Source organism: Sorex fumeus, unplaced genomic scaffold (genome assembly GCF_029834395.1).
Source record: "Sorex fumeus unplaced genomic scaffold, SorFum_2.1 ptg000125l, whole genome shotgun sequence".
Taxonomy (NCBI): domain Eukaryota; kingdom Metazoa; phylum Chordata; class Mammalia; order Eulipotyphla; family Soricidae; genus Sorex; species Sorex fumeus.
Genome location: NW_026606182.1, coordinates 2,897,597 through 3,010,598, shown reverse-complemented (window position 1 = coordinate 3,010,598; position 113,002 = coordinate 2,897,597). Strand labels below are relative to the sequence as shown.

At 50.5% G+C, this 113,002-nt stretch overlaps 5 protein-coding genes across 5 annotated transcripts; 3 read left to right on the top strand and 2 right to left on the bottom strand.

Moving 5' to 3' along the window:
* Positions 1-6,160: 6,160 nt before the first annotated feature.
* JOSD1 (Josephin domain containing 1) lies at positions 6,161-15,820 on the top strand. Its single transcript, XM_056137399.1, has 4 exons — positions 6,161-6,607; positions 13,226-13,354; positions 13,442-13,636; positions 14,184-15,820. Exons 1-4 carry the CDS (start codon positions 6,423-6,425, stop codon positions 14,281-14,283), a joined length of 609 nt encoding a protein of 202 aa, XP_055993374.1. The 5' UTR covers positions 6,161-6,422; the 3' UTR covers positions 14,284-15,820.
* Positions 15,821-18,284: 2,464 nt separating this feature from the next.
* TOMM22 (translocase of outer mitochondrial membrane 22) lies at positions 18,285-20,003 on the bottom strand. The gene is made up of 4 exons (XM_056137400.1): positions 19,881-20,003; positions 19,611-19,729; positions 19,274-19,391; positions 18,285-18,902 (listed from the first exon to the last, which is right to left on the bottom strand). The coding sequence occupies exons 1-4, from the start codon at positions 19,992-19,994 to the stop codon at positions 18,828-18,830; spliced, it is 426 nt and encodes a 141-aa protein (XP_055993375.1). The 5' UTR covers positions 19,995-20,003; the 3' UTR covers positions 18,285-18,827.
* Positions 20,004-22,754: 2,751 nt separating this feature from the next.
* On the bottom strand, positions 22,755-25,738 carry CBY1 (chibby 1, beta catenin antagonist). Its single transcript, XM_056137401.1, has 4 exons — positions 25,653-25,738; positions 23,860-23,965; positions 23,660-23,778; positions 22,755-22,887 (listed from the first exon to the last, which is right to left on the bottom strand). Exons 1-4 carry the CDS (start codon positions 25,728-25,730, stop codon positions 22,807-22,809), a joined length of 384 nt encoding a protein of 127 aa, XP_055993376.1. The 5' UTR covers positions 25,731-25,738; the 3' UTR covers positions 22,755-22,806.
* A 10,458-nt stretch (positions 25,739-36,196) lies between these two features.
* On the top strand, positions 36,197-53,721 carry FAM227A (family with sequence similarity 227 member A). Its single transcript, XM_056137472.1, has 12 exons — positions 36,197-36,256; positions 38,191-38,337; positions 39,305-39,406; positions 40,040-40,144; positions 41,874-41,997; positions 42,525-42,632; positions 42,804-42,814; positions 47,074-47,155; positions 50,073-50,167; positions 50,935-51,092; positions 51,660-51,812; positions 53,556-53,721. The coding sequence occupies exons 2-12, from the start codon at positions 38,290-38,292 to the stop codon at positions 53,719-53,721; spliced, it is 1,152 nt and encodes a 383-aa protein (XP_055993447.1). The 5' UTR covers positions 36,197-36,256; positions 38,191-38,289.
* A 9,609-nt stretch (positions 53,722-63,330) lies between these two features.
* On the top strand, positions 63,331-98,472 carry DMC1 (DNA meiotic recombinase 1). The gene is made up of 11 exons (XM_056137397.1): positions 63,331-63,381; positions 64,120-64,164; positions 65,227-65,373; positions 66,689-66,771; positions 72,391-72,443; positions 76,321-76,362; positions 83,276-83,349; positions 83,475-83,589; positions 85,693-85,753; positions 93,152-93,268; positions 98,403-98,472. The coding sequence occupies exons 1-11, from the start codon at positions 63,331-63,333 to the stop codon at positions 98,470-98,472; spliced, it is 858 nt and encodes a 285-aa protein (XP_055993372.1).
* The last annotated feature ends 14,530 nt before the right edge of the window (positions 98,473-113,002 follow it).

The window sequence follows — 113,002 nt, the reverse complement described above, 5'->3', positions numbered from 1 at the left end:
GGTCGGGCTCCCCATTCACGGCCTCGGCGGCCAGGGCAATTGCATCAACAGAAAAAAGAGACTGCCAACGGAAATAAAAGCCAATCGGACCTGCGAAGATGAGATCTAGGGGCTGTTAAAATGATTATGGAAGATTTTTTTATTATTATTATGAACATTTTTATGGATGATTTCTTTCCCCTTTCCCCTGTGTCTTCTATTATGGAATATGTCTTCTGTTATGGAATTCACAAGTTTTACAAGTTTTAATATCTAGAATTCCTGTTTCAAAAATCTGACTTGTGGGGTCAGAACGATAGGACAGCGGGGAGGGCGTTTGCCTTGCATGCGGCCGACCCGGGTTCCATCCCCGGCATCCCCAAGGGTCCCCCAAGCATCGCCAGGAGTAATTCCTGAGTGCAGAGCCAGGAGTAACCCTGAGCATCGCTGGTGTGATCCAAAAAGAAAAAAAAATCCGATTTGTGATATTAGTGGAATAGTGGAAAGAGGGTCTGGGGGAATGAAATCTGGTCCACAGGGCAGAGAGGAAGATCCTAGGTGCTCTAGTGGTGAAGGGAAGTACGCAGTAACTTTGTACATCAATTCTATACTCTTGAACATTATTGTAACAATGTTACCTAAACAACAGAAACAGTTTTTCATCTGACAGATTGATGAAATTAAGGATTAGCTCTTATAACAATATGTCTGCTTTCACGTCCCAGTCAGCAAGCCAGAAAGAAGACTTGTTTAGGACCCAAACGAACCATTAAAAAGAGAGAACGGGCTGGAGCGATAGCACAGTGGGTAGGGCGTTTGCCTCACACACAGCTGAACCGGGTTCGATTCCCAGCATCCCATATGGTCCCCAGAGCACCACTAGAAGGAATTCCTGAGTGCAGAGCCAGGAGTAACCCCTGTGCATCGCCGGGTATGACCAAAGAAGCTGAGAGAGAGAGAGAGAGAGAGAGAGAGAGAGAGAGAGAGAGAGAGAGAGAACAGTGAGGTGTGAACCAAAAACCTAAAGATAAAATAAAATTTCAAAAATAAAAGGAGGGGTTAGAGCAATAGTACAGTAGGTAGGATGCTTGTCTTGGAAAGAGCGGACCCAGGGTCCCTCCCCCTGCACCCCAGGGTCCTCTGGGAAGGCGAGAAGTAACCCCAGTGCAAAGCCAGGAGTACCCCCTGAGCACCGCCAAATGGGGCCCCAAAATGAAAATAATAAAAGGGGAAAACAAGCCCAACATGGAGTCTTTGGTACTAAACCTCACTTTATCAAGTACCTATACTGGGATGGAAGAGACAGTACTGCCAGTAGAGCACTTCCCTTGCATGTAGTGGACCCAGGTCCTGATCCCTGGTACCAGATATGGTTCCCCGTGCTCCACCAGGAGTGATCCCTGAGCACAGAACCTGGAGGAAGCCCCAAGCACCTCAGGGTGCAGTGCTCCTTTCCCAAAAGTCAAAAACCAAAAGTAACCTCCAGTAAAAAATGGCCTCAGCTTGGGGCCATTTTGTCACCCTAAACTAAGGAGCAATGTCCTACTCTTCTTTCTAAACAAAGTGTTTTTTTGTTTGTTTTGACAGGGTTCAGGTGGAGGTGTTGAAGGACCATGCAGTGCTGGGGATGGAATTCAGGGTTCCCACAGCAGGCAAGTTCTCCAGCTTTTTGCACTGTTAACTCTGTCAATCATACATGTTTGTGTTTTGTTTTGGGGTTACACCTGGCAGTGCTCAGGAGACATTGTATGTTGCCGGGGAATCGAGCCTGGGTCAGCCACAAATGAGACAAGCACTTTAATGCCTGTTCTAACTCTGTGGCTTTTAATGTCACCTGCCCACAAACAGCTGAGACTCTGGTACAAGAAGTCATCCAACTAAACGGGCAAGTTTCTTTTATTTTTCTTTTATGCCTCTATCAAGAACCACTATTCTACATATCCCTCCGAGGAAGTTAAAAATATTAACAACCCAACTGTACCTCATGGTGTTTAAAAAAAAATTTTCAGAATTTCAAAATCACGTGGCCCTACTGCAGCCACGCGACATCATGTTATTCATAACCAGCAATAGAACACAAATTGTCTACTGTTGCCTTTTCAGCAGATCTGAGTGTTGGGGTAAAATCTCAAATAATAATAGTGGGTTTGGTGTCAAAATATTAAATGTGATAAAAGTAGAGAGAGAGTAATATGGAAATCATCTGCCCCACAGGTAGGGGGAGGGTGTGGGATGGGGGTAGACTGGGGTTTTTGGTAGTGGAGAATGGGCACTGGTGAAGGTATGGGTGTTTCATTGTATGACGGAGACTTAGACCCGAAAGCTTTGTAACTGCTCTCATGGTGATTCAATAAATAAAATCATTTAAAAAAAAATAAAAAGAAAATTTAAAAAAATTAAAAAAAAATATTAACAACTTGGGGCCAGGTAGTACAACATGGTAGGGTGTTTGTCTTGCACGTGGCCAGTTATGGGTTCGATCCCATGGATTTGATCCCTGGCATCCCATATGGTTCACGAGTGATTCCTCAGTGTGGAGCCAGAAGTAACCCCTGAGCATTGCTGGGTGTGACCCAAAAGAAAAAAAAGTTAACATCTTGGGACTGGAGTGATGGTACAATGGGTAGGGCATTTGCCTTGACCTGGGTTCAATCTCCTGCATCCCATATGGTCCTTGGAGCACTGCCAGGAGTGATTTCTGAGCGCAGAGCCAGGAGTACAGGAGTAACCCCTGAGCATTGTGAAGTGTTTCCCCCCCCCCCGCAAGAAAGACAAATTCCCCCCCCCAAATTTGACATCTTGGGGACAGAGAGAAAGTGCAAAGGGTTGCAGCATGTACTTATATACAGAAAGGAAGTCCTGAGTCCATGCCGGAGGCCCCGATTCAGCTCCATAGGGTGTGGTCCTGGATCCCCTGGAGCAGTGCCCAGTCAAATATGCCCCTGAGGTTCCCAAGAACCACAGGAGGGGTTTGGTTACCCTATTTTAAGTTTTTGTTTGTTTTTAGGACACACCCAGTGATGGTCAGGGGTTACTCTTGGTTCTGCGCTCACAAATCAGTCCTGGCAGGCTCTGGGGACCATGTGGGGACCAAACTTGGGTCAGACACATAGAAGGCAGATGCCCTATCACTCTGGGTTCTCATGAGAAACTTTTATTACTCCTTCAACTAACTACCAAGAATAACAATTGGGTGACTTCCCAGAATTAGGGTTTTATGATTTTTTACTGGAAATATTGTCTCTATGAGAGACGCCTCACTATTTAGCAGGACAAACATCTAAAGAGCATCTGGGGGCAGGAGCAATAGCGGGTAGGGTGTTTGCCTTGTATGCGGCCAAGCCGGGTACAATTCCCAGCATCCCATATGGTCCCCTGAACACCGCCAGGAGTAATTCCTGAGTGCATGAGCCAGGAGGAACCCCTGATCATCTCTGGGTGTGACCCAAAAAGCAAAAAATAAATAAATAAAAAATAAAAAGAGCATCTGGCTTCCTCATATGAGACTCTGGCCTCTCACCTGGAAACCCCCAGGCCTCTCTACCATTCTTTCACTCAGGATCTAGACTCATTTTGGTACTGACCAGCGAGGTGAGGCTGGCGCGTGGTCCAGAATGCTGTGTATGTGGTGTCCTGTAATTTTACTTGGCTGTTATTTCTACATTTTTGGGGGGAGGGGGTAACACCCGGAGATCTCAAGGGTTATTCCCAGTTACTAGGAATAACAAAAACTGGGGACATTAGCAGAGGGTAGTGGGCACTGGTGAAGTGACTGGTGATGGAACATTGTATGCATAAAATCATCATTAATAACTCCGTAACTTTGTGATTCACGGTGATAAAAAAAATATGAAAAAATGAAGGGAAGTGAAGTTCCCACTAAAAGAAAATCCTGCCAAGGTTTAAGGAACCATGTGGTGCTGAAGATTTGAGTCAGGGGTTTGCAAGAACCTTAACCACTCTATCTCTCTGGTCTTCTTTCTCCTTTTAATGTTTAAAGTTCACTTGATGATTCAACCAGCCTAAAGTAAAATATTGACTGAGATACTCCCTGTAATCAAACAAAAGTCTAACAATATTCCTGCCTCCACTATACATAGGAGACACCTAGGAATGCTCCAGACCTTGTTACAAGAAAGCAAACCAGGAAAAATAATTCCAGTACTAGGGCCAGAGTGATAGTACAGCAGTGAGGGTGTTTGCCTTGCCTGTGGTAGAACCGGGTTCGATTCTCTGGCATCCTGTATGGTCCCCTGAACACCGTCAGGTGTAATTCCTAGGTGCAGAGCCAGGAGAAAGCCCTGAGTATTGCTGAGTGTGGGCCCCCCCCCAAAAAAAATGATGTACTGATCTTACAGGAGGATTAGCAGCAAATTAACTTGTCTGTGTAAAACACTCATAACTCTGTTCCCAAGCCTCAATAGTCCTATCTGACGTTAATACAACTGTTTACAGATGAAAACTGTTTATAGATGAAAACTGTAAGATAAGTAAAAACACGTGGGAATTGGCAGCTGGGCTTGTGACATGGCCGGCAAACTCATGCTAAGTGGTCTCATCCTTGGAGACGTGCAGAAATGTAGAAACCAAAGATCATTATCGAGGGACCTGGCCCCACAGCGTCAGCGCTAGAACCTCATACCTTCCACGTGCGAGGTCCTGGGACATAGGTGTAACAGATCTTTACCAGTGCCCTGGACAAAAAAACCCAGAGTGGGCAGTTAAGGTGAAAAATGCTTGTCGATAGATATGCCTCCCAACAATCCCGAGGAGCAAGGGGCAAAAAAATCCAGGTGGGGCTTGTTTTCCACCTAGGCTCACTTGATGCGCTTACGAGAGGCGTGAGGGACCGGAGAGACAGCACAGTGCGGGAGGGCGCGTTTGCCTTGCACGCGGCCGACCCCCCAGCATTCCATAGGGTCCCCCCCAGCATCCCTGAGTGCAGAGCCAGGAGTAACCCGAGCATCGCTGGGTGTGACCCAAAAAGCAAAAAAAAAAAAGAGGCGTGGAGGAAAGAGGGCCTAGGGGACAGCCGCGGGGGGCCCAGAGGCCCGTGTGCTAAAGTCCCAGCAAGGAGCTGAAATCGAATCCTCCCATTCCACCGGAGAAACAGGCCCCAGGTTTCCGCGCTCCGCGGACGCACGGGCCCCTAGCGAGGGGAGGCCGGTGCACGGAGGGCGGGAACACCAGATGGTCCCGCACGCAGGCGCGGTCCGGTCCGGTCCGAGACGGGAGGGGAGGGCCGGGGCGAGCATCCAGGCGGGCCGCCCCGCCCTGCTTTGCTTTAGCCCGCAGAGAGACCAACGGGGCGCGGGAAACGGGCAAACGCCCCCTCGCGCCTTCCCGCCGCAACCCCCGGCTTGCGGGGCCCGCAGCCGCCCGCCGGGGCCCCGGGAGCGGGCGCGCCGCTGACGTCAGAGCGACGCCCGCGGTGACGTCACGGGCGGGCGGGGCGAGGGCGGGCCCGGGCGGGCGTTTCCGGAGCACGCGCGGGGCCCGGGGCCGCTGACGTCGGGCTCAGGTGCTCGCCCGCCTGCCCGGCCGAGCGCGGCCCAGCTGGCGGCCCGCAGCTCCCGGGGGGCGGCCCGCGGCGGAGAGGGGGGCGCCGGGCAGCCCGAGGGGCCCCGCGCTGCGTCCACGGGCCGGGCCGGGAGGCGTCCGGAGCGCGGCCCCACCCCTCGCGGGCCTGCGGCTGCTGCCCGGGACCGGGGGCTTGACCCGGCCGGGCCGCCCCGCGGAGCCGCGGCGCGCGCGGGGCCGCGTGGGCGCCTTTCGGGGCGGCAGCAGCGGCCGGCGGGGATGGACGGCGGCCCCCTGGCACCCCGCCCGGCCCGCCGCCCCGCGCCGGCCGCCGCCCGTTAGCCGCGCCGGTCCCGCGCGCCGCCGCCGGCCACCCGCCCGGGGCCCGCTGTCCACCCCCCGCAGTCGGTGGCATCCAAGAGATGGAAGAGAAGGAGCGATGTGACCGGTCCGGGTCGCTGCTCCTGCACTGAGGCCTGGTTGGCGCCTGCCGGAAGGAAAAACCCTGCCCGGAGATCGGGGTGTTTGGATTTTTTTTTAATTTTTTTTTTTTTTGGTGTGCGTGTGTTTAGAAGGGGGGGTGGGTGGGAGGAAAGGGGGGGCGTGGGGAGCATCCTCGAAGCCAGAGTTTAGCTTGACTACGATTGAAAGAAAAAGAAGAAAAAAGCTTGCTTGCACTTTTGACCGTGAAATAAACTCATCCCAAAGTTGTTGGGCCGTTGAGAAGCGAGACGAGCTGGCGGTTTGGTTGCCGTTCCCCTTCTCCTCCCCGTGACAAAGCATAAATCAGGGAAACCAGAGAATCGTGGGCCTCGGGAAGCCTCCGAAGACGGCGCTGGCCTCGGCCCTCCGCGGAGAAGGCTGGGGCGCTTTGAGGCCGCTCTGCAACCGAAGGGGGGAAAACCAAACCAAACCAAAAAAACATGAGTTGTGTGCCATGGAAGGGAGACAAGGCCAAATCCGCGTCTGTGGAGCTGCCCCAGGCGGCGCCCCCGGAGATCTACCACGAGAAGCAGCGCCGGGAGCTGTGCGCCCTGCACGCCCTCAACAACGTCTTCCAGGACGCCGAGGCCTTCACCCGGGAAACTCTGCAGGAGATCTTCCAGAGGTATGGACCTCGGGGCGGCTTCCGGGATTACGGGGGCGGGGGGGGGTGGGGGTGAGGGGCAGCGCAGGGAGGTCTGCGCGGTAATGCTCTTGGTTGCCCGTTAAGTATTGATGCTCCATGCTGTTGGAGAAACGGGCGTCCCCTCCGATGCATTGTTGATGGGGCTCAGGGAAGGGGAGTTTAGTTGCCTCGGATAAACAGAGCGCGTGCGGGGCTGGGACTCGAATTCTGCTTGGGCTGGGCCGGGCCTTTGCCTACATTGTTTTGATAGCAGCCCAGGAGGTGTTGGCCAGGGGGCAGGGAAATTTCATCAGTTCTGGTGGCTTGTAGGTAGCTGAGCTGATTGTTTAGAGCCCTCTGTTCTTTCTACTTCCTCCAAAGACCTCTCTCTCTCTTTTATTTACTTATTTATTTATTGCTTTTTGGGTCACACCCGGCAATGCACAGGGCTTACTCCTGGATTTGCACTCAGGAATAACTCCTGGTGGTGCCCAGGGAACTATATGGGATGCTGGGAATCGAACCCAGGTCGGCGCCGTGCAAGGCAAACGTCCTAGCCGCTGTGCTATTGCTCCAGCCCCAAGACCTCTCCTTCCCCCCCTCTTTTTTTTTTTTTGGCGGGGATGGGGGGGTGAGTCCGCACTGGGTGGTTTCGGGGCTTCTCCAGCGTGGGTGCTCGCCAGGGGTGCACCCCCCCAGCCCTTTGAACTCTCTCTTACTCCTAAATGACCTCCGCTTTGCCCAAGGCCTGGATTCAGGTTGCTGGAAGTTAAGTTCTGCTCTTCTAATCCTCCGGGGTCTGGGGACTGAGATGAAGCCACCCCAGCATCAGCTGGGCCTCTGCAGCCTGTAGCAACTTTGACCGCTGGTTGGTCTCCTGGGTCCCGCCTCAGGCAGGGTCTCAGCACAGTGCCGGCGGAGCCCGAAAATCTTTTCCAACTCTTCCACAGGGGATTTTGGTCTCCTGTGGGCCTCAATTAAAGCTGGGAACGACCTATTTGGAGCGAAGCAGCCGGATTGCCCTGATAGTCCTTCTCTTAAGAGACACTGAGAGCACGTGTTTCCCAGCGCTCCCCATGACCCAGGAATGCCTCGTGGGGGTCCGAGTGTCATTTGCAGAGTGGCTGTCCTCCAGGAAGCCCGCTCTGGGGGTCAGATGGTTTGTTTCTGATCAGCCAGTCATCAGAGCGGAAGAAAGGAGGCCAGTGATGAGACTGCTCCCCCTGGCCACCCACGAATGTTTCTACTTCGAATTGGATATTGGCAGAGTCTTTCTTAACCTGAGTAGGACTAGGGGAAGAGGGCTCAGAAGCAAGACCCCAAAGTGTGCAGTGTCCCTTGTAACATATAAGTCTGTGGCTGTCGCTTGGTGATTCCCAGAAACTGGATTCGGGGGGTGGGGAGGGAATAGTTTGCCCAGTTTCATTCCTGAGCAAATGTCTACACTTGAAGAATTTTGTGTTGTTCATTAATTTTGGTTGTTTTGGTTTTGGGTCACACTGGGGCGGTGCTCTGGACCTAACTCCTGACTCTGTGCTCAGGGATCCTTCTTGAGGGGCCTGGGGGCCGTATGGGGTGCTGGAGATTGAACCCCAGGTCAGCTGTGTGCAAACAAGCATCCTGCTCACTGTACTGTCTCCAGTCCCAGTTGGGAACTTCCTATGATTTTTTTTCTTTTTGGGGGTCACATCTGGCAATGCACAGGGGTTACTCCTGGCTCTGAACTCAGGACTTACTCCTGGTGGTGCTCAGGGAGGGGATCCCAGTATGGGATGCTGGGAATCGAACCTGGGTCGGCCGTGTGCAAGGCAAACGCCCTATCCGCTATACTATCTCTCCAGCCCCACTTCCTATGAATTTGGAGACTGATATGACGTGGGTGACTAGTTTCCTCGGTGTAAGTGCTGCCCTGTGCCAGTCCCCCTCGTGCCCATCTGAGGAGGGATGTTAGTTTCCTTTTTCCCAGTGGAAATTGAGGCACTGAAACGTAACCACTTAGCAGGATTTAGATACAAGCTTTGCTGTCTCTGGGCTTGCCCTGCTCACTGCTCTGCTGCTTCTTAGGGTCTGGGCAGTGGGGTCTGGGCAGCCTTGTCAGAGCAATTTCGTCCTCAGAAGCTGTTTGCCCTGCCTGGGAGGGCGGGTGGTTGGGCCTGAGTCAGGTCCGAAGGATTCCCCGAAGTTGCAGAATGCTCCAGCTTCGGCAAGTTATACACATCTCAGTTTCCTGTTGGCATGATGTAAAGATTCTTTCTCGATAGCTAATAGCAAATATTACGTAGAATTAAATATCTTTTCTGTTTGTTTTTGGGGCGCCACACCCAACAATGCTCAGGGGTTCTTCCTGGCTCTGCACTCAGGAATCACTCCTGGCGGTGTTTTCGGGGGACTGTAAGGGATGCTGGGGATCGAACCCGGGTTGACTGCATGCAGGGCAAGCCTCTGCTCGCTGTGCTAACACTCCACCCCCCAGCGTAAAATTACTATTATTCTTGAATTTTATTATTACTTGGCCATACCCAGTGGTGCTCAGGGATCACTCCTGGTGGGGCTCAGAGGACCATCAGTGGTGCCGGGGATCGAACCCAGGTCAGCCACATGCACAGTAAGGGTTCGACCCTTTGAGCTTTCTCAGCCAGGGTGGAATTTTTAATTTTTGTTTTTAGGTTTGGGGGGGGGGCGGGGTACACCTGATTCTGCTCAGGGACCACCTCTGGTTTTTGTGCTCAGTGGACCCTGTGTGGAGCCAGGATTCGAACCAGGATTGCAGCTGCGAGCTAGGCAAGTGTCTTAACCTTCGTATGGTATTGTCTCCACCACCCAGGCTGGGGGTTTTTGAAAGCAAACATTTACTCGGCTGCCTGCAGGGTGCTGGGTGCTGCTGGGCACTGTGGAGAAAACAGTTGGACGGGAAGTCCAGCTCTGAGCCCCACCTTGCCCGGAGGGTGCAGAAGGTAGAATCATGGGCGTGGAATAGTTCCAGAGGAGGAAGGGGGTCTCTTTGGATCTTAAGGACCTGAACTTCAACTTCCCTGATGTTCTGATCTTCTCTGGAGCGGCGGCTGGTGAACAGTAGGAATAATTCTCTGTGTTGTCCAGCTTGGCTCCGTCCACTTGCTGATACCACGCAGAAGCGCCGGAAGGCCACCTCCTGGCCGAGAGAGATCCATCACGGTGCGCCTGCAGCCAACTCCGGTTCCACCTCTGTACTGGGGTGAAAGCATGTGGGTGACCTCAGCACAGAGGTGGTGATAGCCCCTTAAAAAGACATCTCCGGGCCGAAGAGAGAGTGCAGCGGGGGAGGGCGCTTGCCTTGCACACAGCCAACCCTGATTCAGTCCCCAGCCCCCCATAAGGTCCCCAAGCCTGTCAGGAGTGAGCCCTGAGCACAGAGCCAGGAATCAGCCGTGAGCACAGCCGGGTGTGGCCCAAAAACAAACCAGAAAAAGACATCTCCTTTGAATTCCTGATGTTGCAGTAATTGATCTCAGGTTCTTACTGTTTCCAAGCGTTGCGCGACCCTCACGTTCAGTTTCATCACCCTGAGTGTTCCGGAAGTTAGACTGGGTGGGGACTCGGCTTCGTGGGGGCCTGCCCGCTCCTCTTTTCTGTCCAGCAGGGGCCTGGGGAAACTTCAACCGCCCCGGTCCTTGGGCAGGTTGATCCGGAAGATGCTTTAGCGTTTGACCTGAAACAGGTAAGAGAGTAGCAGCCCCGTGGTGGGGACCGGAAGTGCCCTGAGCCCAGCTCATGGGATCTGCTGGCAGGGAGGCCTGGGTCGCAGCTGGACCACCCTGTCTGTGGGCAGGCAGTGGCCAGGCAACAGGCAACAGCTCCCGCGGCAGTGTTCCACGCGAGTGGATTCTCCAGCGGATGAGAGGATTCCCGGTGTAGGCTGAATGGGCGGGATGAGAGCCTGGGAATTGGGAGAATTCCCGGAGCAGGCTCAGAAGCCCTGGTGGGAAGTGAGCTGGGGTTCGGGAAGAGATGGGGAGGAAACGGGGTCAGAGCAGCAGAATGTGAGGCGGAAGTGGGCAGGCCTGGAGAAGAGCTCGGGGACACCAGTTCTTGGGAGGTGTCCCCCCAAATCGTGCCTGGTCAGCTGCATCTGGGACCCGTGGCAGACCCTTGTCTCCTCACACCCGGGGAGTAGGAGCCTGTTTGGGGTGCTCAGGAATCTGCAGGGAGCCAGAGCCTGATGCCGCCCCTTACCGCCACCTGGGTGCCCACATGCGTGGCCCTGTGAGTGTCCCTGGGTTGCAGGGCCGAGGGTTTGGGTTATATCGGAGCCTTGGCACCTCTGGTGGCCGGGGAGTGCCGGGAGAGGGGTCTCCCGCCCGACCCACTTGCTTTCACTCCATCTCCTTGGACCCGCAGAACCGGGGCCCTGCTGGGGCCTTTGTCCTATTAAGCCACCTTGCTGCCTGGCCCCAGGGACTCCCTTCCCTCCAAGTCTGCAGCTGCCACCTCCCACTCGCCCCGGGTCCTCACCCCAACACAGCAGCCACAGGCTGGCGGCCAGTCGGTCAAGTCGCCACACTACTGGGGTTTTGCTGGAAGGTTTCTGGAAGGATTGTAGGAGTCTGGGCTTGCCCAGCGTTCTCCCCTACCGCAGTACATGGCCGTGGCAGGGGGTGTCCCCTGTCACTCCCCCACCCCCATAGCCCCAGAGACAGTGCGGAAGCCCCGGAAAGGGATGCTGGCACTTACCAGGGAAAAACATACACAGTCGTCAGCACGGGCCAGGCATGCGCTGGGCCTAGCGTTGTGGCGTTGACAGGAGAGAGCGGGTCCCACGGCTGTTTCTAGAGGGACAGTGGCAGGGAGGACGCGGGCTCTCGTGACCGCAGTGAGTGATGGGCAGAAAAGGCCTGGAAGGCGGCTGGGCGAGGCAGTGGGGAGGGTCTGCGGGCGGGCGAGGGTCTGGACGCACCCAGAGCCCAGGGGGGGTAGGGGGGATTAGAGCTGGGGCCGGAATGGATCTTCTGTACTGCTCTTGTTTGGGGACCCGACTGGGCCCCCCCACATGTGGCACATTGGCTGGGCTTACCAAGCTGCTCCTGCCAGCCAAGGAGTTCAGCTTTGGGGCTGGAGAGTGGCAGAGGGGGAGGTGCTCACTGCATCGGCCACCCAGGTTCAGTCCCTGGCACTGCGATGGTCCTGGGGCATCCCCAGGGGTCATCCTGAGCAAGACCAGTGTTCAAAAGCCTCTTTCCCCCCCAGAAAAAATCTTTATGAAGTCAGAAATTTCTGTGGTCGATAGTCCCTTGGTCTGTTGTCCTTTGCGTTCTGTTTTGGGGCCGCACCTGGCTGTGTCTGGGACTCACTCCTGGCAGTGCTCAGGGGACATGGGAGGTCCCAGGGACTGCGCCTGGGTAGGTGGTGCGCGAGGCCAGTTAAACCCTGAGTCTTCATGCCAGGGTTTAACGCCTGTGCCAGCACATGCCAGGGAGGGCCCCCTGCCTGCAGAGATAGCTGTTTTCCCAGCAGCTGGCCTAGGATCCTTTTTTGGGGGGAAGGCGTAGGCGGTCAAGAGGGTGGCTCACCTAGTGGTGCCCAGGGGCAGCCCTGGCCCTGTGGAAGCGTCTGCCTGTCTCGCCTCCGTCCTGTCCTCCACGGCTTGGGGTTAGGGCCACTCCCTGGACATCTCCCCTTTCCCTCCGCGCCCTTCCTTCAGGAGACGGTTCCCCCCCCCCCCCCACTGCCCTGCAGGGCCTCCTGGGACAGCTGTGGGGGTAGGGGGGCAGGGTCCGGAATGTGGCTTCCTGGTGGGCCTGGGTTGCTCTGTCTGGCCCAGCTTGATTCTCTGTGCTTCAGTTGGAGGGAAAAAAAAGAAAAGCTTTTAGGAAGTGTTTTATATGCAGGCAGATTTGACCCGCCCTTGGTTGAGGCCTGGCCAAGACCTTCCTCCTCCTCCTCCTCCTCCTCCTCCTCGCTACTATTTCTTTTCCCTGCCCGAACCCCTGGGGCCTTTGCATATTTAATAATTAATGCTGAGCCACCATGCCGGCCTTAAGCAGGAGGTACTCAACTGTAAAGAAAACAGCCGAAGCAGGTGAGTCAGAATGTCGAAGACTTTTTTTTTCCTTTTGTTTCTCTTTTTTTTGGCTTTTTGGGTCACACCCGGCGATGCTCAGGGGTTCCTCCTGGTAGCGCTCAGGGAACCCTATGGGATCCCGGCGATTGAACTCGGATCAGCTGCGTGCAAGGCAAACGCCTTATCTGCACTGTACTATGGCTCCAGCCCCCAGAATGTCAAAAACTTTAAAAAAATAAATAGTGGGGCTGGAGTGACAGCACAGCAGGTAGGGCGCTTGCCTTGCACGCAGCCGACCTGGGTTCAATCCTCAGCTTCCTATAGGGTCCCCCAAGCGCCGCCAGGAGTGATTCCTGAGTGCAAAGCCAGGAGGAACCCCTGAGCATCGCTGGGTATGACCCAAAAAGCAAATAAATAAAATAAATAGAAACAAAGGGGGATGCTTAGGAAGACGAAGGGGCCCGTGGGTCGGGGGCTGCCGCCTCCCTCAGGGAACCCCCTGAGCACACGCACATGCTTTGCTGGGGACGCGCCCCCAAGTCCGCTCCGCGGGCTGATATCCCCCTCCTCTCCCCCCCCAGGCTGTCCCCCAACACCATGGTGACCCCCCATAAGAAGGGCGTGCTGGGCAACGGGAACTACGACGTGAACGTCATCATGGCAGCCCTGCAGACCAAAGGCTACGAGGCGGTGTGGTGGGACAAGCGCAGGTACCGGGGTTCGGGGAGGTGGTGGTGTGGGGGTGGTGGGGAGTGTGGGGGCTCCCGGAGCCTGAGCCCGCTCTGACCCTCCCGCAGGGACGTGGGCGCCATGGCCCTCACCAACGTCATGGGCTTCATCATGAACCTGCCGTCCAGCCTGTGCTGGGGGCCGCTGAAGCTGCCCCTCAAGCGGCAGCACTGGATCTGCGTCCGCGAGGTGGGCGGCGCCTACTACAACCTGGACTCCAAGCTCAAGACACCCGAGTGGATTGGCGGGGAGGGCGAGCTCAGGTACGGTGGCGGGACCCGGCCGGAGGAGGTGTCGGGGCGGTCGAGAACATCCTGGGCACGGAGACAGCCCTGCCAGCCCCGCAGACTGTTGTTCAGGGCGAGGACAGCATGCCCCCAGGGCTTGGGAATCTGCCTCTTCCTTTTTTTTTTTTTTTTTTTTGGTTTTTGGGTCACATCCAGCGATGCTCAGGGGTCACTCCTGGCTCTGCACTCAGGAATTACTCCTGATGGTGCTCGGGGGACCCGATGGGATGCCGGGGATCGAACCTGGGTCGGCCGCGTGCAAGGCAAATGTCCTCCCTGCTTGGACTATCGCTCCGGCCCTGCCTCTTGCTTTGAAGCCCTCGACGGCAGAGTCCCCGGGCCCAGGCGGGAGGCGGGAGGGAGTTTCGGAGAGTCCCAGGGAACCTGCCCAAGCAGGTGCTCCTGAGACAGTGTCCCGGCACCGGGAACCCTGGGGCGGCTGGGCATGGTGCCCCGGATGGGGACGGGTGGCCGGGTGGGCAGCTCATGCACGCCCCCCTCTCCTCTCCTCTCCTCGCCACAGGAAATTTCTCAAACAGCATCTGCGGGGGAAGAACTGTGAACTGCTGCTGGTGGTGCCCGAAGACGTGGAGGCCCGTCAGAGCTGGAGGGTGGACATGTGACAGCTGCCGCGTCCCCAGCCAGACATCTCAGCAGGCGGACCTCCGCTCAGACAGTGCAATAGGACGGTGGGGACTGTGGCGAGCACCGACCAGCATGACTGTTCCCGGGAAGGAGGGGAGGCGCGGGGCAAGCTCTGGGCGACCCTGTTCTCTCTGGAGGGGAGTAGGTGAGGGGAATCCCTGTGTCCCTTCCTGTGCCCCCGTGCGAGCACTCTGGGGGGGGGTCCCCGCGCTGACCCGCCCACGCCCCCTCTCCCAGCACTGTGGGCTCTGAAGGTTTGGTGTGCCAGCCAGTTGGCTGGCCGGCTGTGAACGGGGGGGCCTCTCAGGAAACCAGTTCCAACCCCCGAAGCGGTACAGCATGTAATCTCCCTCCGGCCCTGGGCGCCAGCCCCGTTTTGAAAGGTGGTCCGAGGCCAAAGTTCTGCGATGAGATGTTCTCAGTTTCACATGCCAGCTGGATGGATCCGGCAAGATGCTGGTGTGACAGGGTGAGCTAAAGAGGCCTAGAGAGGCCGGACAGGGTCCCCCCCGGGCAGCCCTAGGAATGGGCTGCCCGACCCCACCCCCTGCGGCTTTGCTACATGGATTAAGGGGGCTCTGGTAGGGTCTGAGGTACCAGGTGGCGGCTCTGCCCTCCGCATCTGGACAGGTGGGCGAGGGTGGGGGGTGGGAAGATGAGCGGCTCAGGAGAGGCCGAGAGTGGGCAGGTGGGGAGCCGCAGAGCCCCCAGGGGGGCTGGTCCCCAGCACGGTCAACTCCCCGTCATTCCTTCACAGTGACTGAGGACTGACCCTCCCCTACCTCTTGAAATTGCTGTAGGCCACTTTCCTCCTGTTCAGCGTGGGAAAGGACCCGGGCTGCAGCCGCCTCGGCCTGTCAGCCCGGGACACCTCAGTGTCCCGCAGGCCAGGGTGGTGGCCCCTTCGGGGTGGGGGAGGGGTTGCACAGGCGTGCCAGGCCCCAGCAAGCTTCACGGGGCGAAGCCTCGGCCTCCTCCCCGCCGTGACTGGAGTGCATGTTTACACCAGCACTTTCTCTGCACATGGATCTTCAATCCCACAAGGCCGTTTTTTTACGCTAAGAGGCCACCGGGCGGCCACCGCATTCCAGCCTCACGGCAACTGGCCACAGTCTCTTCCGCACCCTTTTTCTACAGCAGCCCTGCTTGGCACCCCAGGGAGCTCCTGGCCCTGCACACTGACATTCCAGCCACCACCAGCCCGCCAGCCCCAGGCAGCTTGCCGGCGGCGAGCAGCGTCCGGGGGAGCAAAGCCATCTTCTGGGAAGAGGAGCGCAAACACTTCAGGGCTGGTTTCTGTTCACGTCCAATCTGGTGCTTAGGACAGGGACCAGTGCCGACGCCCGCTTCCTTTCCGAGAGGGGCGGGCCTGACCCTGATGCCCAATAAAGGCAACCCTAGGCTTTTTGTTCTCGCTTTGGTTCCTTTTTTTTTTTTCGTTGGCCTTGTGCTGGGTTTGTTTACAGAAGATGTATTTTGTTTAACCAAATATTAAAAATGAAAACTGTACAGAAATCTTGTCTGCCTGGATTCCACATAGACAGGGAAAAGGTCACTTCTGTTCTGGTATAAAAGGGAGCCAAGGGGTTGGGGAGAAAGTATAGCAGGAGGAGGGCTTGCCCTGTGAGTAGTCAACCCAGGTTTGATCCCCAGCACCCCAAGTGGTCCCCGAGCCTTCCAGGAGAGATCCTGAACACAGCCACGTATGGTCCAAAAATAACCGAAAAGGGAACCAGTCGAACACCATTTCACGCAAGGCTGTTTTGGCAAGACCTTTCACCTCAGTTGGGCCGGAGCGACAGAACAGCAGGCAGGGCAGTTGCCTTGCATGCAGCCAACCTGGGTTTGATCCCCAGCACCCCATAGGGTCCCCTGAGCCTCCTCAGGAGTGACCCCTTAGTGTCCAGTCAGGAGTAAGCCCCGAGCATTGCTGGGTGTGGTCCTAAAGGTCCTAAGATCAAAAAAACTTCCTTGCAGAAACCAGTAAAATAGCTCATAAAATTTACAAAAGTTCCTGTAGCAATTTGAAGAACCCCAATTCTGATCTAACAAAAAGACTAGAATTTCTTGGCCAGCGGTGACAGGTGGCTTGGCAGGGGTGATGGAGGGCCTTGCTGGGTGCACAGGATCCCGACTATCCGGGTTTGAATTTGGATGTGGTGCTTTCTGTGGCATCTTGGACAATTAATATTTGTGGAGTACAAACCTCCAGTTTATCGAGTTGACAGGTGAATCACAAATGCAATTAAGGGCCAGCAAGACATGCTGGAGCCCCTGGGTTTGACTACAGGCATCAACGTCACGGTCCTCCAAGCAACAAACCAGGGGCATCTCAGCCTTCCTCACCGGAAGCCCAAGATGCACTCACCTGCCTGTCTTGCCTGCTGGGCATAATTACTTAACAGTCTGCTTTGCAGTAAACCGTCAAACTCCTGTAATTTATTGACTTCAGTGAAAATAGTCTGAGGTGTGTACCCTCCAGAGTCCAGCATATGGCTAGGCTGGAGGAAAGGCTACATGCCAAGCCTGGTGGTTACACGTTAACTACAACCACAGACCATCTGCATTACTTCTGAATGTAGTTTATCCCAGTAATTCAAAACTCAAGCAATGAACAGGGCTTATCTCCAGTGGCTCATCTCAATAATTACACCAGAATAAGTTGTATCTGCCACCTTTCCCGAGACTAGAAATTGGCACTAAATTATCCAGTAAATTTTTGGTATGTCATTAGAGACCAGAAACTAATCTTGGGGTGATGCTGAGGTCACTCCTGGCTCTGCACTCAGAATTACTCCTGGCAGTGCTGGGGTTGGGGGTGTCCACCCCATGTGAAAGGCAAATCACCCACCGCACTCTCCTGACCCTGTGTGAATTATTTTTGTTGGTAAATCAGAAAGTGTCTAAATCCCGAATAGGCAAAAATTGCTATTGAGGTTCTTGCTGAAAAGAAATTCCTTTTCACTCGTGGTAACCTGTATGTGACTTGTACTAAGGGATTGGTGTTAAGATAGCAGTGCTACAATGTAGTACAATGCAGCTGTTAGAAAAGATGAAGTCATGAAACTTACATACAAGTGGTACTACATGGAAAGTATCCTGCTAAGCGAAATGAATCAGAGAGGGCTATAGAAAGATTGCATTCATCTGGGGGATATAAAGTAACAAAATAGGAGATTAATACCCAAGAATAGCCAAGATCAGTGCAAGGAGGATTACTCCATAGCTTAGAGGCCAGCCGGGCATTTTAGGGGAAAGGGCAGCTCAGATAGAGAAGGGAGCACCATATAAAGGGTGTCTGGAGGATGCTCCCAGGAGTGGAGATGCATATTGAAAGTTATGGACTGAACATGACTGCCACTCAATGCCTCTTTTGCAGACCACAACACCCAGAAGGAGAGAACAAAAGGGAATGCCCTGCCACAGAGGCAGGGTGGGATGGGGGGATGGGGGGTGGGGGGTGGGAGGGATACTGGGATCCATGGTGGTGGAAAATGGGCACTGGTGGAGGGATGGGTATTTGATCATTGTATAGTCGAAAACCAAGCCCAAAAACTTGTAAATCTACAACTGGTGTTTCACTAATAAAAATTAAAAAAAAAAAAAAAGATAGCAGTGCTAGCTTAGATAAAAACCTGAAGGGCAGAGGCTGACGTGATAGCACAGCAGGGAAGGGGTTTGCTTTGCACACAGCCAACCTGGGATCGATTCCCAGCATCCCATACGGTCCCCTGAGCACCACCAGGAGTAATTCCTGAGTGCAGAGCCGGGTGTGACCACCCCCCCACCCAAAAAAAGTGAAGGGCATCATGGACTCTCAATAATGTCAGAGTTGGGGAGGTGGCTCAGGGGTGGGGCCGGGCCTTGCCTGTGGAGGTCCGGGTCCAGTTTCCGGAAGCCCCTGGTCCCTGACGGAGGCTCTGGCCCCCAAACCAGTAAAGGACCTCAAAGTGTGTACCGTATGCATCTGGATGACACGTTCAGGTGGAATCATTTTTTAATCTTCTAAATACAAAAAATGAGCAGTGATTTTTTTTTTCTTCATACACACAGACGTTAACAGCCGGAGTGTGCGGAGGAGCTGACCCCTGTTGCTCCCTTCAGACTGCGATCAGCAGCGGCCGCAGGGTCGCCCTGACGCTCCCAGGACACCCCGGTGTTGTTCACTCCTCCCCCATACGCCACGCTTCAGAACAAAACAGTAATGAATGGGGGAGGGGCCCTCCCCGCCACCAGATGGTGAGTGAGGGTCCCCGGCGACGGCAGCGGGGGTGCCAGGGCAATGCTGAGCAGGAATAACCGTCTGCGCTGCAGGGCTCTGCTATCAGGAGGGAGGCAAGGGGAGGCGCCATCCGGCCCTGGGAAGCCTGTCCGAGACAGTGTCTGGGGCGCCATCTCCTCGCAGGGTTCAGACAACCCCATGCGCCAACGTTTAAAAACACTCCAGATAAGACAGCAGTTCAATCACTATTGACTTTGCAAACTTCTCCCACTAAGACAGGTCGAACAGCCCGGCCACGATCTAGATCTTTCCAGGAAGTGGAGGCAGAGCCCCTGGCATTCCTCCTGACAGCCCAGTGTTGGGCCCTAGAAGGATCTGGAAAAGAAAAGGGAAGAGGTCACAACGGGTAGGGCGTTTGCCTTGCACATGGCCGACCCAGGTTTGATTCCCAGCATCCCATATGGCCATATGGTCCCCCGAGCACTGCCAGGAGTGATTCCTGCGTGCAGAGCCAGGAGGAATCCCTGTGCATTGCCGGGTGTGACCCAAAAAGCAAAAAAAAAAAGGAGAGGGCATCAAGCACTGTACAGACCTAGCGACGCCACGGCTCATCCCCAAAGCTCAGGCAATAAGGCAATCACCAGCCTGGGCACAGCCAGTACCCGGGGGGCGGGCTGCGACCCCACCCCCACCCCCACCTGCTCCACACCGGCGGGGCGGGTTCCACCTCTCATTCACCGGCTCACCTGCCGCTGCTGCAGCTGCTGCTGCTGCTCCATCTGCAGCTTCTCCGTCTCGAAGACCACCGGGAGGACCAGGATCATGAAGGAGGTGGTCCCGATCCACAAGGCGGCGCGGGAAAACCTGCGGGCGAGGGCGAGCGAGGCGGCTGGCAGGGCACCCCGCGGGCACGCTCGGGCCGGGAATCTGCACGCGCACGTGAGCGCTCGGCCCCGCGCCGCGAGAACCCCCCCCCACCCCGCGACCCGTGCAGACGTCACGGCAAAGGCCCGGGCAAAGGTCACGGCGCCCCGGGCAAGGTCACGGCCCTCCCGGGCACCTCCCCCGCGCCGCCCCCCTCACCTGTACATCTTCTGAGCCACAAAGACGGAGAGGTCAAACGTGGCCCCCGCGGCGGAGCGGACGCGCTCCGGGAACATCTCCGTCAGCCCCCACAGCCGCTCCGACAGGGTCTCGTCGAGCTGCGGGGGTCCAGGCGGGGCTGAGCCGAGGCCGCGAGCACCCGGCGCCCCCAGCCCCCGCCGCCGAGCCGCGCCGCCCTCCCCCGACCCCGCCGCGCGCCCAGCCCGCGCCTCCCCCGCGGCCCGGCCCGCCCCCGCCGCGCCCGCGCACCTCGTCGTCGTCGTCCTCCTCCAGCTCCTCCTCGGTCTTGTCGGAATCGCCCTTCGGAACCAGCTCGTCGGCGGGGACGGGAGCCCCGGGGCCGGCGGAGACGGCGGCGGCCATGGCTGTCGGGGGAGGGGAAAACGCCGGAAGCGGAAGGGAGGCGGCGAGAGGTGCGCGCTCGGCGGCCAGAGGGGCTCTTCCGGTAGCCGGAGGTTGGCGGGGCGGGGGAGAGCGCCACCTTCCGGCCAGGGAGGTCTCTCGTTCGCCGCCTTCGCTGCGTTCGGCAGGGGCCTGACGTCAGCGGGCTTACGTAAAGGCCCAGAGGCCGGGAGCTGTCGCAGAAATTCTGTCGGGTTAGTTTGAAACCTGCGTTTTACAGGAAGGAACCCCAGGGAGTCTCCTTGGGCGCGGCAAAGGTCCAGTTCCATCTCCCGATGGAGAGATTTGGAGATTTATTAAGTTTCTCGGGGGCCGGAGCGATAGTCCAGCAGGTAGAGCGTTTGCCTTGCACACGGCTGACCCGGGTTTGATCCCCGGCATCCCATAGGGTCCCTCAACACCGCCAGGAGTAATTCCTGAGCATCGCTGGGTGTGACCCAAAAAAGGGAAAAAAAAAAGAAACAAAATGAGTTCACTGCATTCAAACGGGCAATAGTTTGTAACCTAAGCACGACCTCCAGGGAAGTGTTTGTGTGCATGGACGGGTGCAGACTCACGCGGTCTTCACAACCACTGAGGTCATTACTGCTTCCCCATGTTGCAAATGAGGACCCGAAGCACTCAGTTCTGGGGGCTGGATTTCTAGAAATAGGCATCTAAAATGGAGGGAGGGGGCAGCTGGAGCAAGTAGTGCAGTGGGGAGGGCACTTGCCTGCACGGTGCTGACCCGGGTTCAATACCCTGGCACCCCATATGATCCCCCAAGTCCCGCCAAGAGTAAACTCTGAGCATTGCTGGGTGTGACCCCACCCAGCCCCAAACAAATAGGAGGGATGGCACAGCAGGAAGGTCGCTTCCCTCACTTGCAGCTGACTGGCACGCAGTTGACCCGGGGTCCGTCCTTGGCACCACATATGGGCCCCTGAACCCACCAGGAGTGATCCCTGAGCGCTGCTGACTGTGACCCCCCCCCCCAAAAAAAAATAACACTGAGGACAAGGCCTTAAGGATGTGCAGCATGGGGTTGGAGAACAGCAAATGAAGAGAATGTGTGTGTGTGTGTGTGTGTGTGTGTGTGTGTGTGTGTGTGTGTGCGCGCGTGGTGGGGGATGACTGGCTCCAGCTCCCACTTTCACCAACACAATTGTCCTCCACAGGCAGCTCTACCTTCGACTCACGCCAGAATGGGACCACTTTCCCTCCACTGCCCCTCTTCCTTTGATCTCCCCCCGCACTGTCCCCCCCCAGGACTGTCCCCCTGCACTGCCCGGCTCCAGCCCCCTCCAGTCCCAGTGGTAGAGCTGGCCTGTCCCGATGCCCAAGTGGCGGGTCCTGGCCCTCCCTTCTCCCATGCTCCTCATCTAGAAGCAGGTGAGCAACGTGGATTCTCTGAGACCCGGAAGTGGGTCCCAAGCCCCCGAGCTTGGTGCTGGTCACACTGGGCATAGGAAGGGGTTGGGCTCCTGGGACCTGCACTCACAGATCGAATCCCGAAGTGAGGGGTGTTCTGGGGCTGAACCACCCACAGCTGCCTCCTGGGAGGGGCGGGGAACCAACGAGCTCCCCTACTTCCTCTGTCTGACCCCACAGAACCTCTGGAGGAGCTGGAGCGATAGCACAGTGGGCAGGGCGTTTGCCTTGCACGCGGCCAACCCAGGTTCGATTCCCAGCATCCCATGGGATCCCCTGAGCACCGCCAGGACTGATTCCTGAGTGCGTGAGCCAGGAGGAACCCCTGTACAGCGCCAGGTGTGACCCAAAAAGCCAAAAAATAAAATAATATTAAATAAATAAACTCTGGAAGCACCTGGAGTTGGCTCCTTCCCTATGAACAGGCCGCTGTGAGGGCCGAGCTGAGCAGGAAACGAGAGTGGACTGGGCATGAGCTGCTGACCACTCAGGCCAGCCCTCCATCCCTCACCGCCCCCCAACTCTAGCTGGCTCCCTCCTCCACATGACTCCCCCTCTGAGAAGGTCCCCCCCCCCCCCCCCCCGCCTTGATCTCCACACCTCTGAGATCTGGGCGTTCAGTCCAGCGGCGGGCAGGGGCTGGGGCTCATCTCCTGCCCAGAAAGCAGCCCTGGCAGCCCCTTTAGTGGGGTCACCACCCCCATTGGACATGATGGCCTCTGGGAGTAGCCAGAGACACAGAGGCCGCCTCCACTGCCTGGGCGTTTCTCCCTTTTCTCATCCACTTTGGCCACAGAAACTGTATAAGCATTTAATCGTTAAAAAAACAAGTGCATGAACAGGAAAGGAATATGAAAATATAATGTCGCTGTGGAAGGTGCGGGTGCCCGGGGGAGCCCCGAGGCTGAGGCTCCTGTGCTCTTTAGAGGAGGGCGGCCTGGGGGGCCAGGAAGGAGGGGAGCCCTCCTGTAGGACCCCCAAGGCGAGGGCTAATTCCAGCTGGCGCCACCCTGCAAACGCCAGCAGAGGGCGGGAGGTGGGTGAACTTGCTGCTTTTCTTCCAAGCTGCCGTCAATGAGGGGACGCTGGGACACGGGCAAGTGTGTATGACATGGCTGGAGACGCTCTCGGGTCCCCCTCACCCCAGAGGTCCGGGGGGGGGGATGTTGTGCAGTGGCAGAACATTCTGGATTCTTGGTCTCTCTCCTCCTTCCCGCCGTCTCCTTCCTGTTACCAAACCCAGTGCACTTGAGTGCTGTGAAATGATCGCCCCTCGAAACGTCTAAAGGACTCCCCTGCCCCGGGCCATTATCTACTGCTCTGATGGGGGGGGTCTCTTCCTGGCTGGAGGGCTTGGGGGTCTTCATTTCCGCCTCCGGCCGACACTCTTCAGCTCATCCAGCTCCTTCTCCATCAGGTGGGATTCGGCTGTGGTCTCTGACAGCTGCATGCAGAGCAGTGACTGTTAGAAGGGTCTTCTCTGGGAGCAGGGGTGCAGCTCAGGGGCACAGCGTGTGTCTCAAGAGTGAAGCTGGAGGGCCGGGGCGATAGCCCAGTTGGGAGGGCGTCTGCCTTGCACGCGGTTGACCTGGGTTCAATTCCCAGCATCCCATATGGTCCCTCCGAGCACTGTCAGGAGTGATTCCTGACTACAGAGCCAGGAGGAGTAACCCCTGAACATTGCCAGGTGTGACCCAAAAAGCAAAACAAAACAAAACAAATAATCCTCTTGGTCACAGTACAGGGGCACCAGCTTTGCATGCAGGGAGCTGGGTTCTCTCCCCAGCACTACATGGTCCCCTGAGCACTGCCGGAAGCGACCACCAAACCCAGCGCAAGGAGCAGCCCCCAAGCACCGTTGGGAACGGTCCAGTCCCCTTTACCCCCAAAACGAATTCCACTCTTCTCATCAGGCTCTACTGTGAGGGGGCAGGGTGGGCGTAATGGGGGGTTGTGGTTTCTGGGTCACAGCTAACAGTGCTCGGGAGTGACTTAGCGATGACTGGGGGGGCCACGTGAGGTCTGCAGCGGACACTGACCAACGGCTGCCGGGCCCGCGGGCTGCCCCACTCAAGGCTCTGGGACCATGCTCACTGTCCACTTCCGGGATGGACTGTGATTCGAGCTGGGCTGCGGCTGACCCCCGCCCAGCGGCACAGGAGCAACGCCCCTGAGGCCACGCCCTCTGAGGCCACGCCCCCGCGGCCGGCCCTCACCATGTCCAGCAGGATGTCCACCTTCAGCCGCAGGAGGTTGTTCTCTTCCTCCAGCTGCTGGTTGCGTCTCCGGAGGCGCTGGGCCTCCCTGCGGTCCACGCCGCTGCTGACCCCCGACTCTGAGGGGAAGCACAGCTCGCTGCATGCGGGGAGGGGTCCCCGGACCCCCCTGTCGCCCCCTCCCCCGGGACGGCACCCACCTGCGATCCACTGGCCATTTTCAAATTTCAGGCTCTGTCCGGCCAGGTTCATGGTGGGGGTCCCATAGTCCAGGCCCAGCTCCGCCTCGCGCGCTGACCGGTCCAGCTGCAGGGGGAGAGCGTGGCCCCTGCTGCTCAGAGCAGACCCAGGGGTGTAACCTTCCTCCGAGAATGTGTTGTTTTGTTGTTTTTTTTTTTTGGGTCGCACCCAGCATTGCACAGGGGTTCCTCCTGGCTCTGCACTCAGGAATTACTCCTGGCGGTGCTCGGGGGACCCTATGGGATGCTGGGGATCGAACCTGAGTCGGCTGCGTGCAAGGCAGACGCCCTCCCTGCTGTGCTATCGCTCCAGCCCGTTTTTTCTATTTTGATTGGGGCTGTTGGGGTGGGCGAAAGCTCGGGCCACACTCAGCAGTGCTCAGGGCCCATTCCTGGCTCTGTGCTCCTGGGTCGTACCTGGCGGCACTTGGAGGCCCTGGAGGTGCTGGGGATCGAACCAGGGCTGGCTCCAAGCAGAGTCAATACAGGCTTCATGTCTGTACTATTCCTCTGGCCCGGGTTAGGGATATTTTATATATCTACTTTCTTGGTCACACCCGGCGATGCTCAGGGGTCCCTCCTGGCTCTGCACTCAGGAATTACTCCCGGGGGTGCTCGGGGACCCTATGGGATGCTGGGAATCGAAGCTGGGTCGGCCCCAGGCAAGGCAAGCGCCTGACCTACTGGACCATCACTCCAACCCCCAGTACCTTTTTTTTTTTTTTTGGCTTTTTGGGTCACACCCAGCGATGCTCAGGGTTTATTCCTGGCTCTGCACTCAGGAATTACTCCTGGCGATGCTTGGGGGACCACCATATGGGATGCCGGGGATCAAACCCAGGTTGGCCGCGTGCAAGGCAAATGCCCTACCCACTATGCTATCGCTCTGCGCCCCCCCCCCGTACCTTTTTAATAAAGTGACGATTTCCTTTAAAATGTGATAAGCCCAAGGTTATTTGCTCATTGTGGAACTTCACGTGTCAGGGCAACAGCGGACATAGATATGCAGGCACGAAAGCACATGCAATGTGGGGGGGGCTAGTACTGGGTGTGGTGTGTGCATATGGTGTGAGTAGCGTGTGTGCATGTGATGTGGTGTGTGTGCATGTGGTGTGTGTTTGGTGTGTGTGTGGTGTGAGTGGTGTGTGGGTGTGGTATGTGCGTGTGTGTTGTGGTATGTGCATGTGATGTGTGGTATGTGTGGTGTATGTGATGTGTGTGGTGTGTGTATGTGTGTGTGGTGTATGTGTGGTATGTGCGTGTGGTGTGGCATGTGTGGGGTGTGTGTGCATGTGGTGTGTGGTGTGTGTGTGTGGCATGTATGTGGTGTGTGTGGGGGGGTGTGTGTGTGCGTGTGGCGTGTGTGGTGTGTGTGGTGTATGTGTGTGGTGTGTGTGCGTACGGTGTGAGTGGTATGTGTACATGTGGTGTGGTGTGTGGTGTGAGTGGTGTGGGGGTATGGTGTGTGTATGTGCGTGTGTGGTGTATGTGTTGTGCGTGTGTGCGTGTGTGCGTGTGTGCGCATGTGCAGGAAGCAGTCTCCCCGCTGTTCGGCAGCTCCCACCCGCAGCAGTGCTTGCTTTGCAGGGCAGCTGAGTCCCACCCACTGCAGGACCCTGTCCCTCCCCACCCCCCCAGGGAACACACTGCCAGAGCCCAGGGACCTTCTCTCTGCCTCTTGCCCGGCCCTGGCTGGCACCACTGCAGGCAGGGGGGAACCCCAGTGCCGGCCCCGCCCCCCCACACTCACTCACGTTGTGCAGGTTGGAGAGCGAGGCGGACTTCCGCGGGGGCGTCTTCTTGGGGCTGAACGTGTTCCCGAAGAGAGGCATGGTGGGCGCCCTCAGTCTGCGCTCCGGGAGAGGGGGGCCTCTGCGGGGTCAGCCCGATGCCCCTCGCCGGGGGCGGCCAGCGCCGCTTCTCGGCTGCCCTGGGAGAGACCCAGCGTGTTCGGGGTGCGGCGAGCCTAGACTCCGGGCGCCCAAGCCCGTCAGCCGGGAACCCGACCCTCCCCCCTGGACAGAGGTTTACCAAGGCCGAGGTCAGGCTGCTGTGCGCGGCCCTCAGCGCTAGCCAACCCTGCGCACCGCTCAGACACGGCTCTGAGCAGAGTGCATTTCATTTCTTCTTTTATTTTTTTGATTTTTGGATCACACCCAGCGATGCTCAGGGGTTGCTCCTGGCTCTGAACTCAGGCATTACTCCTGGTGGTGCTCTGGGGACCATATGGGATGCTGGGGATCGAACCTGGGTCAGCCGAATTTAATTCTGTAAATTCGGCGAGGCAAACGTCCTACCCAATGTACTATAGCTCCAGCCCCTCATTTATCTTTTTATTGGTTTGCATGTGCGTGTGTGTGGTGGGGGGTGCGGTTGGGCCACATCCATTAATGCTCACAGCTACTCCCAGCTCTGTGCTCAAGGTTCACTCCTGGTGGTGCTCAGGAGACACTAGGCGGTGCTGGGATCTAAATCCGAGTCGGCTGCGAGCACCTGAACCTCTGTACTAGCGTGCCAGTCCCGCACACGGTCCGTTTTAAAGGAAGGCACTGTGTTAGCCTTGCAGTGTTCTGCAGTTCCAGGAGGCCTGGTGAGATGCATGACTCAGATCACCGATTTTGGGGTGGCTGAGGGAGGCAGAATTAACCATTTTTACTTAAGTATATAATGGTTAGAGCCCAGGCTAAGGCTCAGAGGGAGAGCTCTCTCCTGCTCTGCTCTGGGTTAAATTCCCACACTGGAAAAAAAAAAAAGTATAGCCAGGAACAAGCCCTGTGCACTGCCAGATGTGGCCCTCCCAAAAAAAACTAAAACTAAAATTGCATGTGTCAATGCATTTGGGGGTGGGTGGGAGGGAACTTGGGGACCGTTGTAGAGGGGAGATGACAGTGGTGGTGGGTTTGGCTGAAGAACGTTACATGTCTAAAACTCTGTAATTCTGTAAATCATAGTTCTTTATTTTCTTTATTTTGTGATTCACAAAGTTATTGATAATTGAGTTTTAGGCATGTAATATTTCAACAGCAATCCCACCCAACCAGGGTCGGCTTCCGTCCACAAATTCCCTTCCCCACCCCCACCCTGCTTGACAATTTGCCAGGTTCATTACCAAGTTCAGTGGTTCCAACTGGGATCTCATGTTTTCATTATTTTTTTTTCTTTTTGGGTCACACCCAGCGATGCACAGGGGTTACTCCTGGCGGTGCTTGGGGGAACCCTATGGGATTCCGGGGATCGAACCCGGGTTGGTGGTGTGCAAGGAGAACACCCTTACCTGCTGTCCTATCGCTCGGGTCCCCACGTCTTCAATGTTGAGTCTGTGTGTGGGATACGGGACTGGACCACTCTCCCACGGCACGGGTATAACTAAAACCCTGGTGGCCTTTCCTTTTCAACCATCACTTCCATTTCTCTTCTTCCTCTCTGGATTTCTTTCCTTCTCGGTGGTTCTAAACACTGGGGTCAAGGGTGATCTAGGCACCCCTCCCCCCCTTCTTACATACATTCCCTCATCCGGTATTCTATATCCCACAGAGAAGTGAGATCATCCTGAATCACGGCGCTTTAATAAAATAAAACAAGCCAAAAATATGGTGACATCGAGGGGCCAGAGAGATCATAGCCTGGGGCTGGAGCGATAGCACAGCGGGTAGGGGGTAGGGCGTTTGCCTTGCACAGGGCTGACCCGGGTTCGATTCCCAGCGTACCATATGGTCCCCTGAGCACCGCCAGGAGTAATTCCTGAGTGCATGAGCCAGGAGTAACCCCTGAGCATCGCTGGGTGTGACCCAAAAAGCAAAAAAAAAAGAGATCATAAAGAGATCATAGACCAACGGTGCAGAATTCAGCCCTGGCGACTTGGTGACTCCCACCCCCTGTGGAGAGTGACCCGCACCCCACCCCCCACGCACCACGCCCCGCAGTAGTCCCGCAGGGTGTGGCCCTAAGGCAAGCAAACAATCAGACAAAAAAAGCGGGGGCGAGCTCTCACCCCCCAGCCCCGGAGGTCTAGCTCAGGGCGGTCCCAGCGCAAGGATCGAGGTGCAGCGAGCGCCCCAGTCGGGACCTCAGTGGCGGGGCGCTGGCGACAGTCGTTCATTCCCCGCCCAGGTCTCCCGGAAAGGTCGTCAGCAAAGCAGGTGAGACTTGGGCTCCCCGAATTCTGGCAGGGGCTGTGCGTGCCGGGGGCCACCCAGGGCGGCTGGCCGTCCCTAAGGCGGGGGACGAGCGTTTCCTCGCACTCCCTCGCTCAGTGCTCAGTGCGGGGTTGGAAGCGCCAACTGACAGTTGGGTGGGGGGGAAACCCAATTCCAGGAGGGCTGCACCGCCCCCCGGATCCCATCAGCAACGCGGAGACCCCGGGGATCTCCGAGTGTCCCGCCGCTCCCGCTGAGACCAGAGACTTACCCCGCGAACCCCAGAAACCAGGGCGCAAAATGCACCCCGAGATCTCCCGCCCGCCGGGGTCCAGGAGCGCATTCGCCGTCGTCCCGGGGTGCCCGCGGCCCCTGCGCGCAGGCGCGGCCCCGCCCTCGGTCGTGCCACCCGTGGGTGCGGGGGGCGCCGGTGCACCGGGGACCCCCCCAGGAGAGTCCCGCGGGACGCCAGGAGCCCAGGGGGGACGCTTCGGTGGGCTGAATGAATAGGCTGCAGGGAGGGGTCGAACCCCGGAGCCGCGCCGCGCCCCTCCGGGCGACGGGGTCCCCCCTGCGCCGCGCAGCGGTCCTGTCTCCCGGCGTCCGGGCGTTGCCGTGGAAACCGCGTCCCGGGACAGCCGCGCAGCATCGCGCCGGCGCCTTTGTTGCCGCTAAGGTGAAGCGCGCAGCGCGGCTCGTTCCCCGAACCCAGGCCTGGGCTGGACGCGCCAAAATGAGCCTCTCCCCGCTGCCGGCCCCTCGCTCTTCTTCCTCCTCCTCTTTTCCGACCACAAACTCAAGGACACCTCTTCCTGGCGGTGGTGGGAGTCACTGTGTCGGGGCGGAGGGGGGGACTCCTCAAAACTTTGCAGCGTCCCCCCCAATCAAAGGCCCTGAGTTTCTCCGAAGATTTCTCCTGTGCCTGCCAGGTACGGTGCAGGGTGCTCCGAGCGACTCTCGCGGGCATCTGCGAGCAGGGGAAACTGAGGGCACAGCTTCGGGAAGGCAGGGCGAGGAGCAGAGAGACCCAGCTCCTCCCGGCTCAGAGCCGAGGCGAAAGACACTCAAGCGATGTTTTCTGCCTGCTCCATCCACTGAGCAACCTGACCAGTTCTGTGCTCTGCGTGCGGAATCCTCATCTGACCCAGCCTCGTCTAGCGGCAAACCTAAAGTAGTTTAGAATTCTCCCGTAAGCAGGGTTAAAAAGGTACACGGGCGAGTTGGAGCGGTTGTGCAGTGGCTGGGGCGTTTGCCTTGCATGCAGCCGAACCAGGTTCGATTCCCAGCATCCCATATGGTTCCCCCGAGCACTGCCGGGAGTAATTCCTGAGTGCAGAGCCAGGAGTAAGCCCTGTGCCTCGCTGGGTGAGACCCAAAAAGCAAAAAGTTAAATTAAAAGGTACACGGGCCAGAGAGAGAATACGGAAGGCATGACACTTGCATGCTGGCAACCAGGGCTCATCTCTGAGCCCTCTGGGCTCCGTCGGCACAAAACAGGGGCCACTCCTGAGCACAGAATCAGGAGTCATCCCTGAGCCCTGCTGTATGTGACCTTCCAAAACCCTCCAAAACTTAAAAAAAAATGTCAACTAGCTTATAATTAATTGGCACTCCCTCGCTCAGTGCTCAGTGCGGGGTTGGAAGCGCCAACTGACAGTCGGGTAGGGGGGGAAACCCAATTCCAGGAGGGCTGCACTTTCTTTAAAGTCATGTGCTCCAAATCTTATTATTTCTTTTTGGGTCACACATGGCAGTGCTCAGGAATTACTCCTGGCAGTGTTCAGGTGACCATATGTGATGGCAGGGATCAAACCCTGGTTGACTGCATGCAAGGCAAATGCCCTCCCCATTGTACTATCACTCTGGCCCTATAATTAACATTTAAAATTTTTAATTCTCTGAGCCAAATTCCTCATTTTCTAGTTTTTTTTTTTTCCCTGAGGGGACTGGTCAAGCTGTCACTTTTGATGATGTTTGGTGATGTTTGGCCACCCCAGCTGGTCTGTTTAAGGAACCATCAGTACCACAGCCAGCAGCGCCTGGGACCTGCCTGGTGTCTGAGCCATACAGAACCCCTCAGCCCTGTGCTCTCTCTCTGGTCCACTCACCTCTCTTTTTTGTTTTATTTTGTTGCTTTGGGGCAATGCTCAGGCAATGCTCAGGGGTTATTCCGGGCCCCACACTCAGGGATCACTCCTGGCAGCACTCGGTGGTGGTTGGAGGGGTCATATGGGATACCAGAGATTAAACTCAGGTTGGCTGCATGCAAAGCAAATGCCTTCCGGGGCTGGAGCGATAGCACAGCGGGTAGGGCGTTTGCCTTGCAGGCGGCCGACCCGGGTTCGATTCCCAGCATCCCATATGGTCCCCCAAGCACCGCCAGGAGTGATTCCTGAGTGCAGAGCCAGGAGTAACCCCTGAGCATTGCTTGGTGTGACCCCAAAAAGTGGGGAAAAAAGAACAAAGCAAACGCCTTCCCTGCCATAACTATCTCTGCTCCCCCTCCCTTTTTGAAGGTGGAGGTCGAGACCCAGGGAGGGCCTCACACATGCGAGGCAGATGTTCTCCCCTAAGTTGTGACATGCCCTGCCAACACCTTTGAAGACATTTCTCCTCGGAGACCTAGCGTGCCCCTCTTCCTAAGGCAGATGTCAGAACGCTAAGCCGAAGCCTGCGGCCCCCAACCTGGCAGAGCTAGGGAGTGTGAGGATGCTGCAGCCTAAGAGGATTCTAATCGCGTTCCAATGGTGGGGGGCACTTGGTGGTCCTCAGTGGATTCTGGCTCTGTGCACAGGGATCATGCCTGGTGGTGCTTGGGGACCATATGGGGTGGCGGGGATCAAACTGGGGTTCGCTACACACAGGGCCGGCGCCTTACCCGGTTTTTCTCTCTGGCCCCTGTGCTGTTGTGGTTCCAGGCGGCTGGCAGAGCAGCGGGCACACCCGCAGTGGGGAAGGAAAGGAAGGCTCTGGAAAGTGACAGCTTACCAGTCGGTCTCCGCAAAGCTGGGCGATGGAATTGTCCAGGGAACTAGAAGTGGCCATCAACACCTGCGCTCTGCCATTCACGGCAGTGGACGATCACCTGATGGTCCTACCCCGTGGCCGGGCCATGGCGATGAGGGCTATCAAGAAGAGTCTGGAGGACAATCATCCCTGTATCCTTTTGTGGGGGGGGGGCCCTCGTCATCCCGGGCCACCTCCCTGCCTCAGCTGTCACCCACACGCACGGCTGCTGTCAGCAGCATTTCTTAAACCCCATCCTGACATGTGGCTTGACGAGTGTCGGGGGCATGACCCATGCTCTGAGAGTCCCTGGGGCGGGCAGGGCTCACTGGGACCAGACGATCTGCCTAGGCAGAGTCTGCAGGTTGAAGGAATACAGGTGTGGAGTGAACGCCAGTGAAGAAGGAAACTGGGGTCTCCTCCCCTCCTTTCCAAAGGATTCTGGATTCTGACAGCTAAGAACCCCAGTTGAGCCACCTCCCCTCAAAGAATCTTGATAAGTGGCAGCTCCACACCCTGCACCATCAGCCAGCTCCCCCCCCTCAAAGAGTTCTATTTTTTTTTCCTTTTTGGGTCACACCCGGCGATGCTCAGGGGTTCCTCCTGGCTCTGCACTCAGGAATTACTCCTGGCGGTGCTCAGGGGACTGTATAGGATGCTGGGAATCGAACCTGGGTCAACCGTGTGCAAGGCAAACGCCCTACCCGCTGTGCTATCACTCAACCCCCCTCCCCACACACACACACACCGTGTGCCTTTAAGTTTGTTTTTTTGTTTTTTGTTTTTTGTTTTTTGTTTTTTTTTTTTTGCTTTTTGGGTCACACCCGGCGATGCACAGGGGTCACTCCTGGCTCATGCACTCAGGAGTTACTCCTGGCGGTGCTCAGGGAACCATATGGGATGCTGGGAATCGAACCTGGGTCAGCTGCGTGCAAGGCAAATGCCCCACCCGCTGTGCTATCTCTCCAGGCCCCCCCCCCCCCCCCGTGTGACTTTAAAACAAAACAGAAACATTAAGAATTGAGAGAAGAGGCCGGCAGAGGAGAGAGCCGCCCGTTAGCCAGGCTGGGCCTGCCGTGCTGGGTTGTCATTTGTGCCATGTTTCCTTAGCTCCCTGCCCTCAGCGTGCATCGTGGGTTCCATTGGTGAGGTGAACCATACCCTCGCTGACTGGTATCTGGACCTTAGCCCCTTGGTCAGCAGGCTGGTGAGTGAGGGGGGTGCTGGGGTGAAGCCAGTGTATGGGCTTTTGGGTTTTGGACTTTCAGCCACACCCAGCAATACTCAGGGCTTGCTCCTGACTCTGTGCTCAGGGATCCCTCCTAGTGGTTCCTGGGTGACCGTATGGGATGCTGGGGATCCAACCCGGGTGAGCTGTGTGCAAGGCAAACGCCCTCCCTGCTGTACTGTCGCACTGGCCCCCGAAGTGGGTCTACTGGGAGGCTCGCTGCACATCAGAGGCTTCCAACTTTGTTCTCGTTGGCTCCAGGTGCTGGAGCTCAAACCCGGGCACTCGTTGTCCCCGGCCAGCCCCTCTCAGCCCCGAGTTACTGTCTTTCCTAAATAAAACTTTCCGGGTTAGAGGGTGTTAGGAGCACAGCTAACCCGAGTAGCAAGGGCAGAATTTGCACAGCATTCGGCCAGAGTGAAAGTACAGTGGGTAGGGCACTTGCAAGCAGTTCCCCCGGGTTCAATCCCCGGCACCCCATAAGGTCCTCCGAACACCAACCAGGAATTATCCCAGAGAACAGAGACAGGAGTAAGCCCTGAGCATAGCCGGGTGTGTCCCCAAAACAAAACAGCAAAGGAAATGCATTGAGTACCCTGGAATGATTGTTCCAGGGGCCCCGGAAGCTCCCTGAGATTCGCTCCCTGTCACCCTGGGGGCAGATCACAACCTACTCGGAACTCTGTGCTCACACAGGTGGATCCTGGAGCATGCGAGGGCGGGCGGGGCAGACGGTGCCTCTGGCAGCAGTCGGAGGAGAGTGGCCACCTGGGGAGCAGACATGGGGGCTGTCACACCTTTGCTCCTGACCTTTCGAGAACCCCTGGCGGAGTGACCTGGTCCCTGCCCCTGGGCCCTCCAAGGTTTGCATCAACCACTGACACCTGTTTCCTTTGGTTTTGGAGGCAATTGAGACTTTTGAGTCGGAGAAGGCGTCAGGAGTGAGAAGTCTCGAAGGCTCGGCAGACAGAGGCAAGAGTCTGGCCTGGAGAGAGAGAGAGAGAGAGAGAGAGAGAGAGAAATGCAATGGAGATTGACAGCAGCCCCGTGGCTCCACCCAGAGGCCAGCACAGGAAACTACAGGGAGAGAGAGAGAGAGAGAGAGAGAGAGAGAGAGAGAGAGAGTTTGTGTGTGTGTGTGTGTGTGTGTGTGTGTGTGTGTGTGTGTGTGTGATAGAGACTGACAGCAGCCCCAGGGCTCCCCCAGAGACCAGCACAGGAAACTTCATGGGCTTCCTTGAATTTGACTGGCGGTTACCGGGAAGTATTCACAGGGATGAGGTTTGCGGCCATTTATGTTGGGTTGCAAACCCATGGTGAAATGACAGATTTTTTGGGGGGTCGCGGGGGGTCGCATCCAGCGATGGTCAGGGATTGTTCCTGGCTTTGCACTCAGGAATTACTCCTGGTGGTGTTCAGGGGACCCTATGGGATGCTGGGAATCGAACCTGGGTCGACCGTGTACAAGGCAAACACCCTCCCTGCTGGATTATTGTTCTGGCCCCAAATGACAGATTCTATTGAAGCAACTCAGGTGTTCTTGGGGAGGGATCCAGATTTTTGGATCAAGTTCTTTGTGTCCTTGCGTGAAGGAACCTTAAATCTGACTTCTTGAGGGACTGGAGTGATAGGACAGTGGGGAAGGCGCCCATTTTGCATGTGGCCAATTTGGGTTCTATCCCCAGTCCAGGATATAGCAATAGAGGTCCTACACTTCCTCCTCTCCCATCTTCTCTTTGGGCAGAAGGGAGCCTTTGGAGTTGGACAGGAACAGATAGACGCTATTTTTGTTTGCCTTTTGGGTCACACCCGGTGATGCTCAGGGGTTACTCCTGGCTCATGCACTCAGGCATCACTCCTGGCAGTGCTCAGGGGACCGTATGGGATGCTGGGAATCGAACCTGTGTTGGCCATGTTGGCTGCGTGCAAGGCAAACGCCCTACCCGCTGTGCTATCGCTCCAGCCTCGATAGACGCTTTTCTTAAGACACTGCGCAGAGATTTTCCTCAGGAATGCTGTCCCGTGATGCTTGCACCACTTTTATACCCTGAAAAATGGGACATTCTAATGGATAGGATCCTGCCTGATTCTGGAGGGGTAGCTAAAACCATGATGGAGAGTTCCTTGGCTGATTTCATGCAAGAAGTAGGCTATAGCTTTTGTGCAAGTACTGAAGAATGTCGCAATATAATCATGCAGTTTGGCTTGATCCAAAAATTTGGAGGAGGTCACAGCTGCCCAGGTTGCAAGAGTTTTGGGAATGATGGCTCGGACTCATTCAGGACTTACAGATGGTATTCCATTACAGAGTATCTCTGCTCCTGGCAGTGGGATCTGGAGTGATGGAAAAGATAAAAGTAATGGGAGTGACTCGGGAGCACTGTGGTGGGTGCAACCTGATAAACCAAAGCTCCTTGTACTCCAACACCCAGTACCACGTGTGGTCCCCCAAGCCTGGCCTGAAGTGATCCCTGAACCAGAGCTAAGAGTAAGCGCTGAGCACCACCTAGTGTGACCCACAAACCAAAAATTACAACAAATAAAATCTGTCTGCTTGAGAGGCTGGAGAGATAGCACAGCGGGTAGGGCGTTTGCCTTGCACGCAGCTGACCCGAGTTCAATTCCCAGCATCCCATATGGTTCCCTGAGCACCGCCAGGAATAACTCCTGGGTGCAGAGCCAGGAGGAACCCCTTGCATTGCCAGGTGTGACCCCCCCCCCAAAAAAAGGAAAAAAATCTGTCTGCTTGAAGCAGTGCAAGCAAGGAAGAACAGTATCAAATAGAGATCACTCACTATGTAATACTTTATAATATACTACATAGAAACATGAATGTATAAACTTTGTAATACATACTTTATGGTTCCATGTATTTACTGTATACCTACTTGCACCTGTCTGACACGGTCCATCCATGAATATCGCTCCAGTCCATGAATATACCATGCATATTATATACATATAATATGGGCATATGTATATAATACCCATATACACTATATAGGAAGTATATACTCTGTGCTACATAATGTCATGCATATACTTTGTAATGGCTGGAGTGATAGCACAGCAGTAGGGCATTTGCCTTGTGTGCAGCCAGCCTGGCCGAGCCGGGTTCGGTTCCTCCGCCCCTCTCAGAGAGCCCAGTAAGCTACCAAGAGTATTGTGCCTGCACGGCAAAGCCTGGCAAGCTACCCGTGACAAAGCCTGGCAAGCTACCCATGACAATATGCCAAAACACAGTAACAACAAGTTTCACAATGGAGACGTTACTGGGCCCTGCTTGAGCAAATTGATGAACAATGGGAGGACAGTAACAGTGATACTTTGTAATATACCATGCACATCCAATGTACAATACTATGAAGTATGCCTTCATTGTAAGGGTGATTTTTTTTGCTTTTTGGGTCACACCCGGCGATGCACAGGGGTTACTCCTGGCTCATGCACTTAGGAATGACTCCTGGTGGTGCTCGGGGGACCCTATGGGATGCTGGGAATTGAACCCGGGTCGGCTGTGTGCAAGGCAAACGCCCTCCCCGCTGTGCTATCGCTCCAGCCCCAAGGTGATTTCTTAAGTCAGAGCTTGCTCCTTAGGGCTGCCTCATGCTCCTTCCCCGTGCAGGGGGCACCCCTGAGTATCTTCTGGGGATGATGCAGCAGATGGGGCTGGAGGAAGCAGCCCCCTGAAACGCAGACCGTGCACTTGTCCCGGCCTGGTCTCAGAGTCCAGGCTGCAGTGACACGGGGCTGCCTCTGTGGCTCCATCTGTCCAAATGGGCCACAGGAGTGAGATCTCGTGAGGCGAATGAGCGTCCTCCGGCAGCTCCCAGCATGCTCAGCGGCCCTTGGCTTGTGCTGTCACTCATGTCCGTTTCTCTCCTCTTGCTCTGCTGTAGGCACTGTTCCAAAGCAAGAGACGCTCCCATGCAAGAACATAGATTCCAAGATCGTCGGTTCCAAGAGTCCCAGAGGTCTCACCAAAAGGGTAAGGAAGCGGTTGCTGGGTCTGTTCTCCGTGGGGCCTGCCACGGGCTCCGCCCCTGAGGAGGCAACACTGGCAGCTGGGCATGGTCTCTTTCTTGAGGCTCTTTTTGTTTTTGTTTTTGGGTCACACCCAGTGATTCTCAGGGGTTCCTCCTGGCTCCGCACTCAGGAATTACTCCTGGCGGTGCTCGAGGGACCATATGGGATACTGGGAATCGAACCCGGGTCGGCCTCGTGCAAGGCAAACGCCCTACCAGCTGTGCTATCACTCCAGCCCCCAGAACAGTGTTTTTGCAGGGCTGGGATTTCTCAAAATGCCCCTGGGAAGCCTCCTGGAGGTAATGTGTCTCCATGTCCTAGCAAGTGTCTTCTTAGAATCCTGTCCAGATGAGAGCCAGAATTCGCTGCCCGCCTGGTGCCACATCGGCTGCCTGTAGCCACTGGCCAAGGGCGGGGCCTCACATCCTCCCATCCGCATCCAGCCTCTCTTCACTCTCTCCTTCCCGGGCCAGATTCTCCTTCCTTTGCTCTTCCCACTAGTGGTTTTAGCCTTTCCCAGTTGCTCGCTGGCTCAGGTTCAAGGTTCAGAGCTGGTGGTTGAAAGCTTGGGCTGTAAACCACTTGGTTCTCGACATTTAACCCTTTTTTTTCTTTCTGGGTCACACTCGGCGATGCACAGGGGTTCCTCCTGGCTCATGCCCTCAGTAATTACTCCTGGCAGTGCTCAGGAGACCCTATGGGATGCTGGGAATCAAACCAGGTTGTCTTCATGCAAGGCAAATGCCCTCCCCACTGTGCTATGACTCCTGCGGCTGGCATTTAACCCTTTAAATGCTGGAGAAGAGTGAACAGCGATGTTGTGGCCTTCCTGCACCTTTTAGCTTAGGAGATTCCAACAGTGTGAGGCCTGGGGGCGGAGCCTGTCCTGAGAGGGGCACCCTTGACCCAGCATGGGGCCAAGCTGACACAGCATGGGGCCAAGCTGACACAGAGGTCCCAGTGAAAGGACACAGCTGGTAGCTAGTGGAGCTGTGCAGCCAATGCATTTCACTGCCTCATTCCTGAACAATAGTGCTGCCCAGCTAGGAAAGGATTCAATTCCTCAGAATGGTGCCAGTGGGTGCCAGTGGTGCCCCTGAGGGTGATGGGAACAGCTTCCTTTCTTTTCTATAGTTAAAAAAAAATTTGAGGGGGAGGAGTGTTGGGTGGGCCCCACTCGGAGATGCTCAGGTCTTCCTCCTGGCTCTGCACTCAGGAATCACTCCTGGCGGTGCTCGGGGGACCATATGGGATGCCAGGGATCGAACCCAGGTCAGCCACATGCAGGGCAGACATCCTCCATGCTGGACTGTCTCTCTGGCTTCTAGTTCTTTGTAGGTGAAGATTAGGGCAAAATCAATCTTATTTATTTTAAAAATAAATTTAATAGTTTAAAGATAGTTAATAGTCTGTAATATTTATGGCAGGTGGGTTGGGTAACTCCTGGTGGTGGCATTCAGGAACTGTTCCTGGCTCTGCTCAGGAGTGACCCCTGGTGGTGTTTGGGGACCAGACGGATGCATTTGCTGGGAATTTGACCCTGGGTTGGCAAGTGCTCTTTCCCCTATACTTCTCTTTGCCTTTTTTTTCTTTTTGGGTCACACCGAGTGATGCACAGGGGTTCCTCCTGGCTCTGCACTCAGGAATTACTCCTGGCAGTGTTCGGGGAACCATATGGGATGCTGGGAATCGAACCCAGGTCGGCCGCGTGCAAGGCAAAAGCCCTGCCCACTGTGCTATCGCTCCAGCCCCTGTTTCTTTGGTTTTGAGGCCACACGTGGAGATGCTCGGGGTTGGGGGTGGGGTGGGGGCGCTGTGTGGTGCTGGGGACCAAACTAAGCTCCCCCAGCTGTGCCCCCCACCTTCCCCAGCCCCACACGCATCTTCCTGTTTCAGAAAATCGCCCCTAAAAACCTGCTGGCAGAACTGTTCCAGCACCCCGAGTTTAATGAGGCTCAGCCCAACGAGCTCCCGAACGGGGTGGTCTTCCTGGATATGGTCAGAAACTTGATCCTGGCGGAGCGGAGCCCCCTGACTGGCAAGGTGAGAGGCACAAGCGCAGGGGCAGCACCCCCATGACCAGCAGCACCCCAACTTTCCCTCGCCAGGTTTGTGTGCTCCGGTTTCCTGCCCCTGAGTCAGGACAGCGGAGCAGTTATACCCAGTGGCCACCCTGTGGACATGGAGGGGATTGGACACACACACCCCCACCTCCCCGGCCCATGGCCCACACTCCTCGATTTGCCTTTCTGTTGTGTTTTCCACAAGTGCACTTTTGTTTTGTTTTGTTTTGGGTCACACCGGGCGATGCTAAGGGGTTCCTCCTGGCTCCGCACTCAGGAATCATTCCTGGCAGTGCTCAGGGTACCCAGTGGGATGCCGGGGATCAAACTCGGGTCAGCCACAAGCAAAGCAAGCGCCTTCCCCACTGTGCTATGGCTCCGGCCCCAAGCATACGCTATGAAATATATTGGTTTGGGCTGGAGCCATAGTCCAGCGGGGAGGGCATTTGCCTTGCACGAGCCAGGAGTTACCCCTGAGCATCAACGGGTGTGGCCACCAAATCAAATAAAACAAAACAAACAGTCATAGCAATAATTGTCTGTTTTTTTTTTTCCCTTTTTGGGTCACAACCGGAGATGCACAGTGGTTACTCCGGGCTTTGCACTCAGGAATTACTCCTGGCAGTGCTCGGGGGATGCTGGGAATTGAACCCGGGTCGGCCACATACAAGACAAATGCCTTACCTGCTGTGCTATTGCTCCAGCCCCAGCAATGTGTTTTTTGGGGGCCGGAGCTATCCAACCTGTTGGGCGCTTGCCTTGCATGCGGCCAACCCAGGCTTAATCCCTGGCACCCTGTATGGTCCCCCGAGCACTGCCAAGAGTGATCCCTGCGTACAAAGCTGGGAGTGAGCCCTGAGCACTGGTGGGTGTGGTCAAGAACTCATTATTCCCCCCCCAGGAAAAGAAAACCCAAACATAATAACTGTCTTCTGTGTCTTTTCAAGACATTTTGTGTTGAAAAAGAATTGGAGAAGTTTTTCTTATCTCCTTCTGTGAAGGCCATATGGCTGGACAGCTTCTGGTGGATCTTCCACGAAAGGTACAAGGTACGTGACCTGCGGGGGGGTCTTGGCTGGTTTCTGGCGCTTGGCTGAGACGGAGCTGATCCCTGCAGAGTGCTTTGCACCCATTTTCCCGGGGCGCTCAGCCCTGCTGCCTCCCCTGATCCCCCACTCGCCCTGCCTCTGGCAGACAGCCTGTGCCTTCACCATTTCCCCGGGGTCCTGGCCCCCCTCAGACCAGCTCGGGGAGCTGGTCCTTGTCAAGGGGATGTTCCCGGGCAGAGCCAAGAAGGTAGTTGTGTGGGGGGGGGACTGGAGCAATAGCACAGTGGGAAGGGCGTTTGCCTTGCACGCAGCCGACCTGGGTTCGATTCCCAGCATCCCATATGGTCCCCCGAGCACCGCCAGGAGTAATTCCTGAGTGCATGAACCAGGAGGAGCTCCTGTGCATCACCCAGCATGACCAAAAAAAAACTTAAAAAAAAAAATAGAAGGTAGTTGGGACCCGGTCAGAGTTGGGGGGCTTTGCCCTGCCTCTAGGGTGTCGTTCCCTAGCAAATAGGAAGTTGGAGGTCTGAGAATAGATTCCTGAATAGGGGGGGATAAGCTCTGACTGCCACCCGCGTTTCCGGGGGGAGTCTGACGGTGCCCCCCCCCGCCTTCATTTGCTCCTGGCAGCCCGACAAGGAGATCCAGAACAAGCTGTTCGACCGGATTGCCCTGAACTATGCCTCCCTTTTATTTTTTGGCCCTGGTACCTTCTATGAGAGGGCGATCCTAAAGGTGAGCACTGTTGGGGAGTCACCACAGAGACGGGTTTATTCTGCATGAATAGAACGGTTCTGACATCCCGTACAGGAGCATCTCGGAAACGGGGGGGGGGGGGGGGGGGGAGGGTCTGAGCACTGAAGCACAGCGCAGTGAGGGCGTAGAAGAGGTAGATCCCCTCCCCCTTCCTGCTCCTCTCTCTCTCTCTCTCTCTCTCTCTCTCTGTTTCTCTCTCTCTGTCCCAGGATTTCTTGCTTACGGCTGGCTTGGGTTCAATCTCTGCCCCCCCCATGTGGTTTCCTGAGCCCGGCCAAGAGTCATCCCTGAGGGCACAGCTAAAAGTCCCGAGCTGGGTATAGCCCCCAAACCAACTGTCACTGTCACTGTCCTCCCATTGTTCATCGATTTGCTTGAGCGGGCCCAGTAACGTCTCCATTGGAGACTTTGTTGTTACTGTGTCTGGCATATCGAATACGTCACGGGGAGCTTGCCAGGCTCTGCCATGCGGGCGGGATACTCTCTGTAGCTTGCCGGGCTCTCCGAGAGGGGCGGAGGAATCGAACCCGGGTCGGCCCGAAATAAATAAATAAATAAGATGAAAAGCAAAGCAATCTATGCAAGAGTGTGTGTGTGTGTGTGTGTGTGTGTGTGTGTGTGTGTGTGTGTGGAGAGTGAACAGGGAATTAGACCAAAGGGCTAGTGTGCAAGCATGGTGTGCACACGGCCCCAGCATTGATCCCCGGAACCTCAGGCCTCTCGAGCACTTTGCAGTGGCTCCCCCAAATCAAGACAAACAAATCAAATGTAGACATAAATGTATGTGGGCCTATGATAGGAAACTATCTGGAAACATATTTATCAAAATTTTTTTTAGGTTTTTGGGTCGCACCGGCAGTGCTCAGGGGTTACTTCTGGCTCTGTCCTCAGGAATCACTCCTGATGAGCTCTGAGGACCATATGGGATGCCGGAGATTAAACCTAGGTTAGACACATGTAAGACAAGTGCCCTACACAAGAACTCCCGCCCTTAATTTGTCACTGTCACTGTCCTCCCGTTATTCATCGGTTTGCTTGAGCGGGCCCAGTAACGTCTCCATTGGAGACTTTGTTGTTACTGTATTTGGCATATCGAATACATCACGGGTAGCTTGCCAGGCTCTGCCATGTGGGCGAGATACTCTCAGTAGCTTGCCGGGCTCTCTGAGTGGGGTGGAGGAATCGAACTCAGGTTGGTCATGTTGGCTGCACGCAAGGCAAACGCCCTACCGCTGTGCTATTGCTCCAGCCCTTAATTTGTCAATTCTTTATTTTTTTTTCCTTTTGGGGTCACATCTGGCGATGCAAGGGGTTACTCCTGGCTCTGCACTCAGGAGTTACTCCTGGTGGTGCTCAGGGGACCATATGGGATGCTGGGAATTGAACCCGGGTCGGCCGCGTGCAAGGCAAACGCCCTCCCCGCTGTGCTATTGCTCCAGCCCCTCTTTGTCTATTTATTTATTTATTCTTTTGTTTCTGGGCCATACCCAGTGATGCTCAGGAATTACTTCTAGCCCCGTGCTCAGGAATTACTTCTAGCCCCGTGCTCAGGAATCAGGGGACCCTTGGGGATGCCCGGGAGCGAATCTGGGGTTGGGATGCATGCATGCAAGGCGAGCATTCTACCCACTGGACTGTCGCTCCAGCCCCATCCTGGGGCTGTCTGCGGGCGGGTCCAGAGGGTGACCCGAGCTCGCCTGGCCCCCAGAGACTGCCCATGCTCCTGAGCAAGGCCCTCTATACCAGCTTCTGCTGCTGCTTCTCCCAGTCCTGGCTCAGCACCCACGAGTTTAAGTCTTCCATCTGCGACACCATGGGCCTGTGGTTCTCAGGTAAGCCGGGAAGACAGAGCTGGCCCAGGGTCATGAGGTCACACCCAATGGGGGTGCAGGGAAGGGAGCAGCCTGGTTCACAGGCCTCTCACCTGGTCCCACGTGTGTGTGTGTGTGTGTGTGTGTGTGTGTGTGTGTGTGTGTTATGGGTGGTGGGAGGGTTTTGGGGCCACACCTGGCAATCTCAGGGGTTTTTTGTTGTTGTTGTTGTTTTTGCTTTTTGGGTCACACCCGGCGATGCTCAGGGGTTACTCCTGGCTCATGCACTCAGAAATTGCTCCTGGCAGTGCTTGGGGGACCCTATGGGATGCTGGGAATCGAACCTGGGTCGGCCGCGTGCAAGGCAAACGCCCTTCCCGCTGTGCTATCATTCCAGCCCCGATGCTCAGGGCTTACTCCTGGCAGGGCACAGGGGTGGGGCGTGGGGACCACATGGGATACTGAGGATTAAACTTGGGTCAGCCGCGTGCAAGGCAAGCGCCTTACCCTCTGTCCTGTCTCTCCCGCCCCTCTTGGCTTCCTCTCAGGGATCTACCCCAGCCCTCAGAGCTATAGCAACTGGAACTACGCGAAACTGGACCCCGAGAGACACCGGAGAGAAGAGTTAATGAGTCTGAGCAAATACATGATGAAGGGTAGGTCCCAGCCAGGCAGGGACCCGGGCCGGCCGCCATTGTGCCCTGCCACCTCCAGCTTCCTAAGCAAATGTCAGTATTTTGGGGTGAACGGATGCAGTTGGGGTGTGGGGGAGGGTTGACCTTGTAATGGCAGCTTCCAGGGTGGGGGTGAGGGTCTGCTTCTTACAGGCCACCGTGGGGTAGGGGTTCTTTTATTTAATCCTGACAACCCTCGAAAGTCCACCCCAGGGGCCAGAGCGATAGCACAGCGGGTAGGGCGTTTGCCTTGCACGCGACCGACCCGGGTTCGATTCCCAGTATCCCATATGGTCCCCCGAGCACCTCCAGGAGTAATTCCTGAGTGCAGAGCCAGGGGTAACTCCTGAGCATTGCCTGGTGAGACCCAAAAAAAAAAAAACCAAAAAAAAAAAAAAAGAAAAAAGAAAGTCCACCCCAAATCCACTTTGCAGAGGGAACCAGAGTTCAGGGCAGCCAGGAACTGGCCCATGGGCAAGTTCAATAACAATCGGCGGAAAAGCAAAGAACAGTTGGGCCTGGACGGGGACATTTGGACATTTGAGCCTTGCGATCCTGTTGGGGTGAATGAGGCCCAGAACTGGGGACTTGGCACTAAGGGAGCCCGGGAAGGCTGCTCAGTGAGCCTGGACTTAAGAAGTTGTGCTATAGGGGCCGGAGGGATAGTATCGTGGGGAGGGCGTTTGCCTTGCATGCGACTGACCTGGGTTTGATCATTTCATAGGGTGCCCCAAGCACTGCCAGGAGCAATTCCTGAGTGCTTGAGCCAGGAGTAACCCCTGAGCATCGCCGGGTGTGACTCAAAAAGCAAAAAAAAAAAAAAAAAAAAAAAAAAAAAAGTACAAGTGTCTCTCCCAAAGGAAAAGGAGGCCGAGTGAGAGAGAAGGAAAGTGTCTCCCACAGAGGGAGGCTGGGGGTGGGGGTTGGGGTGTTGGGGGATGGTGGGAGGGAAACAGGGGACATCGGTGGTGGGAAATGTGCACTGGTGGAGGGGTGGGTGCTGGATCGTTGTATGACTGAAACCCAGTTATGAGCAGCTTGGTAATGGTTATCATGGATATTCAATTTAAAATTTTTTTTAAAAAGTAATGTGGGGGCTGGAGCGATAGTACAGTGGGTAGGGCATTTGCCTTGCACATTGCCAACTCGAGTTCAATTCCCAGATCCCATCTAGTCCCCTGAGCACCGCCAAGAGTCATTCCTGAGTGCAAACCCTGGAGTAAGCCCTGTGCGTTGCTGGGTGTGACCCAAAAACCCCAAAAAAAACAAAAAATGTGGAGTTCATGGCCAATTCAATCAGCTTAATCAATGGCTGAATAAATAGCAGTATTCCTACATTTAAAAAAAGAATAATGGGGTTGGAGCAATAGTACAGCAAGTACGGTGTTTGCCTTGCACACAGCCAACCCGGGTTCGATTCCCAGCTCAGTCCCCCGAGCACCGCCAGGAGTAATTCCTGAGTGCAGAGCCAGGAGGAACCCCTGAGTATCACCGGATGTGACTCAAAAAAGCAAAAAATAAAAAAATTAGAAAAATAACAAATGTCTCTCTTCACTAGGAAAAGACAGCTCTCTACTGGGGAGAGACACGAGCTCTGCCTCCACGCAGCGGAGGCCCACCATCTCCAGGAGCAGTAGGTTCCGGAAACCCCACGTGCCGGTGAGTGGGGAGCCCCAGCCAGAATCCACAGAGCCCCATTTGCTGGGGTGACTTCCGGTCAGGCTTCAGCTCTGCTTCCTGTACCTGCAGGGGTGCTGTGGGGTGGGCTGGCCTGCCCGTCCAGTGCACACTGGACCATCCTGGCTTGGCCTCTCTCAGGCACTGAGCACTGTATGCGGAGCACCGGGCTGAGAGTTTACAGCCGAAACCACTCCCAGGAAGTAAGGAAACACACGGGCTCTGACCTGGAGTCCAGCCAGAATCCGCAGAGCCCCATTTGCTGGGGTGACTTCCGGTCAGGCTCCAGCTCTGCTTCCTGTACCTGCAGGGGTGCTGTGGGGTGGGCTGGCCTGCCCGTCCAGTGCACCCCCTTGCACACCGCTGGACTCAGGGCAGTCTCCCAGCATGGCCCCTGGCCCTTTCCTTGAGGCTCTGTGTCCACGTCAGTATCCCGGTGGGGGTGGGGAGGTTGGGGAACCACAGTTAAAGGCTGGAGTTTTGAGGACGGACTCATAGTACAGTCGGGTGGGGGGGGGCGCTTTCCTTGCTTGCGGCCGACCTGGGTTCGATCCCCAGCATCCCATTCAATCCCCCAAGCACTTATAGGAGTAATTCCTAAGTGTAGTAGAGCCAGGGGTAACCCCTGAGCATCGCTGGGTGTGACCCCCCTCACCCCACAAAAAGGACTAGAGTGCATATCTGAGGCCCCAAGTTGGACATCTCCACAAGTCCAGCACCATCAGGATAGCCCTGGGGATCCTGGTCACCACTGGGCAGGTCAGTGCTGGCGGAACAGATGTGCTCTGGGATAGCTAGGAACGACCCCCGGGGGCTCCCTCTGTGCGCACAAGGGCCTGTTTCCCCCGAGAGCGGAAATAGAAACGTCGGGCCGACTCGAGAGAGAGCTGCCCCTCTGCCAGGAACCCCCATGGGAACCACGGGCTCCGAGTGGCGCTTCATGTTCCCAGTTTCTCCCGCATCGCCTCACAGGTCATCTGCCTCCCCAGCTCCCTGTCACCCTTGCACCGTGCTGCCACCTTGTGTTGTGTTGTTAGTGTGTGTGGGGGGGGGGGTTGCGGGGTTCGTGTCTTGTCCCCCTTCCTGGGCCGGGCCGGGAGGAGAGACCCTCTTTCCTTCTCGCGCTCCTCTCTCCCGCCTCCAGGTCAGAGCCCATGTGTCTCTTTACTTCCTGGGAGTGATTTCGGCTGTAAACTCTCAGCCCGGTGCTCTGCATACAGTGCTCAGTGCCTGACAGAGGCCAAGCCAGGATGATTCAGGGAGAGATGGGTTAAAATGCCTCTCTGGGACCTGGAGTTGAGGGACAATGGTGAGGGCACTTGCCTTGCATGTGGCCGACGTGGGTTCAATACCCGGCATCCTATATGATTCCCCGAGCACCACCAGGAGAAATTCCTAAGTGCCTGAGTCAGGAGGAACCCCTGTGCATCACGGGGTGTGACCCGAAAGCCACACACACACACACACAAAAAAAAAAGCCTCTCTGAGACCAGAGCCATAGGACAGTGGGGAGGGCATTTGCCTTGCATGCGGCTGATGTGGGTTCGGCCATCGGCACCCCATAGGGATCCCCAAGTTCCACCAGGAGTGATTCCTGAACACAGAGCCAGATGTAAGCATTGCTGGCATGGCCCCAGAAAGAAGCCCAAAGACCACTGTGTTTCTCCTGGCTGTCCCAGGAGCCAGGCGTCCGGAGGCCTTTCCTTCTGAGCCGAATAAAATCCCGACACATTTCAGAAGCCCAACCAAGAGGCTCAAGTTGCTATCTCAGAACAAGAAAAAAATTTAAAAAAAAGAATCCAAAGTTCTCCAGGGGGGGTCTGGAGTGATAGCACAGCGGGTAGGGCATTTGCCTTGCACGTGGCCGACCTGGGTTCGATTCCCAGCATCCCATATGGTCCCCCAAGCATGGCTAGGCGTAATTCCTGAGTGCCTGAACCAGGAGTAACCCCTGTGCATCGCTGGGTGTGACCCAAAAAGAAAAAAAAAGTTCTCCAGAGGTCCTGGGAGATGGTTCAGGGTACCCGCATGTGCCTGGCTTGTCGGGGGGAGGGGCTGGGTTCCCTTCCCAGTCACGCAAGGTCCCCTGAGCACCACCAGGTACAGTCCTGGTGACCCCCCAGCCGCCGAGCCTGACCATCCCCAGTCTGGGTACCACCAGGTAGGGCCCCCAAGCCCTGCTGAGACTCCCCTCTCCGCCCCCCCAAAAGTTCTCCAGAATGAGAGTGATCGGAGCTTGGCTGGGCCTCCCTGTGTGGAGCGGGGGTTCCTGCCTGGGTTCCTGTTGTTTTCTGCGATTCCCTTCCCCATCTGCCGGGGAGGCCGTGGGCTGTGCTCGTCATCTGCTCAGTGGTCACATGTAACCCACTGGCCGCTCCGCGGGGATCCCACAGTGAGGGAAGGTGGCCTGGGTGCCTCTGGCGTCACCCCGAAGCTGTCCTTCCTGATGTGGCTCACTCAGTCAAGGGCAGGTGCGTGTGGGCAGCAGCCGGTTCATGGAAGCCCCTTCGGCTTTTTTTTTTTGGCTTTTTGGGTCACACCCAGGGATGCTCAGGGGTTCCTCATTCAGGAATTACTCCTGGTGCTGCTCGGAACCATATGGGATGCCGGGGATCGAACCTGGGTCGGTTGTGTGCAAGGCAAACGCACTCCCCACTGGACTATCGCTCCGTCCCCCCCACTTCTTTCCTTCCCTGTATTGGGGGGGTTGGAGGGTTCTGTGTACCCCTCCTGTCCTTCCTTCCAGGGCATAAGCAGTGAGAGACCTGTTTCATCTGGGACCAAGTCAGAAGACAGCTATCGGACCCAGGACACCTACACCCCAAAAGGTACCTTGCCCAAATGAGGGCTTTTATCTCATTAGCTCAAAAATAATCTTGCACGCAGCCAACCCAGGTTTTAGCCCTGGTCACCCAGTCCCATCAGGGATGATCGCAGGGTGCAGAGCCAGGAGAAAGCCCTCAGCATCGCCACGTCCCCCTAAATAATACTACCTATTATTACTTATTTTTTTATTTTACAGTTTTTAAATAATTTTTTAAGGCTGGAGCAATAGCGTAGTGGGTAGGGCGTTTGCCTTGCACGCGACAGACCTGGCTGACCCGAGTTCGATTCTTCCACCCCTCTCAGAGAGCCCAGCAAGCTACCAAGAGTATCTCTCGCCCAAAAGGCAAAGCCTGGCAAGTTCCCCATGACATATTCGATATGCCAAACACAGTCACAAGTCTCACAATGTTATTGGTCCTACTTGAGCAAATCGATGAACAATGGGAGGACAGTGACAGTGACAGTGTATTTTTAAAAAATTTTTATTGAATCACTGTGAGATGGACGCTACAAAGCTGTTCACAATTGGATTTCAGTCCTACAGTTTCCAGCACCCATCCCTCCACCAGGGCACACTTCCCAAGACCAGAGTCCCCAGGTTCCCTCCCATCACCCCTGCACCCCCTACCCTCGGCCTGCCTCTATGACAAACGCTTTTCTTCTCTCTCTCTCTCTCTCTCTCTCTCTCTCTCTCTCTCTCTCTCTCTCTCTCTCCTCTCTTTTGGGCACTGTGGTTTGCAATATTGATACTGAAAGGTTATCAAGAATATCCCTTACCTGCTTTTAACTTGTCCAGCGTGATCATTCCCAGCTATTATTGTCATACTGGTCTCTTCTCTATCTTACTGACCCTCAGCCCCACACACACTTGTGGTTAGTTCCAACCATTGGCCAGTTCTCCTAACCCCTGTTTTCCCTGGCCAGGGATATTCTTCTTCTAATATACATACATACATATATATATATATATATTTTATTTACCACAAATGAATGCGGTCATTCTGTATCTGTCCCTTTCCTTCTGGCTCATTTCACTCAGTTTGATACTCTCCATGTCCATCTATTTATAGGCAAGTTTCATAACTTCATTTTTTCTGACAGTTGCATAGTATTCCATTGTGTACACGTGCCATGGTTTCTTTATCCATTTGTCTGTTCTTGGGCACTCGGGTTGTTTCCAGATTCTGGCTCTGGTGAATACTGCTGCGACTACCTATTATTTTCTTTGGCCATTACTGGACTAATGAGGAGTTTCTTGGGACACTGTTTACCAACTTCAGGCTCATCAAAGGCTCTTTGTGTTCCCTTCCATGGGCCAGGGGCAGGGCCACGGCTGGCTTCTGTAGCCTTGGAAGATGCTCGCAGGAAATAGTTGAAGAATGGCTTGGAATAAGTGCTGGGGACAGAGAATGGGGGTTAAGGCTCTTGCCATACACACAATTTGATCCTGTCTGATCCAGTTTGAACACCGTCAGGGGTCACTCCTGAGCACACAGCCAGGAATAGGCCCTTAGCAAGCTAGGTGTAGGCCCCAAACCCCAAATAAAGCAAAGTAAAATAAAAAGACACCACTAAGTGGGATTGGAGAGACAGTGTAGACGTAGGGCACTTGCCTTCATACCGTTGTTTGATCCTTAGCACCCCAGATGGTGCCCCCAAACGAACAAGCTCCCCCAAAGAAAAAGAGTTGGCTTTCATTCCCTTTATTTATTTGTTTTGGGGGCCATACCTGCTCAGGGATTAGCCCTGGCTCTGCTCAGGGATCAATCCTGGCAAACTCAGAGCACCATATGGGGTGTCAGGAATCAAAACCGGTCAGCCACCTGCAAGGCAAATGCCCTCCCTGCGGTACTATTGCTCTGGTTTCTCTCTCTCTCTCTCTCTCTCTCTCTCTCTTGGCTTTTTGGGTCCCACCCGGTGATGCACAGGGGTTACTCCAGGCTCTGTACTCAGGAATTACTCCTGGCGGTGCTTGGGGGACCATATGGGATGCTGGGGATAGAACCTTGGTTGATGGGGGCTGGAGAGATAGCACAGCGGGTAGGGCGTTTGCCTTGCATGCAGCCAACCCAGGTTCGATTCCCATCATCCCATATGGTCCCCTGAGCACCGCTAGGAGTGATTCCTGAGTGCAGAGCCAGGAGTAACCCCTGTGCATCGCCGGATGTGACCCAAAAAGCAAAAAAAAAAAAAAGTAAAAAGAAAAAAAGAACCTGGGTTGGCTGTGTGCAAGGCAAATGCCCTACATGCTGGACTATCACTCGGACCCAATTTTATTCTCTCTTAATCACCACATGTTCTCAGATTAAGCTTAGCATTTGCAAAACCGTTAGAGCTCTCCTGAGGCCTGTGGTGGCCTAGAGCGAATTCTCTGCGCCAGTGGTAGGGGTCTCACTCATGCCCTTCCCTCTCACTAACCTGCGAGTGTCTTAAAGTTAGTCACCTTCCGGCCCGTGCCCACCTCAGGATAACTGAGGCTGAAAAGCTGGGTTGAGGGACAGATAGAGAAGTAAGTGGACAGATGGCTGGCCAAAGGCACGCAGCAAATTAAAACATAAGGGAAATTATGTCCCGATGATCTGGATATAGTCTGATAGTTGCACACCAATAGGAAGCTGAGTCTCCCAGCTCTGTTTTGGATGTGTGGGACTTTTAAAGTCAGACCTGGCGATGCTCAGGGGTTCCTCCTGGCTCTGCACTCAGGAAATTACTCCTGCAAGTGCTCAGGGGGACCCTATAGGGTGCCGGGGATTGAACCCAGGTTGGCCCCGTGAAGGTAAATGCCCTTCCCGCTGTGCTATCGCTCCCACTCTGAGTCTCAGATCTCCCCACCCCTGCTGGTAACTGAGTTCTCATGATGCATTGTGTGTGTGTGTGTGTGTGTGTGTGTGTGTGTGTGTGTCTCATGTGCATTGTTAGAGCCTCGTCGGCAGACCCTGGTCTCGAGGAAAGCTACACAGCAAGTGAAGAATATCTCGGAAGCGCGGTGGCAGGCCGAGAGTGTTTCCAAGCAGGTGAGTGTCCGTCCCAGGTAGGGTCCTGGGGGCCCTCAGGCACCAGGCACTGATGCGTGGCCCCTAGAAAAAATAAGGGGCCGGATGGTACAGCTGGGAAGGTGCTTGCCTTCCATACGGCCAATCCCAGGTCTATCCTGGGTGCTCTGTAGTTCTCCTGAGCACACAAGCCAGGAGGAAGCCCCGAGCACTGGCAACAAAAGTGGGAAGTGAGGGGACTGGAGAGATAGCACAGCAGGTAGGGCGTTTGCCTTGCACGCGGCTGACCCAGGTTCGATTCCCAGCATCCCATATGGTCCCCTGAGCCCCGCCAGGGGTAACTCCTGAGTGCAGAGCCAGGAGTAACCCCTGTGCATCGCCTGGTGTGACCCAAAAAGCAAAAAAAAAAAAGTGGGAAGTGAGATGGGCTAAAGAAACCCTGTCAGGGAGGTGAGTGAGAAGTGGAATGATGCTTTGCAGATTAGTGCCCGAGCACAGCCCCAGCACAGCCCCAGTGAGAAGAATGTTAAGAACAAAAATGAGGGCTGGCACTGGAGCGAGAGTACAGCGGGTCGGGCATTTGCCTTGCACGTGGCTAACCTGGGTTCGATTCCCAGCATCCCATAGGGTCCCCTGAGCACTGCCAGAAGTAACTCCTGAGTGATGAGTCAGGAGTAACCCCTGTGCATCGCTGGGTGTGACCTCCCCCCAAAAAAAAGAACGCACGCTGTGTCTTGGTCCAGGCTCTGGAACTGACCGTGGCCCTCTCCGCTCTCTGTTCCCCGCAGTCTCACCCGGCCTGCAAAAATCCCAAGATGGAGAAGTACCTGTTCAACGTTTGCGCCAAGAGCCCCCTGATCCTGCACTTCCTGCTCAGATACACCAGCATGGCCCAGCACGGGGAGGACGTGCTCATCACCCGCTGGGAGCCGGGCCGGATGCTGCCGTATCCTTGGCACCGGGCGCTGCGCTGGCCGCCCCCTCCCAGAGTCGGCGTGATTGGGGGGTGGTGTACGGGCCCTCAGCCGGGGCCTGGCACCCAGAGAGCACCAGTCTCAGTGGCCAGCCCCTGCCAGGAGGCTGAGAGGAAGCGGCCCATGCTTCTGGTCCCCAATCTGCCCCGACAGATAGATGGACAGGGCCCTGGCGAGTGGCATTTCCCTCGGAGGGAAGTCCCGTTTCCCTCTCCTGGGGTCTCTCCCAAACCTTGCAGTGGTCCCGGCTCCAGAAGCCCGTGGCCCGGGGAGCTTTTTTTGGGGGGGGGATCACACCCAGCGATGATGCTCAGGGGTTATTCCTGGCTCATGCACTCAGGAATCACTCCTGGCGGTGCTCGGGGGACCCTATGGGATGCTGGGAATCGAACCCGGTTTGGCCGAGTGGAAGGCAAACGCCCTACCCGCTGTGCTATTGCTCCAGCTCAGCTCCCTTGCGGGGAAAACAGGGCTTTGTCAGGGCTCTCTGCCTCCACGCCTCCCTGCTCCCGTTCCATTGTCCTTGACCAGAGAACCAGTGAGACCTCGCTGACCTACCGCGACATCATCAGGCTGGTGCTGAGCAACATGATGAGGCGAAGGAACAGAGTCACGCAGCTGCACCAGATGCACCAGCAGGGGTGGCAGAACTTCGACAGGCACCTCCGGGAGCTGTGGAAAAACTTCCAGAGGTGGGTCGGGAGCAGGGTGGCGGTTCGGGCGCAGCCACATCCGGGCCCAGCTCCATTGCTTGGTCTCCACCGGAACCAGACCCGGGTCGCTGTTTGCCTGGGGGGAGTGGGACCCAGATTGGGGGGTGGAACCCCAAACCCGCTCGTGTGAGATTCAGAATTCTCCTTCCTTACCCTGGAAATCAGTGAGCTTCTTTTCTTTTTTTTTTCTTTTTGGGTCACACCCAGCGATGCTCAGGGGTTACTCCTGGCTCTGCACTCAGGAATTACTCCTGGCGGTGCTGGGGGGACCCTATGGGATGCTGGGAATCGAACCCAGGTCAGCCGCTTGCAAGGCAAACGCCCTACCCGCTGGACTATCACTCTGACCGCAGATTTTTTTGGGGGGGTCACACCCAGTGATGCGCAGGGATTACTCCTGGCTCATGCACTCAGGAATCACCCCTGGCAGTGCTCGGGGGACCATATGGGATGCTGGGAATCGAACCCAGATCGGCCGCGTGTAAGGCAAATAACCTACCTGCTGTGCTATCGCTCCAGCCCCTGATTTTTTTTTTCTTAACACAAAAGAACACTGATGCTTCATGAAAACATCTTTAAAAGAAAAAAAGAAACTGGAAAAGCAGGCTGGGGCTCCATGTTTCACATGGTTCAGGTTCAGTCCATCAGTCCATGCCCACACACACACAAACACAGGTTAAGCTTTTAATGTTAAGCAACTGGAAAGTGAACTCAGCTGCCACAGGGGATTTCCTCCCTGTTTTCCTGATTGGAGCATCTGATTTTTTTTTCCAATTTTATTTTATTAAAGGACCATGGTTTATAAAGTTATCTGTAGTTGGGTTTTAGACATACAATGTTCCATCAGCAATCCCACCACCAGTGTCAACTTCCTCCAACAGTGCTTCTAGGTTTCCTGTCCTAACCACAGTCTGGCCTGCCATCTCAACAGGCGCCTTTTAAAGTATTTTTTTTTAGTAAAACACCATGAGTACAGTTGCAGACTTACAAATTTTTGTGCTTGGGTTTCAGTTATACAATGATTGGGTACCCATCCCTCCACCAGTGCCCATTCTCCACCACCACTGATCCCAGTATCCCTCCCGCCCCCCATCCCCCCATCCCACCCTGCCTCTGTGGCAGGGCGTTCCCTTTTGTTTTCTCTCTCCTTTTGGGTGCTGTGGTTTGCAAAAGAGGAATTGAGTGGTGGAGCATCTGATTCTTGAGGACCAGACCACCTCTCATTCTCTCATTCAGAGTCCTGGGGCTGGCATGGTCCCTGGGGCACACAGCAAGCCCCCTCCCCCTCTGTGACTGAATGATTGCTGTGGTCAGCTCTCCTTGGTTACTCCTGGCTCTGCACTGAAGGATTACTTCTGGGGGCTGGAGCGATAGCACAGCGGGGAGGGCATTTGCCTTGCACACAGCCAACCCGAGTTTGATTCCCAGCATCCCAAATGGTCCCCAGAGCACTGCCAGTAATTCGAGTGCTTGTGCCAGGAGTAACCCCTGTGCATCGCCGGGTATGACCCCAAAAAAGCAAAAAAAAATGAGGATCACACCTGAAGGTGCAGGGGGCCATATGGGATGCCGGGAATGAGACCTGGATTGACCATGTGCAAAGCAAACGCCCTCCCCAACATCCACTCTCTCTGGCCCCATAAATGTTTGTCTTGCTCCGCGTGGGTGGAAGGCGCGTACTGATTCACCTCCCGGCCCGCGTGTCTTTGTGGTTCTGCACAGGGAGTTGAAGACTATTGACCAGAAAGAAGCTGAGATGAGAAAGAAAGCTCACAGGTTCATCATGTCTCAGAGCTCTGCGAAACCAGCCATCAGGCCCACCAGGGAGAGCTACCTGAAAGAGATCGACTTTATCTTAAGGCGCTACCACTCAAGAAACCCGCGCTAAGCGGAAATGTGCCGTTCCACCAAGATTCTCCAGCCTTGGGACAGCCCACTGTCGCCGTGACACCCAATTTCCTCCTATAAGGGCCGTCGCTGGTCTGGGGCTGCCTCTGTACTAAGCATTTCTATTTCCTTGTTATCTTTTTTCATTTTTCTTTTTGGGTCACACCCGGCGATGCACAGGGGTTTCTCCTGGCTCTGCACTCAGGAATTACTCCTCGCGGTGCTCAGGGGACCATATGGGATGCTGGGAATCGAACCCGGGTCGGCTGCATGCAAGGCAAACGCCCTACCCACTGTGCTATCACTCCAGCCCCTCCTTGTTATCTTAAAACTTCTTTTTGTTTGTTTTTTGGCCAGCCCTGGCCATGGGCCGGGGCTTCTCCTGGCTCGGTATTTGGTAGTCACTCTTAGAGGTCCTGGGGGACCCTGCAGGGCTGAGGATCAAACCCAGGCCTCCCCCATGCAAAGTTGGCTCTCTGCCCGCCGGGCGCTATCTCTGGGCTGCTCGTTGGTATTTATTCCCCTGTCCTTTTGTTACTTTGGTGATGTTGGGAATTGAAAGGCGTAGGGGGGGACACACCTTGGTTGTGGCGCTCCTGGGCGAACCCAAATCTGCTGTGGTACTTGTGCACTGAGCCGCGGTAACCACTAGGGGTCGCTCTATCTCAGCGGTGCTGCTTGCACTCATGCTTGCCGGAAGTTGTAGCGCTGAAAAAAGAGGATGCATTTTTTTTTTTTTGAGCCTCACCCAGCGATGCTCAGGGGTTACTCCTGGCTCTGCACTCAGGAATTTATGCCTGACAGTGCTTGAGGGACCCTATGGGATGCCGGAGACCAAACTCGGGTTGGCCCCTTTTGCAAGGCAAACACCCTACCCGCTGTACTATCGCTCTGACCCCAAAGTGGATGCATCTTTAGATGTACTTGTGGGCAACCCACCCTCTGACTTGCACACCCGAGCTACTACAGGAGATCAGGAATCACTTCCGGTGCCAGGGGTCTCAGGGCAGCTCTGCTTGGACCATGCTCCATGCTCACAGCAGCTCCTGGGATCAAACCTGCAGCCTCATGCCTCCAGAGCATGAACTCTTGGGCACTGAACAATCTCCGGCCTCCCTCATTACAAGCAACCCACAGAGGGGCTGAGAGAAGGCCCTATGCCAACTTTGCATGCAGAATCCCTGGTTCCCATTCCTGGCACCACATGGTCCCCCTGAGCACCTTGGAGTAGTCCTTGAGCACTGCCAGGTGTGACCCCAAAATAGGAAGGAAGGGAGAGGAGAGGGAAGGAAGGAAAGCAAATGAGAAGGGGTCCCAGGAGAACCTGGAAGAGATCCCGGACAGAACGTTCCTGGAGGCCCTGGGTTTTCTCATTGTGTGAAACACTGAGAGATAATTAGGAGAAAAATCATGGTCCCACTGGAATTCAATTTTGTAGTGCAGTGGGTGGCGCTGTCCTTGCACGTGGCAGACTATGGTTCCATCTCCTGCATCCCCTACAGTCCCCTGAGCACTGCCAGGACTTGAGTGCAGAGCCTGGAAGTAAGCCCTGAGCATCGCCTGACCTCCACCAAAAATAAAATTGTGTTTGGGAGCTATACCTAGCCGTACTCAGGGGGCTGCTCCCAGTATGGTGCTCAGGGGTCACTCTTGACAGTACTCAGGAGACCATGTAGTATCAGGGATCACACGCTGGTCCCTTGCATATAAAGCATGTTCATCAGTCCTCTGTGCTGTCTCTCCCTGGCCCTCCTGGTCCCATTTGGATTGTACACTTGACAGAAAACGGTGATCTTCAGGTTTTCTCTGCAGGGCGCTATGGTCACACGTTCTTCCCAGGCACCTAGCAGTGCCAGGGGCCACTCTTTGCTGAGTGCTCAACAGTGACCAGTGGCCAGAGGAAGTACTTGGGGACTCAAACTAGGGTCATCTGCATGCAAGATAAGTGCCTTAACCTCGTTACCATCTCCCTAGTCTATTGATATGTTTTTTATCTCATCCTTTTAAACTTGTGGTTCTGGTTTATAATATCTACACTGTGTTAGTTGATATCGATGTTAGTGTTATCGATGATCAACGGGAGGGCCTTTACTTTTACTTACTTTACACTGTGTTAGTATAGAACACTAGATAAGATTTCTGAATTATTATTATTCACTGAGAACTAAGAGTGCCCCACCTCCAATATGTAATATATAGATAGATCACAGTCCTCCCGTTGTTCATCGATTTGCTCGAGCGGGCCCAGTAACATCTCCTTCGTGAGACTTGTTGTTACTGTGTTTGGCATATTGAATACGCCACGGGTAGCTTGCCAGGCTCTGCTGAGCGGGCGAGATACTCTTGGTAGCTTGCCGGACTCTCCGAGAGGGGCGGAGGAATCGAACTCGGGTTGGCCATGTTGGCTGAGTGCAAGGCAAACGCCCTACCCGCTGTGCTATCGCTCCAGCCCATATAGATAGATAAGTTTTAATGTCTTCTTCCATCGTGCGTCCCCTGTGGGTCTGTCTCTCTGGCTTTTGACTAGCCTGGGCTAGTCTCAAGACAAATTTACCAGCTCAAGGAAGGAAAACCTTCTAGTTTCTCCCACAGGCAAAGATGATGCAGTGGAAAGAGCTTGATTCTAAAAAGATCTGGAGTTTGGGGAGACAGGAGGAAGCTCAGGGCATCTGTGAGGCCCCAAGTTCCACCCCCTGCCTCGTATGTCCCACAACTCTGCTGTGTGTGATCCTGATGGCCTCTGTTTAAAAAATAATAATAAAGGTGTTTGTAAAAAAAATCTGGGGATTTCAGTTTTTACCTGCCTGGGCTATAACTTTAGGGTTGTTTGTGACTGAGGTTGCCGGGGGCCTTAACAAAGGTAGATGGTGGTTTTGTATAAATGAGCTAAACCTTGTATAAAGAAGCAGTCGCTCAGTAATTGGTGTTGGACTATTGTTTTCATGATGTTACTGATCTTCCTGAATCTGTTAGCCAAGACATGGTGAGAGCGTGGGCCAAGCCCTGCCCTGTGTCGCTCTGGTGTTGAGGGCTTCGACCAGCTGGGTTCTGCCCACCAGGGGGCGCTAGAACTGCAGAATACATTCAAGCTCTTACCCCAGAGAAGAGCTTGCAAAGGCCCAAGAGTTTCTGCATTTGGTCGAGAAATTCAGAAGGCTAATCCAGCCGGGCCCCAGAAATGTCCCAGTAGTCCAACCCCATCAAAAGTCACTAAAGGACCCGTGATCCCAGACGCCTGCCAAAAATTCTGGACGGGACATGGAAAAGCAGCATCTGTGCCAGGGCCCAGCAGGTCCTCAGAAGAGTCCTGAGGTCCACGGCATTTTCCTTTTATGGTCTCTTCCAAAAATCCAGATTTTATGGAACTGGAGAGAGAGTACCGTGGGTCGGGCGTTTGCCTTGCCTGCGGCCGACCCAGGTTCAATCCCCAGCACTCCATAGTGTCCCTTGAGTCCTGCTAGGAGTGAGCACTGAACACAGAGCCAGTAGTAAGGCTTAAGCATGGGATATAGTCCCAAACACAAGCCCCTCTTCTTCACCCCCCCAACCCCCAGCCCCAGAAATCCAGATTTTAGGCACAAAGAGATAAATGCTTGGCCTTAGTTCAATCCCCAGCACCTCATGCTCCCCCAACCCGGGTGTTTTCCTGGGGGTCCCAGCACCTAACCATTAGGCCTGGCGTCTCCTGGCCGAGTAACATTGACACCGGCCCCTGAGCTCCGAACCACTGCTGGGGAGCCCTTGACCCCCCCAAAGATCCATATTTTCATCATGAAATCTATTGGTTAAAATCTTTAATTTCGGGACCAGAGATATAGTACAGTGGGTAGGGCATTTGCCTTGCGCATGGCCAAGTCAGGTTCTGTTCTGAGTTCTATTCACCCACAGTGAATCCTGAGCTCAGAGCCAGGGTTAACGCCGAAGCACCATGATGTGTGGCCCAAAAAACTGTCACTATCACTGTCCTCCCGTTGTTCATCAATTTGCTCTAGCGGGCCCAGTAATGTCTCCATTGTGACACTTGTTACGGTGTTTGGCATATTGAATATGTCACAGGTAGGTAGCTTGCCAGGCTTTTTGTTTTGTTTTGTTTTGTTTTTTTGTTTTGCTTTTTGGGTCACACCCAGCGATGCACAGGGGTTACTCTTGGTTTTGTATTCAGGAATTCCTCCTGGCAGTGCTCGGGGGACCCTATGGGATGCTGGGAATCGAACCCGGGTCGGCCGCGTGCAAGGCAAACGCCCTCCCTGCTATGCTGTTGCTCCAGCCCCAAGCTTGCCAGACTTTGACGTGCGAGCGAGAGCTTGCCAGGATCTCCGAGTAACAAGTGTCACAAGGGCCCAAAAAACAAAACCAAAAAAGTCTTTAGTTTCTCCCACTGCCTGCAGGATCTTAGGGATCAATCCTTCCCTTTATCTACCCCATCTCTGCCCCTCTCTGGTCACATGGAGCCCCAGCTATGGCCCTAAGAGAACCAAAGCTGCTTACTTTTTTTTTTTAACTTTTTGGGTCACACCCAGCGATGCTCAGGGGTTACTCCTGGCTCATGCACTCAGGAATTACTCTGGTGGTGCTCAGGGGACCATATGGGATGCTGGGAATTGAACCCAGGTCGGCCACGTGCAAGGCAAACGCCCTACCCTCTGTGCTATCACTCCAGCCCCCAAAGTATATTCTTTCAATTGTATTTTGGAACAAGGATTGGGGCTTAGGATGGAAACATCCCGAATTTGGTGGTGGGAAGGTGTAATGGTGGTGGGATTGAATATTAAATGTAATCAAATATTGTGAACTAACATAAAAAATTTAAAAAAGTGTTTAAGGGAGGATCTAGTCAGTGAAAAATGGTTTTTTTATTTGGCCCTCTACTAAAACTTTTCTCAAACTTGAACTCTTCAACTCCAAGAACACTCCCAGGCAAAGAAATCATTGGCCTCAGAAGAAATCATTCTCAGAGACTGAGAAATCATTTGCCCAGCTTGATTCTAAGTAGTTGTCCACAGGGGGGCAGTAAAGTATAATAGTTTGAAATTCAGTTCTCCGTCATAATTCCATTCTATTTTTTTTTCCTGTAGAATGTAAAAAAGACACACAAAGTTTGCCTTTTCTAGAGAACTTGGGAAACTGCTGAAGGACTTGAGCGGTTAGTAAAACTAACAGGAGTACTCATTGAGTTACTAGCTCACTAACTGGTGCTCTCTCTCTGATTAGAAACGTGGATAGGAAACTTCACCAACACCACATTTTCTCTTAATGGTCTCAGTAAGTTTTTTATGACCTCTTAAGTGTGTGCCATCCTTTAAATGGTTTTCCTTCTCCGAAGATCAAAGAAAAATAATCTCGTGTTTTCTTCTAGCTTTTTTATTGTTCAGATTTGATTTTCTGATCCATCTGGGATTTATTTTGGTATAAGGTGTGAAGCACAGTTCCAATTTTATTTTATTCTGCCAGATGGCTACCTCATAGTTCCAGCACCACTCACTGAATTCCTCCCGTCCCCTCAGTTTTGAAATGTCACCTTCCTCATAGAACTTCTGAACACTGAAAAGGCTGTTTGATTTGCTTATTCTGAGCTAAGCAGCAGAAAGGCTTTTTTTTTCTTTTGGGGTCTCACCCGGCGTTGCACAGGGGTTACCCCTGGCTCATGCACTCAGGAGTTACTCCTGGCGGTGCTTGGGGGACCTTATGGGATGCTGGGAATCGAACCCAGGTCGGCAGCGTGCAAGGCAAATGCCCTACCACTGTGCTATCGCTCCAAGAGGAAAGTTCTTAAAGTTTCCTATTAAACTACCCCAAGGAGACGTGTGTGGTGTCATTTCTTAAAATCATTTAAAATGGTCCGGGGGCTGGAGAGATAGCACAGCAGGTAGGGCGTTTGCCTTGCACGTGGCCGACCCGGGTTCGATTCCCAGTATCCCATATGGTCCCCTGAGCACCGCCAAGAGTAACTCCTGAGTGCAGAGCCAGGAGGAACCCCTGTGCATCGCCAGGTGTGACCCAAAAAGCAAAAAAAAAAATAAAATAAAAATAAAATGGTCGGCAGTCATCAATATCCGCCTCAAACAAGGTCCTTATTCTCATTTCACGAACGTGTCGTTATGGCGCTCGTTTCAGTTTCTTTAAGTGTACTGCACACAACCTTCAAATATTATGAACATTTTCCTCACCCAGCTGCCGCGAAAGCAAACCACATATGTTGCATTTCCCTAAATCGTTGCGCTGTGCTCTTTTGTCGCGCCTCGCTACAGCTGATGTCTCCACTGAACCGCTTTTGCTCAGAAGTTACCAGAATAACTTTAGGTGCGGCTTCAAAGTGTAAGCCTGTCATTCCCACCCACTCCATCCCACCCTCCCCCCCCCAACTACCACCAAACAAACAAACAAGCAAACAAAACCCTGCGTTTATTTCCATTGAACAGAAAGGACAGGCGGTGTTTCTGGAAAATAACAGATTTTGAAGCGTGATGAAGTTCTTCGTTGGCGCTCTCTTAAATATCCACATGGGGTGCTGGAGGCGGGTGCAGGGCGTCCCAAAGACAAATGGCTATTATGGGAATGTTATTTCAGCACCGTGATTCAGACACGTTAGGAAAAGGGGCGCCCTGTCCTGGATCTTTAACCCAAAGAAACGTTTGTGGGGCATCTCATATGCTCTTTTATTTTTAACTTATTTATTTATTATTATTATTATTTTTGCTTTTTGGGTCACACCTGGCGATGCACAGGGGTTACTCCTGGCTCTGCACTCAGGAATTACCCCTGGCAGTGCTCAGGGGACCATATGGGACGCTGGGAATCGAACCCGGGTCAGCCGAGTGCAAGGTAAACGCCCTCCCCGCTGTGCTATCGCTCCAGCCCCTCATATGCTCTTTGAAGGGTTTCAGTGTCGTCCAGAACCCGGCCCGGGGTGGGGAGGGGAGAGGGCGGAGGAGGCGGGGAGACAATGCCCCCTTGCTTCCTGCAGTGTACAAGCTGACCCCACTCAGCACGCAGGGGTGCAGTGTGAGATCGGGGCGTTCTCCAGAAGACCCCAGGCGGCCCTGAAGGGGGGGGGGTGGAGGGGGGCGGGGAGCGCCCTCCCCAGGGGCTGGGGTGGTGGGAACAGACCTTGCAGCCAGGGATGAAGCATTTGAGGAGAAAAGTCCCGAGCACTGAGGCGGGGTCACCCCCAAGCCCCGATCCCCACTCTTCGACCTCCTTTCCCCGGGGGGTTCTGACTCAGAAAAGCATCCTGCCTGGCACCTCGTCCTACTCCCCACGCCACACCCCTGCTGCCTGTCGCCTCAGCAGCGCCCACCCCTCCCCCCACCGCGTTTGATGTTCCTCTGTGCCCCCCCACCTCAGATTCCTCTCGCGGACTTCAGCATGTCCCTCAATTCGGGGGGGGGGCGCCCCGGCCTCTCCTCCCACCCCAGCCCCACTCCTCTGCACCCTGCCTCCGCGCGCCCCGGCGTCCTTCCAGCACGGGGGTCCCCACTTTCTCGGACAATTGGTACAGCGGGGAGGGCGCCTGCCATACTGGTAGCCCACTCTGCTTTTCATCCCTTGCACCTCATATGGCCCCCGACCCCCGAACCCGCCAGGAGTGATCGCTGAGCACAGAACCAGGAGTAACCCCTGAGTAACGCCCGGAGGCAGCCCCAAAATCCTCCCCGCAACAAAGCTGGGCCTTTAGGAGCACCGGTGCCGGTTAGGTCCGCGCCCCGCCCCCTGCGCTAGACCAATAGGAGCGTCTCTTGAGCCCGGCCCCGCCCCTTCCGGCCCCCGCTGACCAATCACCGCCCATCTGTGGCCCCGCCCCCTAGGCACTGGCCCCGCCCCCGTTGTCGGGCGCTGAGGGTCAGTGACGCGCGTGGCGTGGCGGGACTCGGGGTTCGGGTTCCAAGTCACCGGCTCCGGGGGGACTTGGGTGCGGGGTGCGGTGGCGGTGAGAGGGGGGAATGAATGGTCTTTGAGCCCATTGGGGACCCTGTGGGGGTGCGCGGGGTGTGTTGGCAAAGAGGGACTCTGAGGAAACTGAGGGGGTATTGGGGTGCGGAAATGCCCCTCGAGGCAGCCCCCACGGGGGGCTCGAGGCACCCCCTCGGCCGATGAGGGAATTAGGGTGACGGGGAGATGTCATGTCCCCCCGCTTCCCCCCACCACACACCCCGTCAGCAGAGCTCGCTGAGGAGGCGTCGAGGGTGACGGGGTTCGCACTTCGCACCCCCAGGGGCAGCCCCGTGACTGATCCCTCATGGTGCTTGAGAGAGTTCGAGAACCTTCTTCCCGTTGTGTCAAGGCGAGGCGAGCTGGGCATGGTGTTTCCAGCAGGAGGAATTCGGGGTGCTCAGCTGTCTGAGGGGGGACCTCTCTGAGGAGCGCGGTTTCCCGCTTCCGCCGCTTCGCCCCCGGACACTTTCTGTGGAGGGGAGCTGTGAGCGACCCCCGCCACCTTCGTGATTTGTTCTTAAGGGATCAGTGAGGAGCTGGAACAGGCTTTGTTCTAAAGAAGGGGGTGGGGGGGTCCCCGAGAGACAGTGCAGGGGTGTTGGCCTCGAGCGCCGGCACCACAGAGGGTCCCCTGAACCCTTCTGGGAATGATTCCCTGAGCCCACGGGCCAGGAGTCAACCCAGAGTGCCCAGGGGTGGCTCCCCTTCAGATAAATAAATAAACCCCAACAATAAAGCCTGTGTTGGACAGGCAAGAGAGTCCAGCAGGAAGGCGTTTGCCTGGCACGTGGCTGACCTGCGTTGGAGTTTTCAAAACAACAGATGGTCCCCCTGAGCCAGGCGTGGGTGTGGCCGATAAAGCAAACCCAAACCCAAACCAAAAAAAAAAACACGTGTCTTGTAGATAAAACGGGATTTAAAAACTACTGCTGGGGGGCTGGAGCGATAGCACAGTGAGTAGGGCGTTTGCTTTGCACACCAGTCAACTCAGGTTCGATTCCCAGCATCCCATATGGTCGTCTTCCCCTCCCCCAAACCAACAAACTGCTATAGATGAGGAATGGGGCAAAAGAATGTACATGTGAGAGGCCCTGGGGTTTGGTGAGGAAACCAACTCTAATGCAGCTTTCTTCAGCTGGTTGGTTGAAACTGGTCTGATGTTACAAGTCAGCTGAATAGCAATGTTACAAGTTGCTGAGTAGTTCTGAATAACATCCCAATAGGGAAGGTTCTCAGATGGTGGATTAGGTGACAGGAAATAAGTTCATAAAGAATGAGGGGGCCAGAGAGATAGTTCAGTGGGTATGTTGATTCCAGTTTGATTCCAGGCATCAAATATGATTCCCCAAGCACCACCAAGGAGTGATCCTGGAGCACAGAGTCAGGAGTAAGCCCTGAGCACAGCTGCTGTTGTCCGCAAAACAAAACAAAATTAAAAAAAGCGGAAAGTTTTGAAGCAAGAGGGAAGAAAATTACTCATCCCACACCACTCACCCTGACACCCACCTGCAAAAGAATGCCACATGCCCTGCACAGAGCAGATAGGTCGGCCAGGACTTTTGTTTCTCTTGTTATTTCTGGTCTCTGGTGATTTGAAATAAAACCAAGGAGGTCTCTCTCTTCAACAATATTTCTCTTCTCTCAGACTAGATTATTTTTCTGCTGCGCACCTTTCACTATGAAGGAGGACCAAGTTGTAACGGAAGAATCTGGGCTCCAGGATGATGAGGTCTGGCTAAAATGTTGAAAGCTGTAGAGATGCTCAGTCATTTCGCAAAGATAAAGTGCCTTCTCTGTTCTATTTCTAGAAACTGCTGAGTAGAGAAAACATAATTCCAGAGAGGGGCCATATTACAGATATGTAATGATTTGATTGGCACGGAGGGCTAAGATTAGCTAGTTAGCAACTGGCAGGAATGTATTTTAGTAACTTAACAACTGGTGTGGCCATACTGGTACCAAATAGAGGAAGGAATTCAAGGCCTGCAGGGAAGAGAGTGAGAAAACCTTAAATAGGTTTAAATGTTGTTCCACTGCTTTGGGTTAAGGCTTAAATTGGAAGAGGCCAGGACAAAATATTTGTCTCCTAGGCCTTTAAATATTGATGCTTCTCCTAAATTTGTTGTAATCTGATTGAAAAAGCATTGATCCTAGACTGGGGAGTAATACACTGGGTAAGGCACTGTCTTCAATGCAAACCCTGGTCTGATCCCCAGTAGCACATATGATCCCCCAGCATCGCCAGGAGTGACCCCTGTGCAGAGAGCCGGGAAAAACTCCCGGATATCACCAGACATAACCCAACACCCAAAAACCAAACAAACAAGCATATTAATCTCACTTCAGCCTGTTTAGAGAAATGAAATTCTAGATATTTTGGTGTGACTCATAACCTCCTAAGAAGTTTACAGTTTGATATGAAGAATCAAAATTCTCCCCTTTTTTTTTCCTGTTCCATATGGTTTAGGACTCTTTATTTCAAGACATTGACCTGTTGCAGAAACATGGAATTGTAAGTACTTTTTCAGACGTACTGTGAAATTGTCCAAATCTGGATTTCCCAGCCTTCCTTCAGTCTACTGACATTTGGGCTAAGCAGTTCTTTGTTGGGGGGTGGGGTAGTTCTTTCTATACTAGGATGTGGCATGCCTCCAGTTATGACATCCAAAATTGTCTCCAGACATTCTCAAATGCCCACAAGAGATAAAATTGTCCCTGTTTGAGAATCACGGGTCCAACTAGAAGCGGTCAAGATATATGTATCTGCTACTGTGTCTTCACCTACTGAAAATTTAATTCTGTGTCAGATGATCACATTGGCAGAAATCCAGACTTTAAGTAAGAAATTAGATGAATTTCCACAGCAGTCACTTGATAGTAAAGCCTGTCCCAGATGAAGTCTTCATATGTCGTCTCCTTTAGTTGGATTTGGAAAACTGGAGTAAGAGAAAAATCCTTGCCCTTTGTTGATGTAATTCTTTGCCTTCCCCAAGAATGGTGGGGTGGGGTGGGGAGGATTAAGAACATATTGGGAATGAAGTTCTGTAAAAGAGAAACTTGAACCGGGGCTGGAGTGATCGTATAGCGGGTAGGGTGTTTGCATTGCATGCAGCCGACCCGGGTTCGATTCCCAGCATCCCATATGGTTCCCCAAGCACCGCCAGGAGTAATTCTGAGTGTAAAGCCAGTAGTAACCCCTGTGCATCGTCTGGTGTGACCCCAAAAGATAAATAAATAAATAAAAGCGAGAGAAGCTGAACTGATGGGGTGAATGTGTGATAAATTTATTAGTTTCTCGACCAACACGCTTCTCTTTTGAGTTCCTTGTTTCATTGCCATGGTCTCACTAACATTCTTGGGAAATCAGGGCACAGCCAGAACATTTGGCAACGTGCTGGGTATGTTCTACTCAGATTTTCCCAGAACATTTGGCTACATGGTGGGTGGGCTCCACCTGGCTGCTTGAAATAAAATTGGCATCGTGGCAGAGGAAGATGGACATAAAAGTACATAGTACGGGAGTCTTTCAGACTGGCATTTTATCAATCCGCTACACCCATTCTTTTATTTCCAGAACGTCGCTGACATTAAGAAACTGAAGTCAGTAGGAATCTGTACCGTCAAAGGAATACAGATGACCACAAGGAGAGCCCTATGCAATGTCAAAGGGCTTTCAGAAGCCAAAGTGGACAAGATTAAAGAAGCAGCCAACAAACTCATTGTAAGCAGATCTTGTATCTTTTAAGGTCCTGGGGCTGGAGTGATAGTACAGCAGGTAGGGCATTTGCCTTGCATGTGGCCAACCCAGGTTCCATTCCCAGCAACCCATATGGTCCCCTGAGCAACGCCAGGAGTAATTCCTGAGTGCAGAGCCAGGAGTAACCCCTGAACATTGCTGGGTGTGACCCAAAGAGAAAAAAACAACTTTGAAGGTCCTTGTGATTGCCTGTGAACTTTCTCATTACAAATGTTAGAAACTGTTGTGGGACCTCTCAGATCCCACAGATAACAGCATTATATTCCCCATAATAACTTTGTATCACTTCAGTTTTAAAATAACAACAATTAAATGCTGAAGGGCTGGAGCGATAGCACAGTGGGTAGGGCGTTCGCCTTCCACGCGGCCAACATGGCCGACCCGAGTTCGATTCCTCCGCCCCTCTCGGAGAGCCCGGCAAGCTACCGAGAGTATTCGATATGCCAGACACAGTAACAACAAAGTCTCCAATGGAGACGTTACTGGGCCCGCTCGAGCAAATCGACGATCAACGGGAGGGCCTTTACCTTTACCTTTTTAATTGCTGAAGATTGTCTCAGGTTTCAAAGATCTGGAGCACTATAGGATCATTGTTTTTCCCAAAAACTTTTTATCTTTAACTGACTTTTTTCCTCTTTCAGTTTTGCTGCCTCTTTCTTCTTTATCATCTAGTTTTCTCCCTTCATCCTCATTATTTTCCCTTTGTCTTTTCAAATAATGCTTTCTCTTGGGGCATAGTCCATTTGGTAAGAGAGGATTGGATTTGAAAAAGAGTTGCGTGTCTGAGTGATAGGACTGCAGGTAGGGCATTTGCCTTGCACGAGGCTGACCCGGATTCAATCCTCGGCATTCCATATAGTCCCCCAAGCACCACCAGGAGTAGTTCCTGAATGCAGAGCCAGGAGTAACCCCTGGGCATCGCTAGGTGGACCCAAAAAAGAAAAAAGAAAAAAAGAAAAGACAGAGTTCTGGAGAGATAGTACAATAAGTAAGGCACTTGCCTTGTATATAGCTGACCCAAGTTCAATTCCCACATCCCATATGGTCCCCAAGCACTGGAAGAAGTAATTCCCAACTGCAGAACCAGGAGTTATCCCTGAGCATCACCAGTTGCGGCCCCCAAACAACTAACAAATAAGTAAAGATGAATAAAATATAGCATATAATCAAATTCTTAACTTATACTTTGGCAATCGAGTATATAATTTTGGACAAGATTTTAAATTAAAACCATCATCATATGCCCTTTTTGAGCCTTTCCTTCCTTGTGTTTCTGAAGGAACCAGGATTCCTGACAGCATTTGAGTATAGTGAGAAGAGGAAGATGGTATTCCATATCACTACCGGAAGCCAGGAATTTGAGTATGTATCTCTTACTTTTTATCATTAATAAGCAATGTCTTGAAATACTACATTTCTTTTCCTCTGTTTTTTATTTCTATACAAGTAGCAGACATAAATTCAGCAAAAGGCAACCAAAGCAAATTCCAGACTGCTCACAGAAACAGGATTAAATTTCTTATAAGAAATCTAGACCTAGGGCTGGAGCGATAATACAGCAGGTAGTGTGCTTGCTCTGCACTAGGCCAACCAGGGTTTAATTCCCAGCATAGCCCATATGGTCCCTTGAGCCAAGCCAGGAGTAAGCCCTGAGCCCTGTTGGGTGTGGTCCAAAAAACACCCCTCCCTCCCCCCAAAAAATCATACCCACGGCCAGAGAGATAGTACAGTAGGCAGGGTGCTTGATTTACATGCAGCTGACCTGGATTCAATCCCTGGCGCCCCATCTGGTCCCCCGAACCCTGCCAGGAGTAATCTTTGAATGCAGAGCCCTGAGTACCACCCAGAAGCAGTCACTGGGTGTGGCCCAAAAAACCAAGAGAGGAGGAAAAACAAAAGAAATCCAGACCCAAATATTGCTCAAGAGGCCTTACTAGGCAGAATTATTATTTCATTAGGTAGAACAGTTTGAACAAAAGCAGCACTTCCTCAATCAAGTTCCCCAAACCCTGATCTCACAAGATGCCCCAAGGGAAAAAAAAAAAGGGTATCCTGGTCAGATATGTCTCCAGGTGATGTCTGCTAAGCAACTCAGACCTCAGAGGTCCGAAATCAGATTTCTGATCTCTGTCCTGAACTGGCTCCTCCCAGTCTCTCCTTAGCTCAGGTTTCTCCTCTGTTTCTCAAGACCTTAGTGTGTAGGAGCCAGAGAGATGACAGGAATCCAAACCTACCTCAGCAATAACTGCCAAGGGACCCTTATACAGCGGTCCATGTCATCCAGTTTTAACTGACTTGCCTTAGCGTGGAGAACATGGCCTCAGATTTCATAAGCGACTCCCTGGCCTCCTACTCAGCACACCCTGTTTCCCTGCTGCCTTTTCTAACTCTGTAAAATTTATGCTTGTCCCAGGTCTTTTTTTTTTTTTTAATGTAGGAGTACTGCTATTTATTCAGCCATTGATTAAGCTGATTGAATTGGGCATGAACTCCACATTATTTATTTATTTAATGAGCCATTTTATTTTTATTTATTTATTTTTTCTTTTTGGGTCACACCGGTGATGCACAGGGGTTACTCCTGGCCCATGCTCCCAGGAATTACTCCTGGTGGTGCTCGGGGGACCACATGGGATGCTGGGAATTGAACCGGATCGGCCGCCTGCAAGGCAAACACCCTACCCGCTGTGCTATAGCTCCAGCCCCCACATTACATTACTTTTTTATTTTTTTATTTTATTTTGCTTTTTGGGTCATACCCGGCGATGCTCAGGGGTTACTCCTGGCTCATGCACTGAGGAATTACTTCCGGTGGTGCTCGGGGGACCATATGGGATGCTGGGAATCGAACCCGTGTCGGCCATGTTGACTGCGTGCAAGGCAAACACCCTACCTGCTGTGCTATCGCTTCAGCCCCCACATTACATTACTTTAAAAAAATTTTTTTAACTGGTTATCTGTGAGATAGACCATTACAAAGCTGTTCATAATTGGGTTTCAATCGTATAATGATCCAGCACCCATCCCTCCACCAGTGTACATTTCCCAACCCCCCAACTCCTACCCCCAGCCTCCCTCTATGGGAGGCACTTTCCTTTTTGCTCTCTCTCTCTCTCTCCTTTTCCTTTTATGCATTATGGTTTGCAATACAGGTGCTAAGAGGTCATGGTGTTTGTTCAGGGCATTTGGTATTTTTATCATTGTCCCGGGTCTTTAGAACAGTGCTCTGTTGCTTGTGAGACAATGTATTTGTGCCTCCAGCACTGGGTTTGTTTTCTCTGGAAAAAAATAGACAGTTGTTTATTCAGTTGTTATTAAGTTGTTTTAGTGTTGTCATTTGGTACTGTCATGGTGAATTTTCTCACATTCTTGATATTGCATGTTGAGCACAGAAAAAAAATTAAAAACTTAATATTTGGGCTGGGGCACAGCAGGTAGGGCATTTGCCTTGCATGTGGCCGACACGGCTGACCCGAGTTCGATTTCTCCACCCCTCTTGGAGAGCCCGGCAATCTACCGATAGTATCTTGCCCGCATAGCAAAGCCTGGCAAACTGCCCGTGATGTATTCGATATGCCAAACACAGTAACAAGTCTCACAATGTTACTGGGCCCACTCGAGCAAATCGATGAACAACGGAAGGAAAGTGACAGTGACAGTGACAATATTCGATTTATTAACATATGCCTGTTTTCTTTTGTTTGTCATAGGGGTTGGGCCACACTTGGCACAAGTGTTCAGGGCTTATTCCTGCATCTGTGTTCAGGGGCCATTTATGAGCATGCTCAAGTGACCATATATGATGCCAGGAATTGAACCTGGTTTGGCTGCACCCAAGGCAAGCACCTTAACCATTTTACTATCTCTGCAGCCCTTATACATGTTTTACTAAGCTATAAGCCTATTTATAAATCTAGCAAAATTTGTTTTGTTGGGGGGCCCACACCTGGTGGTGCTGAGGTGTTATGTGTATTTGGGGATTGTTCTGAGTGGTGTTTTGGGGACCTATTGAGCTATCTCTCTGGTCCTAAGGGAAACAAATTTCAAGGGGAATTTATTTTACATTTTTTTTTAAAAATTGGGGACCACAGTTAGTGGTGCTCAGGGGAGCTGTTCAGGGGCTCTTTGCTCAGGAGAGCCCCTGGCAGGGCTCAAGGGACCATATGCAGTACCTGGTACTGAACAAGGGTCAGCTGCATGCAAGGCAAGTGCCTTGCCTCCTGTACTAACTCTGCAGATCATTAAGTTTTTATAAGTTGTCTATAACATGTTTAAATTATGTTAAAATTTTAATTATAATTTGTTGAAACTATTTAATATACTGTAATATTTATTTTCATTCATTAAATTTTCATTATTTTATCTTATTAAAATCTTCTCAGTTACTTAAGTGTCCTTTTTAAATCTAATAAATTAAAATGTTTAGGTTTAGTGAGCTTTAAGATAGACTTAAATGAAAATGCTCAAATACGATGTATAAACTTAGTTACCAACTTAAAAACTGCAGGTCTATACCATCTAATCAGCTACAGGCTAATCTGTTATTATAAAAAGGTCAAACACTCTTCAACTTTAGAAGTTCTAAAATAACAGCTATGCACAGATTATTCCCAAATTTAATATGAAAATAGTAATCTGTGGGTTTGATTTATGTCTCTATTTTTAAAGCTGTCTAGATTTAAAAACACTATTTCTATATTTAATTCTAAATTTTCTTGAGTTTCACAAAGGGAACAATTATGCTATTCCAAATCATTTTGAGTACCCTTTCAGGTAAAAATTTTGGCTAGCTTTTCAGCTGATTAAGATTGCAAATCAGGGGCCAGAGTGATAGTACAGTGGGAGTAGATAGGGTGTTTGCTTTGCATGCAGCTGACCTGGGTTTGATCCCTGATACCCGATATGGCCCCCAAGCACTTTCTAGAGTGATCCCTGAGTGCAGAGTTAGGAGTAAGGCCTGAGTATCACTGGGTGTGGTCTGAAGGCAAAACCCCCCAAAGCTTTGCAAATCAGGGTACAGGAGATAGCTGGAGGGGATGTATCATGTGCTTTGCCTGTAGGAGTCCTGGTTTGATCACCGTCATTACCTGGTCCCGAAGCCCTATGGGGAGTGACCCCTGAGTCCAAAATAGCCCCTGAGCCTTATGAGTGTGACCCTAAAATAACAACTCCCCAGACTGTGGATCAACCGGGAATTTTGTCTGATATTTTCTAGAGCTGTAGCCTTTTAGGATGATTTTTCTGAAGATGAGTAAGAAAAGGTCTCTTTTTAGTCGGTATGCTTCTGGGATCTCTGACTGTCAGCCCTCCAAATAGACTCAGTCCCTGTCCTTTGGAGTCAGTCTGTGCAGGCTAGAATTTAGATTTCTCTCTTTGTCCCTCTGGCCAGGGAGTGAACTCCAGGTTCTCACATATGCAAGGCAAATGCTCTGCCTCCGAGCTATACCCTGTTGGGGTGTTTCTCTCATTCCAGTGCATCTGGCTGAATCTATGAATAACTTCCAACATTGCCTCCACTTATATTTAAATGTATTTATTTATTTATTTATTTGATTGGGGGCTATACCCTGCTATGCTCAGGGATTATTCTTGGGTTCATACTCAGGAATTACTTTTGACTATCTCTTCAGCCCCTATATTTAAATTTTTAAAAATCTAGGGTACTGGTGGCTGGAGTGATAGCACAGCGGGTAGGGCATTTGCCTTGCACGTGGCCGACCCGGGTTCGATTCCCAGCATCCCATATGGTCCCCTGAGCACCGCCAAGAGTGGTTCCTGAGTGCAGAGCCAGGATTTAACCCCTGTGCTTTGCCAGGTGTGACCCAAAAAGAAAAAAAAAATCTGGGGTACTGGAGCAATAGTACAGTGGCTAGGGCTTTTGCTTTGCATGTGTCTAACCGAGTTCAGTCCCTGACATCCTATATATGGTTCTCTGAGCACTGTCAGGTCTGACCAAAACCAAAAAACCCAAACCCACAAAAATTTAAAAAAAACTTTTTTTTACATTTTTATTTATTTATTTTATTGTTCAGTTTCAATTATACAATGATCAAATTTAAAAAAACTTTAAAAAATTTGTTTTCTGGGACACACGGGCAGTGAGTACTCTGGGTTTATTCCTGGCTCTGAACTCAGGAATCACTCCTAGCAGGCTTGGGGGACCATCAGGGTGCTGAATCTGGGTCAGCCACGTGCAAGGCAAGCGCTCATACCCACTGTACGATTGCTCTGGCCTCTGCTTTCATTTATATTTAAATTGTTCTCTCCTACAAGCCGAATCTTAAATTAAAAAGTCAGTCACTATGAATTCTTTCCTATGGAGAGGCTTTGTATGCTTTTTTTGAGTAATACAACACTACAAAGTAAGAAATATTATCTTCTTTTAACCAACAAGGAGTGCAATGATTTGCTGTTTCTCAGTATACTTTTTTTTTTCTTTTGCCTTTTGGGTCATACCCAGCGTTGAACGGGGTTTATTCCTGGCTCATGCACTCAGGAATTACTCCTAGCGGTGCTGGGGGGGAGGGACCATATGGGATGCTGGGAATTGAACCTAGGTTGGCTGTGTGCAAGGCTACACTACCCACTGTGCTATCGCTCCAGCCCCTCAGGATACTTTTGAAAAATTTGACTAGCTGATTTTTAGAAATAGTACCAGCACACACACACACACAGTTAGTAACAGGCCATTTATTTAAATTCCAGTTCATTGATAAAGAACGGTGAGTCATTAGGTCTTTATAGTCCATTTATCGGTACCCAGAATGGCTTATAAATTGTGTGGCTGGTTCATTGCCCATAGAGAAGAACCTGTGATCCAAACAAGTGCCATGTGTTCAGCCAGGAGCTGATATTTATGGAGGATGGATGACTGGACAGAGGGAAAGAGAGAGAGAAATGCTGCTAATGATGTTAACATTTTTCTCCTTTCTCCTTTTCTTTATTTCTTTCCTATTACTAACGCTTACTTTCTATTTCCAGTAAGTTGCTTGGAGGTGGAATTGAGAGCATGGCAATCACAGAAGCTTTCGGAGGTGGGTAGAACGAAATATTTTGTTATATGGAAAATACTCATCGATATAAAGACACATGCATCTAATTAAATGAAAAAAATCAGAAAATGTATCATTTTGAAAGTTATTTTAATTACTAAGACAGAATTAATCTGGGCTGGGATTAAAATATAATTTAACATTAATTAACATTAAGGACAAACTGGCAGGCTACCGAATGTAACCTGCCCACATGGCAGAGTCTGGCAAACTCCCCGTGGCATACCCAATATGCCAAATACCAGTAACAATGAAGGGTCTCATTCTCCTAACTCTGAAAAAGCCTTGAATATGGCACTTTTCTTAAAAATCTCAGGGCTAGGACGAAGGAGACGTTACTGGGGCCTGCTTGAGGCAATCGACGAATAACAGGATGGTTGTGTGATTGTTGTGTGATTAAGATTAATAGATAGGGTTTTTTTTTTCTTTTTTGGTCACACCTGGCGTTGCACAGGGGTTACTCCTGGTTTATGCACTCAGGAATTACTACTGGTGGTGCTCGGGGACCACATGGGATGCTGGGAATTGAACCCGGGTTGGCCATGTGCAAAGCAAATGCCCTACCCACTGTGCAAGAATAGATAGATTTTATTGGCATTTTCTTTTTCTTCTTTTTTAAATTTTTTTTTGGTTTGGGAGCCACACCCAGCAGTGCTCCAGGGTTATTCGTGGCTTTCCACTCAGTAATCACTTCTGGCAGTGCTCAGAGGACTCAATGGGTTGCTGGGGTTCACCTGGGTCAGCCACCTGCAAGGTAAGCGCCCTCCTGGCTGCACCATTTCTCCAGTCCCTCTGTGAGTTGCACCTACTTGGTTGCAGTACTTGGTTGCAAAAAGAAAAAAAAATGGTGGGGAGGACACACTTGGAGGTACTCAGGGATCACTCCAGGCAGTCCAAGGGACCATATGTAGAGGTGGGAATTGAACTGGGGTTGGCACCATGCAAGGCAAGCACCTTAACCCTTGTACTTTGACCCAGAAAGACCATTTTTTGGGGGGGGGTCACACCCAGCAATGCACAGGAGTTACTCCTAGCTTTGCATTCAAGAATTACTCCTGGCACTGCTCAGGGGACCATATAGGATGCTGGGAATCAAACCCGGGTCACCCGCGTGCAAGGCAAACGCCCTCCCCGCTGTGCTATTGCTCCAGTCCAGAAAGACCAATTTTTAACGGACACATTTTTGGTATTAAGAAAACCAGTTTTATTCAGATGTCAGCCACCTGTCCCCAAAGCTGTCTGACTCTCGGACTGGGATGGGGGTATATATGGGAAAGGATGGTGGGAGAGTGGGGAGTGAGCAGGGTCTCAGCCTTGCAGCTGTCCAGCTGGCAGTCAGAGGTTTTGCAATCACTTTTTTTTTTAAATTGAATCATAGTGAGACACACAATTACCAAGTTGTTCATGATTGGATTTCAGTCATATCAGGTTCCAACACCATCCCTTCATGTACAACAGTGTACATTTCCCACCACTGATGTCTCCAGTCTCCCTCCCACCCCCTACCCCTATGGCTGGCTGGCACTGTTCTCTCTCTCTTTCTCTCTCTCCTTCCCCTTCCACACCTCCCCTCCTTTTGGGCATTGTGGTTTGCAGTACCGATACAGATAACTAAAAGGTTATCACATATATTCTTGACCTTCTTTCAACACTCAGTTCTTGCCCAGAGTGATCATTTCCAACTATTATTGTCACACTGGTCCCTTCTCTATTCTAACTGCCCTTCGCCCCCTGCACACTTCTGGTAGCTTTTAACCATTGACAAGTCCTCCTGGCCTCTGTTTTCCTGGTGGTCTGCTTTTATCAAAGCTTGAAATACCTTTGGACCTTGCGTGTCAGCCTGCAGAGATCTCTCTTCAGAGAACCTGGGGATTGTTCTCTCCCATTTGTGATTGGCTGCTTGTTTCACATTAAACAGTGTGGGGCCAGAGTACAGCAGGTAAGGGGCTTGCCTTGCATGTGCCCAACCTGGGTTCAATCCTTAGCACCCCACATTGTCCCAAATTGCCAGGAGTAATTCCTGAGTGCAGAGCCAGGAATAATCCCTGTGCATTGCTAGGAGTGACCCGAAAACTAACACGAACAAAAAAAGTCACACAAAATGCATGAAAACAGTCCTTTTAATGAGGAAAAAGAAAAAAAATGAGGAAAAAGAAGGTTAAGGCCTGGGGAAGTGTGAGGCTGTAAGAAGTATATGGGGTACTAGGACATAGACCAGAGCGATAGGACAGTGGGTAGGGCAATTTCCTTGAATGTGGCTCACTTGGGTTTGATCCCCAGTACCCCCAAGCATGGTCCCCCAAACACCGCCAGGAGTGATCTCTGAGTACTGGGCCAGGAGTAAGTCCTGAGCATCGCTGTGACCCCAAAATAGACAAACAACAAAAAAGAAGTGTGTGTAAAACAAAATGAAGGTTCTAAAGCCTGCTTACTTAGATTACTTAGGATGTGTTAGAGTAAGACAACTCTCTGTTTTTGCTTTTGAGACACATCCAGTAGTGCTTAGGGCTTAGTCCTAACTCATTGCTCAGGGATTCCTCCAGGCAGGCTCAGGGGACCATATGGGGTGCTGGAGATTGAACCTGGGTCAATCATGTGCAAGCCAAGGGTCCTACCTGCTGTATTATTACTTTAGTCCCCAAGACATATCTCATTTCTAAGAAACATATTCCATGAACAGAGATAAGAATTTTCTCTTCCTAATTATATATTTTTTTCAAAAACCAATTTGCAGATACTTTTTTAAAAATAATTGTGTCTTATAATTGCTGCATTGGCAGTTAAATCTTTTGATTTTGTTGTTCATACTTCTGTTGATTTTGAGTTCTTTATTTCTTTTATTCTTTCTTTCTCAGTTTAGTCTTTTACTTTTCTGTGTACTTACTGATATATTATTGCTTAATTGTAATCTGTGGTCCTGTGGGCCTGGTATCCAGACTGTCCTCCATTCTGAGGCTCCTTTATCTTCCTCTTGAGGATCTCATTTCCATAGAAGAAAACAAGTTTTCCCTCTTATTGGGTCTGAAACTTTCATTTGTATAGCTTTGCTAAAGGAAAAGATGGTTTAAACTCTATCTCTGTTGATCTGTAATACCTTGGTTCAAACATACAACATCACATAAGCATGAGAAGTATTAGCAACAGTCATAGCCTAAATTACTGAATTATTCATTTTATCTGAAGGATGGTTCTGTAAAAAAAAAAAAGCAAACAAAAAACCCTTTGATCCCAGCTCCAGAAAAGAAAAAGAAAACGAAGTTATTTGTACTCACAGTATTCATATCCGCAGAATCCATTCATGACACTGAAATTTGATAACTGAGAAAGAAAATAAGATTCTGGGCCAGAGAGATAGTGCAAGGGTTAAGGCACTTACCTTGCCTACAGCTGACCCCAGTTTGATCCCTGGCACCACACCTCCCCTGAGTACTCCCAGGGTCAGTCCTGAGCACAGAGCCAGGAATAGCCCCTGAACATTGCCAGGTGCGGCCCACAAACCCAAATCAAGCAAGCAAACAAACAAAAACCCCAATAATAAATCTCTGAACCTCGAATAAGTAAGTAAAGGCCCTCCCGTTGATCATCGATTTGCTCGAGCGGGCCCAGTAACGTCTCCATTGGAGACTTTGTTGTTACTGTGTCTGGCATATCGAATACGTCACGGGGAGCTTGCCAGGCTCTGCCATGCGGGCAAGATACTCTTGGTAGCTTGCCGGGCTCTCTGAGAGGGGCAGAGGAATCGAACTCGGGTCGGCCATGTTGACTGCGTGCAAGGCAAATGCCCTACCGCTGTGCTATCACTCTTATTATTTATGAAAATATCTAATGTGAATTCTGTGGATTTTCTTTTGTTTTACAGAATTTCGTACTGGAAAAACCCAGCTCTCTCATACTCTCTGTGGTAAGAAAATACAACAATAATAAAAATAACAATACTTGCTGTCACTGACTGATCTACTTTGTAACTGAATGATATTTACTAGAATTTTGCATAGCTGGCCAAATTTATAAAGAAACTAAAGCTCAAAATCAGGTAAACTAGGGGCTGGAGCGATAGCACAGTGGGTAGGGCATTTGCCTTGCATGCGGCCAACCTGGGTTCGATTCCCAGCATCCCATATGTTCCCCTGAGCACCGCCAGGAGTGATTTCTGAGTGCATGAGCCAGGAGTCACCCCTGTGGACCGCTGGGTGTGACCCAAAAAGAAAAAAAAAACAGGTAAACTGTCCATCGTGATGCAGATGCCTGAATGACTCTTTGGACTTGTAGTACTGTAACATCCTAGACTCTCTATACTCTGAACACCTGGTAGGGACAGGATATAAAGGAGTGTTTTGGTGAGGAAAAGCATTCACTGTCCCAATTTCCCCCATTCCATCTTTTCTGTATCCTATCTATAATAGCACTGTAGCACTGTCCTCTCATTGTTCATCGATTTGCTCGAGCGGGCACCAGTAATATCTCCATTGTGAGACTTGTTGTTACTGTTATTGGCATATTGAATACGCCACGGGGAGCTTTCCAGGCTCTGCAGTATGGGCAGGCTACTCTCGGTAGCTTGCCGGGCTCTCAGAGAGGGATGGAGGAATTCAACACGGGTCAGCCTCATGCAAGGCAACCACCCTACCCGCTGTGATATCGCTCCGGCCCTATCTATAATAGTGTCACAATATCTAGCAAGGCCGGGAACCCTTTACTTTATGTAGAGTAAGTTGGTCCTCAGAAAATCTTACAAGCTGGAGAGAAAGATCAATAGTCTGGAGGCATGCTTAGTTTGTTTACTTTTGTTTTGGGGCCACCTTCAGCAGTGTTCAGAGCTTCCTCCTGACTCAGGGGTCACTCTTGGTGGTGCTCAAGAGTTTACATGCAGTGCTGGGTCCTGCGCGATCAGCTGCCTGCAAGGCAAGCGCCTTAACCCCAGTACTATCTCTCCAGCCATAGAATAGCACTGTAGCATTGTCCTGTAGCACCGTCCTCCCGTTGTTCATCGATTTGCTGGAGCGGGCACCAGTAACTTCTCCATTTTGTGACTTGTTGTTACTGTTTTTGGCATATTGAATATGCCACGGGGAGCTTGCGAGGCTCTCCCGTGCAGGCGGGATACTCTCGGTAGCTTGCTGGGCTCTCAGAGAGGGACGGAGAAATCGAACCCGGGTCGGCTGCGAGCAAGGCAAACTTCCTACCTGCTGTGCTATCACTCCAGCCCATCCCTGGAGTAATATATATTATATTAATAATTATATTAATAATAATTAATAATATATTAATAGATAATGATAGTCATAATATATAATAATATATGACGATTATAGAAACATCTATTATTTTTAAACTGATATATATTTAAAGGATTTTGTTTTCTACAAAAAAGAAGTTAAAAATGGATTCTTTCAAATGGGTACAGGCTTTAATTCTGGACATTCTTTGGGCTACTCAGTCCCCTGTGGGCCTCATTAGCTCGAACTGTTACATTCCATGGAATGCTGTCTTTTATGCCAACTCTGTGAGACACTCCCCATTTCAGGGTGATAGAACCAAGCCCAGAGGAAGTCCAGACTTACTGGTCTGTCACTCGGGGCTGCTGATCGTTACTTTCTCACATGTAGGTTTATCAGATCTATGTAAATTTTGCCTTCTGCCCACCTAAGCCCATCCGAGACAAAAACACCAACGCTTAATCTGCTCCCCCGTGCTCACGGAGTTCGGATAAAGGAGCTGCTCAAGTCGGCACGACATCTCCTTCTGTTCTTTAAAAAGCTTCCAGCATCATCCCCCATAGTGAGAAATTGGCCACACCTGGGGATGCTCAGGGGTTACTCCTGGCTCAGAATTTAGGAATTACTCCTGCTGGTGCTCCGAGTACCTTATGGGACACTGGGCATTAAACCTGGATCAGCCAGGTACAAGGCAAATGCCCTATCCCCTATACTAACGCTCCACCCAGAAAATGACCTTTTCTCGTTTGTTTTGGCTACATCTGGCAGTGCTCAAGACTTACTCCTGGCTCTGAGCTAGGCATCATTCCAGGCTGGGCACAGGTGACAATACATGGTGTGGTGGTTAAATCCAGGTTGGCTGGGTGCAGAGCAAACACCCTATCCACTGTGCTTTCTCTCTGGCCCAGGATATGGCGGTTCTTTGTTGAATTATTACAACCCTGACAGAATATTTATAATTTTATCACTTCTAGAAACTGAAGGATTGTGATTACTAAATTGGTTAGAAGAGTTCCTAGCAGCATAAATCCCATGTTAATTTATATTAATTTATATAATTAATTTATATTCATCTGTACAAAGTTTAATTCACTCCTATTAATATGAATTTTTTCCTTGTTTCCCAGTGACTGCTCAACTTCCAGGAGCTGGTGGTTACTCTGGAGGAAAGATTATCTTCATTGACACAGAAAACACTTTGTAACCTTTTTATTTAAACAAGTTACTAACATAATAGTGTGACTGAGTAATGTCACTTTAAAAGCTTGTGATTGAAATGTCTCATTTTTGTAGATTATCCTACAAATCAGCAATAAGGAAAACAGTCATTATTTTTGAGCTATGGGACTGAGTATGTGGCTCAGGGGCAGAGCAGTTGCCATGAGTATGAGAGGCCCTGGTGTCAATCTCTGGCACCACAAAACAAGACAAAACAACAACAAAAGCCAAGAGCAATGGAAAAAGCCAAAGGGAAAATAATTACTTGATGTTCTCAAATCACTTTTGCTATTTTTTTTTCTTTAGGCAAAGCCTGGCAAGCTACCTATGAAGTATTCAATATGCCAAACACAGTAACAACAAGTCTCAAAATGGAGACGTTACTGGGCCCGCTCAAGCAAATCGATGAACAACGGGAGGACAGTGTTTGGGTTTTTTTTTGTTTTTGGTCATACCCAGTGATGCTCAGGAATGATTCCTGGTACTCAGGAATTACTTCTGGAGGTGCTGAGGAACCATATGGGATGCTGGGGATCGAACCCAGGTCAGCTGCGTGCAAGGCAAACTCCCTACCTGCTGTACTATCGCTCCAGCCCCTCAAATCCCTTTTTTTTTTCTTTTCTTTTTTTTTTTTTTTAAGTTTTTACCTCTTGGCTGGAGAGATTGAAAAATACAGTGGGTAAGGGACTTGCCTTGTACACAGCGGACCCCCGTTCAATCTCTGGCACCACATTCTTGTAAAAAGAGCTAGAGCTCGGAGTAAGCTCAGAACATAGTTGGGCTGGCCGCAAAAAGTAAAACAAAGACAATAAATTTAAAAGAAAAATCATCACCTCTCAAAATGTCTTTGACATAAAATTGATAAAATTAATCATATGAAAGGAAATTATATTTATTTCTTTTTTGTACTTTGGAGGGCTTTGAGTCCCACTGCTCCTGTTCAGGCCCTTCTCCTGGCTCTGTGCTCAGGGCTCACTTCTGGCGGTGCTCAGGGGATAACATGGGGTGCCAGAGTTCAAACTAGGGTGGCCACAAGCACAGCACACACCTTAGCCCTTACTCTCTCTCCAGCTCCAGAAAGTTATATTTTATGAATTTTTATTCTCTTTTTGGAAAGATCTCACTTGCTAGAAAGATTATTGATTTACTCAAATCTGTGATCCAAAATAAAGATAAAATTCCAAAGGGGAGGGAACCCACAGAGGTGAAAAGGGCAGAATCAGTTAGTTGGGTAAGAAAAAGAAGTGTACCTGTGCAAGGAGGGGACACTTTTGTCTTTTTGGATTTTGGGTCACACCCAGCTATGCACAGGGGTTACTTCTCATTTTGCACTCAGGAATCACTCCTGGTGGTGCTCGGGGGACCATATGGGATGTTGGGGGATCGAACCCGGGTTGGCCGTGTACAAGGCAAACATCCTGCCCGCTGTATTATTGCTCCAGCCCAAGCAGGGGGGAAGGGCGGGGGGGCTGCACTTTTTGTTTGTTTCTTTAAAGAAGGCAGATTTCCAGGGAGGCACTGAGTAATTTTATTTTTCTGAAAAGTGGGATGGTAGAAAGTTTGGCAAACTTTAGAGCGGTATTTCCCAATGGGGGCCATTATGTTTCCTGGTGGGCACCCAAGGTATTCCAAGGGGGCCACAGGTGAAACCCCCATGAGTGTGGGGGGTGCACAGCACCAGATTAGGGGGGTAGCCCTATATGGGGGAATCACAGGAAGGAATCAAGGTCAGAAAGGGGCCACTGCCGGAAAAGGTTTTGAGAAACACTGCTTTAAAGAATAGACATTTGGATCACCAAAGACCTAATGCAAGTTTATTACTCCTTTTATAACTTTGATAGATACTGTCAATGATTATTAGTATCATAGGTTTTGCAGGCACACCAAAATTTTCTCCCTATAAATCGAGCAATTTAGAAAACTACCCTCTTTCAAAAGATGGTAAATTTTGGGCTGGAGAGACAATATAGCAAGTCAGGCACTTTCTTTGCATGTGGCTGACCTGAATTTGGTGCACCCTGGCATCCCACGTGGTCCCCTGAACATAGCCAAGAGTAAGCCCTGAACTCCACTGAGTGTGACCCCAAAAGAAGCTGAATTTAATACTTTTTGGTTTTGAGCCACACCCTGCTCTGTTTAGGGCTTATTCCTGGCTCTGTGCTCAGGGGTTGCTTCTGCCATGCTTGGGGCCCATATGTGGTGTTGGGTATTGGAACCAGGTCAGCTTCAAGCAAGACAAGTGCCCTACACACTGTGTAGCCTCTCTGGCCCCTAAAATAAGGTTGATTTTGAACTACTAACCAAACACCTTTAGATTAGTAATTCCCTTTTGACCTTTGAAATTACTTTTATCCTTTTCTGCATTGCCAGGGATGGAATCCAGGTCTCACACATGCCAATCATAAAAAGAAAAAAAAATTTTTTAGAATTTGGTGCTTATGCCAAAGAAAAATACAGGAGCATATTTAAAAAAGTTCTAAATAATTGATGAAATCCTTCAAGGACTCTCTTTGGCTGACTCCCAGGGACATCTTAGCCTTTTCTTTTGCTGCCACTGAGCTAGATCCCCAGCCCTGAAATTACTATTTTGACCATTGGGTTCATGTCAAATTTATCATTTGTTGTCAAACACAGGATTAATGGTATATTAAGTGACTTTATATTGAACAAGAGCATGAAGAGAGTGAATTAACTCGCTTTGAAGTGACTTGAATTATAATTCAGTGATATTATATTCCTAGAATAGATCTATTTTTATAGAGCCGAGAACAAAAGAGCCTCACAAATTGTAGCTGCTGCTTCTCTTCTAACTGATTTGCCACATAATCCTGAGTCACTTGCCTCATCTCACGCAGTGTCCTCATTTGTAAAATGTAATATAAGCGATAAGCTGTAGCAACTGATTTTCAAGGTTATTATGAAGAAGAGAAAATTTTATATTTAAAATCATTCTGACCGCCTCATCCTTTCGAGGAATGTTATCACTGAAACAGTCATGAATTAAGACACTCAGGAATATAAAGTCTGGTAATGGTTTTAAGTGATTTTTTTAGCATGGTTCCCTTTGACGGGCACCTATGACAGGTCCACTGATTTATCATGCTGTTAATTGATTTAAGGTAACTATCCTTTTAGGTGTGGCCTAAACTCTTTTGGGGGAATTTGATGGTTTAGATCCTTAACCTTGGTCTACGCTAGCCGTCCAGATCGCCTCCGGGACATTGCTGATCGCTTCAATGTCGACCATGATGCAGTGCTGGACAATGTTCTTTACGCACGGGCATATACGAGTAAGTCCCTTGCATTTGGATGCTTGGGTTGTTTTGAGGCTGACCGCACTATTTTCGTGATAATGATGATATCGTGACACTGTTTTCTTTTTTATTGATTTGGGGGGAGGGCACAGTTTGAGTTATACCTGGCAGTGCTCAGGGGCTAGTCCTGACTCGGTGCTTTTGAGTGACCCCTGGTGGTGCTCGGGGGAACACACATTGTGTCAGGGATTTGAACCTGGGTCTGCGCATACAAAGCAAGTGGACATTATTCTTTTATTTTTTTTTATTATTTTTTTCTTTTTTGGGTCACACCTGGCGATGCATAGAGGTTACTCCTGGCTCTGCACTCAGGAATTACCCCTGATGGAGCTCAGGGGACCATATGGGATGCTGGGACTCGAACCCAGGTTGACTGCATGCAAGGCAAACACCCTACCCATCGCGCTATTGCTCCAGCCCCAGACATTATACTTTTACTTTTTAAAAAATTGAGCCCAAAAGTTTATCATCTAATAAATATATTTTGGGGGGCAGCAGAGGGCCACACCCAGCGGTATTCAGAAATCACTCTTGGTGGGGGCTTAGGGGAATATGGGGTGCCGGGGATTCAACCAGACTGAGCTGAGTGCAAGGCAGGTGTCTTACCCACTGTACTATCTCTCCAGCTCCTCCTCTGATAAGTCTTTAGATATGAAAATACCCTCAATTTATGTCTTGGGTTTTGGATTTTTTTTTCTTTTTGGGTCACACCCGGTGATGCACAGGGGTTACTCCTGGCTCTGCACTCAGGAATTACGCCTGGTGGTGCTCAGGGAACCATATGGGATGCTGGGAATCGAACCCAGGTGAGCCACATGCAAGGCAAATGCTCTACCCACTGTGCTGTCACTCCAGCCCCTAAGTCTTGGTCTTTGGAATGGAGAGAAATATTCTTTTTTATATAACAGAATTTTGTGTCCTTGCCAGAGCAAAATACAAAAGCATATTTAATAAAGTCCTAAATAATTGATAAAATCCTTCAAGGACTCGCTTTGGCAGACTCCCAGGAACATCCTAGCCTGCACTTATTCTAGCTCTGATAATGTTTCTTTGCATTTCCCATCAGGTGAACATCAGATGGAGCTGCTTGATTATGTAGCAGCAAAGTTCCATGAAGAAGCTGGCATTTTCAAGCTATTGGTACAAGCTTTTAAATAACGTTCATGCACTGAGTTATTTAGCACATTCTTTTTTTTTCTATTGATTCAGATTCAAATGAACTTCTTCCATTTCCAAATGCTTCTCTTTACGTTAATCTGGTACAGGTAATTGATTCGATAATGGCACTGTTTCGAGTGGATTTCAGTGGACGAGGAGAGTTAGCTGAACGACAGCAAAAATTGGCCCAGATGTTGTCACGACTGCAAAAAATCTCCGAAGGTCAATTATTTAAATTTATTTTTTCTTCAGTGAAGATAGGATGTGTGTGTGTTGCTATTGTTTTTTTGTTTTTTGTTTTTGTTTTTTTTGCTTTTGGGGTCACACACATCGATGCTCAGGGGTTACTCCTGGCTCTGCATTCAGGTATTACTCCTGGTGGTGCTTGAGGGACCCTATGGGAAGCCAGAGATTAAACCCAAGTCAGTCACATGCAAGGCAAACACCATCCCCGCTGTACTATTGCTCCAGAACATGTTGTAGTTTTAAGTTTTTGGGCCACACTGGTGTGCTCAGAGATTAGGCCTGGTTCTGAGTTCAGAAATCACTCTTGACAGTCCTTGGGGGATCATATGGGATGCTGGGAATGGAATCCGTCCTAGCCACGTGTAAGATAAGTACCCTACCCATTGTACTATTACTCCAGCCCCCCAAATAGTTTTTATTGAATGAAATTTACTTGGAAAGACATGAGGGGAGAGAATGAGAGGAAGACATGTTTGAGAGAGAATATGGCTTCTCCAAAGTGGAAAAAAAAAACCCAAAAAACAGAGAGATGTTCAAGGGAGAATATGGGCTTAAGGAACAAGCCAAAGGTAATTTTTTTGGAGGTAAATGGGTCTATTAAGAAAGCATCAGATACTCAGTTACTTGACATCCTATATCTGACTGCATAACATCAGATTGTTTATTGAATAGCTTTCACAGAGAAACTCAGAATAATATCTGCAAATGATTCATTTAAAAAAATGGGGGACCAGAGACATTGTACAGCAGGTAAGAAACTTGCTGTGTGCACGGTCAACCCAGATTTGATCCCTGGCATCCCATAAGGTCCCATAAGTACTGCCGGAAGTGATTACTGAGTGTAGAGCCAGTGATACCTGAGCATCTCCAGTTTGGCCCCAAAACAAACAAACAAAAACAACCAACCAAAAAACCCCAGAAAACAAAATTATCTTGGTGAGGCTGGAGTGATAGTACAGCAGGGAGGGCGTTTGCCTCACATGCGGCTGACCCAGTTTCCACCCCCGGCATCCCATATGGTTCCCTGAATACTGGCAGGAGTAATTGTGAGTGCAAAGCAAGGAGTAATGCCTGAGCATAGCCGGTGACCCAAAAAACAAAAACAAAACAAAAAAAATTATCTTGGGCTGGAGTGAAAGCACAGCGGGTAGGGCACTGACTTTGCATGCAGCCAACCTGAGTTCAAATCCTAGCACCCCCAGCTTGCTGGTGAGTGATCCCTGAGCACAGAGCCCAGAGGAAGCCCTAGCACCGCTGGGTGTGGCACAAAACAAAACAACAAAAACCAGTGATCTCAATGGGAATGTAATTTTTTGAGATTGTTTTGGGCTGTACCTGGCAAATCTGTGCCTACTCCTCTCCCACTGTTTGGACTTGCTCCAGGCAGGGCTTGGTGAACTACAAGGTCGAGGAGTGATCCTGGGCTTCTCATGCACAGTGTGTGATCCAGACCTTCAAGCATCTCCCAATCCTAAAATTATTGCTTTGGTTTGGGGGCAGCTCTGTGTGGTGCTTGCAAGCTACTCCCAGTTTTGTGCTCGGGGGTTGTTCTGGAGGTGCTTAGGGGACCATGTGGGGATTGAACCTTGGCCTCCCACTTGCAAGCATGACCTCAAACCACTGAGCTATTTCTCAGGGCTCTCTTAATTATGGTTTCAGATTTTTTTTGTTTGTTTGTTTGATTTGGGGCCACACCCAGAGAAACTCAGGGATTACTCCTGGCTCTGTGCAAAGAAATTGCTCCTGGTGGTGATGACAGGGAATGAGATGACAGGGAATCTGACCCAGGTCAGCACATGCAAGGCAGACGCCCCTACATGCTGGATTGTCACTCCAGCCCCAACTAATTATGTTCTAAAACCAAAAACGTTGATCCTAATATAATAATAAGATACGTAAATAATAGCAATAATAACATTAAAGATAACAATCTGTATCAAAAAATAGATGATCTTGTTTATAAAATCATGGCACAGTATTGCTAGACTCTGACACCTAAATCATGAATTTTAATTATTTATCTTACATTATCTTTATCAATTTATTTATATTGCTTTATTAATTTTTATCATAATGCAGAATACAATGTGGCTGTGTTTGTGACCAACCAAATGACTGCTGATCCAGGAGCGACAATGACGTAAGCCTTAATTTTCTACAAAAAATAATTCCAAAAATAATAGGTTATTTTTTTTTCCCTGCTCCTTACCAACCCCCCAAAGATCAGTTTTGATGTCTACATAAATATATCATAGTTCATTATGCTGAATAGTACATTTTACTTTATAATTGCAGATACCACTTATGTTACTAAAACAAATTCTATTTTTCTCTAGTTCTATAATATATCAAGCAACAGTTTAACAATTTTCAGAGACACTTTGGGCTTTCCAAGATTAAAAGGATATCGGGGAGGGGCTGTAGAGATAGTACAGTGGGCAGGACACTTAGCTCTCACACAGCTGACCCAGGTTCAATCCCCGGCATCCCATATGGTCCCCCAAGCACCACCAGGAGTAATTCCTGAGTGCAGAGTAGGAATAACCCTTGAGCATCCCTGAGTGTGGCCTAAAATCTGAAAGAAAAGGGTATTCAGGAAAAAGAATAATATAATCCTAAAAATAAAGAGGGACCAAGTGCTCAAATGGTTGAGTGCATGCTTTGCACACAGAAGGCTGGGATTCTGTCTCCAGATCACATGGTACCTCATGCTCCACCAGGATAGTGGGCCCCGGCATTGAGAGCTGAGTGTGACCTCAAAATAAAAGCCTATGTGAACTATCTATGGTATTGGGATTTAGTGCAGGGTCACAGTCACTGAAGACACATGTCACAAGTAAGACAAGTGCCTTAACTCCTTTACGGTCTCTCTGGCCTGAAATTTTTAATCAGAGAAAGGTTGCAAGACTGCTAATTTTATTTATTTATTTATTTATTTATTTGGGCTGGAGCGATAGCACAGTGGTAGGGCATTTGCCTTGCGCGCAGCCAGCCCGGCCGAGCCGGGTTCGATTCCTCCGCCCCTCTTGGAGAGCCTGGCAAGCTACCCATGATGTATTCAATATGCCAAACACAGTAACAGTTGTCACAATGGAGACGTTACTGGGCCCGCTCGAGCAAATCAATGAACAATGGGAGGACAGTGACAGTCTACAGATTTATTTATGTGCTTTTTTGGGTCACAGCCGGCGATGCTCAGGGGTTAGTCCTGTCTCTGCACGCAGGCATTACTCCTGGCAGTGCTTGGGGGACCATATGGGATGCCGGGGATCGAACCCGGGTCGGTTGCATGTAAGGCAACCTCCCTACCCACTGTACTATCACTCTGTCCCAAGACTAGTACTTTATATATGTATGTATACATATAAGTCATATATTGTACAAATATATGTATAATTATACATACATATAATTTACCTGGATTTCATCAATTGCTAACAATTTTTCCATGTTTTCTCTCACATTCGTTCTCTCATGTGTGTTAAATCTTATTTTTCCTCTCTCTATAATAAATAATAAAATAGACATTTTATTATCTAGTTCTTACTCTGGAGAACCTGGCAGGCTACCAAAAGTATCCTGTCCACACGGCAGAGTCTGGCAAACTCCCCGTGGCGTACTCAATATGCCAAAAATCAGTAACAATGATGGGTCTCATTCTCCTGAGTCTGAAAGAGCTTCAAATGTGGCACTTTTTAAAATCTCAGGGCTAGGACGAAGGAGACGTTACTGGGGCCTGCTCGAGGCAACCGATGAATAACAGGATGACAGTGATACAGTGATTCCTCTCTCTACACACAGACACACACACACACACACACACACACACACACACACAAACTCTTTGAGATCCCCTTATTTTATTTGTAGGGAGTTGTTAGGACAAACTGACACTGCTCGTCTGGTGCTCAGGATGGCATCGCGGACGTTTGCAACCAAGCCCCCTGCACACAGAGCATGCACTCTCCCATGATGAGCTACCTCCCCGGCCCACTGCTTGAGAGTCTTAATCCCAGGAACCACTGGGAATTGTTTGCAGACATCATAATACTTCACCTCTTAATACTTTAGCATATCTCTTCTCAGAAAAAGAACATTCTCTTCCATAGCCACTCTGTAATTATCCCACTCAGGAAACGGAGCACTGGCTTTGTGGTGTGATCTAACGTACAATTGTGTGGCAGTATCTCCAGTCGTCACAATAACATCTCTTCCAGTGGAGGCTTTGTGGTTTTGTTGGCGGTTGGGGATTAATTGAGGATCACGCCTTGCATGTGGTTGTCATGTTAGTCGCTTCTTCATCAGAGCTTCGCCTCGGCCTTTGTTCGACTTTTCTAAGCGGATATTGTGAGAATGCTTATTATGAGCATATACCAAGCACAGTTTTTACTGACTCTCCCTCAGCTTGGAGCTAAGTTTTTTTCATTACTGAAAAAATGTGTCGTGGGGTGTGGGGGTTGTACCACACCTCAGGGATGATGGGTGCTTGGGGACTATTCCTGGCTCTGTGCTCAAGGCAATGCCTGGAGGACCTTATGTGATGCCCGGATAAGCCTCAGGTAAGGCAAGCACCTTACTTTCCACACAGTCTCCTGGCCCTCATGACTAAAATGTTAGGGAGGAGAGGTGGGAGGGAAATCTTAAGCTCTTTTTTACGGGAAAAACTGTAAAAGTGATATGGTCCTTCACAAATACCCACAGCAGGTAGGGCATTTGCCTTGCACGCTCCAACCTGGGTTTGGTACCCCACATCCCAAATGGTTCCTAGAGCCCCGCCAGGAGTAATTCGTGAGTGCAGAGCCAAGAGAAATCCCTGAGCGTTGCTGGTGTGGTCCAAATACAAAACGAACAAAAAAGAGAGTCTTGCTTAATCAATGACTACTTTGAAGGTGGCAATGAAGTGATAATAGTTGGGGCCTAGAGAAATGGCTCAAAGGGGTAGGCACAGTGCCAGGTCCCAAATAGGATACCCGGCACCGCATTCCTCCCCCTGCCCCTAGTGCTGCCAGGTTTCATCAGCTTCACGCTGCCAGGCGGTGTACCAGTATACCAGGCACACAACTCTGCAGAGGATTATTATTATTATTATTATTATTATTTTGGTTCTGGGACACACTCAGAGATGCTCAGGAGTCACTCTTGACTCAGCACTCAGGAATTAACTCTGGGCGGGGCTCGGGGGACCATATGGCGTGCGGGATCCAGGGTTAACCACATGCCAGGCAAATGCCTTGCTCACTATACTCACTGTCACTGTCACTGTCCTCCCGTTGTTCATCGATTTGTTCGAGCGGGCCCAGTAAGGTCTCCATTGTGACAATTGTTACTATGTTTGGCATATCGAATACATCACAGGGAGCTTGCCAGGCTTTGCCATGCGGGCGAGCTGCTCTCAGTAGCTTGCCGGGCTCTCCTCACTGTACTCAGCCCTGGGAATTTACTAGTCATCGAGATCTTTGCCTCCATAAAGAAGAAAAATAGGTCTGGAAGATAATCCATTTGTTAGCAAATATGCCTATCCTGAGTTTGACCCCCGACACTGCAAGGTCCCCTGAGTGTAGCATCAGCCCTGGAGGCCTCCTGAGTACTTCTTGGGATGGTCCAAGTAATTCTTGGCATTACAGGATTTGAGCACCACCGTATCCTTAGGTCCTTGCATTGACCCACCTGCCTGATTGACCTAGAATGATGGGGGGGTGGGGCTCCCCAAAGCCTACTGTACATGGATTAGGAGGTTGCCCTTTCAAAAAGGGAAAAGAAAGCCAATCCATTTAACTGGAAAACGAACAGTTTTGGCAGGTCAGGCATGGTCTGTAGGCCTTGAATGATTAAGGCAGTCTTCTCTGTTTCATTGGGTGCCTTTTATACACAGGACATGAAGTACTTCACAAAGAGAATAATTTTAAATGAAGAGAAATAGAAGATTTTTAAGGCTCGCTTTAAAAAGAGAGAATGACTCATTGGCTCAGAGGGAGGAAGTGGGTTGCATTCAAGTAAAACAGTACAAGTGAAAGAACAATGTTCTTTCTTCAGGTATGGGGAGGGAACAGTGAAGAGGCCCATGTCATCCTGGAGCAGAGGTTCCCAAACCTTTTTGGCCTACCACCCTCTTTTTAGGAAAAAAAAAATCCTTCATTCCCTCCACTGGACATCTGTCTTCTTCAAGTGAACAAGCTGCCCCTGTGATGTTTCTAGCACACGCCTTCCTGAGCCCTACAGCCCACCTAGGCAACACAGATACAGGGTTAGGAGGCAAAGGCAATCAGTGGAAATATTTCGGTCAGACAAGGTTTTTTATTTTTCTTTTATTTGTAGAAAGTTTCAAAAAATAGCAAAACCATTTTGAATTGACTCAATATGACAATGAAAGGAGCACTAGTACAGTGGGGAGGGCGCTGGCCTTGCACGTGGCCGAACCAGGTTCAATCCCCAGCACCCAGTATGGTTCCCTGAGACCAGCCAGGAGTCATCCCTGAGCACAGAGCCAGGAATAGGCCCTAGACTTTGCTGGTGTGATCACAAAACAAAACAGAGACAATGGAAGGGGAGAGAGAGAAGGAGGGTGAGAGGGAGAGAGGGAGGGGTGGGAGAGAGAGAGAGAGAGAGAGAGAAGGGAGAAAAAGAGAGGGAGATAGGGAGAGGGAGAAATGGAGGGGGGGAGAAAGAGGGAGAGAGGAAAGAGGGAAGGGGAAGAGAAGGGAGGGAGGGTGGGAGGGAGAGAGAAGGGAAAGAGGGAGAGGGAGAGGAAGGAAGGTAAAGGAAATAATGGAAAGAGTTGGCAAAGTGAAGATATTTTTGATGGAGAGATAGTACAGAGAGGAGGGTGCTTGCGTTGCATACAGCCGGCCTGGGATCAATCCCTGGCATCCCATTTGATGAGAAACAAACAAAGGTGAAGAGATTTATAATGAAAGTGAGTTGTTTGAACAGATAACATTAGGCTAGTATTTTGCTGGAAGTGTGCTTTGAAACGTCACCTCGTCATGTAAAAAAATAAGACTCACTATAATTAGTAGATGCTAAAGTATTGTAAATTATAACAATATAGACTAAATGCATTTCTTCACATAAAGCATATAAAAAATGCCACAGCGAAATGAAAAATACTAGGACAGTTTTAAACTAAAGGATTTCAAAGCTTATTAGAAAACCTCCCCTAAAGAAAACATCGTTGTTTCTTAGTGTTGAGAAATTTCAAGCTGCATTTTGCCTGGGGCCTGTCAGAGAAATATCACTATAATTGGTATGAGTCCCCAAGTACACTGACAATAATTGAGGCTTATATCCCATGCATTATGCTTGATGGCACATCGTATTAAAAAGGAACAAAATTACAGAGGCGAGGAGATGCCATCTGATACAGCAGAACGGTAGTTTCTAGCTGAGGCTCATGGATGCAGATTTCTAGGTTTAGATTGATCCAATTGATGAAAGCCTGAAGATAAAAAGTAAGATAGCAGCCTATACCAAGCATCCCTGGTATCACAGCCTATACCAAGGCAAACAATTAGATGAGCAATGAATAAGACTATGACACTACAAAATTTGTGCGTGTGTTTCGCTAAAACAGGTATCATTTTAGAATATTTGTGGACTTGGGCCAGAGAAATAGAATAGAAGGTGAGGCACTTGTGTTGCACAGAGCTACCTGGGTTCAATCCTGGTACTGCCTATGGTCCCCTGTGCACCACCAGGAATGAGCCAGGAGCTGAGCACAGAGTCAGGAGCAGCCCCTGCACACCACCTGGTGTCACCCAAAACCCTCCTAGCCCGCCCCCAAAATAAAATAACACTTGTGGTCTTGTAAGGATACGGTCTATTCCCTAAGAATGCCTACTGATTCAACATCATTAAATGTAAAGTCAGTATGGTTAGAGGAAAAACATCAAACCCGTGTCACTAGTATAGTATGCCAATGCAAATCACATAAATGGGTGGTTTTGGATCACTGGTTTGCAAGTGCAAATAGACCTGTGATCAAACCATTTGCGCTTCATGTTCCTCTCCATCAAGGAGATGAAAACGTGTGCTACTGACTGCTTACTGTACAAATACCCAGTGATTTAGAGGATTCTCAGGTCACCGCAACGGAACTCCGCCTCTCAAGGGTGTTTTTCTTCTGAACCCAATCTCAGTCTAGAGTAACATCCTTCTGGCACTACAGATACCCGCCCCCCCATCCCCCGGCAAAAACCACAGAATCAAAATGTTGACAAAATAGAGCTGTTTGGTAATGAACAGGAAGGCGATTGCTTAACGGAACTTATTAAACATGCCCTTCTTTAAAACCTTCCATCTCTAGCTTTCTCTTCAAGCCCGTGTTCTCCCTTGAACACATATTTCTTCTCTTTTTTCTCTTCTCACATCTTTATAAGCAAGTTTCATTCAATAAAAATGATCATACTTTGGGGCCAGCACATTAGTACAATGGAGAGAACTTTTGCCTTGCATGCAGCCAACCCTGGGTTCGATCCCCAACACCCCCAGCACCCCAAAGCTGGCTTGGTCCACCTGGTGTATGAGGCGATGTTATTATTGTTCAAATACTCCAACTGGTATGTGAGGTGATGTTATTATTGTTCCTAATTTATGAAGAGGAAGCAAAGGTCAGACTACTTAGTACTTTCCTGATAACGTAATTAAGAGACGTGCTTTGAACTTAGGTGGTTGCGGCTTCGAAGTTGATGCTTTTTTTATTCATTCCGTGCTACCCTCCACCTTCTACTCAGAAAATGATCACGTGTCCTACCATCACCATAATGGTATACTTTGCGACCCCAGTACCTTAATTTGAAGTTGGGAAGTCAGGCTGTCCCGGTGTCACCCTCAATGTAATATGCTACATCCTGTTTAACCAAAGGAATATAAATAAAACAGTCTTTCCTGGCCTCTGTTTCTTCCTATGTCCACCCCCGCCTCTTCTTCCTTCTTGTCATACTCCTCCATCCTCCAATAAAAGGAGGAAAGAAGGGGAGAAGAAACTGAAAGAAGGGGAAATAAGAGCATAGGATGTGGGTGGTTTTCTGGAGCTGTTTTTACTTGGTCAGAAATAGAAGTAAATTAAAGCCCTGTAAAGAATACAGAATGCGATTACACCTTCTTATGCTTCACCTCAAGACTTGGTTAGATTGCTAGACTGTTCAGGAAGTTCGGGGAAGCTTAAAGAAAAGTTTCTTGGGGGCCCAAGAGACAGTACAGTGGGTAGGGCACTTGCCTTGCACATGGCCAACCCAGGTTCAATCCCTGGCACCTACTATGGTCCCCCAATCCCTGAGCACTACTGGGTGTAATCTAAACCACCCCTACGTCCAACAGAACATGAAATGCTGATCATAGGAATGTCAGAAGCCTGAGCAGGACGACAGTAGGTAAACAGCCGCGCCAAACCCACCCCCATTCCATAATTTATAATTATTCCTCTTCTTGTTGAGAACATGTCTATTCCATGGCCCGCCTCCTTCTACAGAAAAGATGCCTCGTAATTGCAGCTTTTCATACACATATGATATGATGAAAGCTGAAAAAGCATTTTATTCAGTTTTCAGGCAGATCCCAAAAAACCCATCGGGGGACATATTCTGGCTCATGCTTCAACCACAAGAATAAGCTTGCGAAAAGGAAGAGGAGAACTCAGAATTGCCAAGATTTATGACAGGTAAATATTTTCTTCTCCTTAATTAGATTCTCAGGCATGTGGTATTAAGTAGAATTGCCTTTCCAGCGAGGCTGTAATTATTCCAGTGGAAGATACCACTTGGGTGAAGTTCCTTCCCCAAAAGGATCCATTTAACTGGGAAGTCACTAAGTACTAGGTCCTAGGAACTCAGGGATTCTGTCCATCACTCAGTTTATTCCAGACCTTCTAGAACTTAGAATGAAGCCAGATAAAAGAAGGGTTGATGCTGATTAAAGCGTGGTAAGTGCATGGTACGGGTCTGTCTATGTAAGGCTGACTGAGTTAGGTCCTGGGCACCCCTTATGGTCCCCTGAGCCCCACCATGAGTGATCCCTGAGCACAGAGCCAGGAATAAGTCCTGAGCACCGCTGAGTGTGGCCCAAAAATAAATAAAAAGTGTGGTAAGAGCAGGACTGGAGCAATAGCACAGCAGTAGGATGTTTGCTTTGCGCGCAGCCAGCCCTGCCGAGCCGGGTTCAATTCCTCCGCCCCTCTTGGAGAGCCCAGCAAGCTACCAAGAGTATCTCACCCGCACCGCAAGCTACCCGTGACGTATTCAATATTCCAAACACAGTAACAACAAGTCTCAAAATGGAGACGTTACTGGGCCTGCTCGAGCAGATCAATGAACAATGGGAGGACAATGTGTGTTTGTTTGGTAAGAGCAGGGAGGAACATATTCACACATTCTCCTTTCTTTATGCCAGTTTTCTTTTCAGATTTCAGTTTAAACTTATTGCTTGTAAGAACTTGAGGGCGAACTTGAGGGCTGGAGCAATAGTACAGTGGGTAGGGCATTTGCCTTGCACGCAGCTCACCCCAGGTTTGGTCCCCGGCATCCCATATGGTCCTCCAAGCACAGCCAGGAGTGATTCCTGAGTGCAGAGCCAGGAATAACCCCTAAGCATCACTGGGTGTGACCCCCAAAAAGCAAAAATAAATAAAAGTAGCTGCTCTTTAAAAAATATGAACTGTGGGGCCAGAGAGATAGTATAGCAGGTAGGGTGCCTGCCTTGCATGTAGCCAACTCTGATTTGATCCCTGGCACCACATGTGGTCCCCTAAGCACAGCCAGGAATGATCTCTGAGCAGAGTTGGGAGTAAGCCCTGACCACCAATGGATGTAGTTCAAAACTCCCCTTCTCCTCCCCCCCCAAAAAAAACCAGGAATTAAAAACAATAATTTTTTACAGAGAAGCCTACTACATCTTAGTTGTTATAGGTTCTGGAGAGAAAGCAGTAGAAAAAAAAAAACCCAAAATACCAATTTATCACTGTCATGGAGCTGTGTGGTCCACTGGGAATGACTGATGTAACATCTGTCACCCCATAGACAAGAAATGCCCTGAGGGTAGGAACACTGTTCGAGTCTCACCACTGTGTTCCTGGTGCCTGGGAAGAATATTGGTGCAGTGTCTGGGTAATGAGCCAACCCTGAGCAAAGACAGAGATGTTCTTTACCCTAGGGAGGGAAAATCAGCCGGAGCAATCAAATGAACTTGTACTCGGTACAAGCTTAATCAATAGTTACTATTATCAAATAAATACTAAATAGGGCTTGAGCAATAGTACAGCAGGTAGGGTATTTGCCTTGCACGTGATCAACCTGGGTTTAATCCCTGGCGTCCAATCCCTGGCATCCTATATGGTCCCCCAAGCCCTGACAAAAATGAGTGCCAGGAGTAAATCCTGATTAGCACCCAAATCCTGAGCAGGTGTGGCCCAAAAACAAAACAAAACAAAAATTTTTAAACAACATTGGGGGGGGTTGGGGTATTTTTTTGCTTTTTGGGGTCACACCCTGCGATGCACAGGGGTTACTCCTGGCTAATGCACTCAGGAATTAATCCTGGCAGTGCTTGGGGGACCATATGGGATGCTGGGAATCAAACCCGGGTAGGCTTCATGCAAGCAAACGCCCTACCTGCTGTGCTGTCACTCCAGTCCCAAGAACATGAGTTTTGTGGGAACAGACATTGTCCAGAGGGTGAGATGTTTGTCTTAGCAGACCCCAGTTTGGATCTCTGACACCATATGGTCCCCCATCAGGTTCACTCCTCAGAACCACTGTGTATGGCCCCAAAACAAAATAAAACATGAGTTTTTTAAGGGTGCAGACAGAATGTACAGGAGGTAAGGTATTTGCCTTGCATTTGGTCAACCCCAGCTCGAATCCCTGGCACCATATGGTGCCCTACCAGGGTTTATTTCTTATTGTTTTGTTTGGGGGCCACACCTGGAGATGCTCAGGGGTGATTCCTGGCTCTGCACTTAGGATTCGGGGTTCACTTCTGAGAACCAGTGAGTGTGGCCCCAAAACAAAACAAAAAAACAATTAAACAAGACTATGAGTTGTGGGGGATCAAAGAGGTAGTACAGGAGTTAAGGCACTTGCCTTGCACAAAGCTGACCCCTAGTTTTATCCCTGATACTACATGTGGTCCCCTAAGCACTTTCAGGAGTGATCCCAGTACACAGATCCAGGAGTAATCCCTGAGCACCACTGGATAACTGGATATGGTTCCCCCCCAAAAAAAAAATAAATTAAAAAAGCAGTTCCAGAATCAAAAATATTAGCTTTCAATCCTAGAATCTTCAGTTAGTAAGAAACAAGACAGTCTTGTGTAAATCACTTCTCTCTTAACCTCAATCTTCTTTCTATAAAATGTAGGTAATTATAGAGAACTAACATTATTATCATAAAGTTTTAATAAAATAAGGGAGCCTGACACATTGTAATTAGTAAAGCCCTATAAAATGACAGCTACTAATAGTCTATGTAGTCACCATAATCTAGATATAATAATAGCATGAAAGAGCAGTAGGCTATTTTTTTTTCACAGATGGTGATTTTCAATTTTTCCTTTCCAGTCTAACCTTTTACTTAACTTTTAGATACTCATTTCCAACTTGTAGAACTGCCTACAAGTTCTCAGGTTACTCAAGCAACAGATCTAAGCCTGACTTCATTTTCTTCTTTTTTATGGACAGAACAAGCTTCTCTTTTCCCATATTTTTGTTACTCCTGCTATTCCTTCTACCTGGAATACTTGCCTTTCTGTCTCAAAGGCCTCTTCAAACACTTTCTTTTGTGGAGGGGGGGCCGGGGAACCATACTTGGTGGTGTTTAGTAGCTACTCCTGGCTCTGTACTCAGGAATCACTCCTGGTGGTCCTGGGGGACCATATGGGATGCTGGGGACAGAACCAGAGTTGGTTGTGTGGAAGGTAAGTGCCTTATCCACTGTACTCTTTCTCCAGTGCTCCTCAAATATTTTCTGAGGCTTTATCTAGTCAACTCTCACAACAGAATGTCTCCTTTCTTTAGAATTCTATAGCGTATACACCCACTGAGTGAAATCCCAGCTTCCTTCGTGTATTTGTCATATGCCACAGGTGACTTGTTAGACTTAAGAGTAAGAACTTTGTCTCATTTTGTAAAATCTATAGTCTAGTACATATTAAAGTACTAATGATTTTTTAAAAGAGCTTATTTATTTATTTATTTATTTATTTTGACTTTTTGGGTCATACTCAGAGATGCTCAGGAATTTACTCCTGGCTCTGCACTCAGGAATTACTCCTGGCAGGGTTCAGGGATCATATGGGATGCTGGAAATTGAACCTGTGTCGGCCCTACGCTCTGTACTATCACTCTGGCCCCTAAAGTTTTTTTAAGTGTGAGGTCAGAGAAATATTACAAAAGTTAAGGCATTTGCCTATTTATGTAAAAATCGTCAAGTAAGAAATCCTAAAATGAATTATACACTGATTTTTTTAAATGGATCACATCAGGGCCAGAGAGACAGTCCAGTGGGTAAGGTACCTGCCTTGCATGCAACCTACCCAGGTTTGATCTCCAGGAGTGATTCCTGAGCAGAGAGCCAGGAGTAAACCCTGAGCACTGCCAGATTTGGCCGTAGCCCACAACCCCCTAAAAAACAAGCCTCATATCCATAGGGAAATAATCAATTGCTTGCTTCCTCATACTGTTTACATGCAAATGAAAACAATAATTAGTATTACTTATCATTTTCCACAACTTAGAGTTATGAAACTTGCAAACTTGCAGGCTATCGAATGTAGCCTGCCCACAGGGCAGAGTCTGGCAAACTCCCCGTGGCGTACCAAATATGCCAAATACCAGTAACAATGATGGGTCTCATTCTCCTAAAGAGCCTTAAATATAATCTCAGGGCTAGGATGAAAGAGACGTTACTGGGGCCTGCTCGAGGCAATCGACGAATAACAGGATGATGAATGATGAAAAAAAAAAAGAGTTATGAAATAGCTCAAAGGTAGTGAAAGGCCCAGACCCGTCACAGCATTGGGGAACCCGGAAGGGATGCTAGACAGCCTCTTTCCCAGTGAATGTTCTCTGTAGTTGTTTAGTTCATTTCAAAACCTTTTAGTTTTGCCCTATCATAGTCCTGTCAATAGGGAAGTGCACAAACTTTTAGGGTCACACAAGCTCCTCAGGATCTGCTACGCAATACCTAGCCGTGTACTGAAAAAACTCGTTTATTCCATTTGCTTTTTCCCCAGTCTGGGATGATTTTCCTTGGTATTTGGAACCTGACATATAGAAATTGTTCAATAAATGTGAGTTCTAGGGCTGGAGAGATAGCACAGCGGGTAGGGCACATGCCTTGCATGCAGTCGACCCGGGTTTGATTCCCAGCATCCCATATGGTCTCCCGAGCACCACCAGGAATAATTCCTGAGTGCAGAGCCAGATGTGACCCCAAAAAAGAAAAAAAAAGGCAGCATATTGCTTCCTTGACTAGGGAAGGACAAAGGTTTAAGGGTTGACAATCTCCTCATTCCGTTAAGGGGACGGCAGAAGAATGAAGGGAAGGATCTGGAAGGACCTCCTAGGCTCCCATTGCTCCCAACTCTAATCTGCTTGCCAAAGAGGAGTGTCCGAAGGAACCAGGTTTTTGGGGTGCTCTTACATAGCCCCCTTCAGGGTTGATGGTACTTGCAGGTAATTCTCTAGTCCACATTTAGCTGTACCAACTCAGATTTTTCTGGAGACCCAGGCCTGTGACATGAACATAGTATTTATAGAAGTAAAGCTTTTTATGAACTTCTGTTCCCTTGTATTCTGTTAGCCCCGAGATGCCTGAAAATGAAGCCACCTTCGCAATAACTGCTGGAGGAATTGGGGATGCCAAGGAGTAGGTGGTGAGCTGATGCAGATTGCTGCTTAGTGCTTATTAGGAGCTGCAGAGATGGGAAGAAGTCTCAAATTTCAGATCCTAAAGTAAGAATTTGTTTTTCTCAGATGCTATTAAAGGATAATCAGCAATGGAGATTTAAATCTTACATTGATTGTTGAAGGTTCTGGTTTTATAACTGTGCATTGTATCAATTCATGAATATATATATATACACACACACACATATGTGTGTGTATATATGAATGAGTAAGTGTATTGATAATTAACTCTGGAAAAGATACCTAATTCTCTCACATTAACATTCCAAAGTGACCACTCAGAAGACAAAGTCTTAAGAGCTCAGAAATGTTCCATGTGAAAGATGTCCTATATGAAAAATGTTTTTCTAACACCTATGTATTTTATTGGGAAGACAAAGAGGAAGGTAATTAGAATCTCAGGAGTGCATAACTTTTATATTTTAAGTTTGGGATGGAAAATTCAAAATCATATAAAATATTACAATTAATTATAATGGTCACGGTCACGGTCCTCCCGTTGTTCATTGATTTTGCTCGAGCGGGCCCAGTAACATTGTGAGAATTGTTACTGTGTTTGGCATATTGAATACTCACGGGGAGCTTGCCAGGCTTTGCCGTGCGGGCGAGATACTCTCGGTAGCTTGCCGGGCTCTCGAGAGGGGCGGAGGAATCGAACTCAGGTCGACCATATCGGCTGCGGGTAAGGCAAACGCCCTACCCGCTGTGCTATCGCTCCAGCCCAATTATAACATTTCCTAATATTAATGTTATAAATGTGTAAAAATTGCTGTTTCTCAGACTGAAAAGATAACTCAGTGGGCTGAGGGCATGCTGTGCCTTTGAGGGGCCTAGATTTGGGTTCAGTTCCCCACCCCGTGGTCCTCCAAGCAGTGCTGTAACTGAAACTCACCCGACCCCCAAGCACAGAACCAGGAGTATCCTTGAGCACCACCGGGTGTGAACCAAACACCAAAAAAATATATATATATTATTTATAGCACTTACCTTACAAGTAAATGACTCAAGTTCATGCTCCAACACCATATACAGTCTTTCAAGCACTGGCAGGAGTGATCTGAGCACAGAGCCAGGAGTAAGTCCTGAGTACAGCCAGGTGTGGTTGAAAAATGAAAATCAAAAATTTTGTTTTTAAAAAGTAAACTAAGTGTTAAAAGCTAAAATACTATGAGGTCAGAGTGATTGTACAGTGGGTAGGGTGTTTGCTTTGCACATAGCAGACCCTGGTTCGATCTCCGGCATCCCACATTGTCCCCTGAGCACAGCCAGGAGTAATTCCTGAGTGCGGAGCCAGGAATAACCCCTGAGCATTGCCTGATGTGGCCTCAAAGCAAAACAAAATAAATGGAAACACTAATCTTCAAAGACTTCAAAATATTTTGTCTCCTCTGTTGCATCAACTTGTATGACAATTCAAAGTACCATTTGGTACAAACAGTATTCATTCTGTCATTTACTCACCAAATGCAAACTGAATGCTAAGTACTCAAGGATATAAAAAGAGGGCCAGATAGCACAGATGGTGGGGTGTCTGATCCCCGACACCCCACAAATGGTCCTCTGAGCACCTCCAGGAGTTAGCCAACACCCACCCACCCCTACATAAGAAATAAAGAATATATGAAGAAAATCTTTTCCCTCAAAGAATATGTATTCTAGCTCAGAGGAAAGCCTGAGATGATTGAAAGAATGAGCGAGCAAGTGATTATGGTTGTCAAGAGGGTCCTCTTGGGTCCTGTCATGCCAAAATGAGAAAGAAAAGGTTAAGCTGGGACAGCAGGAATCAAGTGGGGGGAGAAGCTGGGGTGTGGGAACAGAGGGGACCAGCCTGACACTCATCGTTCACCTTGAGGAATACTGAACAATAAGAGCTTTTCTCCCCCCCCCCCACCCTTACTTTTTTTAAACCGCAGAAGCTTCTCAGAATAAACACAGATAAAGTCATTTAGGAGCTTTCTGTATTCTGCAAAGTCACTGAAATGAATTCTTTTAGTATCCAAATATGAATGCATACTTTTGTCCCGGGGAAGGGAAAGTTTTGTTCTTTGATAAAAAATGAGCTGCTCTGAGGCCTTGAAAGATAATACAGAGTTGGGGCCAGAGCAATAGGACAGCGGGGAAAAGTGTTTCCCTTGCATGCAGCTGACCGGGGTTTAATCCCTGGCATCCCATATGGTCTTCTGAGCACCATCAGGAGTAACCCCTGAGTATTGCCGGGTGTGACCCAAAATAAGCCAAAAAAAACCCCACAGAAAATATAATACAGGGTTTAAGGCAATTTACCTTATAATCCAGTGAAACAAGTTCAAATCCCACACGCAATACCCTCTCCTCTATTCTCACCCCATCCTGTACCATGTATGGGCCCCTGAGGACTGCCAGGGGGCACTCTTGAGCACAGAACCAAGAGAAGCCCCTGAGCACTCGCTGCTGCTGAAACCCAAATCCCTCCCCCCTCAAAAAAGAAAAGAAAAAGCATGTCTATTTTCCGCATGTTCTAGAATAACATAGTATAAATAAATAAAGAGAAGCCGGAGCAATAGTCCAGCGGTAGGGAGGTTGCTTGCATGCAGCCAACCAGGGTTCGATTTCCAGCATCCCATAGATTTCCCTGAGCACTACCAGGAGTGATCCCTGAGGGCAGAGCCAGGAGTAAGCCCCAAGCACTGCCGGGCGAGCCTGGGGATGTCAGGGCTGGTGAGCTATGACAGTCCAGTCCCCCCGCCCCGCCCAGGGTCATAGACAGCGGGGAGGGCGTTTGCCTTGCATGCAGCCACACTGGGTTCGATCCCCGGCATCCCATAGGGTCCCCAAAGCCCCACCAGGATGATTCCTGAGTGCAGAGCCAGGAGTAACCCCTGTGCATTGCCGGGTGTGACCCAAAAAGCAAAAATTAAAAAAAAAGAAATATGCAACATGATGGGGCTGGAGAGATAGCACAGCAGGTAGAGTGTTTGCCTTGCACACGGCTCACATGGGTACGATCCCTGGCATCCCATATGGTCCCCCGAGCACCTCCAGGAGTAATTCCTGAGTGCAGAGCCGGGAGGAACCCCTGAGCATCGTTGGTTGTGGCCCAAAAAGAAAAAAAAAGAAGTGACATGAGAAGCTGGGAAGATAGAACAGCAGATAAGGTGGTTTGGGGCCAGAGCACTTGACTCAGTGGGCATTGCACTTTCCCTGCATGCGGCCTACCTGACACCCTATACAGTCCCCTGAGACCACCAGGAGTAATCCCTGAATAACCCTTCTAGACCATCCTCATTCTTGACCTCTATCCTCAAAGTCAGTGTGTGATTTAAGGAGGCAACTGGAACCTATAAAATGGTGAAAAGTTGAAGGTAAAAATAAATAATATTTCCAGCTAAGTCAGCCCTTCATACCACATGGCATCTCTTAGCTCAATGAGCTGAACTCAGGTAGGTACATGGCCATAGTTATATGCCGAGAAGGCAGGTGACAATCTTCAGTTCTAGAAAGCCCTGATGAAATTCAGGGTTCTTGAGCTGGAGAGCTAGAATGGGGCTTGGTGTGCTTAGAGCTACAGTCATGACCCAGGGTCACGGTGCCAGGAAGAGCCCCTGTGCAGATCCCCTCGCCCACACCCAAAATGTTCAGGGTTCTTTTTCTTTTTTTTTTGCTTTTTGGGTCATATCCAGCAGTGCTCAGGGGGTTGGTTACTCCTGGCTCTGCACTCAGGAATTATTTCTGACAGTGCTCGGAGAACCATATGGGATACCGGGAATCAAATCCTGGTCAGCCTTGTGCAATGCAAATACCCTTCCCACTGTACTATTGTTCCAGCCCCGGGACTCTTCTGTTAAGGAGGAAAAGGGAGACTGATGGGTTTTGGGGGGGTTTGTTTTGATTTTGGGGCCACACCTGGCAGTATTCAGGGCTAACTCCTGGCTCTATGCTCGGGGATCACTTCTGGTGGGCTTGGGGGGCCATTATAGGGGCTGGAGGGGGTCAAACTCAGGTCAGTCACATACAAAGCCAACACCCTATCCACTGCCCTATTGCTCCGGCCCCAAGAACAGTTGTTGGATAAGCAATCACAAGATATTGTTTCACTTTTTCAGCAATGGCAAGAATTTGGAATGCTTGTTATTTCAGGCCTTTTGTATTTTTACCAGTAAAGCCTGGTGGAGACGTGTATCAGAAAGCCTCCAGCGGCGAATAACAGAAAACCAAACTTAATTACTTAAGCTATGAGAACTGTGCCATTTCATATTATCGTTAAAAAAATGAAAGCAATTGAGAAGTGGCTGGAACTGGAGAGATAGTGGAGCCGCTCGGACACTTGCCTGGCATGTGGCTGACGCAGGTTCCATCCCCAGCACCCCATATGGACTCCTGAGACCCACCACAAAGGATCCCTGGGCCCAGAGCCAGAAGAAAGCCCTGAGCATGGCCGGGTGTGGTCCCAAAACATAAGCAAACAAAATTAACAAGCTCCATGGTTAGTTAATTCAGTGACTTTAGGATGACTTCAAAGTGCCTGGTTCTGGGCCGGAGAGATAGTACAATAGGGGACACACTTGCCTTGCATGTAGCTAACCCAGGTTCAAACTTCCGTACCTCTGGGGTCCCCCAGCACTGCCAGAAGTTATCCTTGATTGCAGAGCCGAAAGTCAGCCCTGAGCATAGCCAGGTGTGACACAAAACTTCTCACACATACAACAAAAATGACGCTGGACAGAGTAGAGTGGGTAAGGCACTTGCCTCGCAGCCAACCTGGCTCCAATCCCTGGCACCACTGAAGTAAGCCCTGAGCACTGCTGGCCCCAGAATGACATAATTGGAAAAAAAAAAAGCTGAAATCTTGAAATCCTGTGTGGCCCCAAAACAAAAAGAAGGAAACAAAAGATGTGATTTTTTTTTTTTTGGTCGCTTCACTTTCACATCCTGGTGTGTGTTTTCTTCTTCAAAAGACCTAGTGACACCACCTCTTGGCATCTATCACCAAAATATTCGTTTGAAAGGCTCTATGCACACCTGTGCATGGTCATGGTCATGCTTAGTACAGTAGACAAGATGTGGAAGCAACGCAAATGCCCAAATACAGATCAATGATCAAGAAGTTCTGGAGCCTTAGTGAGTAGGGGACTTGCCTTGCTGACTTGGTTTCAATCCCTGGCACCCTCCATGGTTGCCTGAGCCTGCCAGGTGTGATCCCTGAGCACAGAGCCAGGAGTAAGTCCTGAGCACATCCGGGTGTGTTAACTCAGGTCAGCTGCATGCCAGGCAAATATGCCTAACCTGCTGTACTATCTTTCCAGTCCCTTATTAATAGTATTGTAAATACACAGAATCTCAATCAATCTAAACATTAATTCAAAACAAAAGTTCCCTTCTTGCTCAGAATGGTTAGAGCTTCACATCCTAACATGACAACAAGGAGAAACGGATCAGATGTTCTTTAAGGGCAGGAAATGGCTGGTTTGGGCAGTAGCAATCAGCTTGCAGGTTGGCTGGAGGGTCGAGGATGACCTCATCCCTGTATCCGGGTCCTGGCAGGAAGGGTTGCAAGGAAGGCTGATCTCTGTCATGGGTGTATAATTATGTCAAAACTTCTTCACATGGCAGCCGGCTTCCAAGAGGGCAAGGGTTTCCTTGCTGTGCTTGCTAATGTCTCATTGGTCAAAGAGAATCATATGACAAGCCCAGAGCATTATGGGAGAGGGGCCAGAGGTCCTTGGAGAGCCTCGGAGGAATGGTCTCGTAGGAGATACTCTGTTGGGTTCTTGGGGGTAGGAAAAGTAAATGTGAGATGCAGACTATTGGAAATTAAATAGCAGCACAGGATTTCAAGATTTCAACTTTTTTTTTTTTAATTATGTTATTCTGGGGCCAGAGCGATAGTGCAGTGGGTAGGGCACTTGTCTTGCACACAGAGACCCAGGTTAGATCCCCAGCACCCCAAGGAGTGATTCCTGAATGCAGAGCCAGGAGTAAGCTCTGAGCACTGCTGAGTGTGGCCTAAAAACAAGAAAGAGAGAGAGGGAGAAAGGAGGGGGGGAAGGAAAGAGGCAAGGAAGGGAAAGAGGAGAGAGGGAGGGAAGGAGGGAAGAAAGAAAGGAAGGAGGGAGGAAAGAAGGGAGGGGGGAAGTAAAGGGGGAGGAGGGGGGAGAGGAGGGGGAAGAGGAGAGAGAGAAAAAAAGATAGAAGAGAAAGAGGAGAGAGAGAGAGAGAGAGAGAGAGAGAGAGAGAGAGAGAGAGAGAGAGAGAGAGATTATGTAATTCTGCAGACAGACCCAGAGGGAAGCATTCCAACCTTAAGGCTGCAGTCTTTGTCTTCAATATGTTTAGGGCCCCAGTTTTGATTAATTTCTAGGAATTCCTCCATCTGACGAAGTCACAGCTGCCAAGGAAGTCTCCAAAATGTAGGATAGAGTGGGAAGTCAAGGCCTGGAGAGGGAGTGCAGGGGTGAAGGCCCTGGCCTCGCATTCTGCCCACCCAGGTTTGATCCCGGGCACTACAGACGATGCCCCCCACAACAGTCAGGAGTTACTCCTGAGCACAGAGCCAGGAGTAGCCCCTGAATACCGCTGGGTGTGGCCCAACTCCCCCCTCTTATGTCAAACAACAAAAAGTCAAGCAGACCAGATGCAAATATTGACCAAACAACCCATTGCCTCAGGGGGCCAGTTCATGGGAAGCTGAAGTTGGAAAGAAAGTTGATAATGAACATGGAGTCAGAATGCGCTGCCTGGATAGAAATCTCGGATAATTAATAGGCTCTGATAGGATTCGTGTGTGCGCGCGCTACAAAGTATTTAAGACAAAAAAGTATAAAAATAACACAGTACTGCTGACATTAATCGTGCCATTGAAGATTCCTGAATATCCTTTAGGAATCTCGTTCCTCTTCCACAAAATTATTCATTTTCCTGAGTTTGTTATTGAACACTCCCAAGAATTTCAGGAGTGACAACGTAAGGACTAAGACACTAGTCGTGTATGGGGCCAACCAGGTTCCATCTGAGCTTGGTGTGCCCCCTCCCCCCAAAAAATGCCCATACATATCTTTCTTCTTCCATTAAATATATAGATATCTTTTTTTTGGGGGGGCATGCCTGGTGGTGCTCAGGGTTTACTCCTGGCTCTGCACTCAGGGATCACTCTTGGTGGGCTCAGGGGACCCTCTGTGGTGCCAGGGATCAAACTCCAGTCAGTTGCATGCAAGGCAAGAGCCCTACCTACTGTACTATGGCTCCAGCCCCATAAATATATAGATATCCTAAGTAATCCTACTACCTTGCAACACTGTTTGGGACCTGGAGAGATGATCAAGGGATTAAGGTGCTTGCGTGCATCCTGCTGGCCCGGTTTAAATCCTCAGCACCACAAATAATTATCTCCTAAGCACTGCCAGGAGTCACTCTTGAGCAGAGCCAGGAATAACCCCTAAGCAGTGTTGGATGTGACCCTTAAGTTCAAAACACATTATTTCAGTGCCAAGGACAATGAATATTATAATGATTAATCAAGATAGGTGTTGGATAACACTGGGTTGTCTTTGCCCCTCCCGCAGGGAGCTTAGGGTTTATTGAGTCAGTCCCACAACAGTGCAACTGAGGCACACCCAATTCCACCAGGCACTAAAAATCCTATATTGCTTTTCTCTTTCCTTTATGTCATTTGCATGGTTTATTTAGCAACGTCCTTTTTGTATAGACACTGGAAGAGATATATTAAGCTTAAAGGTTCGCTCTTCCTGGGAACATCTCACTATATATTCCAGACCACAGTCCTCAGGCCAGGTTAGTCTTTCCTAACCCCAGCAAGGTCCTCATTCAATTATTACTTTTGGGGTCATGACAGAGTTTATCCATGACCATGCTCTTAACTTAGTTTAAGTATTATGGTGCTTGCCCTGGCCCATTTCGATGCCAGGGTAGCTCACAGCTTGCCCCGGGTCCATCAATCCCTCGTCAGGACCCTGCTCTTAGGGTGCTAGGAATTAAGGGCAACTGAGACTTAAGTCAAGTAAATATGGATTCCCAGGAGTAAATATTGTTTTGGAGTCAGTTAACTCCCATGTTACATAGCATAGCATCAACTGTCTTCCTGTGTCTATACAATAAGGACATTGCTAAATAAACCATGCAGAAAACATAAAGGAAAGAGTAAAGCAGTACAGGATTATTAGTGTCTGATGGAATTGGGTATGCCTCAGTTGCTCTATTGTGGGAGTGTCTCAATAAACCTTAAGTTCCCTACGGAAGCAGCAAGAACAACCCAGTGTTATCCAACAATAGGTAGTCCCACAAAGTGCAGTCATTCTATGCTCAAGGATCACGCCTGGTGGTGCTCAGGGATCACTCCTGGGAGTGCTCAGGGCACCATGTGTGGTTCTGGGGATCAAGGCAATCTCTCAATCGCTGTCCTATCTCTCTGGCCCTGGAATTACAGATTTATACGATCAATTCTTCCTGTCGACTCCACTGATTCCCAACTGCAGGTTTGACCCCATCGATCAGTCAATCAACTAGGTGTGTTTGTTTGGCACAGTCCTTCCTCACACTAGTTGGTTTTCCTGTGTGTGAAAACTGCACCTCTGATCTCAACATGATGTAAAGCCAAGTGCGTTTCTTCTCATTCTGCAATTTTGTAGAGACGCCAGCTGGTGTTTACCTGACCTATTGATGTTTTCACTCCATCCTTCTGTTCTCATTTTTCGTGTCAGCCTCTCCCTTCACACCAGCGAGTCGGGCTATTTTAAAGAACGGTTGACTGTTACGTAATCTTGTGCTTGCTGGTCAAGGCTCCACCTCTCTCTGCTGTTCCCAAAAGGATGCTGTGCTCCCTCCTTCCTGATTTCCCACTCACTTCCATAGCTGACCAGTCCCCCCATCTCTATTGGGGAATACAGAGGAATCTATTCAAACACATGAGCCCATGGGGCCGGAGCAGTAGTGCAGTGTGTAAGGCACTTGCCTGGCACTGCCAACCTGGATTCCATCCTCGGCATCCCACAGGGTCCCCAAGCACCGCCAGGAGTGATTCCTGAGTGCAGAGCCACGAGTATGTCCTCTGAGCACCATCAGGTGTGGCCTAAAAAACAAACAAACCACATGAGCCCATCCTTTGAACAATGCCTACTAGCGGCTGGCTCTTGATTTTTGTTTTGTTTTGTTTGTCACACCTGATGGTGCTCATGACTTACTCTGTGGGGGTGGAGGCGCCATATGCAATGCCAGCAGTTGAACCCAGGGTGGCCCCGTGTGAAGCAAGCACCTTATTCACTGTACTGCCTCTCCAGCCCCTGCTCTTGATTTTCACCTGTACCTACTCTTTCCTGGTCAGTCAGAAAGGGCCAATTTTCCATCCATATATTTGTCAAAAATTCCAATGACTATGTTTTGTTTGTTTGGGGGGCCACAACTGGCAGTGCTCAGAAATCACTCCTGGTGGTGCGCAGGGGACCATTTGGGATGCTGAGGATAGGACTGGATAGACAGTGTGCAAGGCAAACACCCTCCCTGCTGTGCAATCACCCCAGCCCACCCCATGATCGCTTCTTCCAGAAAGATTGTATTCATCACCGAGACCAGACCCCGCAGCACATATTCGTCAGAGGCACCTGACCGTGAAGTCCAGTTCCACGCAGGAGAACGCAAATGGGGGCTGGGCAGGTGACATGATAGTCGCTCCTTGGCCACAGTGACCCAGGGTCTAGCTTGAGATGGTTTTATGGCTTATCTAAAACTGTAAAGCCAGGGGGCTTGAGTGATAGTACAGCGGGTAGGGCCGACCTGGGTTCGATTCCCATTATCCCATATGGTCCCCCGAGCACCGCCAGGAGTAATTCCTGAGTGCATGAGCCAGGAGTAACCCCTGAGCATCACTGGGTGTGACCCAAAAAGAAAAAAATAAATAAATAAATAAAACTGTAAAGCCTAAAGACTGTTCACATAGTCTTGTTCCCGCAGGCTTTGTTGCAAGCCTGTAATTCTTTTTCTCTGCCTAGCAAGTAATGAGGAGCCAACAAAATCAGTAGCATCTGAACTTAACGTGAAAACACCAAGATGGGCCCTAGCCTCTGCAACAGCGAGCATGGGGTGGAGGGGGAGGACCCCAGGAACAGGAACTTCATGTTTTGTTCTGAGGCCATACTTGGTGGTACTTGGGGCTTGCTCCTGGCTCTGAGCTCAGAGATCACTCCTGGTGGGCTTGGGAGACCCTATGGGATGCTGATATAGGCAGGAACACAGGAAAAGGCCCTTGCCAATAAAACTTAGGTCAACAGAACTTCTGGGAGGAAAATCCGAAAACTAATCCACCCTGTGGATACAGAAAACAAACCTGGGGAGGTTGGTCCCCTCCCCATGAAGTTCCTCAAATCCTTGGACCTCTCCCTCAATCCGATTAGAATTTCAGGAGAAGATTCCAGAACTTCCGGATCAAGATAACCCGAATCTCCCCTCTTGAGATGTGTACTTTCATGCTTTCCTATCTAACGCTGGGATGTGTGCAGGGGCTCTCTCTGCCCTTCAAGAAGCCTACGTTCTCTCTGACTCTCCACTCTCTCCCGCTTTTCTCTTCCTCCTTCCCTTCAAAAACCCTCCAAATAAAATCTGTTTACTTCACTGCTTGTCTACTCCTGAAGTTTTTTTCTGCAAGTATGACCCTGAAAACCCTGGGTAAGGCCTAGGACTGGTTTCTCCTTTCCTGCAAAGAGCAAATCCTCGCTCCAGCCTGAGTCCGTGACTCCCCGAGTGGCGGGGATCGACTCCCGTGCCGAGAAGACCAAGTGGTGGGGTTGGCGGGGCTCAGCCTGTGCAGAGAAAGGGGCTCATCACAGACTTTACTAGTCCTAGTCTTCCCAGCGGGTCCCGGGTGGCAGCGGCGGAGAGGGAGAAGGTAACTGTCCTTCCTTCTCTCCTGACTCGCGTGAGCCACATGTTGGGGTCCACCGACATCAATGCCCGGGATTGAATCCAGATTGGCTGTATGCAACGCAAGTGCCCTACCCACTGAACATTCACTCCAGCTCCAGAACATATATATATATATATATATATATATGTATATATATATATAAAATGTTTAAGTTTTTTATTTTTTTAATTTTTTTTGAGATGGAGAGATTTTTTTTTTAATTAGTGAAACACCATGAGGTACAGTTGTAGACTTCCAAATTTTTGTGCTTGGGTTTCGATTATACAATGATCAAATACCCATCCCTCCACCAGTGCCCGTTCTCCACCACCACTGATCCCAGTATCCCTCCTGCCCCCCATCCCCCCCATCCCACCCTGCCTCTGTGGCAGGGCATTCCCTTTTGTTCTCTCTCTCCTTTTGGGTGTTGTGGTCTGCAAAAGAGGCATTGAGTGGCAATCATGTTCAGTCCATAGTCTACTTTTAACATGCATCTCCCTTCTTGGGAGGATCCTCCAAACATCCTTTATTTGGTGCTCCCTTCTGGTCAGGGAAGAGTGCTCAGAGGGCTAAGTGCAGGCTCTACTTGCAGGAGACTTGGGTTTCAATTCCCAGCACCAAAGGGAGGTACCCTCGAGAAAATAGTGCTTCCACCTCTCTGCTCGACCCACCTCGGCCAACCAGGAAAACGCCTGGCATGGGTTGGCTACAAGCACCTACAACCTACAGATGCTGTCGTCCTGTCAGCCCCACGGGCAGCTGTCAAGCTGTGCTCCATAATCCACTTGTTCTGCATGGCCTGGGGATCATCCCCGCCACCCGATTTCTCAGGGAGCCACGGACTCAAATTGGAGTGAGGGATTGCTCTTTGCAGAAAAGAACGTCGTGACCTTGGTCCAGGCACCCCATGTCCGTCACAAAATAGAATTTCAGGGACTGGAGAGCTAGTATGCAGGCAGGGCACTTATTTAGCACATGGCCAACTTGGTTCCCTTCCTTGTTACCTCCATTCCCCAAACCCCCCAAGCCCAGCTAGAAGTGATCCCTGAGCACAAGGCCAGGAGTAAGCCCCCAGCAGTACAGAGCTGTAGTTAAAAAAAAGGGGGGGGGGAGAAAGAAAAGAATTTCAGGAGGAGGTGGAATAGTAAGACTTTAAAAATTTTTTAAATATATTTGTTTTTTGGGTCACATCCAGTGGCACTCAGGGATCACTCCTGGCAGTGATCAGGGCTATATGGGATGCCTGGCCATGTGCAAGGCAAACACCCTACGTTATACTAGCACACTGTCCCAGCAAGGTATTTTTTTATTGACTAAATGATTTTTTTTTATTGATAGAAATATACTTAGATGTGAGGGGGGCACCGGAGGTCCTTAGCTGCTGGGGCTCTGCTCAGGACCTCCGGAGCCAGCCACGGCCATGCTGGGACCACTCTCCACACGTCCGGATGGGTCTCACGCAAGAAAGAACTGGCAGAGGAACCCAGTCATGAGGGTCCCAGGGCTGAGGTCTCCAAGCCTACTCGGATTGGTACTGGGCCTTCTCCACCCAGACCCCCCTCATCTTCCAGTAGGTAGGTGTCACACCCACCAGCTGCCGCCACAGCCAGGTTGGTCCCATCAACGGCCAAGACGCACAGACTATAAAACCCAGCTCCCGGCATCTTATTTTTTCCTTTGGAGAACCTGGCAGGAACCAAAAGTATCCTGTCCGCACGGCAGAGTCTGGCAAACTTCCGTGTCATACTCAATATGCCAAATACCAGTAATAATCATGGGTCTCATTCTCCTAATCCTGAAAGAGCATTGAAATGGCTCTTTTAAAATCTCAGGGCTAGGAAGAAGGAGACATTTCTGGTGCCTGCTCGAGGAAATCGACGAACAACAGGATGGTTGTGATCCTGATGTGAGGGGGCATCTTTATAAATTTCAGTAAAAAGTTCCTTGCTTCACCCCCACCACCCCCCACCAAAAAAAAAAAAGACGTGAGGGGAGCTAAAGAGAAAAATATGTGTTTGAGAGAGAATATAAACTTATCCAGATGGGAGAGAGAGAGGTTGAAGTGATAGTACAGCGAGGAGGGTGCTAATCTTATACATGACGACTCAGATTCAATCCCCAGCACCCCGTATTGTCCACTGAGCTGGCCAAGAGTGATCCCTGAGCGCGGAGCCAGGAGTAGGCCGGGAGTGTAAACCCGAAGTGTGGTTCAAAAACAAACAAACGAAAATCTGTGTTCAAGAAAGAAAGAACAGGGGCTTGAGAGAGCAAGAACCAAGCGACTTTTGGGAGCAGTTTATATAGAATGTCTCCAAAATGTTTTTTTTTTTTTCTTTTTCCCCTGGAGCTCCCAGCATACATATACGCTGTTGCTAATCTTTTCATAATCCCATCATGGCATCTCGAGTCTTCGGTGGCTTCTCCTTTTCCGAGAGATCCATCGGTCTCTGGGTGGGGCCTTGAATTTCTGCATCTGGGCTGGGCGGTGCCCTCATTTCTCCATCTCCAAAGAGCTGGGGATTTGCAGCTCAGAGCAACCTGGAACTCAGGCCTCTGGGCTACTTGGGGGAGGAGGTGGGGAAGAGAGGATAAGTTTTATTATTTCAGATAGACACTTTCACTTGTTATTTTCCTCCATGTCCAGGATTTGATAAGCTTGTTTTTCTTAGTGCCAAATAGTTCATTGGATTGACCACAAAAGAACACCTTGTAGGGCATTCCATGGCCTCCAAACCCTTCCTATCTGGCTCCTTTCTGTCCCTCCTCCGGCCACCATCTCCCGCAGGGCCTTTGCTCTTGCATAAGCAAGGCCACCAGGCATGCACAGAGCAGGCACAGACACAAAGACACACAGACACACGGGAGCAAGCTCTTCTTCCTTTTCCTAACCTCTAGATCACTGTCTGCCTCGGGCCACACAGACACAGAAAGACACACACACACACACACACACACACACACACACACGAGCATGCAAGCTCTTCTTTTCCTGTCTGGACCACTGTCTGCCTCGGGCCATACAGACACACACACGAGCACAAGCTCTTCTTCCTTTTCCTAACCATCTAGACACTGTCTGCCTCCGGCCACACACACACACACAGACACAGACACAGACAAACACAGACGCTGGTGGGCAAGCACTTCCTTTTCGGGCCAGCCACACACACACACACACACACACACACACACACGTGGGCAAGCTCTTCCTTTTCAGGCCAGCCATACACACACACACACACACACACACTTGTGGGCAAGCTCTTCCTTTTCGGGCCAGCCATACACACACACACACACACACACACTTGTGGGCAAGCTCTTCCTTTTCAGGCCAGCCATACACACACACACACACTTGTGGGCAAGCTCTTCCTTTTCGGGCCAGCCATACACACACACACACACACACACACGCACACACACACACTTGTGGGCAAGCTCTTCCTTTTCAGGCCAGCCATACACACACACACACACACTTGTGGGCAAGCTCTTCCTTTTCAGGCCAGCCACACACACACTCGTGGTCAAGCTCTTCCTTTTCAGGCAGTGCACATGGGCAAGCTCCTCCTTTTCGGGACACACACAAACACACACAAGCC

Excerpts from the sequence above, each read along its gene's own strand:
- JOSD1 (XM_056137399.1), top strand. The coding sequence starts at position 6,423 with ATGAGTTGTGTGCCATGGAAGGGAGACAAGGCCAAATCCGCGTCTGTG. Across the intron at positions 13,355-13,441 it reads GTGTGGTGGGACAAGCGCAG|GGACGTGGGCGCCATGGCCC; the intron begins GTACCGGGGTTC and ends ACCCTCCCGCAG. Across the intron at positions 13,637-14,183 it reads GGCGGGGAGGGCGAGCTCAG|GAAATTTCTCAAACAGCATC; the intron begins GTACGGTGGCGG and ends TCCTCGCCACAG.
- TOMM22 (XM_056137400.1), bottom strand. The coding sequence starts at position 19,994 with ATGGCCGCCGCCGTCTCCGCCGGCCCCGGGGCTCCCGTCCCCGCCGAC. Across the intron at positions 19,392-19,610 it reads GTGGCTCAGAAGATGTACAG|GTTTTCCCGCGCCGCCTTGT; the intron begins GTGAGGGGGGCG and ends CCTCGCCCGCAG. Across the intron at positions 18,903-19,273 it reads AGCAGCTGCAGCAGCGGCAG|ATCCTTCTAGGGCCCAACAC; the intron begins GTGAGCCGGTGA and ends TTTCTTTTCCAG.
- CBY1 (XM_056137401.1), bottom strand. The coding sequence starts at position 25,730 with ATGCCTCTCTTCGGGAACACGTTCAGCCCCAAGAAGACGCCCCCGCGG. Across the intron at positions 23,966-25,652 it reads CGCTCTCCAACCTGCACAAC|CTGGACCGGTCAGCGCGCGA; the intron begins GTGAGTGAGTGT and ends CTCCCCCTGCAG. Across the intron at positions 22,888-23,659 it reads TGGACATCCTGCTGGACATG|CTGTCAGAGACCACAGCCGA; the intron begins GTGAGGGCCGGC and ends CTCTGCATGCAG.
- FAM227A (XM_056137472.1), top strand. The coding sequence starts at position 38,290 with ATGGTCAGAAACTTGATCCTGGCGGAGCGGAGCCCCCTGACTGGCAAG. Across the intron at positions 47,156-50,072 it reads GGACACCTACACCCCAAAAG|AGCCTCGTCGGCAGACCCTG; the intron begins GTACCTTGCCCA and ends GTGCATTGTTAG. Across the intron at positions 50,168-50,934 it reads CCGAGAGTGTTTCCAAGCAG|TCTCACCCGGCCTGCAAAAA; the intron begins GTGAGTGTCCGT and ends TGTTCCCCGCAG.
- DMC1 (XM_056137397.1), top strand. The coding sequence starts at position 63,331 with ATGAAGGAGGACCAAGTTGTAACGGAAGAATCTGGGCTCCAGGATGAT. Across the intron at positions 65,374-66,688 it reads AAGCAGCCAACAAACTCATT|GAACCAGGATTCCTGACAGC; the intron begins GTAAGCAGATCT and ends GTGTTTCTGAAG. Across the intron at positions 66,772-72,390 it reads ACCGGAAGCCAGGAATTTGA|TAAGTTGCTTGGAGGTGGAA; the intron begins GTATGTATCTCT and ends TTCTATTTCCAG.